Source organism: Parasteatoda tepidariorum, chromosome 1 (genome assembly GCF_982258835.1).
Source record: "Parasteatoda tepidariorum strain Cologne lab strain chromosome 1, Ptep-v5.0, whole genome shotgun sequence".
NCBI classification, from domain to species: Eukaryota; Metazoa; Arthropoda; class Arachnida; order Araneae; family Theridiidae; genus Parasteatoda; species Parasteatoda tepidariorum.
In genome coordinates, this window is record NC_141755.1 from 56881624 (window position 1) to 57005521 (window position 123898).

Below are 123898 nucleotides of genomic sequence, written 5' to 3' on the forward strand. Positions count from 1 at the left end.
CGCTCTGGGCATGGATGTTTCTCTCTCTGTGTTGTCTTCTGTTGTGTGAATGAGTGAATGTGGCCCATCCTATGAACGGGCTTGTGGCAGTATGGCGTGGGTAACGTTGCTCGCCTCGGTGACTTTGGTTCACAGGTGCCCACTGGGTAACGCTAAATGAGTAACAGTGCCGGCGTCTTCTATGGCGAAGAACGAAAAGTTCAGTGCCTGCCATTATGTAAAAAAAACTAATAATTTTAAAATGTGTTGCAATTTAAAGTTTAATCGGAAAAGGTGTTGCGCCACAATATATTTTCGCATCAAATCTAATTTTTATAATATTTTTTGCCATTTTTTCTCTGAAAATCATTGTGTTTTTATTATTTTCTGCATTTGGGTTAATAAATGTAAGATTGAATAAATAAAAGGAGGGTTATTCTTCCCGGGTATTTGTATCAAGAAAATATGAGATTTTTTTTAATTTATGTAAATTTAATATTTAACATCCTTAAACCAATTTTGAAGAATATAATTTTTTCTAGTTAATATGTGTTTATTTTATATTTTAGAACTCAGGAGGTGCAATTGACGAGAATTTGAGGCTATTTTTTCGTTAAAAATAAAAAGCCTAGATAAGTTTTTCTTAAATATTTTGAGTGATTATTGTAGCATAAATAAAAAAGAACTATTTTCTATTCAAATATTTGTTAAAAGAGAATACCTTCTTTGTTTTAGAAATTTTAAAATTTGACACCATCAAACAATTTTTAAGAACATGTTATGTTTAGTTAATTTTAGTTTACTTTAGGATGTAATAAGGTACCACATAAAAGGGTAGGGAAAAGACATTCATTTGAAACCTATTTTTTCAATGGTAACAGTCTTTATTTTTTTTTTTACATTTTGGCTGATTAATAATCATAAATAAAAAGAGCATAATCCTGCTCACTTATTTTTTGAAACATTAAGAAGTTATTAGTAACAGCTATTATCTATTTTAATTTTAAGTTTAGCGTCCCTAAATTGATTTTGAAAAATACTTTTTTCTCTAATTAATTTAAATTTGTTTTGGGCTTCAAATCACTTAATATAAGGGAAAAGATTATTTCTGAAAAGGAAAATAATGTTCTTATTTTTCTTTTTCTTACTATTGATTTAAATTTCTAAGAAATTAAATTTATTATTCATTTTTGAAAAAAAAACAATGATCGCAGTGATGCATTATGAATAGTTATTGGATTATTTTTAAATAACTTGAATTACTTGAACTCTTAGTGAATAATAATTTTGTGCTTTTTACATTCAGTACCGAGTTTGTATTAAACATTTTACTTAAAAGTTAAGTAAAAAGAAATTTAACATATACAAAATCTAGGGAAAAATTGCATGTTTAAATGTACCTTTATGAATTTTAATTTATTTTCAGGAGAAAGATCTATCTTTCTAAATTGGATCTAACTCTATCTTTAAGCCTAACTTTAAAGAAATCAATAATTTAAGAAATCAATCAAACAGAAAGAAAAATATTTTTTCTTCCCTGCTTTTTACAAATTCAAACCATATCCTTTTACCTGGCAGGTGCATCATTTAACTAGCTTCATGTTTTGCATATCTTGAAACAATATTATATAATAAGCTCGTTTTCTTTTTATGAAATTCTTAAATTCTTCTTTTTTTTTAATTTATAAAAAACAACTTAAGCATTATGTGTTTATTTTATAACATAATTTAAACGAAAATCCAAATTATTTTCAACAGTCTAGAGCTAATTTACATGAATAGCTAATCTTTCAACAAAAATCTCATGTAGATTTCAAAAATACTGACGATTATTTTCGTTCGATGATTTACATGAGATTTGAGTATCGTCTGAGGTTTCTCCTCGCAGATGCTTCTTCACTCTTATTTCGAATTTTTTTTATTAGGTTTTTATTTATTTTGCTTTTTTTCCGCGTTGATATCCTGCTGGGGCAATCTATTATTTTCAAAGATGAATGATCCCAGAAAAGTTTTTAGTAAATGCCTGCCATAGCATATCATGGATTAACACAAAAAGACAATTCGAATTAGGTAATTTTTAACGCCCTTATAACGTGAGGGAATCAATTTCTTCCGACAGTTCTGTTCTCTTTTCATGACTAGAAATTGTTTTATTTTATTCGGGAAAAAAATTAAAGAAAATAACATTTCCGCAAAAGAGCAGGATAGTGAAATAAAAGAGAGTTATTATTTTACGAAGTTATTGATCACTTGAAAATTGCGGAAGAAGCTTTTATTAGACCCATAAAAGTATGTAAAAGTATCTATAAATATGAATTACATTTTCATACAAAAATTGGATCATAGACTAAATTGAGCAAATTTCTTAAACCCTAAGTCATTGAATTTTCAGATTTCATCTTTTTAAAAAATCTCAACTTAAATCATTCATCTCCCCTCCCCTCTTCAAGAGTTAAGGTACAATTTGTTTTCTGTACCAAATTTGAAAACGAATGAAATAGGCATATTTTTAGATTTTCAGTTCAAATATTAAAAAGATTTAAAGTTTCATACCACTTAATTTTTCTTAAATTTTATGTAATTAATCGTCAATTAAAAATCAAAATTCGGTAATTAGTGATTAAAACTTCGTATGTTTATTTTATAAATTATAATTTACTTATAATATTATGATTAGGTACGTTAAAATGAAATTTATAATAAAAATATGAATTGATAAATACCTTTAGAATACTACCCAAGAATTGCTTTGAGTACTCATTCTTAACATTAAGTTTAAGTTTGGAAAATTTTCGTATCGTGATTTGCTGTAGAATAATCGGCAAGTCTTGGCAACTTCAGGGGAGCGACATGCGAGAAAATAATAACGTCACAGACGGAGACCAACTCAAAGGGTATAAACTCGAAGCTACCCCCGGACGATTGTTTTTCAAGGTTTTTTCCACTTTGGAAGAAACTTTCCCTCTTGGTTATAATAAACTTTAGTTTTCAAAGATGCTTCTAGAAATTATAATTTGAACCAGCTTTATTTTATTTGTAAATTAAATCATATTGTACGTAATTTTTTTATTAAAGAGTATAACTGCTATTTTAAATTAAGTATTAAAATCAAAGTACATATACAGTATTGTATGTTAAATTGTCTTTGAACAATTAATACCTATTTAGCTGTTTTTAAAATGTGTCTTGAAAAAATATTTCCTTATCTCATCTAGCATCAAAGGGCGTCATATTCATCAGAACAAATATTCATCTTTAAAGCATACTCTTTGTCATACATCACGTTTTGCTCTACATTTTTTTCACATATTAAATAGCACTATTTCTTATGTTTTTCAGGTATACAGCTAGTTTTTAATAAAAATCAAAGGCTCATAATATTTATATTTCTTTATAAAATTAATATAATTAATAGTATTTAATTAAATCCAAACATAAAGTAGTATTTAGTACTTAAAATAAAATTTTAATATAAATTTAAAAGTTATTCAAATTTTCTTACTGTATTAACTGACATATAATTTAATAGCTCTGAATTTTAAAATATACCAATTCAAATTATTGTAAATGTCAATAATGTTAGCAATCTTTGATTGAACAATTCGGTTTTTGAACTGAAAACTGAATATTTATTGCATAAATAATTTTTGAATTTTATTTCTAAAGCATACTGCTCATTTATTTTATATTTAAAGCACTCCAACTAGAAAACATTTTGTACAAAGTGTAAACTATGGAATTTAATTTTTTTTACTTTTAATTATTATAATTATTGCTACACATATATTCATTGCTGAAATACACTATGTAGCTTGCTAGAGCATCACAAAACATTATGATTCAAAATAGAAATAAGAAATAAAATATAATAAATTTAACAAGAAATTATAGTATTTATAACACGCTACCATATTTTCCTTTCTAAAAAACGCTTGTATAAAGATGCAGATTTTAAACAGTTATTTGTTTGCAGGGATAGATAGGCTTACAATATTTAAAAATCATTCCTATAAGGTATAGATTTCAATAACTACATACTAATGAGCCTAGTTCATTTTGAAAAATCAGTAATGATAAGGCAAAAAAGTTATATATTTATAATAATATTAAATAAATAATTGCGCATAGTGAGAATTGTAAATTGAAATATTAAAACAATTTCGGGAAGGATTCAGTATGTATTTGCGATTAAAAAAAAGATTTTGAATTAAAATTAAACTTAAACTATTTTAATTTCTTAACTGTTCAAAAATTTATGTATATTTAGTGAAGGAAACTAAGATATTTAAAAAAATGTGCAAAAAATATTAATTACTTCACAAAATCAATCAATCTAAGTTAGAAAATAAAAAATATTGTCGATTAGAGTGCATTATAACTAAAAAAATTTTTATCAAAATTAAATAACATTGACATGGAAATCGAAAACAAACACCCAAAAAGTATTAGAAAACGAAAGAACCACCTTTAAACAAAGAAATTAAATAGAAAGTGAACAACGAAAGTGAACTCAAAACATATCAATGAGCTTATATGCAAGAAAACAAAATAAATAGGACTCACCTCTTTCATAGGTTTTTTCTCTATTTATTGCATTATAGAACAAAACGGAACTTACAAAGTTGAGAAATCACTTACTGTTTTTGAAATAACCTCTACGAAAGCTCATAACTTCTTAAAATCACCGGAATACAATGGCTATTAATCAAACCATAAAAGGATAAGAACTTCTACGAGTTCAAATACAAAATTCAACAAAAGTGATCTTTTTTTCGAAATGTTCAATTTTTGGTGATATCATCATTACTACAGTTATCATATGAGTTCTTTGTTTAGATATTCAAACGAACAATGTCAAAAGGTGCTACCATTGTTAAAGATCAGGCATAGAGTATCCAGTTGTTCAGGCTTTTCCGCCAAATAATAACAGTTAAGTAACATTATCAAAAATTTAAAGTAAAAAAATAACATTTATTGTAAGTAGAACAAGCTTCATAAGGCAGAAGCTTATAAAATCGTTTTCAACAGATTCAACACAGATCAATGAATTAATATTGTAACATTGAAATTAATCTTGTAACATATATTTTGTGGACGATTATAGGTTCAATTTTAATTGAAAGCACCAACTTCCTTAATTTGAGCCACAAAAAAGAGAAGAAAAAACGATTAAAATGAGGACAGCTGTGGTTCAGGTTTGATTTAAAATCGTTTGCTTTTTTCGAACAAATATCAATTAGATGTTTATTCTTTTTAATGATTTTCACCCATTGACGATCTCTACCTTTACAATTTTATTTGTTTTAAAATTTTGCACAAATTATTATTTGCATTTTAAATTATGGTTAAAAGACAGTTAAAAGATTAATTATTCAAAATTAAAATATTACAAAAGTGCTTAGTTTAAATTTTTGTTCGCTCAAAAACTTTATTTTTCAACCTCTGAAATAATACTTTTTTAGAAAAAATAAATCTCTTCAAGATGGTTTGTGGCTATAACAGTTGTGTAAAATTTGATGAACCTTAAAGAAAATGTGATTGTGTACATCTATTTTAAAAATAAAAGGAACAGATAATACTAAAATAGATTTATATAAATATTGTTTGGCAATTTGTACAAGGAGTATATTTACATTAAAAATCTTTTTCTGGTACAGTAAGCATCAGAGAATAGAAAATGTACTGAAACAATTTTTTTTTTAACAAACACGTTTACAGAAACATTTTTTTTTCGAAATCATATTAAGAGGCCTTTGGAGCCATTTAACAAATATCATACGTGGATGTAATTGTTTTAACCATTCATGACTCTATTCTGATTCACATATTTAATTTCAAGACATAGAAAAAAAATTGCTTAAAAGATTTTTAAGTAACTGGTCTAACTTTAGTGATATATGTCGCCAAAAATACCCTTATAACTTAAATAAAGATAAAAGATAAGTCGTTAGATTAAAGTTAGATTGAAGATAAGTCGAAATGGTTCTCATGTGACTTTCAAGGGATCAAAGTTGCAACAAAGTGGTAACAAAATTTCTCAGGGACTTTAGTCCCAGTAAAGTATATTTGTGACTATCATGTGACGAAAGTTACAAGTTTAGTCATGGAGACTTTTATGTGATATCACAAGACAGAGTAACATTAAAGTCACAATATGATTTGGTATAAGTCAAACCGGTCACACCTGTGACTGTGACTGCTGTGGCCGTTTTGACTTTTTTAGGACGCAACTGTGATAATTTGTGCTATCTGGGTATGTATTGACATTCTGGAAAAGAGCACAATTTTCTGTTTAAAAACATGTTATGGTCAGTTAAAAATATAGAACATGATTTTAATACTGGCTATTTTAATAAGATGGTAAATACCTTCCAGAAATTGGTATAGTTTCTATAGCTAATGTTTCTAAATTCTCTAAAATGTCACTTATTGGAACATTCTTTAACTTAACTCTTCCTTTGTTTGCATCTTCAAATTTCCTCTAAAATGTATGTTTTAACGTTGACAGATACAGATATTCACTAATTGGTTACCTGCAAGTGGCGTCATCGTAGGTAAATCGTGGCATTTGTTGATTCAGATGCCAATCTGGTTGGACAGACACACGTGACGTCGCCTGCAGGTATCCAATTAAATCTCATTTAAATCACATGGTTAGGCATATTTCCTTAACCTCTTCTCGAGTTGCAGGTACCCAATTCCGAAAATGGTATGCATGCCATGTCTTTCATTTCTTGAATTTTTTTTATCATTATTTCTACATTTTAACAATGAAATAGTATCTTTTCATTTTACAACTAAAATGTTTCATTTTGTAATTTATACGTATATACTTTATTTCAAATATCCATAGGTAAAGTGAAAACTAATTCCTTCGCATACATGGTACAAAATTTCCATCCTTACTAAGTTTAAAGGTAGTTTGTATTCCCTAATATGTATTATACCTCGGACGATAAATATTATTACAAGTATAATAAAAGATAATAATTCCTTTTCGTATCAAATTTTAAATTAAAAATAAATAATTTCCACGGATTCTTCGTACGATTCTCCGTAAAACCTCTAGTGTATTAAATTCTGCGCAAAAGCAGAATGTCACATAAAAAAAGAAACCAAAATGGGTTTGAAATTATGGAAAATAAATATGTAGAGGAACTTATGTTTACAATGAGACGGAATAGTTTTTTTAAGAAAAAGAAATTAAGTAATGGATTAGATTAAAATTCATTTTCAGTATGATACAGGGTTGTTCATAATTCCCTACGGGGTTTCGAAGCCTTGTAGTAAGAAAACGAAGACGAATATGGCAAAAAAGAACATATAAAATTATTCCGAAAGTATTCAAGTTTTAATTTAAGCAGTTGCCGGTAGATGGCAGTAACATGTACCACTGAAGCCAGTTGTAGTAAAGAAAAATGGCGTTTTCAGGCGGAGGGAATTATGAATAACCCTGTATATTATTAAAATATTTAAGGAATGAGCTGAAAAATATTTTATTTTTTATTAAATTAAAACAGTGCGATAAAAAAGTTTAACTTTTTATGGTACTACTTCGTTCAGGGGACATAAAAAGTCGCTGCGAATCGTATTTGTGAAATTTTATTTGACAACAAATGCATTAACAAATAATAAAACTATCATATAACTGAAAAGTCTTAAGAAACCATGTCCTGTGCGCCCAGGAGTAATAAAGATGGTTTTTAACATTATTACACAAATTTATCAAAAATATTAAGTTAAAAAAATTTTGTCCACAATTTCTTCAGACATAAGACATTTTTTGTCACATTAAAAAATATGAACTTGAAATTACATATGCCAGAAAAATGTCACATTTTTTAAATGCATATATTGCTCTTTGTAAGATTAAAATACAGCTATAAAATACAAAGTATAAATGTATTACATTTGACAAGACTGTTTGGCAGACGATGCCTCTAACCTGATTGATAAGACGTGAGATGATTCATATGAATATATGCTTTAGATGCCAACCCATCACGTGAATGGGGTGCTATTATACTTCAATATCGTTATTATACTTCTCAGAAAAACCTTCATTCTCAAAAAGAACAATCGTGTTCAATGGGATTCAGGGAGCGTTCCATTATATAATTTAAAGAAGAACGCAACTAGAGAAGGCGTAGGAATCCGAAACATTCAATTAAGTGATTTTAGTTAGTGTTTTTTTGGAAGAAGGGTTAAGGATCACGTATAGCATTTATGTTAGCGGGAATGAAACGTGTGTCAATGGAACAAGTTTTGAACGAAGATGAATCGGTGCAGGTCGTGATCAATCTCCTGTTGTGATTACGAAAAACCATTTGTATTACGAATTAGAAACGGGAAAATAATAGGATTAATTTAATGAATGGTCATATGTTGAAGATTCGTAATTCGTAGAAACCTAAGTGGGTTTGAAATTATAGAAAACCAATACAGAGAAACTTAAATTGCTAATTTAAACACAAACTATTCAATGCTTAATGCCTTTTGTCCTTGATATTAGTAATGAGTTATGTAGATTTAACCAATTTTACTTCATGACAAATCATGTTGCTGTATACTCTATTCTTATCTAACACTGCGATGAAAACCGATTTAAATAATAAATTTATAAAACAAATTATTTAATTCAAAAGACATCACTATGTTTTATAATTTAAAAAAATTGATTAATGAAAACAGAGATAATGAAGACAAGATTTTATCTTTCTTGTATCATACTTAGGAAGAAAACAAACAAAAACAGTTTTTTTGAATTCTAAATTATTTACAGCCTTTTCAATTTAGAGCTTATTATTTAAATTTTAAATTAGAATCAGAACTATAGTTGAATAAATATTTTTTATTTTAAATAAAAGACGTACATTCCTCATAAATTTATTTTAAAATTCTTAAATATTTGCAAATGTACTAGTTATGCAGTATAAACTGAATAAAAAACAGAAATACATTTTCGGAAATTTAAATTCTTTTTTAATTTGAGTTTAAATAAAATCAATGCACATTATATATTAATGCTGCTATCGATACAAATATGGCATTTAAAGTCAATACCAGCAAGTAGTCTTTCTTAAAATTTAGAAAGGTTTTTATGTAATAAAACATTTTATATTTTAAATATGCCGCAAAACAAACTTTTTTAAAATTAATTCATTGATATTTATCACAAATTCAAAAGTTAATTTAAATAAAGATCTTTTTTTAATAAATTTTTTTAAAAGAATACTAAAAATACAATATATTTTAATTAGCCATTTATATACACTTCAAAAAATACTCAATTATTTTAAATGTTAAATTTACAAACGTATTTTTGCTTCCTCAGTTTTTATAGAAATAAAAATATGTACAAAATTTAATTCTTTTTCTAGAGTTTCTTCAAAATTGATTTCAAAATATGCATGGGAGGAATTATTTTAGTTTTTACGAGTGATGCATTTAGTTTAATGTATAATTTTATATTTGGATCAGGTGAAGGTTTGCAATAATTAAAGGCGTTTCAAGTGAGGAAATTCTTGTAATTATTTTTCTTTTGAGGATACAGGTGGAATTAAAATAATCATGACTCAGTTTTAGAGCGAACACAAGTTATGTAAAATAATTAACTATTATAATGCATTATTCATTCCATATTGTTTAGGAAAAATTTAATAAATAATTTTGATTCTTGTACCTTGTCTCGTAATAATAATTGTAATTTTCAGTCTTGTCGTGAATGCATGGAATACACGGAAACGTGATTTTTAAAATAGTGAAATATTATCTTTTAAAGAAAAGGATCAAACTATGATACTGTATCATTTATTTCTTATTTATGTTCAGAGCATATTTGAGAAATAATTTTGCAATAATGCACCTTACACGAAACATAAATTTATAAATTTTAATAAAGTAATGCGAATATATAAAAATAAAAAAATAAAAAAAAATAAAAAAATTAAAAAAAAAATATATGCACTAGCATTGACTGTTTTGTATAGTCAAAAAATTTAATTAAACTTCAAAATGTCATTTTCCTGTAATGTCCCAAACAATGTTTCCTATAATAACTAGCTTCAAAACTTCCCATAAATTTCTCAATATCTAATTTTCTTTAGCTCAACCGGTGTAAGCATTTCTAGAATATACGCAGAGAGAATTATTTACAAAAAACTTTGTTTAAAATAATTTTTTCTGACAATAATTTGTTTGTTCCAAGAAAATCTGTCATTTTCCTGGCTACTTTTATTTAGTGATTTATAACCAAAATAGATAGAGCCAGCAATCAATATCTTATGTTAATAGATTGATTAGATACCCTCCTATATCAGCATGTCTTGTTGCATGAATAAAGAACCAATTTTCTGGTTCAAAATCTATTTCAAAATTTTTTTCAAGATGAGTAGGTTTTTGTGTTGTCATTTTCCTGGCTTCTTGAAATCATTAATTACATAAACTACATAGATTTATCGGAGTTATTTTAAGAAATCCTTTGAAACTAAAAAACAACATCAGATAAAAATCCATAACAGTTGAAATTTTCTCAAGTGTAGCAGAACTTTTTCACAACCTGATATATATATCGTGTATTTCGTGATCACCCATATTTCAAGGGAAGAGTTATTTTTAGAATCGTTCCCTTTTTCAATTCCATATAAGGAAGCAGAAATGATTTTCCTTAATGCGTAAGGATACAAGGAATGTACGAATGTGCCTTTTTACTTCAAATCTATGTTGGTATAAAACGTAAGAGCGCATAGTTTTGCGTGTCCTTTTCATCATAATGTGATCCTGATAAGCTGTGCCGGAATTGTCCGGAGTCTTGTCCACTCCCCCTCCCGTAGGGAGCGTGGACGTCAACTGTTAGCAATACCAGCCTCCCTTTAATAAACCTGTTTAGAACGTCTGATGGCTTATGACTGCAATTATTTCAAGCTAAATACAACACTGATAACAGGGTTGGAGCCCTGTTATTACACACACATATATATATATATATATATATATATATATATATATATATATATATATATATATATATATATATATATATATATATATATATATATATATATATATATATATATATATATCCTTCAATTTGTTTGTTTTTCGCCTTTTTAATATATATATTTTTTAAATATTTTATTTTAATAATTTTTCTTCTTCTCTTTTTATTAATCTTTATTTTCCATTTTTTCTATATAGTTTTAACTTGCATACATACATACATATACATATAAACTTTTTTACATGCTAAATATATACATAGTTTTTACTCTGCAGGCGACTAGAATGCAGACACGGAGCTTATATCTGGCCTGCTGAAAGGGCCACATTTGTTTATAAATACAGAGTTTTTTTTTTAAATTCTAATTTGTTCAAATGGTTTTGCAATTTCAAGTTCTTGATTGAATTTTTTCTTCTTTTTTTTTCTTTACGCAACATTTTGTTTTTCTGCGCAAATGTTAAACCATTTAAAAATTAGAAATTGCAATGCGTTGTAGAGAGAAATGCGCAGGGAGTACGACAGAATAAAAACATTTAAAATTCGACAAGTAGTTCGAAAATTATTATCTGTTAGATTTGTAGTGAAAAAGTACCATGTTCGGTTGATCTGCAGCCCGCTAAAATGTAACTACAGAGTTAAATTTTGACTAACTGTAAGAGCTATTTTTATTTGAGGACTTGACGCAAATTCTGCTTCCAAATTCCGATTTGTTAGAAATTTATTGAAATTTAAGTGCTTTTTCTGGATTTTTTTTCTGCTTTTACGCTTTGAATGTTAACTATTTGTCCATTGATGTAGAAAATTCATTTTTCCTTCCCGAAATCTCAATTTCTTTATTTTATAAGTTCGCGCTCAAGTAAATGTCAATCAAAAGTTGCGAAAAAGAGAGAAAGATTGCATGTTACCAGTTATAAATCTTAACATTTATATTGAAATTTTTAAAAATAAAAAAACACTTAATATAGGTCGATAAAAACCGTTCCATTATTGAATTGTTTTAAGCCTCATCAACGAATAAAATTGCTTCTTATTTATTTATTCTTATTGAGTCACTCAATCTGTATTCCTTAGATTAAATTATTTTCAAGTACTGATAATTATTTTTTAAACCTAAGAAATCGTCTATTTCATTAGTATTAACATATTAACAACAATAAAGCTACAATAATTGAAAAAAATATTGACGTAAAGAGAAAAAAATTATGCATGAAAAGCAATTACGGAGGTTGGTGACAAGCCATTCTTGCACGAACTTTAAAACGAAGTTAGTAAGAATTATACATTTTTCAAATTCATACTTGCCAAATTAATGATAAACTTATTCAAACTTTCCATACCAATCATGTACTCACTAATATACTAACTTGAAAACAAAATTTATAAGAAATATATGTTTTTCAACAATTAAACAGCTTTTTATCAATTTACAGAAGATATTTCGCTTCTAAAATTGAATTATCATAGAAAGTGTCAGGGAATGCAAATTTTATTTAAATAAGAAAAAGAGATAATTACTTCAATCACATTTATTTGACGTATTCTTCATATTACAAAATGAAGAAGAGATATGTTTTCTAGCGTCACAAACTATAAAATTAATAAAGAAGAAAGAATAGGAAAATTATTATTACTTTTCTTTAAGAGGTTACACAATTTCGTTTAACCTGGTTTTAAAAAGACTAGCAAAAATTGTTACTTTAATTAAGTGGGTTGTTTAAATTGAAATCATTTTTAAAGTTAGCAATCGTCGTTTTTTTAATGAAACTCTCGAGTTTTAAGGAAAAATAAGCTTTTTATGTTTTTGTTGTGAAATTTTTTAAGTGTAGTATTTGAATCGTAAATAAGAAATTTTTGACCAATAAGGCTAAATAAAAACTTTTTGGAATTTGTTAAAATATTTTAAATTAAAAATAATACTCGTTATTAAAAATTAAAAAAACTCTTCCCCACTCCCCCCAAAAAAACCGATTATTTTTATTTAAAAATAAAACATTTTTATAAAAACATTAATACTAATTTAATAATTTCATATCGATTAATTATCTTTTTATTTATAAATGCAACTTTGTAGTTTTGAGCTATTTTTAAAATTTGTTACATAGTTATAATTCACATGTTTTAAAGATAAATATGTATGATATTGTGATAAATATAATATGAACTCGTTGAAAAATCGTTTCTAACCTACCTGTTTTGTTTATTGCTACTTAACAATATTTTTGAATAAAATAATTATCAAGTTTTTAGCTTATTGAAAAATTTGAAGGAAGTTTTATTTATAAAAATTGAATTTGATTTAATTTCTTTTTATTTAATTCGCTATTCAAAAAATATGATTTCGATTTCATATTAAAAAAACTGTACTTAATAATGACTTGACATTTTAATTTCTTTTAAAACATAATTTTTTTAAACACATAATTTTTTTAAACACATAATCAAAGAAACATATTATCTAAAAACATCTTTAAGCATTGAATTAATGTTATTAAATTCATGACTGACTTATTGAAGTAATTGGTATGATAAAAATTATTATTAAAAAAATAAAACTTTTGTCCTAGTTAATCAAATGGAATGTGACACGACACATAGCAAACACAATTATTTTTCGCAAAACGGTCTCTAGGTTTGATCCCTAGGCTGGTTACAAGTTCGATTTTTTACCCCTTGAGGACGCTCTTGCAGTTGTAAACAATATAGAGCAAAATATTTAAATTGCTTTTCTTACTACATATTATTACAACGATTCAGAATTCTTTATTTTTTAAGTTATACACATTGTACTAAAAAAATAAATAACAATCACCTAAAAGTGAAATTAGTTTGGCTTGATTATTGAAAATATTAATGTAAAAAAAGCATTGCTGTCATTATTTATAGCAAAACTTTCATTAATTTCAATTAATTGTGCAGCAGATTAATAATAATTATGAGAAGGAATCCTAAATAATTTCATAAGCTCAATGCAAACAACAAAAATCCTGCCCATCCTCTTACAAATCAGTGAAAAATAATTCAAGTTAAATTTTTGTGGAATAAAATTACGATTGATTTTCATTTCATAACACGCTTTACTTCCTGGAACGTGGATTGAAAGGTTAAAATCAAAATACATTCTTTAGTTAACATCAAACACACAAACAAAAAAACACACACATCGTCCTTGAACAGCGCAACACCCTTCCAACATGACTTTTAACAAATGAACATGAATTTAGCGAGTTTAAATTACTTAAAAATGTCAAAATATTGAATGGGACATCTTTCAACAAACGATTGAGGGAAATGAAAAGTTGTTGAAAGGTGAAGCCTTGTCGGTGACAATTTCTTGGGACAATGACAAAAGAACCAGTCTCAAAAAGATCTCTATAGCGTAACATAAAGACGAATGGCTGAAGTTCTTTTGAATGCGATGATCAGTGAAGCGAAAATAGATATACAGTGATTAGTGAGTTAAAAGCCTTCGAGTTCGTTTTGTGTGACAGTAGTGGACCTTCGTGAAAGTCCATTTTCAGGGATTAAAAAGACGCAAGGACGATTTGGTTATTGTTCTATTACGTGCGTTATAGTTAATGATAAAAGCAAATGTCATTTATCTTTGTTTTATTGAATGTTTAACTTTTAGGATCTATCCACGTAAAATAAATTTGTGAATCGTTATGCGTTGCTTTTGACACTGTAAAAATACTTTCTAACCTTTGGCTTTTCATTGAATTGCAAGCATGCTAATTAATTTAGATTTTTGAGAAAACCTAATCATAATTATTTGATGCCTTATATCACTTAACTTTCTTTGAGTTTTTAATACGTGAAAAAGAAATTTATGCTAAATAAATTTAGAAACTGTTATGCATTATTTCTTTTACATTGCAAAAATATTTTCATAACTTGGAAAAAAAATTTCTTTGGAAAATAAAAATATTTTTTTATTAAAATTCAAGGGTTCCCTCATGAGATTCTTAAATTTTCCTTGCTATACTATATTATGCTTTATACTATGTTATGTTCTATACTATATTATGTTTAGAAATTAAGATTTCCCTCGTATAAAAATTAAAATTAACAACAAAAAAAGCTCAATTTGACAAAAAAAAAAATTTTTTTTTCATTTATTATTATGTAAATTCTTCCATTCTTCCATTCTTATTATTATGTAAGAAAACATATCATAGACTGTAAGAAGTCAAAATTTGTCAATCCTTCTATAAATATTCTTCTATGAACGATGCCCATAGTTTCTTGATCAAACATCAGATGTTGAGTATGTAGTCAGCATTGCACACCGATACCTTGGTACCTTAGAGCAGTGGTCTCCAACCACCGAACCACCAGCCGCTACCATCGTGGGATTAAATGGTACCGAGTCGCTCAAAGAACATTAAATTATTTCCATTTTATTTACCGTGGTGTACTTTTCTCGGGATTGTGCGACTTTCCATGGACGAGAGGTTAATCAGGAGTTGAGAGACATCACTTTGTTTGAAAACATTTAAATTAAAATTATTAAATCAAAATAGTCTAAAATAAAAACAACCAACATTGCTCCCCTTCCCTCTCAGCGGGAATTATCAAACGTTGACCGGTAAGTGGTTATAAAAAGGTTGGTATGCACTGCCCAAGAATATGGTATAAAAACCATTTGGTTAAATTTGCTTTTCAGTTTTGCATTTTTTACTAAGTGTGTGGTAATAAGAACAATAATTTTGAAAACCAGAATTCCGGATAACCGTTACCATACGTACGGAAAAATTATAAAATTAATGGTTTAAAGAACGTATATTTTTGTTTTATGTATTATCAGAATTGTGGCTCTTTTTACACCAGAAATGTCATTACCATACAGAATATTTTTCTCCGTTATCATATTTTCTAATTGTGATATTGAGGTGCGATGATAGGCGATTTGGTTTACTAATTGATTTTGATTTCCTAATTAATTTGATTTTTTTGATTCAGAATATTTTTTTAAGTAATTACTTGAAACAAATTGAATGTTTTGTTTTACCATGTATTTTCTGTGCAGTATATATTTCTTTATTATCATAGAAGTAAGTCAAAGAAATACTCAAAGAATCTATAGATGTAAAGACGTTTAAATTTTAAACAGCTTGAATTTGCTGTTTATATGTTAAATATCGAGCAAAATATATCGCTGGTTCAAAACTAAAACGACACATCCGCAATGTATTGCGTTGCAGATGTATCGTTTTAGTTTTGAACCAGAGATATGTCAACCAACCCTACTCTTCTACAATTTGCTTCAGTAGATAAAACTAAAAACTTCTAACTAGAGAATTAGTTATTTCTAAATTTCTATTTATTTTATATATTTAAATATACACAATATCTATATTTCCTAAAATTAGCATTGAAAAAATTACTATTTTTGTTTTGAAGATATAATAATTAATAAAGCGTATAGATTAATAAAGCATAGTTTTTTAAGTGAAGCACACATTTTCAACATCGGTAAAGTTTTCGAGTTTGAAAAGGTCTGTTTCTTGAAGAAAAAAATATTTTTTTTAGCTTAATCTTAAATATATTTACTTTTATTAAATCTAATTTTTCAAGTTAATGAAGATACCTTTCGAAAATCTTTCCTACTTATTAAGTAAAACAAAATATATGACCCACATTTGAAAAAATCATATTCTGTAGTATCACAAACCCTTTCGGAATCGGTTATACTGCGCGAAATGTAAACGACATTACGTTCTCAAAGCAAGTTTTTCAAATGGAGTTCAAAACTAAGTTTGAAAAAAAGAAAGAGGCAAGATCATTACTCCACGTTGGAGTTGTATAACCCATTTTTTTTTTTTAGAAAACAAATTAATGAGCCTCTCATCTTTAAGTCATAAGACAAGTAATTTATTTGTTAAAATGCGTCGCTTACATTAAATCAAACAATCTACCTGTATCGTCTTAAAATCTTACACATGATATCGAGTAAATCTGCTATTTTTTCCATTTAAAAAAAATAAATTCTTTTTTGTCAATGTATACTGATTTACTTAATGATTTTTTTTAAATATTAAACCAATTTAATTAAATTCGTAAAGTTGTTAATAAATTTATCATTAATACAAATTAATTTAAAAACACTGTGATAATTGAAAAAATTTTTCAACTGGAAAGGTGAAATATTTTCTAAAATTCTCAAATAAATAAGTATGGCATTAAAAAAATTAAAAAAATATTTTTTCTAAAAAAAAATATATTTATACAATGTTCCTAGAAGCCTCTTTGAAAAATACTAAGGCTAATTTTTTTCCCAAGTAAATTGAACTTTTGATTTCATCTAAAAATTCACATGTTCAAAACTGATCAACTGTACCCTAATTTTTCTAATGACAAAAAAGAAATAATTTATCTTTCTAAATGAAATAATCAAGTATGAAAGAGAAAATTTTTTCAAATTATTACCTTCTAAATGTTTCTTTAACACACCTTTCATCAGGAAGTTAGGGGAAAATCGTGGATTGAGCTACGTTATCAGATTTAAGCAATTTTCACTTTTGAAATAAACCTTTTGTTAAGGGAATCATTATTTATGATTCTTTTATAGCTCCTGAAAGGTAATTTTGTATTTATTGTTTATTGTTTACTTCGTTTTCAGTAGTTTAAAAGAAACCCGGCATTGTATTAAGCTGTGAACTAGAGTCCTTCTACTTAAAAATATATCTCAAACAAAATCTGAGTAAATTAAGTCATTCAGTTTAATAATGCATGAATTACATTCACAACTGTTTTTTAATGCGTTACATAACAAAGCTTTATTTCTGTGATGTTTGACTTGGTAAAAAAAAAATCTTGTTTAAAGGCATAAAAATGTTTTGTAAACCTATGTTCAATCTTTTTACTCTCTTAAAATAATAATAACTAGCTAATATTTAAAATAATAACTAGTTAACTAGTCAATAACTAGTTAAAACAATCTTTCTAATTTTGAGCTGTTGTTGTTTCTAATGCCATTTGCCAATACCAGCAAGTCTGCTTGGTGGAACCAAGCAAATTTAAGACAGAGGGTCCGTTTCCTGTTTTTCGATGGTGCCATCTATGGCCAAAATACGACTTCAATCACACACGTCACTGCCTGTTAAAAGCGTGGACCCATTCATACATTCATCCATAATTCTGACTTCAAACGGAGAACGATCAATCTCCAATTCAACATCCCACAGAGATATGATTTGTTGTGAGAACATGGAGGACTTTGTAACCTGGCAAATTTAGCGTGCATTAGTCACCATTTACTACAAGGGAAGTCCTCGGCCGGTGGGATCGAACTCATGACCTCTCTGACATTGGCCCAACACCTTACCAAACAAGTTATCTCGGCCAATTAATTTTGAGTTAGCACACTCAAGTGAAATAGTCAACAGAAATAACTCAAGTTTTAGTACATCATTCGAATCAAACTTAGATTCATTACTATCATTTTAGATTGACTATCAGCATTATTATAGTGACACTATTTATTCATATTCGACTCCATTCAGTTTAAAAATCAGCATTATTTGAGTTGGTTTTTCATTTGAATCAGATTTGAGTTGATTTTTCTCCATTTTGTATTCAATATTCAATAGAGCACGAGTTATTCAAAATAAATCAAATTTGAATTAAATTACATCATTTTAGTTGAACAGTTAGAATGAGGGCTGAAATATTGTTAGTGAACCATCACATTTCTACTTTGTTTTTGGAAAGTTTAAAATATCCATGACTGCCGAGACTTATTCGTTTTTAAACACATATATATTTACATGTAACAAACACTTTAAAATAAAAATATATACATTATATTATTATGCAGAGTTATAAAATTTAAGCATTCTTACATTTGGCCATTGTGGACCAGGAAATTCATGGAGGTTAAGGCAACACAATTTTGAGACTAACATCGTAATGTGATTGGAATTGTGCACCGACAGCTTTTGCTTCCCAGAAAAGCTGATCTCCACAATGAAAACTTCTTTTATTTTATTTTCAAAGAAGGCAGAGATTTGTTTTTTTAATTTTGAGCATTTTGGTATTAAAAAATAGAAAAACCCTTTTAACTTAAAGCAGTTTTAGGGGCATTTTTCAATACACGTTGTACTGCAATACTTTACAAATTATAGGCAAAAATGTTTTGTATGGTTATAAATTGAATGAAAAAAAAATTTTTTTTTCGTTAGAAATTATCTAGCGACCAGTAACACCTTAATAATTCTCATCACTTTAAATCTATAGTAGCTGAAAGTAACACGTACTATTTTTATTTGTTTTAATCATTAAACATACATTAAATTAATATGCTTTCAAATAGATTATATGAAAAATGCACAGTCTCAATTATATGAAAAGAGAAATATGTACAAAAATATTATATGACAAAATTGCTAAAAACGAAATACTGATACATCTTTGGAAAATAAATATGAATTTTCGTAAGAATTTAATGTGTCAACTACACATAATCCCAATTGGTACCCACATAGTGACTCCATACTCATTTTTGGTTAATTTCTTGAAATCTCTCTTACTGTGTTCGTTGTCAAATTGGATGGTATGAAAAAAGTGCTAAAAGCAAAATATTGATATTTCTGTGGAACCTAAACACTATTTGTTGCATAATTTTAATTAATTTAACATGTTAATTAAGCTCCGACCCGCTCACTGCCCACATCTCGTATCCATACTTATCTTTGGTTACTTGTTTAAACGCACCTTTCATCGCGTTTTCAACAAGATTATAATATCGAAAAGTTAAAATCAAAATATTGTAGTTACTTTATAGTTTAAATGCTTACTTTGAATAATTTTATTTATTATGTATAATCCGCTAACTGACAGAATGTTACTCACAGTTTTTCAGAACACTGTTAATACTTAGCTAATGTATTACATGCATCTTAAAATTTCCTTATTTTGAAAATATTGGTTTTTAAAAGTCTATGCCTAACTATAGATGGCTATTGTAGTTACTTTTTTTAATCATTGGTTATTGAAACAGAATAAAATACATTTTTTTTCGATATTTATAGAGGGAAAAAAAAGTTAAAAGTCAAAGTTTTGAAAGGAAAATCGTAAGATTAAATCGAATTATATTTTTGATAGTTTTATGCACGTTGTTTGTGACCATATAATGGCTATTTTTAATGTGTCTCACATGAACTGTTAACAATAGATAGAGCCATTAATAAAAAATAAATGTTAAAATAAATAGCTTTCGAGAGGTTTTAAATTTCATAATACAGTCTCTAAAGTATATTTATAGCTTCCGTTGTTCACTCATAGCAAATAAACTGAGCATTCGCAATACATATTTCTTTTATTTTTTTTTTATTTATTACTGTACTTCGTGGCTTTTTCTCAACATATTTCAAGTTGTTTCAGATGGTTTCATTAGAGATTCTCATCCTACAAGAGATTTCTTATACTATAAATTTCTTCATTTTAGCGGTAATATTTCTTTTTCAGAATACGTTTGGAGAGAAGTGTAATAGATAGTTGCTATAAATATCTGAAAAATATCCCTGTTCCTTCAATTTATTTCCATACTTTATCAGCAAGATTGAAACAATTTATGCCTGTGTTGTCCGTTTTTTAATGGCAAACAGTGATAGAATTCTAGAATATGTGTCTGTTTTGGTAATCAGGATTTGTTACCAAAGCATGTTATTATATCCGTGGTACGGGCTATTATTTATTTTATTATTTATTTATTTTAATCAGCAATGTTGAAAGAGCTTATGTTTGCTGTTCGTCTTCTAATGGAAAATTGCAAAATAATTCTACAGTAACAGTTTTGGTAATCAGATAAATAACCACGAATAGAAAAAGTAATAATTCAGAAAAAGCATTATTTTCGTATCATTAGGGAGCAGAATTGGATTAAATTTGTAATGGTACACATAAATCAAAATTCAAATATTTTAAATTTATATCAATATAATCTCGTAAGCAATCTTTTAAATGATTCAGATAGTATATCATTCATATCGAAAATAGTTACTGTCATAATTGAAATATTTTTTTATTATTTTATTTTTATACAAAAAAAGCATACGCAAAAAAATACGAAATGCGAAACACGCATACGAAATTTTAAATTTTATAAATTCCAGAATAAAGTTTAAGAAAACGACTAGAGTATTCTTTGAAGTTTAAATTTTTCAAATTAATTTTATAATTTTACTCTGTAGCAAGGAAAATTTTGCAATGAAATAAAACGTGACAGTAATAATCTCATGTCTTGACTCTAATTCCGTAAAGTAGAACAATTAAACAAAACTCAAAACACCTACAAATTGCAAAGCTGTCAATGAAAGTGAAAGATAAAATGGAAATTCCATTTTCAAAAGAAATCTATGCTGGTTTCATAAAACTGACCACAAGCATAAGGGTCAATTCAGTGTGAGAAAGAAAAAAAGAACAAGTTGAAGTTATTTTCCCATTTTTCATAAAACAAAAAGCCTAAAAAGATTTGGAGATTACGATCTTCTGTCGATAGCCTTGAATCAGGAAGACTCATCATACTTTCTAAATTCCATAGTCTTCATGAAAAAGAAAAAAGATGTTTTATTTTCTTTTTACAAATATCCCGCTTCGTGCAGACAAGGAAGACCGTCTGACACAGATGTTAGTGGGCGCACCGAATCCGTGTTTTTATTGGTCGAGTAACCCGTTTCGTCAGGTGACCCCCGGAATAAATTCTAGTATAAAATGATGGACAATAATGAATGCCTCATCTCAGCATCTTCATCTCTCTTGCTCCTCAGCTTCTTCAGACAGGTAAGAGGATTCGCATGCTTCTCCATAACTCCTTGGATAGTTAGAAACTTGCTTAGATCTCGATTTCGGTTTAAAAACGGTATTAGAATGAGTGTTATATGAAGTTTCCGAATTTACTGTCTTTTTTGCATTCAATGGATACTTTATCAAAGAGAAGAATGTTAAGGTTCACGAATGAAGGCTCTATCATATTTTTGTAATTGTTGTGAGTTAGTAACAGTTCTTCATGGCTGTTAGGTTATGTTTCGTCTATCTATATCCAGCGTTCTCTAATCTAATCATTAAAATAGCGCAAGATATCAATATGAAAAGTTGATAGTTTTGCGAAAATCAAAAGCGCTTGTAAATGAATATTTTAATATTTAAAAAGTTACTCCATCGTTGCATTTTTTGGACTAAATATTCAAAATTTATGGAAAAATATTCAAAAATTAAGAATTATTCTTTGATGTTCATATTTTTTTTATCTAAGCGGAAAAATCTCCCCTAATTAACTGCTTTTTTTAATTAAAGATAATAAGATTTTAATTGTATTGTTGTAAACTTCAGACAATTTTTTCAAACAGCAATTAAAACTTTGTTTTCAGTTTAAAGAATTCAAATTGAAAATTTTTTTTTGCTTGGCAAAAATGCTTTGAGTATCAGCCTTAATAATGGTTATGACTTCCTGAAAGGTAGGTCGTTTTGTAATTTAGGATTCTCCGTGATCTTTGTTAGATGCGATTAAAACTACGTCTTTTGTAACTTTCACGATTTCCTTTTTAACTTTTTGATATTTGAAAAATAGCAGTAACATTAAGTATGAGGAACCATCAATGATTTTAGAAATATTGATTCAACGTTAAAATTTATCATCGGTACCTAGAATCACAATAAAGTGTAAATTTGTTTCACCCTTAGCAAGGTATAAAATTAAACCATGTTTTGATTTAAGTTAAACCATAGTATCGTATAAACAGTTTAAAGAAGTCGAATAATATGACTCCACTTTGTAGCATATTAAAGTTGTAGCGTATTCGGACTATATTACGGTTTAAAATGTTTCGAACTTAATATCAGGGATGCATAAGACGGAATATATTTTTGAGATGCACGCCACAACGCAGTAAAATTAAGATTTAAAAAAAAAAATACCTGCATTTTATTGATAAAACCCTTTACATTTTTACCGCATATTATCATTAAAACGGTGTTTAATTTAAGGCTCACAGTATTATGTGTTTTTAAATTTAATAATATTTTGAAAGACTTAAATTCTTATAAGTGTGTAGTGATTATGTTAACGAGCAGTTTGTAACTATATAGTAAAAGGTAATCCATGCTATTTTAATGTATATTATTCTGTCCCTAGTATAATCAGTAATGTTTCGAATCACTCTAGTTTCTTATTTTGAGTTAATACTCTTTGGAAAATTTATTTAGACCACTACTTGATGAAATTACTTATTTCATAAATTTATTTAATAAATATTTATATCAGGAAATGGGAAGCAATATTTTGAAAATTTAAAGTTTTGTATTATGTTGTTTAAGGAAAAAATTAATCGATTGCTAAAACTGTCAGAGAATTGTGAAAATAGTTTAAATTAATTTTGTGCAAACTATTTTCAAAAAATTATTGAAATAAAATGTTTTCACACAAAATCTTTTTCATTTTCTAACGATTTATTTTTGTTTATAAAAGTCGTTATGATTACAGTCATCATTTTACTACATTTTTTTCACGCTTTTCTCGCGAATAGGATAGTAGTAATCTTCAAATCTTAACTCCATATACCAATATTTGTTAAAATACTTAGAAGTATTATTGTCATTATCACCTTTATTCATTCGTACTTTATACCTGGGTGGCATATTTAACACATCATTTTTAATGTTTCCGGAAATATATTTTTAATATTCAAAGGGTTCTTAAGTTTGGCTTAAGACTTTAAACTAAAAATGACTACCTTTAGCCAACTTCAAATTAACGTTTATTTATTTTGCTTAAAATGAACTTTTAATTCAACTTTTTAAAAAAAATCATAATTCTGCACCATAGCCATCTTATACAGCCAGGTCAAAATTTTCGTAATCAGATGATGCGCATTCAACCTTATTGAATCCGTATGATCCAATTTTTTTCTTTGATAAATACCACACTTTCAGTAATTTTTCCTCCCTCTCCATGTGCATGAAAAAATTGCCTTTTCATTTTTATATACTCCGCAAAATGAGACACGTAACATCTTTTTGTATTACGTAAATTTTTTTAACTTTCAAAATATGTTTATTTATAAAATTATATGATTTTTTTTTATAAATGACAAGGAAGCAGTTTTTAAAGCTTCTCACTTTAGCTATATACTTATTCCCTGTACGATTCTCTCTTTTTACTTCATTCTAATTGATTAGACAGCTCTTATTCTTTCTTTTAAGATTTGTTCACTATAAAATCATTCACGGAGTAAAATATTCTAGTCAAATTATCCTACTATATAGTAATGAAATTCCAGATAAAATTACAGTAAAAAGTACCGGCACTCAGGTTGCCGGTACTTTTTACCGCAAAATCCATTTTTACCGGAACACGTTACAGAACAAAAAATCTGGTGTACCGTAATTTTTCCAGTAATAATTATCGCAAAATTACTGAATTACTCTAATTAAATATATATTATTGTAAAAATGATGGTATAATATTTTACGGTAAAAATGGATTTTATGGTAAAAATTTCTTACTGCATTGTTAGAAACGTACTAAGCTGCTATTATAGGAATCAAAATGAATCTTTTATCTTGGAAAGTACTTTTTAAACTATAAGTATAGTTACAAAGATATGATACTTACAAAGATATGATGCTTACAAAGATACGATGCGGAAAAAAAATGTTGGATAGTGATACTAGTCTAGCCAGATTTTAGATTGCCTTTATTAAAATGTCTTCTTTACTAAGTATTTGTAAATGATTAATGGTCTTTACTAAGTGTTTGTTAGGGTTATCATGTATTGTTTAATAACAAATTTAGTTGCCATTTCAGAAAAATCTTAAACATAATAACAGAAGTTTTATTATATTAACAATAAAATTTACAAGTTATTGCAAATTAATTATAAAATTACAAAGAGTAGAGAAAGAAATCTTTGTAAAATAAATAAATTGATAAGTTCGTTGCTGATTTTTAATTCTTGTAATATGTTCAAAAGAGCACCATTAAGTTCTGATATCAAGGTTTGAATGCGGATAAAAATACTAATTAATGTTAAGAATGTTCAGTATGTTATGAACGTTCAGATAGCAAAAAAGGATAAGGACAACACAGACATCTAATATTGAACAAATTACAGTAATTAGTATTTGAATAGAATTTTTTTGTTCAGTATTAATAATCAAATGTATCAAATACTATTATATATTAAATGTATGACACACTGTAAAAGATTCCTAAAATATTATGTCAAAAAGTGCCGGCACTCAGAGTGCCAGTATTTTTACCGTAAAATCCATTTTTATCAGAAACTTTATACAGTAATTATTTCAATAATATTTACTAAATTACAGGGATTCTGTAAAGATTACTGTAAATATTATTGTAATAATTACGGTTTATCAGATTTCCTTGTTCCGCAAAATTTTATTATAAAAATAGATTTTACTGTAAAAAAAAAACTTTGTTTTACTGTGCAGCAATACTTTTTCTAACATTTGAAACGTTCTTCTATTGTTCTTTAATGCTTAGAAAAACGTAAACAAAAGGTTGAAAAAGCATGTATTTGTGGGTATCATACGAATTGATAAATAGATAATAGCGAGTATACGATTTTAAGAAACTTATATTTGCACAATTCGAATGTTTAATTTTTCACGCCACCTAAAAACACGGTGTAGTTGAGAATTTAAACATACGATTACTAAAATAATATATATTTCAGCATAAATACTTACCTAGTTAAGTACATAGTTTATTTAATTGCACTAATATTTGTAAATATGAATAAATTATACAGTGATGATTCGATGATTTTATTATCTGTAGCATTAAATTTTCATTTTTATTTCAGGAAATAATTTTCTAATCACAAAATGAAGGCATCAATTGCTTTGGGTAACTATTTTATTCTTAAAAATTAAGTCAATATACATGAATTACCTTAAATGTACTAGATGTGTAATAAAAATTTAATTTTTTTATATTTTGGTGCAGTATAATGCAGTGTTAATTGTTTGCTCTGCTCATTTATATTGAATGTGCACATTTAGCAAAAATTCAAATGATAATATAACGGAATATTTTGGTCAACTTTAACTATTTCGAAGTGATTATAAATTTTTATTATTTAATATTTCATTGAAATATCATTGAACTGTAATAAATGCATTTAATATTTAATTTAGAAACAAGATGATGTGTAAAATTTACTTCTTTTTTTATTATTGTGTTATCAGCTATTTAGGTAATGAGATCAGCTATTTATGTAATATTTATTATATATATTATTTATTAATTTTATAAATAATATTTAATTGCGTAATATTTATAATTTATTAAATAAATAAAAAAATTGATAAAATAAATTTCGGTCACATTTTAATTATAAACTGCGTCTGACAGAATCCATTAAGAAGTAGTCAGAAAATTTCAAACATATAGATAATAACAAGTCAGTATTATTAACTATTTATTTAATATTAATAAGTACAGAAATTTATCGACATGTATATTAAAACTAATTGAAACAAATCATAAAACTCAGATTTTATCACATTCTTTGTGAATATATTTGTAAAATTTCATTTCTTTTTTTTTTCAACTTAATTTTTATAGAATTAAAAATTTTAGAATATAAAATTTACAAAACTTTGGAAACGTTTACATTTCGGTATTTAATTTCATTGTCAAATGTTTATATTAAAATGCTGCTTTTTTTTCCTTTCCTTTTCGCCGCAGTGTGTTAAGCATTGACATTTTTTTTTTCATTATCTACTTTTGAAACAATATATAATTCATGATTTTCTTTTTCTTTCACAAAATTTAATGTTTAATCTAAGGTTGATTTCTTAACTTTTTTACTGAGACTTTTCCTCTTATTTTTAGTTTTAGTGCTCGTCTCTGTCGTTCTTGCTGCCTCAAGAGTAAGCATAAATTTTTTTATTTATTTTATTTGTTAAATTTCCGAATAACTAGAAGCCTGTTTCAGAAAAATTTGGGTCCTTCATTATATATTTAAGAAAAGGCCGCTCACAAAATATTTTATCCAAAAAATTGAAAAATTTATAACAATTTTCGTTTTAAAAACAGATTTCTCACAAAATTCTTTTTTCAGAGAATGTTAGATTTACAACACAACCACAGTGTAGATTTTTCTCAACTGTATAAGAACAGAACCTTATTTTCATATAGTCACTAATTGGCATATATACAAAGAACAAAACAGATTCAACTAAAAAATAATAATATTAAATTTCACGGCAATAAAAGTCATTGATTAATAAAATGGCAACTCGAAACATAAAGAAATTTCTGCTTAAAAAAAACTTTTATTTTAAGTAAAGTAATCTCAAGATCTGAACAGTGTTTAAGGCACTGAACTGTCTTTGTGTAGAACTGGAAATCTCCGTTGGTGACTTAAAACTTACCCAATTTACCTCACGGAGGAAGAAAAAAAAATCTGGTAAAATTACGGTTCTGTATGGTAATGACATTTCTAGTTTAAATAAAACATAACTCTTTTTAATAAAACCAAAATGTAAGATACTTAAGCTGTTCATTTAATAATTTTTTCCGTTCATATGGTAACGGTTCACCGAAAATTCTGGTTTCAAAAATTATAGTTCTCATTAGCACACATTCGGTAGAAATTACAGAACTGAAAAATAAATTTAACAGAATAAGTGGTTCTTATGCTCAGGGGATAGAGCGTTTGCCTCCGTATGAGGTGACCCAGCATTGGCTGGTTGATACGAATTCTGCTTCCAGCTCACCGACTACAGTGCTGACATATTGTAGACGGTTGAGGTTTCACGAATCCCTCGAACCCCCTTGCATCGGGCTAATCGTGGGAGGTTTTCGCGGTTTTCCACTCCTTTTAACGCAAATGCGTATTAGTTCCATTAAATAGTCCTCCATGAAGTAGTAGTCAGAGTCCCAATGTTTGAGCCAGGAGTTCCTTTGTCTTCTGGGTTGAGTTCAAAATTGAAAGGCAACGGAGTTGAACATTGATAGTCGTAAATTCAGAATTGGGTAGATTGTTTATCGCCGGTTAGAAAATAAAACATAAAACTATATAAAGGAACTTATTTCTGTTTTAGTTCCAAAGCCTTTAGCGACTTGTTAGGAGATTCGTTCTTCAAAATACGAAGCATTTTGTTTTTAGCTTGTTACGAGATTCATTCTTCAAAATACGAAGTACTTTGTTTTTAACTTGTTGGGAGATTCATGCTTCAGAATACGAACTATTTTACGTGCAAAAAAATTTTAACTGAACACATTTTAAGTTATTTTTATGGAAAATTTTGTATTGCTTCTTGATTAACTAACGGGTGTGAAATATTGTCATGTGAATTCATTTGTAAAATAAGTTCATTCATTTCCTGTTGGTTAACGGCTATTATAATTGTTGGTTAACAGGCTATATCTGTTATCAAGTATCAGTTTATATTTATAGAAACAATAAACTCAGAATTGGGTCGACTGTTTATCTCTGATTATAAGATAATATAATGAATAAATAAATAAATTTTAATTATTTCGCATTGATGTTCTCTCTTACGTTGTAACTTAATCCCCGAAACAAGCTTATTCTAACCTTATTTATTTTTAGTCAAAACGTGCAGCATATGATCTTCCCGACGGAGCAGAGTTGCTGATTGGATCAGTAAGGACATCATTTCTCTGCAGCACTGATGGTTATTACGCAGATGTTGACAACAACTGCCAAATCTTCCACGTTTGTCATACCACCGTTGACCCAGATGGCCAAGCTCAAATGCAACAATGGTCTTTCTTGTGCGGAAACCAAACTGTTTTCGACCAATTCTCTTTCAGTTGCACATTTCCTGAAGACGCTGTACCTTGTGGCAGTTCTGGCGATTTCTTCTATTTGAACGCCAATCTTGGTGCTGGTCCTAACGTTTTCTTTCACAATGAACAAGATGTTGCAAGAGCATCTGCTGTCACTCCAGGTCGAGCTGCACAAGCAATTTACAGACCACAGATCTCTCAGCCACGACCTCAACCACCAAGGCCATTTAGAGGTTAAATAACTGGATGCGGACTCACGATTCTGATAATGGTAAGTGTGCGTTATAAGGCTGATTCCTAATCGCCTAATTATACACGATAATTTACAAAAAAGTACTATTCACAAGTTTTACAAAAAAAGTATAATTTACAAAAGTATTATTTACTATTATTACAGATTTTTTACTGGTTCATAAAAAATTAAAAAAAACTTCTCAGTACCTATAAACAATTTTTCTAAATCACCCAAAAACATTACTGATGCACCTTATATTGTTTAAATAATATATAATAGTTTAAAGTGTGAAACATAACACAGAAAATAATGCAATGCAGATCAGGCATCGTTCAGAAGTTTTCAATATTAAACAATTAATAATAAAATAAGAAAGATCTAGACACTTTTTTTAAATGAAAAGAAAGCAAAAAATATTATTATGAAATAATATTTAAGTTATACATAAATTTCAAAACTATGTGTTGCATATTTCACACGACAAGGCGACATAGAAAAACTGCAACTTCTGATTTACTACAACAGACTAAACGAATGTCTAGGAAATTTTCAGCATTACTTTTCAGTTTTTCTATTTAAATTTCTCCGCTTATATAAAGGTTGCCGAAATGGATAGTTAATGTGTGTGATATAGCTTCAAAAATACAACAACGACAGCAGCGCTGTCGTTCAGGATTACAAAGGAACTAAAATTAAAGAATCTTAAAGTTCAAGTAAAAGAAAAAGGCTGCGTATAACTGATTAAAAAGTTCTCGGGATAGCACGTAAAGCGAATGTAAAGTCATGCTAAATATGGATGTGTCCAGAACTGAGCTAGCTGTAGTACAGTTTTTAAGGTTAGAATATGATTGCACTGTTCTTATGATTGCACTGTACTCGCCCTACTTTTCTTTATAACCCTGAATGCAAAATATTGTATTTAAACCGCTACCAAATGTCTCCACTCTTCATTAGGACAACCCTTACGTTTCATATTCCAATCTTGCATTGTTTAAGGTTTGATTATTGGTTGGTATCTTAAATCTAACATCTTTTCTGCAGGCTCTTATAAATCTTTATATTGAGAACAACTCATTCCACAAAGGCATTGACTCACCATAACGGCTGTAAAGAAAAGTGATTTTCCGGCCGGCTTATGCGTGACCCAAGTGGTGGTGGATTTGCTTTTGTACTGATTGGTGATAACTGAAGCTAGTTGTCCCCGCTCTACTGGAGTGGATGGTTCATTGTTGATGTTTGTACATATTTTAGCTTGTAAAATATGCATTTTGTTTTATTATTACTTGTTATAGCAAATCATTTTAATAAATTTTGCATTTGAAAGATACATTTAAGGCTTGGTTCATTAAAATTTTGCATTGTAAAAGCTTAGATCATTAAAAATTTGCATTGGAAAGATAGATCAAACTTAGATCATTACTTAACTTAGATCATTAAAATTTCGCACCTAGAAGAATAAATTGAAGGCTTAGATCATTAAAATTTTACACTGGAAAGATTAAATTTACATCATTAAAAGAAAAAAAGAACTATATCATTAGCCTAGATCATTAAAATAAGTGTTTTCAACACGTTAGAAAAATTAAGTTTAAAAAAATTGCTAACTCCAGTTTCGAACTTATATTAAAGGGACAAAAAAATGTTGTCGGTGCAGCATTGGAAAATATTTTGTATTAAAATGAAAAGTTTGTTTTCAAAACATTTGAATTCTACACAAAATCGTTCCTTTATAACAAAAAAAAAGAAAGAAAAAGAAGGGAGGAATATCTCCACTCTTTTCGTAAGATGAAAATCGCTTTAATTTTTCAGTCTGTTTTTGAAGGGCATCGTCAGAACAGTTAAGAGGGAGCTTCAAGTACTCCGTATCGGGGAACTGAAGTCTAGTTAATTATTTTAAAATATATTAGCCATAACATTCGTTTAAAAAACGAGATCACATGCTGTGCCTGTTTCTTCAAACCAGCATTTCTAGCTGTCTATTCTCTTAATTGAGTGATTTCAGCAATAGCCAAAATAAATAGTTTACCCAAGATACGTTGTTGGGCATTGAGGTTGTTGTCGGGGTATAACGCTAATATGATTCAGTACAGCGGTTGCTAACTTGGAGAGGAGTTGGGACTCCTCATCATCTCTCATCATGAACCGGCTGTTCGAGTTTATTTGAACTGATACTGTCGTTTATCTAAATCATCTTAATTTTAAGTTAATTTAATACTTTCTAATAAATATCGTTGAAAAGTTTATGTATAGGTTTTAAATAAGAAGGTCCATTTAAATAGGTCCAGAAATAGCTATTGCATCGCTATTTAATGAGTTGATCTTACGGAAAAATTGAAGTATTTTTGAGGTATAAATGAGGTATTATTCAAAGATATAAATGAGGTTGTTATTTAAATACGTCGTTAGGTTGAAAAGGGTGCAAATGAATACCTCAAATATACCTTAAATATATCTCCAGAGGTATATATGTATTAACCTGAAGTGTTTCATCTTTGGAGAGGTAGATATTTACTACTTTAAGGTGTTTCGTTTTTAACCTTAGGTTATTACTTATAAACTTAAGTATATTTTTTTACACCTGTGGAAGTATTTATTCTACAACCTGAGGTGTTTTATTTAACACTTCAGGTTATTCTGGATCTAACTTCAGTGTATTTTTTGACAGTTGTGAAGGTAATTTTTTTACTAACGTGAGGTATTTTATGTTCTATCAAAGATTATTATATTTTAACCTCAGTATATATTTTTATGCTTGTAGATGTATTTTTTATCAACTTAGGATGCGTCATTTTACACATCAAGTTATAGATCAACCTCAAGTGTATTTTTCGACCGTTGGATAGGTTGTTTTTTATGAACGTGAGATGTTCGATGTTACTTTAGGTTATTATTTTTCAACCTCAAGTGTAGATTTATATAGTTGTTGAGGTATTTATTTATCTACCTAAGGTGCGCCATTTTACACTTCCGGTTATTATAAATCAACTTAAAGAGTATTTTTTAACACCTAAAAGATTATTTCTTATTAGCATGAGGTTCTATTCTACCTTAGGTTGTTATTTCTTAATCTCAAGTACATATTTTGTATTTTTAGAGATATTAATTTATCAACCTAAGAAGCGACATTTTATACTTCAGGCTTTTATAGCTCAACCTAAAGTTGTTGTTTTTCTCTTTCTGATACTTAATTCACAAAAGTGAGGTGTTATACTGTCCACCTAGTTTAATTATTTTTAACCTCATTATTATTTATTTATATAAAGAATAGTAGAAATCTTAATTTATCAACCTGAAGTTTTTAATATCACACCTTCCGCAGTAATTGCTTTTTTTTTGTTTAGCTATAAAAGAAAGTTTCAAATACATAATTCTCCTGTAATTTTAATAGATTCAATTAAATTATCGTGAAATGGCACTTATCATAAGTTCCACAGCTAAAAAAAATATTTGTTAGAACTCATATTTTTATAAGGTAGATGTCTAAGGTGTTTGAATTTTTAAAGCTATAAAACTGCAAATTTGAATAACTAGTCAGCTGGCATTCAAAATATTTTTTTTAAAACTAAAATTTTATTTTTTTTACAAACTAACAAAATTATTTTAAATAGTGATTCTGCCTCCCTGTTGAAACTTGGAAGTATTGGAAGCTAAAAGTAAAAAATAGGAATTGAAACAAAGTTATATTTACAATTATAGCGGCAGGTTTTAAAATATTAGAATCATATGATCTTCAACGCAATTAATTACACAAAACAGTTTTTTCCATGATTTAAATTAACTAGATGAAATTAACTATCGTTTTCAGATAAATGTTATTCCAACTTCTGCCATTTTTATTCAATATTCATAGCTAAAATGGTTTAAAAGTGTGACACGTACCACAGCCACAAAATAAAATACACTGAAAAAAGTACTGCGATAAACCTTTACAGAAATTCAAACATTTAATTCCAATCTTATTAGGAAATTTTAACACTTTTTATTTCCTATAATTGAACCTACATCTTTCATTATGGTACTTATAAGTTTGATGCCGGGACATCCTGGTCGGTAGGGCGCTGGGCCCATGTCCGAGAGTTCGTGGGTTCGAACCTCGCCGGCCGAAGACTCCCCGTGTAGTAAAGTGACTGATGCACGTTAAATCTGTCGAGTCGCAAAAGTCCTCCATGTTCCCATAACAAATCAATGCATCTGGGGGTACTGGATTGGATATCGATCGTTCTCTGATTCAGGTCAAAATTACGATCTGTGGATGAATGAATGGATGCATGAATGGGTCCGCCCTATAAACGGGTGCGACGTATGGAGTGGCAGAAGTCGAATTCTTGGCCATAGATGGCGCTACTGAAAAACAAGAAACGAGCACTCCGCCTTAAATTTGCTCGGTTTCACCAAGCAGGCTTGCCCGTGTGGCAAGTTGTATTAGAAACAACAACAACATAAGTTTGAAAATTAGATTTTCCTTCCTTTTTCTTACAAATCTTTACATGGACTCAAAAAGATTAGTCTATTGTTTTAAACTTTTTGTCATCTTTCATAAAACTAATAGTTTTTAATCAATTTTTGACGTTGATTCTGAAAAGGACTTTCGTAATTGTCAATCACATCAGAGTTTCGCAAAGAATTTATTTATTTTAATATTTTAATCAATGTAATCAAGAATCAACAATCGTTTAAACACATAAAATTTCAAAGTTAGGTAGCAATTTTTATGCATTTTTTACACCCAATCGAATAAAACTAGCCACTGGCTGGTTGTCTAAAGTTGTGAACAATTTTATGAGAGGAAAATGTCAGTTTTAAGAGAACGATTTGAAATAATGCTTTTAAAAGAGGTTCAGTGAAATATTCCCTATATAACTTATAATACCGAACAGAATAAAATTAATTGTTAGTTGCTACAATCATATGTTTAAATGAGAAAACATATCTCAGCGGGAGAAATTAAAAAAAGAAAAATGCATATAACTTTCAAACAAAAATGCTTCGAATTTCTAGAAACAAAATTAAAAATAAAATAATTAAAGATGACAATATTTATTATGTGCTTTCTTTAAAAAAAAAAAACCATTTTACTCAATTGTAATACGTAACTATATAATACATAAAAAATTTTTGTATAATATGCAAATCTATTACACACATTGCATAATTTATTTAGAATGTAATCTCTTCAAGGCTTATTAAAATATATCAATGAATATATAATAAATACCTATCAATATGTACAATCAACTATTATTTTAAAATAAATAACACGATGTATGATATTTTTGATGATGAGGCAGAGAAAAGTTTTTTACTCAAACGTTTTTTGATATATCAGTACATTAAAAAATTAGAACAAAATGTCCCATTTCATTTAGGATAAATATTTCAATTTCCATCTGCTCTGTTCTATAACTTAGAAAAATATCTAAGGTTGAAAGTAAAGTTCTAGTTATTTAATCACAATTTAATCACATAAGATCAGGCCGCGTCTTTAAAACAAAAATAACAAAATTTAAGTTTGAAAATTGAAGCATATCTGATTAAAAATGATAAAACTAAATCGATAAATGTCAAACACACTCACCGAATTTCGCATAGACTTTCGATTGTCAATATACATAACATTCGGCGGCTCGCACGGAACTTTGTGAAGTGAGATAGTTAATATGAAGTGAACTTTCAACAACCTCCAAATAAGCTTAGGTATAAATAAAATGTGATTTCACACACCTCAATAAATTCCTGACTCTCTTTAGTTGAAGTAAGGTAAATTTTTTTATACCTCATAAATTTATTATAATAAATTTATTATTATTATAAGTGTGAAAAAAACAGCCTGCATACCCTGAAAAACACCTCATCAGCCTGGTTGATATGAAGTGAATTTTAAACAACCTCAAACTGAGCTGAAGTGTATGTAAAACAACCTCGTTTACTACCTTTATGAGGTATAATTTTCATGGTTGTTTTCTTTCAAACTTCAAATATACCTCAATAACACCTCAAAAATACACTAAATTTTCGTAAGGGGGGCCACCATTATGGCGAGCTCAGCGGATTAATCGCTAAACTGCGATAAAACAGGAAAATATGGACTGATAACAATTTTTCCTAATAATTATTTTAAAAAAAAACAACATAAATTTAGGATAATTTAGATAAATAAAAGAACTGATTTAAGTGTGCTGTAACAATAAGTTCATTGGCGCGTGTAATGACATTTCCAGTCATGGGTTGTGATGCAATAACAATTACACGTTTTTTACATTTTATAGAGTTGTAAAGCTAACTATTCGAATAACTGTTTGCTTATTGTGGGAAATATTGAATAGATATTTGCATTGAATGCTATGTTAAAACTGTGATGTTGTTTTTTCATTCAAGTCAAAAAAAAAAAACTTTGTTCAGAATTGCTGCTTGCCGAAATGCGAAAACAGTGCCTTATCAAATGTATTGAAATATTATCCATTAGGATAATATTTCAATGCATTTGATTCCTTCTGATAAAAGACTTCGACAAGAATGGGTCTCAAAAATCCGCCGTGATGATACCAGATGCACATCAATATCGAAGCATATGCGTGTTTGTTCTGTTCATTTCAAGCCATATGTTTACTCACAAAGGAAACAAGAAAAGGAAATTAATCAAGAGAGCAATTCCTTCCATTTTTACTTCTGCACCTCCGCAGAAAAAAAAGGAAACTTCCATGCCCAAATATTATGAATGATGAGGTTATGCCTTGAATAATCTTTTTGGTAGGGTATGTTTCAATCTTAGTTTGCAGATAATAAAAACTTTTCACAAAATCACTTTAAAAGTGCATTAAATATTGAATAATTATTTATTACAAGAAGAATCAAATAATTTTCAAATTATTTAGGATTTATACTTTCTCTTAAATAGTAATAATTTAATTAGTCATTTCGTAATATTTTTCTTCATTTTTTATTATTGATTAAAATATTTTTAAATGTCTGAATTATTTCTTATTAATAGGGAATAGATGAGAATTAATATCATTATTAAAATATAAAATAGTTATAATATAGTTATTTATCTGTTTTGGTGCAAAGAAATGTCAAAACTATTATTGACTTCAATAATACTTAATTGATTATAATAATGTGCACTAACAAGTCTTCATAGTGCATTATTTCATCAATTAATAAATGGTTTGCAATTCTTTTTCTTTATTTTACATCATTAAATTGTGGAAACCACATTTAACTTAATCAAAAGAACTTATTAAAAACTTTTATTCATTCTGAAATGCTATTTTTCTTTTATTATAATAGTTAGCGACTTATCAACCTGGCCATCTAATTCATAAATCCAAAATTAATTTTGAAAATAGTATGTTGAGTGAAAATCAACTTTGTTGATAGTATCGACGAAGGGGATATTTCTGTATCGTGATCTGCCTTGGCAACAATAATCATCAAAGCGATTTTAAACTTTCTATTTGTCTGAGAGTGCTTAGGAGTTATGTCCTTATAATTGATCTCTTACTGTGCTCTTTTTTTTTTCTTCAGTTTCTCGAGGTCCACTACCTGGAAGCTACGAAATCTTGGTGATTATTCCGCTGAAGATGATATTTTATCTTGACAAAGTATAAATATTGTGTGACTCTTGCGTCGCGTGAAGTAACCACATTATCTGTTATCTAATTAGTTAATGAAAATAAATTAATGTTAAGTGTATCAAGTTTCTTTTCAATCATCTGTAGAAACTGTAAAATGGATGATGTTGTGAACAGATATCTTCCTAAAGCTGTATCAGAATTCAAAGAAAAGACTTTCACAACAGATAGTAGGTTCTCCGTTGCATCAGATTTTTGAATACATCTTAGATACTTTCGCATCACTGATTTCAAATCTGCATTCGGTTTTTCTCAGCAAGCTTAAATTTTTATGCTATTGAATAATATATTTCTAACCTGGATTATTTTTTTAAAATTTACTCCCGGGACTGCTAATAAGATTATATCAGACAATATGTAATTTCTTTCTTTTTTTATCTACTTTTGATTAAAATCTACTTGAGCACAAACTTATAAAATAAAAATCTCGTGAAGGAAAACTAAATTTTTTACAACAATGGATAGTCAATTTAAAAAAAGAAAACAGAAAAAAAAATCTCAAAAATGAACTTGAATTTCGAATAATTCTAGCAGAAATTGAAGTTCGCAAAAGAAAATGGCGTTTTCAAATTTTAACTTCGTAGTTGCATTCGACGGGTTACAAACTACTGCAGATAGATCAAACATGGTATTTTTTCACAAATTTATCCGTCAACTCTTTGAGAGGAAAGACATTTTTTTTAAACCACCACCAGAAAACATAAAACACCAGAATTGTCAAAATTTAGTTTGGCTCTAGTAGAACAATTTATTTAAATGAATTTTTATACATTGTTTTGTTTTCAAGTTTGATACAATTTGTTTATGCTTGTTAGAGTTAATAATTCTCGAACTTATAGTAGAATATTTTTTTTTTACCGTCGTTCTACCTGTACATTTTTTAAGGCCCATTGTAATTTCAAATTCTTAAATCTAATAGTTTTTGCGCAGTAAAACAAAATTTAACAAAGAAAAATGAGAAGAAATTCGGGAAAAAGCACTTTAAAACACAATAACTTTCAAAAAAATAAAATGTTCATAAACAAAACTGACATTTTTCAGCATGTCAAATTTCTACTTTGTAGCCGGATTCCTGTGTACAGAGAAGCCCGTACGGTATTTTATACAAGTTTAACAATTAATAATTTTCTGACTAATTATCGAATATTAATTTTTTTAATGAAATTGCTTACTCTGCACTTTTTTTCTACAATCTTTTATAATTTTAATTTTATAGTTTTTGCGCAGTGTAAAAGAAAATATAACGTTATGTTGAACACTTAAAACAGCGGCAGCGGTCTTTACGATTTTTTAATATAGCTACATTTACTCATATTGTAAATTATAAAATACATATATAATAAAAATAAATTGTAACGGGCCAGACAAATGGCACGTTAGAACGGACGAAAGATACTGGCAAGGCGACTTTTGTCAAGAGAGAAGTAGTTCAGAGACTCCTGGATTAAAAGATGAAAAAAACTTAGTGTATTTTCTTCGCATTCTTAATAACACGTCATTTGGTAAAAAAAAAAAAAAAAAAAACAACAGTTATTGAAGAAGAAAAAAAAGAGCTTCATCTAATTATATTCTGAAGAAGCGCAAAATTTTTACTTACAAAAACTTGTTATATTCAACATTAATGCAAAGCTTTTTTTTCCCTACAAAATGATTTAAAAGCATTTAAAAGAACAGCTCACAACTTTTGCGATAATCTTTAAAGCTTAATTCGAAAAAGAAAAATATTCATAAGGAACTTTTTGCCACTAAGAAATCAGGGCTATACGACCAGTTGACTGTAACCTGCAAAGATGTTAATAAATTTAAAATAAAATTTAGGAACCAAATAAATAATACAGCTATTACAAGTTACTGTTTTTACTTTGTAAAGTCAAATATAGTTATGTAAAATCATCTTACTTTTGAGAATCAAAGTTATTTATCTAAAAGTTCGCCAAATGGAAAGTGATAGCATCAGAAATACAGAAGTGATAGTAGCCTTCCATTCATCCAGTATGAAGAGTGCTTAAACTGATATATCCATTTGAATAGCGGATTGCATATTACTGATTAACCAGTACACCTGAGAGTATTTGAAGTGAATGCAAAAAACGTCAAGATGTATGAGCTCATAACCAAACAACTCAAATTAGAAAAATTTTCAGCGACAGAAGGCGAGTCTTGCGCGAATGCAGCCAAAGACAAAACGGCTGTGAATAAATGCAGGGCCCGGGCATTCGATTTCAAGTTATTAGCCAGTAAATTACACAAGTATCAAAAGCATTCACCAATTTTCGAAAGTATTCGCCAAATGCAAGTCTTTATTTTTATAATTAATTTTTTCTCCCGCAGTTAGTTTAGAAAAATTCATCTTGAGGATCAAGTTAAATCTATTTTTTTCTTTTCGGAGGAAAAAATCATTCGCCAATACTTTAGCCAAATTTACGATTTTATCACCTTTGGCGAGGAGGCGAATCTTAAGCGCGGGTCCTGAAATAGCATAAAAGTTTTTATGAACCAACTCAATATCAATTTGTAAAAACACAGGGCAAGCAAGCACCATGATCTCCCATGAATCTGCTGCTGCTTTTGATAAAATAATTAGAAGTAATGGATAAGTTACAACCCGTGGCATCTGTGCAGCACTTTAACGAGAGAGAAAAAGTATGAAATCACCTAAACTAAAATCACATTACTTCACCTTGCTCTGTTCTAATTACATCCTTCTTAGCTTGACTTTACATTCCCATCTAATTGCTCTCAGGTGAAATGGTTTATCAGTTATATGCAATGATAAGTCAATTACATAACAGTGCATACCTTCCCTTATAACTCTGAATGAAGGTAAGTTATTGCTATCGTATTTCTGACACTATTAACATGTCCAATCTTCATTTGAGCAACCCTTGTATAGTTATCAAAACTAGCAAGTGCGGTTTATTAATACACTAATTACTACTGAAAGTACATTCTTATTGATTACAATAAAATTAAAATAGAATTTAAAAAGAAAACTATTAAGTATCCATGCTTTGTTTAGATAGTACTGGTAGCTTTCTCTGCTGGATATTGATAATATGTCAATAAGCGAGAGTTTAAGTATGCAGAAGGAATAAATAAAGACAGGGTTACGAACAAAAGAAAAAAATTTATTTATACAAGTGCCAGCACATAACTGTATAGCAACAAATAAAATTATTTTGATCATATAGATATTCCCAACAAATCATATATAATAACAAATTTATAATAAAATCATACACTTATACATAAATATATAATATGAAGATAACCAGATTTTCAAATTGATATACAAAAAAGAAATGCATTTCTCAAGTATAAGAACAAGACTTGATTCACACTTTAAATAAAGTCATCAGCTATATCACAAAGTTAAAGACACTTAATAATAAATTTTAAGTCATCAAGACATGAATGCATTAAAACATTTTGTAATAAATAATAGCAAAGATCTAAATTGATGATTACTTTGCAAATTTCTCTTGGAAGTCAAATTAAAATTCATGTAAGCTAAAAACAAATATTTAACATTAACGAGCTATTAAAATTATTAAAACTAATAAATATTGTTAAATTTTCTAATAAATATAACTTTAATAGAGCTATAAGTTATCAAAATAAAATCAACCATTTCTACCAGCTAATGAACAACAAATGAAATTGCATAGAATACAACTTTGATTAGTTATTACACTTCCTAAATTACACTCAACATAAAATGCCCAAAAATGTCTAAAGATCGGAAAATACCTGCATTATATCCTTCGAATGTTATTAGAACCACAATCAAAAATCATTAGGCATTTGATCAGCCAACTTAATATTAAAAACTGAACTTTTAAATATATTTTTCAGTACAAAAAATATAAAGAAATTAAAAAATATATATTTTCACTTAATTTGAAAGAGTTAGAACTAAATGTACATTTAGATAATGGGCAAGTTATACAGCATAGAACCAATGGGGAGCACTCCAAACTCTTCAAATAGTTAAAGTTTCATTTGTTTAAATGCTAAAAAGATCTCTCTCTTTATGATGCTAATGATTTAGAGTCAAATAAACCATTTTAATAACAAACTTTTCACTCATAATGGTAAACTAATAAAATGCCAATTTTTAACTGTAAATATTAGGTTGAAATGAAATTTCTTATTACACTAACTGGTTTAGCTACATACAGAGCAATAAGTTTCTGAAAACAATGAGTTGAATGCTATTATTTGTTGAATTTTATATAGGTTCTGATTTTCTAACAGAATTATTTTAAACATTGAAAAATAATTGTTACCAAATAAAGAATTATGTCACACGGACCAAATTACCCAAAATGTCACATGTTCAAACGTTTATAATAGTGTCACATGGAATGTATGCTTATCGTGGACCCGATCGTTCAAAAAGTCAGCAGTGAATGTTCACAGTTTGAAAGTTAAAGGGAATTGGAATGTGTTCCACTAGCTCCATGTCACACAGCTTACCTTATTTCTCTAATAAAAAAATAGTACATCATATCAACATAAAGTTAAAGAACACTTACATTTTCAGAAATGTTTTAAGATGATGGAAAATTACATTTAAAAAAATACATAGAACAATGTTAATAAGAACTGAGCTCATGCTTTAAACAAAAGTTAACATAAAATAAGAAGTAAAGCTAAAGCAGAGTTATTAATTTTGGAAACAAAAATGTAAATACAAAATCGAGACATAAATATATCTTTCTTTTCAAAAATACTTCAATAGCCTTAAATTTATGTAATCCTTTAATGACTCTAATAATATTGCAGTTGTAAATCATTTTACTCTAAAAAGATATATAATTTAAGTATATACTCTCAGTATAACTAAGTATGAAGCTTCAAAAAAATATAATTAAGTAGAGTTTAATAATAGCAAATTGTGCTTTCATGAGATACATTGATTAATCTATATATAATATAAATAATTTCTTTGTGAACAAACTACACAAAAAGTACTAGAATCATAAAGAGTACTTTAATATATTGTAAACAAAGAGGTCCAATTAGACTAAAGTTTTGCTCTGAGCAGGTGCTATGAAATATCAGTGATAGTTAACTAAAGGGTTTTAATGATATTTAATTTTTAAAAAAATCATTTTATCAAATTAATTGTGACACTTTCTATTTTTCAAGATGAGATTAATTTTAGTAGTAAGATGCATATTGTCTTTATTTTAAATTTTCAATTAAACAGTTTGATATACTTAAAAAGAAGTTTTTGTTTATAAGGAGAAATTATGACATGTTTAATTTAACGAAGTGCAAGCTTAAAAATTAGGTAATTTAATTGCACCAGTTGCTTCTTTTGAATAATTATTGCTATTTAATATAATAGTTGCTATTTTTGAATAATTATGTGAGTATAGATCAGTATTTTGTATTTTATATCACGCACAGACTAATATTTTCTATGCTTTAATATATAGTCACAAAGAAATTACCACAGCATGTCTGTATTACCAGTAAAATAAATAACAGAAAATGATCCAATTTTTAGTATATACACATTTTTGCAGTATATTCGATTTCGTTCAGCACTTAAAGATAAATTATATTTTCTTATTTTACATTTCCTATACCAGGCAAAAAATAATATTTTTTATATGTCCACACACAGGAATTATTGCATGTCAATATTAAAATTTTTTATTGCACTAAAGAGATTTTCATAATGCTTTAAAAACAAAATTCGAAACATATCGGCTGATTTTGGTAGAAACTATACAACATCATGTAGATACAATGCAAATACTTAGAAATCAGATACGATAAATATTTATAAGTCAAATATCACATATTCAAACACAAATATAAGATCCAACATTACTGTGAGACAAAAACAAACACATAACGTTTATAAATAGATGGGTATGAAGAAAACAAAAAAAAAGTTAAAATAGAAATGAAAGTTTAAAAAAAAAATGTGCGATCAGAAATAAAGTGGTATATAAGCATTTTTTCTTTTGTGTTGTATTTTTTTTTTTTAAATAAGCCAGCACCTTGACAATTGCATGCATTCTCCATAGAGGGAGTTAATACTATGACACACGCATACAGCACCATATATGGGTATTCTAAAACACATTGCACACAAAAAAGGGACTAAGACAGGAACCTCTCCCCCAAGAATCTGGGACAAATAGAAACGTGAGAGGTAGCTGAAATAGGAATGTGTATACATACATTTATAAAAAAGAATTTATTTTCTATAAAAATATTTTTCTTGATAATGTCAATCAAGGACATTTTAGTTTCTCTCAAAAAAAGGATTTTTTTTTATTCCTAATAATAATATTAGTTTTATTTCTCTCTCCAGTAATTTTCAAGCTCAGTTCATTCAAGAAAAAATAAATTTTTTTTGCTAATGAATCAAAAACATGTACACATATACAGCATATATTTGATATATTTATATATATATATATAATATTTATATACAAATATGGAAAATCTATATTCAAAAATACACATCAGGGAAATGGAAAAGGTTAGAAAGTTTGGAATGTTGACAAAAAAAATTTCTTTTCACCTACTGCTAAGACGTTGTGTAGGAAAGAACTTGCTGAATGATAATGGCAACACAGATAGCAATGAAAGTAAAGGCGCACAGTATAATAACGGCCCATTGCTGGTCTGTAAGGGGCTCACGATTTTTAAAAGTGCTGACGAGAGTCGACATTCTTGGAGCATGAGCTTCTGGAGAGGCCTTAGAGATTGTGCAAAACACTGTACATGGACTAAAAGGACCAGGAAGTTCTCCATCCCCACAATGCCTCACAGCTGCTACACGAACAGAGTACTCTGTTCCTGGCACAAGGTTATGAACAGTGAATCCAGTTTGAATGCCAGTGTAAAACTATTAAAAAAATATTTCTTATTTAAGAACAAGACAGGTTTATGAAATTTTATGACAAAAATAAAAACTCATAAAAAGCAAAATTGTTTTACAATCTTGATTACTAATTTAGAATAGCTTCTAACTAACAATTATCAGTATATTCTAAAATTCAGTTCATATTTATCTGAGAAATATGTTATTTATTATGTATAACAACAGATTGATATCTATTTAGAAAGGGTCAGCATCCTAAGGTCCAGAAGCTCTCTTAATTAAGCAGCACATTTTACCTTTTTACCCCACAATTTTAAAACTTATCAGTAATATTGTTTGTTCACTACGATGAAAATTTAAAAACATCTCCCATATTAAAACAGGGTGCGTAGCCAAATCTTTGAATCAAAAATAAGCACTTTTTAAAAACTTTTCCAGCACTTTACAAAAATTTTCAAGCACTCAAAAAATTCATATTCAATCAATGATATTATTGAAAAACAAAAACTTTTTATAAACAGTTTTAGCGTTAAAAAAAGAAAAGAAAAAAGAAACGGGCGTAAATCGAAACAATCAGTACTTTCCCACATCACCGAGGGAATTCAACTTGACCCTGAACTCAGAACAAAAGTACCCTTACCCCCTAAGTCAAAAAAAGTGTTAGAAGTAAAATAAAATAAACAAAAATAAAATAAATTAAAAAGAAAAACATTTCATAAGGATCTGATACTCTCTATCCGAATTGGAGCACTCGGATTTCGGTTTCAAGTGCGCGTGCATGCGCAAGTCATAATGTGGGTACGACATGAAGTCCGCGTGAATGATTACGTAGCAAACTCCCCATTTTTCGTGAAATGCATGAGATCCACCAGATATCACTAAAGGGGAAAAAAATTATTCGAAAAAAAAAGCACTTTTAAAAAACACCAGCTGAAAAAAGCACCTTTAAAAGCTTTTAAAAACGAAATCCCCAAAAGAGCACCTTTAAGTACTTTTTACAAACGCTACGCACCCTGTAAAATAGTATAAATAGAGAGTATAATTCCGCAGATTGAAATAATTTTCTGGACCTTTCTGACATTAAAACCCCTGCTTCTTCAACCACTGGTATTGCATGAAATTTCATAGCACAAATATGACTATTGTAAACTGAAAATGTTTATTTTTAAAAATACCACAATATAAATAATAATTTCATCAGTCAAACTTTTAAATAATAAACATGTCTTATTCAAGCTTAATATGAATAAAATTTCATATATAAGCAAAAATATAAATTTAAATAACTTGTCTATATGAAATAAGTGTTGCTAACTTATGTTCATTAGTAGAAAGCAGCTCCATTGGATTAAAGGATCTAGACTTCTAGTCTTTCACATATAAGAGTTTATTTCCAAACTCACAAAAAATGTTAAAAAGAATAACATTGTAATGTGTTAACTTGCCACTTTTTCTGTTGGTTGTAAGCTAGATAACTTAGTTTCCCTTTATTACCTGCAATCTGCTATAAGCTCATATTATAGTATCTTTAACAAATATAATTTAACTTTTTATATTTATAAAAAGTGGCTTTTATTAATAACTGTTGCAGGTTACGTAAATTATTTTAGTTTTAACAAATATGACATATACTACTTAAAACCAAGTGGAAAGAAAGAAATTATTTTCCCTTTGAAAGCCATTGATAAACACAGAACCACAAGTGAAACAAAGTACATATATCATAAATTAAGGCATTGATAATATGCAACTCTTGAAATTATATCTCTAACCCTTGTTTTGAATGAGCTTCAAAAATAAAATATTTTACATAAAGTCAAACAAAAGATTCTTTCTATGAATGAAATCTATTCAAATAAATGACCAAAACCATTTTATCATTTAAAAAAAAAATGACATGTATAAAAATAATCTTACCACATGAAAATCTGATTCTTTTGTGCCAAGCTGCAGTTTATAAGATAGCATGTCATCTCCTATAGGTTTGGCTGGTGACCATTCAACGAAGCAAGAATTTTCTGTTATGCTTGTAACTTTAGGAGCTGTAAAAAATAAATAGCATATTAAAATTTACAAATTTTAAAGTAAAAACTTTCAATAAAAAGTCTCAAATTTGAGTAAAATGGTAATAAATAGTTGGTAAATGTTTATAATAGGTAATATACACAAGACAATTTTTTATTTCCAAACTGTGTAAGATTATTTTAGGAGAAACTGACAAATGGTAAGAAAATATTTAATAAAAAAAAATTCCGTAAGTAAATCACCTATAAAATGTAATATAATATAAACTTCAAGTTTTTTTTTGTTTGTAAAAACCTTAATATGTAGAATATGTCCCTCTCAAATCACAACTTAAATGTACTCTTCTAAGATCGTTACATATAAAATTGGAAAAATAGTACAAAAATGAACTATATAATAGCAATTTGCATTTTTTTTATTGAACACAAGTTTAATATTCCTCCTTTAAAGTAATCTGTTGATATCCAAAAGAAAAAAAGTATTTATGGAACAGTTGATCGAATTTTGTAGGCAGGCTAGATATGAGTACCTAGTCCAACGTAAAAAAAGACATAAGGGCTCTCATACTTTTAGCTAATTTATGGAAAGCTTGATTTTTAGCAATCTATGGACTAAAGAGTAAATGTAAAAATATAAATATCGAAAAAAAAAGCAAATAAGAGAGGTTATATCAACATTTTAAAAAGTTAGATTATAAGCAGAAAGCTCAACCATTGCTTGGACAAAGCAAACTTGCAATACCTTTGAATAAGAAAAGTAATTTCTCTCTATTTATAATTTCTCTCATATTATATCTATTGAAATCTATTATATATTCATATTAATACCTTTTTATCAATTACAATTAAAATACTTGAGTGGATTTTAAGCATGATTAGTATTAACTATGTTTATATTCTCACTACTTACTTCCATAGTTTTTGTTTCATAATCTTACACACTTGAAACATAGATTAAACATCTATATTATAATTATTATACCATAGATAAATATTATACGACGGATGTCAAGGCAATTTTAAGAATCCTGGTTGTAGCACATACAAAAAAGGAGTAAGAGGTAACTCTTTCGGATCAAGAAATTCTCATCACAAATATTTCTGCGTAAAAATTTGGTGTATTAAACCAATATTTAAATGAAGTTTAAAAATCTGAAATGTATGTTATCACACCTTGTGTTAAAAAAACACCAGCAAAATAAATTGGTAGATGCAACAGTTCTTAAATTATGTTACAAAGAAATTAACAAACATAAAAATCTACACCAATACCTTTCACGGCCGGAGGTAATGCCCTTTGCGTTGTAAAAGTGAACACATCAGAAGAAGGGCCATCTCCTTCTTCATTCGAAGCATATATTCGAAAATTATAAGATGTCATTTCTTGCAACTTAGTCACCTTAAACGTATGTCCAGTTCCTTGATAAACTGGTATAAATCTACAACAAAAAATAAATAATTTAAAGCTTTAATATTGGTAGCCAAAAATACCAACAGCTACAAGTGCAATGCATATAACTCACCTTTTTGATTGTGGACTTTCTAATTCTAAAGTGTAATTTTTTAGATCCAAATTCTTTCCATCGCCCCACTTCAGACGCAAACTATTGTGTGAACAACCAGAGCATTCAAGAAGAGGAGGCAGTGGCGGTAAACCTCGGGTAACAATTTTCATGGGTGAACTGAAAGGTCCTGGACCAACACTGTTTATTGCTTGAACACGTACTCTGGAAATATAAATATTTTTTTAACAAAAATTTTAGGAAATAAGAGAATTAAATTGCAAATAAATAGTAAAGTTGAATATCAGTACAACTAAATATTTAAACATTTAGAAGGACAAAAATGAGACAAAATTTTTTAATCACTTGTATTGAGTTTCAGGTACCAATCCTTCGATGCAAATTTCTGATTTATCTCCTTCTGTTGTGTATAATACATCCCCAACTTCTACATTGTAACTAAGAATGGGTGAGCCATGATTATTGGGCTCTTTCCATGAGAGAGATATAGAAGAAGCAGCAACAGATATTTTAATGGTTGCAGTAGATATCACTCCGGGTGATGAAGGAAGTGTTTGACAGGATATGACATCACTAAAAGGACCTACCCCAGCAGAATTAACAGCCTAAAAAACAAAATATAAATTATCTCGTTTGTCTAGATAAATAAAATAATTTAAAAATCCTTAGGAAATTCAAAGCTTTAGGATAGTGTAATATTTCACATTAATTCAGAAAAAAAAACTAACCAGCTTTTAGAAATAAAGCAAAATAAAATTTAACTGGTTCCCATAAAATTAATGTAGCATTCTGTAGTTGAACTCTATTTCAATATCCTTTCTAACTTAACATTCGAGAGAGAATGAAAGTTAAAAAATTCTAGGTTTGAAGAAACTTTTCTTTAACACTACTTTCAGAAAACAAAATTTGTAGTTTAGAGCTACAAACACAAATTGTAAAACAGGAACGGCATTTTTTGTAGGACAACCTACTCAATTCCAACTCTAAAACACTACAACATTCATTTCACGGAGATGACAAGTGATAATATACAATGATTCTCTCTCATGGCTAAATACTTTTATACAGTTCAACTCCAAAACAAATAATTTGATATTAGATTATGACCAAATATTGCTCATAAACTGAATTGGAACATTTCAATAATTAACTCCAAGAATAAATTACTAATTTACAAAAAAAAATTAATCTCACAGTTAATCAATTATTTAACAATATTTCCTTATTTGGTATTCTAAATTTCCCAACTTTTAATTTTTTCACTGATTTAAAGAAAAATTTCACTAGTTTCTGTAACAAATAGGTTCTGTAAAATATTTTCTTATTGATTTCTTAATTATAACTACAGAGTTCTTCCTAGGAATAAAAAAAGTCAGAATGTTTCCTCACAGAAAAGGGCAATTATTATAATTATACTAACTAATTGTAACCAGAATAGCGAATTCCAAAAAATAAATGGAGGAATTTATTAAGATTATCAAAATAAGAATATCTTCTAAGTTACATAACACTAGAACTAGATAACAAATTGTTTGAGCAGATATGATGCATGTGCTGTGTATCTACAACACATTTTTCTTGATTGGTTTTCTTCAGAATTTTTTTAGTAAATTCAGTTGAAGAAACTTTTAAGAAATTCAAAGACGAAATAAGTATTTTTATAAAAAAAAATACCTATTGCAAAAGTGATAAACTTTTGCTAAACTATCAAATTTTTCTGAACATACCTGATCTGTCATCACTATGTTATTATAAGTTGCAAATCTGTTACTGTATAAACAACTAATTTAACTGAACACTTTTGAAATAAACTTACTATTATCAAAATAACTCTTTTTTATTAAGTACTGAAGATGATTTGATATCAAAATTACCATCAAGTTGTAAAAGAAAACCCAGGCAAACTTTTGATATTATCAAAGGATAAGTTTTTAAAGATAGGATTTATGTGATAATGAAATTTGAATGTAATTGAATTAAGAAATAAATACAATTTGCAAAACCTTACAAAAATAAGAAAATAATTTTAAGAAAACATGAGATAAATGCACTGAAAAATTAGCCTAAAAACATTAATTTTACCTTCAAAAAATTTTCATTTGAAAAGAAATAAAAAAAAAATTTTAATTCTTGTATTAAAAAAAATTACAGTAAATAAGATAAAAACATAAAAGTGATTGGCCTTTATGAAAATTAATGCAATTTACCTGAACTTGAAAGTGATATAATGTGGCAGGAATTAATGATTTTACTTCTGTATTGCACTGAGGTCCAGAATAAACCTAGGAACAAAATAATGATTACATAAGAAAGTAGAAAATGCATAAAAAATTAATTCATAAGAAATTAGTAAATACATTATTTCATATGATAATATCACATGTAAACATAAAAGATTTTTTTCTATTCGTACACATATTCACAAAATGATTTTCCCACTTAGTCTTTCACCCCGCCTTTTTTTTAGAGTTCATTCTACCAAACTTTAGTCTGTAGTATTGCCCATTGAACTTTCTAGAGATGAGTTCAAGCTCACTTTCAAAACCTCCGGATCAAACTTATTTCATATAGATACAAGTTAGATAAGATACAAAACTAGATATTTCCATTTTATATTTTGTGAATTATTAATAATTTCTTTTCATTGATTGGAAAGAAGCTTTTAGAAGTACATTTTGTAACAAAATATTTTGATCCTTAATAATTTGTTTTTCAAGCAAACTAAAGATACAAAATAATTATGATTTTGTCACACTTAAAACAAAAATGTGGAACGCATCACTTTTGAAAGACACGAGGGAATTTTTTTAAGAAATTATTATAAAGGTTACCTCTTTACCTTTTCTGAACACGTTAAAAGTTAAATAGAAAGAAAAACAAAAAAACACCTATATTGGAAATAATAAAATTAAAATGACAAGTAGTCATATATCAAGGATAATAAATTTCACACAATTGACTTTAAAACTCGGAGAAACATTACATCTGGAGTGAAAACGAAACACAAATGCAAATATATGAAAATTATTAGCGAGAAATTCTGCCAGTGAAGCTCTTTAGTTGGAATGAATTAAAATCTTCCAATCAAATTGCGGAAGTCTAGAAAATTAAGTTCTCTTTGAAGTAACTGAATTTTCCCTTTTTCTCCAGAACGTAAGAGATGAAGAAAGAAAAAATGCATAGCTGCAAAAACTATTGGATTTTTGATAAATAATACAATCACCTCAGTCTTTGAGAAAAAATATATAGATGAAGATGTATACAAAAAAAAAAAGATCAAACCATGTATCTTGATCTCCACGCAATGAGGAATGTTCTGCAGATTTCTCAAGAGTTAGTTTTGTTTCAAATTCAGTTTCCATTTTGTTAGACATTTTCACAGTTTTGTAGCTAAATGTCACAAGAAGTAAGTTTTGATACACTTTGTTACTGCTGCTTTATCATCCTTTCAATAAAATACTGAAATTGGTACTGGATCATACAACACAGTTATATAACTCTAAATAAAGATTAGTAAATCATATGATATTGTAACAAATCAAACTGCATTAAAGAAACAGTCCTTTTTATAAAAAGCCACATTTATTATAAAATTTATTTGACAGCCACATAAACTAAACAACTTAAATTAAATACTCCTATTGGATTTCTAATAACCTTGCAAAATAAATGGAAAAACCTGTAACAGGTTAGTATAAAGCTTAAATTCAAGAACAAAAACTATTCTCATCAAAAATCTACAACTCTCTGATGTTCCATAAATTGTCTCGTGCTTTTATTTTTTAATTTATCTCGTTATATGTTTCTTTCTATTCATATTTTTGTTAACAAGATATTTTTTTAATATTTTCAGACTTCATAATATTCACTAAATAATGCAACAAAACAATATTTTTAAAAATATTAACTAAAACTCATTAACATACATTCAACTTTAATGTGTTTCACTATTAACAATTTGTCATAATTAATGAAAAAAATTAAAATAATGAAGAGCATGGACAAATAATCCAACAAATGAAATATGTATACCTGAAAATTATATAAATGAGAAGCATAGAATACTTGGAAATTCTCAATTTCATGCAAAATACCACCATTTTTTTAAAGAAAATGTTAAAAATTCTCAATGTAACACAGGATCAAAGTTAAATATATCATCTTCTCAATACAAAAAAAAAAACATAAATTGACATAGAAAAATTCAGGGTTAACGTTTTACAAAAAATGTGATTAGATATTTACCATATCAAAATCTTTTTCATTACATCTACACTCCAATCGATATTCTGTAATGATGGCACCATTGTTGGCTGGTTCAGTCCAAGATATGAAAACTACATGTGCAGAACGTGGAGTTATTTGAATATTTTGAGGAGCATCTGGTGATCCAGCACCACTAGTTACTTCAAATACATCAGACCATGGGCCAGCCTAAACAAATCATAAAGGCTTTTTTAAAAAAGAAAATTAATATTTAAGAGAACATTTACAGTAGAAAGTACCCTGAATTTGATATCCTCAGGAAGTCGGCAAGTCCGGAAAACATATTTTTGCGAACAACAAAGATTTTTGAGATTAACAAAGATTAAAACAGGTGTCTTTCAATTAAAAAAATTATATTTAAGTTTCAAACAAAAAAAAATTTATAATTGGTTAAAAAATATTTAATTAGCAAATATTTAAAATGATGAATGTCACTAATAAAATAAGTATAAAAAAATGAAAAAGTAAGTAATTGAATTTCCGCTTTCAGGAATATAGACAGGTTTCTTTTTCTTCCTTCACATGATTTGGAAAAAAAAATATATATGCACAGCTATTCAGATAAAAATAACATTAAAAAAAACTAATTTCAAATTTGAAAAGTTAATCAATCTCATTTATAAAAAAAATATTAAACAAGGAACAGATTTGAGTATATTTTTTAATGATAACATTTCCAATTTGAATAAAAATATAGTCAGTTTGCAGCTGTTCCTTTCAAACTATTAATATTTATTATATTCAAAGTTAATTCCTCTCATCAAACTTTAGTTTCTTCTTTAACAGCTCTTGTTTTTCCAACAAATTGTGGTGAGCAAACAAAGGTGAGCATTAAAATAATAAAAAATTTTAGTTATCCTCAACATAGAAAAAAATTAATAAAATTTCTGATACTGAAAACAAATTCCAAATGTGAAAAAAAAATGGAGTTTTTTTTTTTTTTTTTTTGGAAAAGTGAACACAGATTTATTTTTAATGTCATAAATTATTTAAAAATAGAAATTTTTAACAATAATGGACATCCAGATATGGGCCCTAGTACTGCAATTTTACCGAAGATAATTATTTCAAAAAAGGAAAAGTTTTTTTAAGTAGCTATTTAGACATAGATATAGATATAATTTAAAATTCCTACCCCAACTTTATTATAAGCTCGAACTTTAAATCCATACAGACGACCAGGAAATAAACCTGCAACAACACAGTCTGTACCGACACCTTTGTATGCAATTCTGGCGGAATTATCAGGATTTGTAATCTCCACTTCAAATTCGGTCATTTCAGATCCACCATCATATTCAGGAGAAACTATTGATGAAAATATATTAGAAGGAAAATTTTTAAACTCACTGAATAAAAAAAAACTATTGTTATTAGTTAATTTATCTTCATCAGAATTAAACAAATAAAATATTTACATCTATTTTGAAACAAATACATATTACAATAAGAAAAAAACACTAACCCCATTTAACATGAAGAGATGACGCTTTAGGTTTCCCACATAGCTTAGGAGCTTGACATTTACCTGGTACTACAGGACATGTCACACCAATTCCAATTTCTGAAAACTAAATTACGAAAAACAATTAGCATTCATACATGATAAAAATATAAATACAATTCTTAATTATTATAAATCTATAATATTATTAATATTATATTCAGCTAAAGATATATTTGTTATTAAAAAATAATAAAAAAAATTTTTCTAGGGAAAGCTACATAAAAACTACACAATAAGTATAAATAATGTAAAACAAATGAAACAAAAGCAATTTTCTGGTATCAAACTTATTTTTACATTTAACCCTTTCGCGACCGGAAGCGCGCTTACAGCTGAGGCCGGCAGTCTCTCTCGCGTGTGTCTCTCCAGGGCCGGAGGGTTTTTTGCTGTTAAGCCTAATTCCATGAAATTACCAAAATATCAACGCATTGTTTAATATTGTTCTGTAGAGTATTTAAATGACATATGCTTTATATATATATTTCTATGGATATTTTATTAACTTAAGTTATTTCTTGTTTAAATATATTTTACACAATTTATTTTTACTATGCACTTATCATTTAATAATATTTAACATTACATATCTGAAAACTAAAAACATGACTTAAAGTTCCTTATTTGTATGAAAAAATTTAAAACAGGGATCTACAAGATCTAACTATCCACTAAAAACTAAATCAAAAATTGAAAGTAAGGGAAATAAAACCTCCCCCTTACTGTGAACAAATACCACATGCGAATTTAAAGAGCCATCATAAAACATTCCTTCCCCCTAAAAACCACGTGAATGTACTCTCATCTTGAATAAAAGTACAAATCTACATGTATCTGAAACCATATGGACATACAATGCCATCTTATGGAAGAAATTTTATTTCTTAAAACTTTCCGAAACGCTGGCACAAATGGGTGACGAAAGGGGATGAACAAGAAAACGCTCTGGCACGCAGGTGTGTCAGCCGGGAAGTGAGCGCGTTTCTTGCTGCCACGTATATGTGACAGTCGGCGCGAAAGGGTTAACTTTATTTGTGGATAAACAGAAAACTAGCACAGTGAAAAAGTATATGAAAATAAATGTAAAAACATTAAAGAATAGTAAAAGTATTTAACAATAATTAGTTGTTGATTATAAAAATGTTTGCACAGTGATATTATGTAGTTATAGTCACAGTCACTTAAAAATTAATCCATAGCTTAACTCACTTAAATTTCAATTTAAGTAATAATAAACTAAATAATTACAGTAACAAATATAAGCAAACATTTCTTTGAAAAAATAACAATTCAATTAGATTTTGTAAGAACAACTTACATCACTTGTCCCTCCAAGGCTTTGACATGACACTCTAAAAGAGTAAGATTTTCCAGGCTGCAAATTTTCACAAGTATACTCTAGTTCTTCACCACAGTATATCTCACAAAACCCTACAAGTATTTCAACACATTTTTCATCACATTCAAGCCTTACTTACGAAACACATGTTTTTTTAAATTCTAAAATCGAAAATTATTTCAACTTACCATTTCCCGAATCCATCTCTAATTTGTATTCAGTAATAGGACATCCTCCATCTTCTTTTGGTGGGTCTGAAACAATGTAAAAACTAAATTAAATTATTTATAAAAACATTTCGCACCAAAAAAAAATTTCGGATAATTAATTGGGTGCATACAATAGTAATCTTAGAAAAGTTTAAAAATTTACAGACATTAAAATCATAATACAAAATCTGAAAGTAAAAACTGAAAGCAAATGTACTGTACCAAAAACATAACAATATGTACTGTCCTGCTACCACAAGAGAGCAACTATTTTTACATTACCCAGGGTTCACGGTAAGTATTCGGTACCTGGTCAAATGAGATAAAATTTAGCGAGAAAAATGCTTGGGCTAATGATTTTTCTATCGAGAAGAAAAATATATATATTTCCCTCAATCCTAAAAAAATAGTTCTGAACATATTCTGTAATTTTTTGTATTCAATTCTTTTTTTCTGTATTCAATTACAGTAATTTCCATTAAATAATATAATTTCATTGGTTATGCGACATATCTTAAGTCCAGATAGTGTAAACATGAGACAAACTACTGTAAAATACAGATTACCATGTTCATTGTCAGATCATGCGACAGCGGGCTACGAAATTCTTTCGTACAGTTCGCGTCAATAAAACAGAATTAAGCGGTGGCCAGATGCATATTATTCTGCAAAAACTTTGCAAAAAATATGTCTTTTCAAATACATATACAATATTTCTCATGTACATATTGTATTTTCTCATATACAATTACATAATGTTGCTTCAGTCTAACATATCACATTACTGCCTCTAGTCTAAGAAGTTATCAAAAGTTAACCCCAATCTATTCCTATTTCCTTTCCACAAAAACCATAAAACAACATTTACATTTTTCATTCTCTCTCCAATTCATTGCTCGTTTACTCATCTTCAACTGTAAAATGACTCTTGTTTTAAATTTGAATTATATAAGATAATTCAATTTTCAGCAAATTTGTATTTTCATTTAAAGTTCTCTACGGGGAAAAATTAATCAAAAAATTGCTGTGCTAAGAGTTTTAAAATTCAGCTAAGAATTTTGGAACTGGGTTAATATTTTCGATATTTGGCAAATATATTAGCTAATAATAGCGCGAGCCCCGATTGCCATTAAACCCTCTTTTATCTTTTTTTCTGTGTTCAGTCTACAAATGAATATTTTTTCTCAAATAAATGGAAGAATGAAATATTTGAAAGGAAAGTTCTTATGTAGAAGATGAGATCCCACATAAAGTTCGGTATGTTTTATTTAACACAAAATCTAAATTGAGGAATAAGAGAAGGTAAGCACATAAGTACTTCAGTTTTCTTTTTTTATATTTAAAATCATGTTTATTAAATTAACTAATGCTTAAGTTTAAAGGTAATTTTTTTAATGATTATAGTGAATGATGATTAAATACATAATGAATAATGATTACTTAATCATTAAAAAAATTTTAATTTCTGAAAAACTGATAGTTTTAACTTAAGAATTTATTTCTGTAGTTTAATGAAAATTAAAACTAACAATGAATGTCTTACTTACCCCATACTAATTTGAAAAATGTTGAATGCGATCGACCTTTTACATTAGGTTTTCCTGGTTTACCTGGCTTATCTGGTAAAGTAGAGTATGATACAACTTGGCTCCAAGGACTCAACCCTTCATCATTACTAGCACAGAGCTAAAAATCATAAATTTTCATAAATGATGAATATGAAATATTTCCAATACATAGTAGAATCTGAATAATCCAAACATCATACAGTTGAATATTTCTGTTAAACTCAAAAACAGTACAAACCCCATTTCACTATTGCATACTAATACAAACAAAAAAAAATTTTACCTTATGTCTAATGTTACAATATGTCCTAATGTTATTTTAAGTCTAAATGTTTTAATGTCTTAACTCTAATTTTCTCGTTCTGTAGAATCTTTATAATAATGTATATGGCAATACTGTTAACATAATTGAAAAGGACATCATGAAATCTTTAACAAAATATATAATTTTTATGATACAATAATGCAAAATTTACACTTGTTAAAATAAATGGGGAGATAAAGATTTTTCAGAGCATTGAACAATTTTTTGAAAGCAAACAGTGTTGTTGCAATAAATAATACTTCATAATGTGAATTATGTACACCTTTAGAAAAATTGAACAATATAGTTGTTTAGAATTCAAATTTGCTTTAATTTTTATTAAACTTCGTCAAAAAAAATGCTCCCTTTCTTTTTTCAAGAAATCTTAGAGCTTTTATCACTTCCACCAATGCTATAGCCCTTAATGCTAAGTGGCAATAAAATAGAATAGTACAATATTTTACTTCTAACAATTAACAATTTTAAGAAAATTAATTTTAAATTGCAATAAAGGATACTACACGTAACCCAACGTTAATTATTATAGATCATTGATAATTTTATATCCTAAACTATTCCCACTAAACATATTCCCATTAAACTGTAAAAAATATAAACAGGTGAACTTCATGTTGCTTTAAAAATAAGATACTTAAGACATATTAATAAATGATACAAAGGTATACTTACTCGAAATTTATAAGTGGTGTTGTGAGTCAAGCGGGTACAAGTGTAAGATGTTTCCTTGCCATTGTAAACAGGAAGAAAACCATGAAGCTAAAAAAAAATTGATGAAACTAAGAGTATAAGACATTTAAATAAAGACAGTAACTAATAATTTAACTTTCTTTGTATATTACAAAACTTTAAGGACAGCCAAATATGTTTTTGAGGTTCAATTTCACGTTACATTTTGTTTTGCTGATCAAAAACTACAAAACTTAGAAAACATGAAATTACTAATTTGTGTAGAAAAGAGTACAGGGGTCACAATGGAATAAAAAAATATAAGAGTTGATAATCTTGTTGAGAATTATTAACTGTTAAACTTGTTGGAAGAAATACCATACTGGCCACTCTATGCAAATACATAGTTGAAATTTGGCATGCAGAAATTGTCACCCTTTGTTTACGAGCTTAACACATAATTTTTTTCAAAATTCTAATTTGTTTGAAAGTCATTGCATTTTATATGCTTTTTTGCAATTTTTTCTCACTTTCTTTATTTACGTCACATTTTGTTTGCTCAAAATCTTTAAGATTCAGAAACTTTAAATTACAAAGTTGTGTAGAAAAACATTCAAGGAGTTTGATGGAATAAAAAAAAAACTACGATTTAATTATTAGTTCGAGAATTATTAACTGTCTATTGCTATTTCATTACAATTAACACATCAACAAAATGTTCTTACACAAAGCTACAATAATTGTATATTTTGAAACAAAAGTGTTCTGTGTTTTAAGGGAAAATATTGGCATTTTTAAAAAATTAGCGATGAATTAAAATCAATTATGAGATCAATTAAAATCAATTGATGAGAGATTGTTTCAGTCTCCTACTCTCATAAAACAAAGTAATATATATTTTACAGTATTAACATATGAATTTAAAAGATAGTCGCGAATACTTCAAAATCATGGAAAAAGAGAAGTTGTAATTTTATTAAATGCAAAGGGGGCCACGTCCCTCAAAGATGAGATGCTTACATAATGGCTGCTGGATTGAGAAAAAGGAATTTGATCTTGGAAAGGGTTTTTATATCCTTCAGATCAAAATTAAAATACTACTAGAGTGATAGACTAATACATAAGACTGATTTCTTTCCTATGCTAATTAAAGTTAATTGAAATTTAATCAATTGATGAACATTTTTAAGAAGAGAAGAAAAAAACAAAAAGATAAAAAAAAACGATAAAAATGCAATGTTTCTATTTTAAAAAATTAAACTTAATGATAAATAGATAGAAAATAAAAATTACAATGGCAAAACCCTCGAAATTAATAAAAAAAATATTTAAAAAAACTTATTTTCATGATTAATACCAAACCAACACAAAAAACTAGCAAACATATCAGTTAATCAATGTTATTCATTTAACTGAAGTTAAGTCAAATTATAGTTAACTAAAGATTTATCAAAAATCACCAAATTAATTAAAATAAAACAAAATTAATGATTAAAAAATACAAATTATTTCATGACTTGTTATATGGAAATAGAAAATGATAAATTAAAAGGAAAACTTATTCATCAAATTAAATAAAAACACTTAAAAATTAACAAATAGAAACAATAATTAAAGGAAGTGCTTGCATAAATATTAATCTCCTCGACAAGGCAAGATATAATGAGAATAATAAAAATAAAAAAAATTTTAAACTATCTTAAAACTCGGGAATAAGAACTATTTTATTGACTTTGAAATTTATCGCAAACCAAAAAAAGGAGAAAAGAAACTCAAAATGTTGTGAAATAAGGAATCAGATATGTATCACTTATAAAAAGAGAAAGCTACAATCAGATTCATAAAATAATAGTCTGGTTTTAGTACATAATTAGTATGTTTAAGTACAACTAGTATGTTTAAGAATACTTCTTATGTTAAGAATCTTCTGCTTTTATTTATAAAACTTGACGTTATGAATAGCAGATGTCATTTCACATCAGGCAAAACTTGCAAATGATACTACACTTCTGGGAAATCAGAAGTCATTAATTAAAAAAATATTTCCTTAATAGATATCAAATAAAGAAAGCAGACAATAAAAGAAAAACTTTTGCTCCTAATAATTAATACATGATCCGAAATTATAAAATAGTTTGTCATGATAAATAAAGGATGAAGATTACCTTGATTAAAAGAAAATTTAAAAACAATATAACACCTCCAAACTTCCATAACACCCCCAAACATTATATTCATATATACAATATATGTAAGACATACGGTTCTCATATCTTCCATTTGAAGTGTGTAATTATCATCATTTGGCCGCTGCTCCCATTCCAGACATAATTTTGTAACAAAAGCTTCTTTTAATACTGGTGGTGCAGGTTGACTAGGAGTACTACCACAAGTAGAAAAACAACTTATGCTGCTGTATCCACTAAAAAGAGTATACTTTCACTTAATATCCCAATAAAATATGTTTATAATATATAAATAAGAATGATATAGTAGAGATAAGAATTTATATTTTATTTATAACACAAATATATTTGTTTCATTTCAAAATACTTTCAAAACAGACAAATTTAAACTTGAAAATGTAAGCCAATATCATGATCTTCAAATTAAGAAAATGAAAAACATAAGATTTTCTACTAAACAGCATTCATTTCTAATATGTAAAACTTTCAATATTGTATTATACTGTGTTTACCATAAATTCCCAACTAGAATTGTTTAGCTGAGCAAGATTATAAATTGAATTAATAATTAAACACTCTAGAACAGGGATGGGCAAACTACAGCCAGCGGGCTAACTGTGGCTCGTTGGAAGATTTTATCTGGCCCACGGATAGAATTTTAACTTGCTGGTCCATGGCGAATATAAACAAGATACATTATACATCCATTATTTTGTCTCCTTTGTTTAAAGCTATTTTTGTTCTTTCTTTTTTAACAAAATACTGATGACGTTTTTACTTTCTCTATTGGTGGAACTGACGGAAATAGTTGGCTCAGATAGCTTCAATTGGCAAAATGTTGAAAGCAGAAGTTCTTAATAGAATAGCCGCAGATTAGCTGCAACGAGCGTTTGTCTTTCCCGGGATCAGACATATGGAATCGAACATAGGTGAATTGGGCTTCACATGTGGCAGGCAGCACATTTTAAGCTCCAACGAGGGGATTTTTCTGCTGGGGTGAATTCTAACATTATTTATTGAGTATGGAAAGATTGCACACTATTGTTGTTTCTAAACATGCCAAAGTTTGACAGGGTGCATAGCCAAATCTTTGAATCAAAAATAAGCACTTTTTAAAAACTTTTCAAGCACTTTACAAAAGTTTTCAAGAACTCAAAAAATTCATATTCAATCAATGATATTATTGAAAAATAGAAACTTTTTATAAACAGTTTTAGCGTTTAAAAAAACCAAAAAAGAAACGGGCGTAAATCAAAACAATCAGTACTTTCCCACATCACCGAGTGAATTCAACTTGACCCTGAACTCAGAACAAAAGTACCCTTACCCCCTACGTCAAAAAAAGTGTTAGAAGTAAAATAAAATAAACAAGAACAAAATTAAAATAAATTTAAAAGAAAAACATTTCATAAGGATCTGATACTCTCTATCCGAATTGGAGCACTCGGGTTTCTGTTTCAAGTGTGCGCGCATGCGCAAGTCATAACGTGGGTACGACAAGAAGTCCGCGTGAATGATTACGTAGCTAACACTCCATTTTTTGTAAAATGCAGGATCCACCAGATATCACTGAAGGGAAGAAAAAAAATTATTCGAAAAAAAAGCACTTTTTAAAAACGCCAGCTGAAAAAAGCACCTTTAAAAGCTTTTAAAAACGAAATCCACAAAAAAGCACCTTTAAGTACTTTTTACAAACGCTACGCACCCTGGTTTGAGTTTTGCAAATCATTACCAAAGCTAGGTTCCAAAATTTAATATCTTTTGCCCAGAAAATCAGTACTATGTTTGCTTTATCTTATATATGTGAAAAGTGTTTTCAACTATGAACCTTAGAAAAAATCATTTCAGAAGTAGACTAACAGACAAGCATTTAGCCTCGTTCCAAAAAATAAGCACATCTCACTTTGAACCTTAATATAAGGAACTTTTAAAAAGGAAATCGCAATTTCATTCATCTCATTAAATATTTAAATTAAAACTTGTATATTGTTTTTGTTTAGAAGTTTTTACTCAGCCCACCAAACTTTTTTTTCTCTCGATTTTTTGCCCTAGAGCAAAAAAGTTTGCCCATCCCTGCTCTAGAAGTAAATGCATCAATTCTGGAATTTCTAAAATTTCAATACATATATAAACTGAAACCATTATATATTTTTCATAATTAATTTCAAGCAAAGAGTTTTAACATTAATTATCAAAAAAGAACCTAAAGAGCTTATGCTAGGAATAAGTAAAAACATACCTCTTTCCATGTTCATTTACAGCCACCAGTCGAAATCTGTAACAAGTAGATTCTTTCAATTTCACTGCTTTATATTGCTTTTGAAGGCCACTAAAAAGTTCAACGAAATTATCTGTTCCACTACCCTATTTAAAGTAAAGATAAATAATATTAATAAAAAATAAACATATTACAACTAATATGTTTTAATATAAAAAATATTTTTAAATACAATGAAGTAACTCATTATTTTACACATTTCTAGAGGTGAGATATCATCTTCATGTGAGATATCTAAGTATACAATGTAATGAAGGTTTTGTTTTTATAAAATGGTGTATAGCAAATTAATATACAGTGAAACCACTCAGGAGAAATCACTCTCCGTAACAAGTAGTGTCAATGTAGTAGTGTAAGAGTATCTCTGTAACAAGTCGTGTTCACAAAAAATGGCCATTAATGAAGATTGGTCATTCTTAGGGGTTACCTTCATTGACTTCAAAATGTTATCAATGGTGCATGATTTTATGCAAGAGATTTTAAATTTACTCAGTGTCATTTTTTCTGGTGCGGAAATGTCACTTGTGTTGACGTAATGAACCAGATTGATGAATCAACTTTAACGTCAATATAAATGGCCCCTACTGATAAAATTATGCGTAAAAACAAGTTTAACAATTACGAAAAATAGAATTATTTTAAATAAATAAACAATTATGCTATTTGTTTAAATTTGCATTTAATGTTATATCATAAAAATTAGTTAGCTTTAAAAAATGAGAAGAGGTTTGTTTGATTGAGATAGTTTTTTTCTAAAATAACTTTTTCTTGAAATTTAACTTTCAACTCTAAAAATATATTTTAAAAATTTATCAAATAGAAACAATAAAACATATATATTACAAAAAAAAGCTATTTAATTTAATAGCAATCCCAATTCACTTTTCTAAAAAAAATTTTAAAACAATTACTTCGTCATATTCCAGGAGGTATGAGGAAATTTTGGCACCATTGTCAACAGCAGCCTGAAAGTAATTTGTTTCGTTAAAAAATAATGTGCAATCACATAAATAAGAAGGTTTTTAAATACAATTTCTTACAATTTTAAAATGCTTCTTAATTGAAGCTAATTTTTAAAATACGCTTTAAAAATATAGCATTGAAAAATTCAGCAAATATTTAATTCACTTTATTAATATTTAATATTAATAAATATACATTTACGAAAATAATGTAGTTTGAAAGACCAATAAAAGTATAGACAAAACATTGAGAAAAAAAAACAGATGCATTTTTAAAACAAAAGTAATCTACCAAAGATATAACATATTGTTTGGTACTTTTGAAAGCACAAGATGTCATATTTTTTTTAATCTTATAAATTTTTTTTAAACATTTGATTTATTAAGTTCAAAAGTGTCCTGCAACTTTTATCCCTATAATATTTCATTGCATTTCATTGAACATTGCTAACCTCAAGCATTTTATTTCATGCCATTTTTTTTTGCAACATGCATTAATTATTTAGTTTAATATATTTAAATGTAATATATATATATATATTCACCACAATTCACATCCACCGCCCTACAGGATATCCAAGTCATAATTCACGAATTATGACTGGGATATCCTGTAGGGCAGTGAATTGGGCACATCAAAAAGTGATTGTTTGAGCAATTCGATTGTTATAAATAATATCATATTAAAAATATTAGGATTTAAAAAAAAATTTCTGAAATTATTAGGTAGTAATTACTGCCGAAAAACCAATCAGAAATATGACGGAACTGTCGCACAAAATGTGAAAAATCAAATGCACTAGTCAAATGTGTCATAATAATAACACATGAAAAATAAAGATTAAAAAAATGCTGATGTATAAAAAATACCAGAATTAAAAAAAAAACACATTTAAAAATAAATAGCAGTAATAGCTGGAGAAAAAAATCTAATCAACACATGGATTCTGCACAAATCCAGTATGTACAGTCCGCAAAAAAAAAAAAACGAATCACCCTGAATAACTTTCGTTCTAATGATCGGATTTTCACGAACTAAGTGTCAATCTTAATGGTTCCTGGGGGTGACCTCAAATATGTTAATTAATTAGTGCTAACTATTAATTAAGTTACGAAATCAGACACAAAAACGTACTTTCTCTGAATAAACATATAATTTTTTTTACATATTTGGAATCTAGACCCTTGATTTAGTGGGGGTAGACAAAATTTTAAAAAAATTGGGTGGTAAATTGGGCCGCAATAAAGGTTTATATATTTGGCGATAGTCCAGAAAACCGCCAAAAAAAGTCGCCTGCGCAAATAAATATTTTAAGATAACCCATTGACTAATTCAAAAGAGGAGTGCTTAATTTTACTAGGTTGCTACACAACCAAACTCTAATAGTAAAAAAATTGAAATAATGTTCAGTGATTGCTCGGAGGGGCTTAATTTATTGTTAATAGAAAATATCTCGAAGTTTCCAGGCCATAAACAATTTTTTTAGGGGATTTCTGTCCAAAAAGCAAAAAAAAATATTATTTTAATCTCCTTTGAAAAGTAAATTTGAATCGATTTATAAATTATTTATGATAGTTTTTAGAATTTAAATACATGAACTTTTTATCTGATATTATTTAGATTACACTGTTTTTACTATATTTATTCGAGGATTTTATACTAAAATAAAATGAGCATAACTTATTATAGCTATATACAAAATTTTAGGGATAATCATTTTTACAGTTTTAATCGAGTCTTCTAGGCAAGAAAGTTTGAGGGAAAAAAAGTGCTTGAAAAATAAAATGTAGATTGTATAATAATTCTAATGCACATTCACAAGGCTTTCTATAATATACGATATTTCTTTTTTCTATAACTCAAGGAATTGCTGAATGTTTAGTGGCATTTTAAAAAGATTGAAATATGTTATGTTTAAGAATAAGATATTGAAATAATATGTTGCAAATTGTAGGATTCATTGCTTAAAAAATCGCTTCATTCTACTAGATATTTAGGTTACATCGTTTCCTTTGGATAAAGACGATTAGCAAATAGCATCCTCATGTTTCGATACATTCTGAAACTTATACGTTCGCAAATTCACCATAAAATGTCGCACAGCATATTCTTCAATTACGATAAGCTACATTTACCACCAAATACTGCTACTATGGTTATTTTTGCTTTCTTATATATGTCTGATGATCTCTTTTTAAACAGAGCTCGTAAGATCCTTAAGATACTGAAATGGGGGCACAAAAACTTAAGAGATAAAATATTTAATTTCATTAACTCAAAATATCTGGTGTCAAAATGTTAATTTTTAACTTTTACAATATTGATGTTCTTACATTTTTAAAGACCATATGAATCCTGATAAAATATTAAAATGCATATGTTTACTTTAACTAGTGTAAAATCCTTATCAAAATAATGATCAAGACCCAAATGTAAAACAGTATAATTGACGATAAAAACTCAACTGGCTTCAAAACATATGAAGAGGGAAGTAAAAGTCGACATGTTTCGAGTTTTCAAATATAATCGCCCATTCTCAAGACTTGTCAGGCTTGGATAACTTGTGACTTTTATAATTGGACGCTCAAAACATGTCTATTTTTATTATCATCTATTATTTTTTTTAAATCAATGAAGTTTTTATATTTTCGATTCAGTTTCTTGGGATTATCCATTTAGTTACACAACATATTAAATTATTTCACTCGTTATTAAAATAAGTTTTACATATGTTATAGGCACAGGTTCTTAGATAGAAAGAATAATAATTCACTACTTTGTAAAAAAATTAATGCAGTAAAAAAAATTTTTTTTTTTTTGCTGCGAGCCTTAACATTTTAGTTTAAGGTCATAAAAAAATTCCGTTTACAATTGAAATTTCAAAAGTCGAATGTGAAAATGGAATGTCCCCTAGTACCAGGAATCGAAATTAAATAGTAACAAGGACAACTTTTTTAAACAAGTTAGCGTTTCCGTCCTACTCGAAGTTGTTTGAAAAGGTATTTTTTATATATCGATTCCAAAGTTTATTCTACATATATTTCAGGGTATAATTTCGGAGTATTTCGATCAAGTTTATTTTTACACCCTTATTTGCTTAAAATTATTAAATAATTTACTTAAAATAAATTATTCAAGCTACATGATTTAATGCATTTATAGTATAATAATAAACGGAGCTTCCGACGCATATCCTTAACCTTAATACCGCTATCATTAAATAAATAGAATAAGCTTAGATAAATAATAAAAGTTAATTTTTCCCTCGTGTAATTTTCAAGGAATAATATGTTTCGATCAAACAGATTTCATTCTGGAAATAGCGAAATTATTGAGTAGGTCTCTTGGAGCAATATCATTCTTATCCTCTTTTGACGAAATATAGGAAAAATTAGTTTTCACAGTTTCTGTAAAAAGTATGTTAGCCTACTTGCCACGTTTTTTTTTAAATTTTTTTTTATTAAAATAAGGTCGGAAATTGTGTATTGTGTGCACAGCTTCGGAATCCTTACAAATTTCAATTTTCAGTATTTCCTGATTAACAAAATAAGGCATTTTCCTGATAACAAATTATACTACAATAATATCTTGGAAATCATGCTAAAGTAAAAAATTAAACTAAATAGTTTAGTGTATTATCAGAAAAAAAAATCTACTTGGTATCATAAAGAGTAAAAGATATAATGAAATAATTAGTGAATCACACGTGGTCAGAAAATTAAAAATTTAATTTCACAACTAAGATAGTAGGACGACATTTAAGATACTGAGATATTTTAAGACACTAAAAAAATTGGCTACGTATTCCACAGCTTTTTATGTTCGGTATCTTTATCCTCTTTGTAGTGACTTATAAAACATCAACACTATTTTAGATAATCTAAGTTGAAGTCACAAGAAACAAAAAAAAAAACAATCAATAATTTATATTCTTTTTTCAAAAAAATAGTATGCTAAGTAAATAATGAGCTGTTTTGCATTAAATAATTTTAAACAGCTGAATGTTTTTAATTTCTTAACAAGGTTTTATTCTTAGCTAGCAGACAATAATTCTTTAAAAAAAACTTGACTATAATTTGAAAAGGAAACCTAAATTAAAGAAAATCTAAATTAAAGTTCTAAAAAATTATTAGTATATTAATGAAGAAATAATAAACGTAAAATGGAAAAGAATAAGAATTTTAAAATGTTAAAATTTTATTAAATAGTTGGTAAAATAGTTCTGCGATACACTTCCGGAAATTTCTTTTAAGATTAGGATGATATAGGGTAAACCAACAAATGAAGGAGCATTTCATAGATATTTCTTAGAAATAAGATTTTAAACGTTTTAATTTAGATTGATTGGTAAGAGTAGCTTACTACCTAACAATAGGAAGTTCTTTAACAATGCATTTAGTTATCTGGTCTTTGAGTCTTCTCTGGAAAAAGTTTTGAATTTGTTAGTATCTGTTCAACGCCTTGTTTCTTTGACAAAATTATAAGGTCAGTGTTTGTTGTTATCCGTTTAAACTACAATTAATTGCATATAATAATGCTTTTCCTTTTCATTGTGAAAAAAAGAATTCAAAATATGGTCATTGAATTTACGTTTTATTTATTTTAAGCATCATAACATAAGCAAGTACTGAGATTAGGGGGTGTTTATTAACTGGATTACAGAACGATGAAAAACCAATGTATAAACAAGTGTTCCTTTACTGGGATTTTTTCAAGTTAATGAAAATAAAAGAAAAATTTTAATTTTCTTGTACCTTTTGTCATATTATAAATCAAAATTATGTTAAAAAAAAAAAAAAAAAAACTTCTAACCAGTGAAGGAACAGGCATGTTCCTTCACTGAGAATAGATTTCCTAGTGAATGAATAGTATGTGTGAAATATGATATTACTTGGATAATTAGTAGTTCAGCGACATAGAGGACTCCTAAAATTCAGTTAAATGTTGTATGAATAGTTCCTATAACTATTTCATTTAAATATGCAAATTTAATTGCTAAATTTATTTAAAGAATTATAATAATAATTAATTTATTATTTATCTTTATAAATGTAGTGATTAGTTATTACATCATACCTTAGACTCCTTAATAAACTATGTTTATTAACTAAATATAACAGCTGAATATAATAATAAAAGCTTGAATGGAATCTTTGCAGGATTTTGTGCCAATAATTAGCTAAATTATTATCCTATTGCCGTCTTTAATGTCCTAACGGGAACTGGTAGGAAAAATCCATTTAAAGACAATTATCTAGGTGAAAAATGGGTGAAGTTTTTTTAAGGTGACATCCACCAATAACTCAGTGCAATGTGAAGATAATTTCAAAAGGCAAAACTTCCCTTAGAGAATAATATTCTAAACAAAGGTTTTAAGAACTTCAGAGAATCTTTAGGAGGGAAGTAGCCCTGGCATCCTTTTATAAAGTGATTGCATTTACAATGCGAATGAAACAAGAGTTGAATACTGCCCTTAAACGGGAAAAATCTGCGGCCTTAAAAATTATAAGGATTTATATTCTAAAGTACCTAGGAAAGAAAAAGTACCTCCATTGGTAGTTTTTCCTTACAGAAGAATTCGTAGAGATATTACAGAATCAGTCCCTGCTACATATTTCATTGGAAAAAGCTATTCATGAAATGAAACGATGGCCGCAGCAACATTTTACAAATATATTGCAAATGTTTCTACCCATGGCTAATTAAAAATGCAATCAAATTCCTAATTTTGCTTCTTCTGGATAGGTATAAATCTCATATCAATTTGAAACTGAGCAAGTTTTGTTCCTCAAAACAAATTTTCTGGTTTAGTTTTCTACGTAATTCTTGGAAATCTCGTTAGATCTTGAAAACAAAAGAATTGTAAAACAATATGTCTAGAAAATTTTACATCCATTTTTAAATAAGATTTGAGGCATCAACTGATGAAGTTAAAATGCTTTTATGAAATGCGATATTTTTTCATTCGATGTAGAAAACGTTGACTGTAACAAATGCATGCAAAACAGACACCAAGAGTTAATGAGCAAGACAACTTATCAACAAAACACATGCTTCGAGAGTAACGATGCGCTATTTCTTCAGAAGCTTGAGAAGGAAATCTCACAAGTTATGTTGCAAATTTTTAAAGGAACATTGATAGAAAAGTTTAATCTCCCAAATATCCAATAGCCTGCGCTTTTCTCAATATTGAAGAATTTATTTCAAAAAGAACAATTGTATAATCAAATTTTGGCTCTGAAGCTGAGACAACTAACATTAATAATGAAAGTATCTTGAAAACCGATTTTGAGATAAATCCTCTTGAGGCATTGTTAGTTGCAAAAACGATTGGTTTCATAAGTAACTACTAGATATAAGTCAATGAGAGATGGGTTTTACTCAAACTTCAAAACTCCTTTTTCTCATTTATTATCCAGTGAGGAATTCTTGAAATGGAACTGGAAAATCAAAAGAAATTTCGAAGATACATTTACATTGGCCAAAAATTTGGAAAAAAGAGGAAGGCTAAATCAAAAGAAATAAATTACTCATGACGAAGAGAAAAAAAATACTTAAAAAGATTTTAAAAAAAGCTTGAAAAATATGAGGAAAAGATTAAACAAAAAAATGATCGAATTATAATAATAATAAAAACATCATCAGATTACACAATGATAAACATTCATAATTTAGAACGGACTATTAAACTGTGAGAAAAAAATGAAAAACATTTTTTTAAAATTATGTATTCAAACATATTTTACTTTCCATTCCATGACTGAAAAAAAAGTAAAATTTTCATCATTAACTATGGTTATATGTCGTAATTCCAAGAAAAATCTTGTTTTTAGACATTTGTGTGGCCTATGGATTCCTAACGAGCATCAAACATTATCAAAATTAAGTGTTCATTTTCTGGAAAATTTAGTGCTTATTCACTGGTAAGAACTGTTCCTTCACTTGGTCATCTTACTACTTATTATTTAAACCACCAAAAGCTTAAAACAATATTATGTAAGTTATCTAACTTTTTTTACGTAATTTGCATTTAATAACAAATATGTCGAAACCATCATTTAGCTAAAATTACAAATTTTGAAATTTTTATGAATTTTTTTTAAAGGCAAGCTAAGCTTAAATGTTCCTTCATTGTTTAGTTTACCCTATAAGATGTTGAGAAATTTGCGATGTTGTGAGAGATGTTTAAAAATGTTGACTACGTATTTTTATTAATATTTATATTAATATACATATTCAAGAAATTGATAAATATATTATTCCAAATCTATGCATACGTATGTATATTATTGAAATTGTATCAGTTATTGAAAAACAAAATAAAAAAATAAAAAATAATCACATTAAATAAGCACAATCTGGTCTATTCTATCAGAAGCACTCTTTTTTAAAACTAGACATTTTATGAATAAAGTGTTTTTTATTCAAAATTCTTTACTAAATTGCAAATAAATTATATGACTAAAAAAGAAACATCGTATTTTATAGTGTGAAAGAAATAAAAATAAAAAGATTAGCAAACGATTATTAGCGAAAAAAATATGAATGAAATTTTACGCTACGCGCGTGAAGTAAAGTTCCTACCAAGTTCATCACATTTTAATATTAATCGCCCCAATTAGTTATTTCTTTATTGTCGCCAAATTATTTTTTTAAAAATAATTAATTTTAATTTTTCTCAGCTTCTAATAAATAAAAACAGTTGAAACTTTAGATTTTTCAATTGAAAAATATGTAGATTAATATGGTATAAAAAAATTCATACCTTATAATTCAATATTTTTTCATCCTCACTTTAATTAAATAAAAAATAATAAATAATTATTAAAAATTATTTTTTGCATGAAATTATCTTTGGGTAAATGAGTTTTATGAGTGGGTGCAATTTTTTTTGAATTGCTTCATTAGTTTTGAAAATATGACTGAAAACGCAAAAAGCGAAATTAACATTAAGGGGCACGAACTTTGAATCGCTCTCCTGACCAAACTATGGGGACCACATTTCCCAGATTGCGGCTACCCCCTATATTTTGAAGATAAGAAATCCAAATATGTAAAAAAAAATGCATGTTTATTCAGAGAAAGTACGTTTTTGTGTCTGATTTCGTAACTTAATTAATAGTTAGCACTAATTAATTTGCATATTTGAGGTCACCCCCAGGAACCATTAAGATTGACACTTAGTTCGTGAAAATCCGATCATTAGAACGAAAGTTATTCAGGGTGATTCGTTTTTTTTTTTGCGGACTGTACAACTGACTATTAAAATGCAGATTTAGAACTTCTTAAGTCGAAATAACAGGGTATAAAATATATAGGCATTTAAAAAACCACATGAAAATCAATGTCATTGTTGAAATATTTATCATAAAAATGGGGCAATCATCATGGGAAAAAGTCAATGAATGTACAATTCAAATTTTACTTGTCATAATATCGTATAAAAATAGCAGGGCTTTAAAAAACTGAGAAAATTCATAGGACTCTTATGCAAAACAAAATTAAGACTCTGTATGAATCTACAATGTAGTTGAAACAAATCGAGCATGATAATAAGTGATTATTCAGATCAGCATTAATAAATTTTATGTCAGTCTTTTCCTATCAGCATTAATTAACAATCAGCACTAATAAATTTTATTTCAGTCTTTTCCACTTTTTTTTTTATGGCAAGAAAAATTTTTGAAAAGCAACACATTTTTTTCTCAAAAAAAATTTTCAATCTTTTTTTGTTGATTAGAGCAAAAATTTCCTTAGAGCCACCCATATTACACCTGAACCTTGTGTAATGCTTGATCTAACATATTTTGCACCCATGGCAAATACATATTATATAACTTTAAAAATGTCAGCAAAGTAATTTTAAAGAAATGGTTAAAAAAATTCTGATATTCAATTAAAATATGCAATGTAATTATAAAATATTTGACTTTAAATAACAAAGTTTTCCACATTACCCTTCCAGTTCCAAGATATAGAAGTATGATTCTAATTATACAGTTACTACCAAAAGAAGCACATGTAGGAAAACTCAACTTACATTCCATTTAAGTGAAATGGTCGTTTTAGTCCTAGATAATAACTTAGGTGGTTGTGGAGCCTCTGGCTCACAGCTCAAGGTTTTGAAAGTAATACCTATAATAAAAAAAAATTTAATTTTTTAAAAATTTTTTTAAAAAATTAAGAGTAAATATGTTATTTTAAATAAATCTACTTACTTTCAGATAAATTTCCGAAAGTATTATGATAACAAGCTTGAATCCTAAAGGGGAAAAAATAAATAAATAATGAAACGAACATCACAACAAGAAACCACAAAAAGAAAATTAGTTGATGTACTTACTGAACAGAATAAGAAGTAGCTGGCTTTAATTCATTTAGTAAAAATTTAGTTTCTATCCCACTGAAAATAAATTCGAAATTATAAAAAAATTTTAAAATCCTGATATGTTTTCCTATTATATATAAAAACTACTTATCTAAATAATGAAGCAAAATTCAGAGAAATTTTCTAATTCATGATTGAAAAAAAATTAACTTTGTAATATAAATTAGTACTAATATCAATAGAATTCCAAATATTATAAATGTGTCAGTTCGTATAATAAAAGAGTAACACAAATATGTATGATTATTTAATACCCAAATTTAATTTACAGCAAATAAAATTTTAACTTAATTTTAATTACTTATTTTCATAACTTATAAAACAAAACTACCTGTATGAAATTTTTGGTTTGGCATCTTTACTTTTATCTAGTAGTAATAAATTATATGAAATTTCTGATAGCTGAATATCACAATCATTTTCTTCAGAATTTAAATTCAAATTTGCCCACTCTAACAAGGCACTTGTAGGGGTGATATCCGAAGCCTATAATAATAAACAAGTAGAATGTTAGAGCAAAAATAAAAATTCACAAAAATTATAAAAAAAAATTAAAAATTTCTTTTAGCTTACTGAAGGGACTTGAACTGCAGACAGTACTTTCATTAGAAGCAAATCTACAGAAAAAAAAAATTTAATGAAACATAGGAAGAAATAAAAATCATAATTTACTAGAAATGCCCAGTTAAAATTATAGATATGAAAAACAATGATAACTGAAATTCAATTTAATACATCACTATTTATGCACAATTACCAATTTAAAGAAAAATATGCAAGTGTATAAAATGGGTGCGTTTTTTTTCTTTCAATTTTTAAAAAATTTCAATTACCATAATAGGCATCAATAAATTACCACAAATAAAAACAATTTATTCAAGATGCTGAGAAGAAGCAATTTTCTTTTCACCTATTTCTTTTTTTTAAAAAAATAAATGTGTTAATGTTTAATAAGATGTAATTCAGAAATTTCTAATAGGCGAAAGTTTCAATCATAAAAAAATTACACACAAACACATATCATCAACATGCTTAAACTTTTCTCTACTGTTTTGTTCCTTTTAGCATAGCCACATAGTTCCATAAGCTTAGTAGTGTGCAATAGCCTGTTACATATTTATAGATCCTATTAAACTTATGTACTTATACATTTTTTATACATTATTGTAAACTTATAATTTTTTTTTTTTTTTTGGCATTTCTGTTTCTTTAATTATTACTCTTAATTCAGAAATACCTAAGTTTTTACCCTCTTTTCATAAGCAGAACTATAATTTCACATTTTTTTCTAAACTTAGTGATTTAGAAAATAATAAGTTCGTAGTAGTAAGTTAGTAGTACCTAGTAGTAAGTAGTTTTTATCAATCAGTATTAAAAATAGTTACATTCAGTTACTTTTTATAATTACGTGCTTTGTTGAGACAATTGTAACAAAATTTAAAGAAAGGAAAATAAAAATTTCAAAAATAATAATTCCAAGATTTCCAGGTCTCTAACTCTGGAAATTTTGATTTATAATTTTCTTTTACAGTTAATCAACTTAAGAAATTACAAAGTTTTATAATCTATGAAAATTTAATTTTATTATCCAAAGAAATTTATATTTTTCCTAAAACAGTCCGCTACATTAGTTTTACAACAAGCAAAATTTATTACTACACCAGTTAGAATAAATATGGAGGGTTCGATAATTCTGCACCAAAGTTACAGCAAGCAGAACAGATTAAATATACCAAATTTCAGTTTTTTGCATTATTTGTTACTGAGCTATACATTTACAACAAGCGAAATTTATTACTACACCAGTTAGAATAAATATGGAGGGTTCGATAATTCTGCACCAAAGTTACAGCAAGCAGAACAGATTAAATATACCAAATTTCAGTTTTTTGCATTATTTGTTACTGAGCTATACATTTTTGAAATTGTAAAGATTAAAAATTGTAAAACTGTAAAAATTTGTAAAGTAGCTGAAACTTGAGAATTTAATTTAGAGAGCCTTTAAAAACTCAAATTTTTACTTTTTCTGAAATAAAAAGATTTTATTTCACTTTTTTTCAGCAATATTTGCACTTAATTTTAACATCCATGTCAGTCATATGAGACAATAAAGAGAAAAAAAATTTCACAGTCTAACACATTAACATTAAAAAAAATTCTAATTAAAAATAAATTCATAGAACTGCAGGATTAATGTTAATGTTAAATTATAAATTTTTTTAAAAATTTAATAATCCCATTAAAATAACATCGCAAAATTGAGAACCACAAAACTTACTTAAAAAAAAGTTAAACAATTTTTTTCAGAAAACTTCAATTTTTAGTTTTTTAAAAATGTTAAAAAATATGTTTGAAAAATAACCTAGTCATGTTATATATTTCATAAAATGACATCATAATCTGCATAAAATAATAGAAACTGATAAAATTATAAAAAATTTGACATAACGACACAAACTGATAAAATTTTCAAAAAATAAAGGATTATACCTTTTTCAGATGGAGTTTTGCTTGCAATATCATTTTGGGAAGTGTCTTCATAAGACTTAGCAGATGTTTCTGCAAAATAAAAAATGCTTTCATAATGAATTCAATGTTTTTCTTTAATAAATAACAAAATATATGGTATACTACAGTTAATTAAAAATATTTCTAACTTGCATTATGCAATGCAATGTTATACTGGTAACTACAGTTTAGCTCTTTAGTACAAGCTTGTCCCCATTGCTGCAACTTTTTCATTATAATAACCAATGTGTCAACAATGTAGTTTTATTGCTCATTAGAATGTTCAAGCAAACTGTTCATTTCAATATATGGACCAAAATCCCCCTATAAACAGGATCTAAAAATATCTGGAGGATATTATTGAAACAACTATTTCTTTTGATGTTACTGCTCAATTAACATGAAACTTTTTAACTTCTCTATAAATGAAGAAAGAGTGACAAGACTAAACATTCTTATCCTAGGTGGTTATGGTTAAACAGATAGCAAAATATTAGTAACTTTTTTAAAATAGAGAATTATATGTGCATATTGCATCATCTTGTGGAAGCTTTGCAAGACGTTCAATAAATTTTACGATCGCATTTTTCGTCTCTAAGAAAGTTCGATTAAATTGTTTTGTGGTTTATTTTTTAGTTAAAACATGTGGTATTCAAGGTCTTCTCGATTTCATTTTTGCTGAGACTTTATGGTTTTTTGGGCCATGGTTGCAGGAAATTCTGAAAGCTTTAATATAATACTTTCCTAGAACAGTTTTTTTAATTTAAAATTTCCCCATAAATAACATATTTTTTTCTCAAGCTACAATTAACGTTTTCAATAAATATTCTTAAAAAGCAATGTCTTTTAAGTTTATACATTTTTTTTTGTAGATAATTTATAATAATTTTAGTAGATAATTTGATTTTACAGGATTCTTGAAAAAACTAGCTTATGTGTTAAAAATAGAAATCAAAATGTATTGAAATAAAATTAATTTATTATAATTTAAATTCAATGTACCACTCATAAACTTAAGGAATTGAAACTAATAAAAAAATTAACCGATAAAGTAATTTGTGGCATATTTAATAAAATTCTTGTGAATTTTCTCTTCTTTTTAAATTAGACAAAATTTCATTAGAGCAACTTTAATTTCTCCCGCAGCTTGTTCATGCAATCTGATATATTCTAACCCCTACCTGCTTTAAGTAAGGACAAAATATTTTTATCAGGAATATCAGTTCAACTACGAACTCTGTATATTATTTTGGGAAAATGGCTGCTCAAAACTAGTTTAATACTATATGCTTACAGTACAAATTAAATTTCTGGAAAGAAGTGAATAGACGAATGTCTAAATAAAATAGGTTTAACTAATCTTTATCATGAAAGATTTGATTCCATCATCTGAATAATAGTATATGACCCCTAATTTTCTATAATAAAATTCTTGAAAAAAATTATTTAATTTTTTTTCTTCTTTATAATGTCAGTTAAGAGATTTAAACGCATATCTGCTAATATTGGAAAAGATAAATAACAGAGATTTTACTAGCGACATTTTTTAGGCTACAAGTAAAGTTTTGATACATCATGCAATATCATGCAAATCAAAAAAAAAAGAAATTCAAAACTGGAAACAATATAAGCACTTATAATTAGCAAAGTAAAAGATAGGTAAATAAATCTTAATCTAAAGCTATCTTAAATCATTATTTATAATTACTTAAACTATTAACATTCAACATACTGCAAAACTGGCAACACCACCCATCTGCTAAAGAATAAGATAAGTATTTTTGCCATCTTTTTAATTTAAATTTCTTCAGCTTAGGAGAAATTTGAGAATATAGAGATAAACAGGAGATAGTCGTAAAATATAGGAATCTTTGTTAAAAAACAGGAGACTTGGCAGGTATGTAAACGTTCTGAAACTACCAATTGGTTAGAATAGATACTTAAATCACTTATCTACAATTTGTAGATGATCCCTTAATTTAACATAAGATACTTTATAATAGTAAATTATGCTTTTATGATGGAAATTAGAAAGAAGAAAAAAACAGAATTCTTAGGATTCACATCTGAAATAAGTATATTTATTTAGCTATGAGTAAATATTTTAAATAATTTTGAGTATCCACGATATAGTGATCCTAAATTGTAATGACAGTTTTTGTTTGGACAGCAGGGCTCGTTATAATGAGCATAGTCTATAGTAACATACATTATATATATGAAGATGTTAAAATCTTTCCATTTAATTTGATATCTGGTTGATATAAAAAATAGGAGTATATATTTTTGAAATAAGCTGTGAAAAATTAATATACTGACCAAAATTACTACTACTAGAAGTAGTGCTTCCGTCTTTTTGGCGTGCTTCTAAACGTTTTTTTAATTTAAAAAACTGTCTCTGGGTCCTTTCATCTTTAAAGGAATTTAGATGAGATGAAGAATCAGCCATGCCTGTCAATAAACAAATTGCAGCTCAAAAACAGTGCAGGTGGATTTATAAAATAAGCTTTTTTTAATCAGGGAAAAAACAGTTTTTATTAGTGCATTTCTTTAAATTTAATGAAAATAAAAATCCACCTATGCAACTAACTTCCTATAATAATGCTTTAAATGAACAATTAATAGATAATTAATAGATAAATCAAAAAAAAGATAAAAATAGTTTTCTTCGATTAAGCACATTAGACGAGATGTGTAACAAAAATGTATAAAAATGGTGAATGCTAATATTATATACTGTATATATTATGCAAGTACAAATAATTTCACACCACCAAGCTTTAGCTTTTATGCCTAAAGTAAAAAAAATCACCATAACATAAAATAAAGATTCAATTCATTAATGTGTTAGTTTTAGCTAAAGAGTTAGTAGTTTCAACACAATCAATAAAACACAATCAATGAAAAATCAATTTCTTAATAAGAAAAGTGAAAACTATAACTAAGTTTTATTCGATTTTAATTTTTAAGTTATCCATTATTTAACTTTCTCCTGGAAAACAGTTGGTTTTTTATTCATGTATTACTTGAAGTTTCTTTTTTTTTTTTCTCTTGGAAATGATTTCAACTAAAAATACTTTAGTTCCTCTTTTTTGAAAGTAATTACTAATGATTATTGTACAATTATGAACAATCATTGGTTCTGTAAAAATATATTTACTATAACTAATAATTTGAAATAACAGAAATGACTTACAAATTTTGTAAATAATTTATGTATGCAAATTTGGATAAAATATTGAGATTTTAAAAAGATAACATAAATGAATAAAAGTATTATGCCATACCATATCTAACAAATGTTATGAGTTTATATTTTTTTTATCCCACTTATTATAAAAGGAGAAAGTAAAAAAAAATTAAAAAAATTATAATATTACTCATTTTACGCATATTTTAATATGTACTTCAATATAATTATATTATGTATTAATACAAGATAATTTACACACATTGTAAAGTTTAATGGACTAAGTAACAGATTTGTTGCTTAAAGTAACCTTTTAGAAAAAGTAACTTTCTTCGATTATACATAATTAAATTTTTTAATTCTCTAAGTATTATCACTTAGAACAATATTATACAAAAGTTTTATTACTCCTGTTTTTTCTCATTATAAAACATGGAAAAAATAGATTTTTATTGCATGAAAGCCACAATCTAAAAATTTCAGCAAATATTAATCTATTCGGTTTATTTTCATCAAACATTCTTTAAAAAAAAATCTATTTATATACATTAAACTTTACCTCTATAATGTATCCCTAGTCTTAATTCAGACTACATTATGAAAAAATGATAGTTAAAAATATTTACGTACAACATTTGAACCATTATCAAAATATATATCCTATGAAAAAAAGAAACATTTAACTTTTCAAATGCATTCCTTTTTCTAAAGAATCACTCTTTTGTTAAACATTCAGCAATCTACTATTTTTCCAAAAATAATGCAAAATTTATAAGGAAAGGAAAAAAAAAAGGGAATTATTTAAGGCCATACATTACGCAAAGCTATACATTTCCTACAATAAATCTATATATTTCAAATTTCCCATTACCAAGTTATTTATTTATACATTTATTGTAAAAAACTTTTTCAATATTTCTTTTTAGTAAGCTTATACAATCCAGTTGTTTGATAATTTAAATCTGGGATCACCAACTATATGCCTATTGCTATATTGCCTGAAAAATTAATTTCTACATAACATTTTTATTTGAAATTTTAAATTAAAACTTTTTGACTACAGGCTCTTTATAATACAATTATTATTTTATTCAAAGAGAATAACTACCTTTTTCAATAATTGAAAACTTCTAAACAGTACAAATAATAAGATATAATTTTTAACACTTTATTATTTTAAATAGATACCTGGAGAATGACCATTCGTTTGATGCAACTGCAGAGGTTCAAGTGATGCATGCATTCCCTGGGCCCTTAGCCCGGGCTGAATATGAGGAGGAAACTGAGGAGGGATAGAATATGAAGGATGATGATAGAGGTAAAATGGTGCAGTGCCACTTACAGGAGAAGTGATGGAGCCACTAGCAGAACCATTCTATCAAAAAAATAAACAATTCCCTTTAATTTTTTTAAAGACACATTTCAAGCACAGCTATACAATTCATACAGTAAAGCATTAAATGTTTAAAACATCACAGTAACAATATTTAATAACTAAACTTTTAACCACAAAATTTATATTTTTAATAACTTACTTGAGAGTTATTATAAAATAAACTAATTTTTTAGATCAGATAGGATGAAGGTATCATTTAAAATATATAAAAATTTCATCAATTAAATAATACACTCAAAACTAAACACACCTCATAAAAATTTTAATTATTAATAATAATACAAGAAACGGTAGCAAAATCTACTTAATACTACCATCTGACAGACCATTTTTAAAAAAATTTATTCCCAGTATATTGCAAAGCTATTATATTTTGGTAAACAACGAACATAAATTTCAAGCAAGTAACTTTGGAAGTTAACATAAAGGCTGTCGAAATGAAAATTTGACATGTGTGACATCAGTAATAGCAGTGCAACCCTTCATTACTATAAATTAAAATAAGAGTAGTATGCTATAAAATAATAGTATGATATAAATTAAGAGTAGTATGCTATAAATTAAGAGTAGTATGCTATAAATTAAGAGTCGTATGCTATAAATTAAGAGTCGTATGCTATAAATTAAGAGTCGTATGCTATAAATTAAGAGTAGTATGCTATAAATTAAAAGTAGTATGCTATAAATTAATAGTAGTATGCTATAAATTAAGAGTAGTATGGTTATGAATAACTGATTAATCACTTAGCATGGAAGCATTTAAAGTAAATGTAAAGTCATGCTATAATGGATACATTCAAAGCAGAACTCCTTGATGTACAGCATTAAGAGCAGAAGGTAAGCACAGAACATGAATTAATTTCTAAATGTTCATTGGTTGTGACAAATCTAATCTAGCGTATAAAATTGCTGTGATCAAAAATTTTAAAAGTTTCAGTGACGGACATGTATCAATATCAGATCTGCCAAATTGGAAACAAGCTAACTCTACAATCGCCCATGAATCCATTGCTATTGTTAATGATAAAATGGTAATAGAAAAATTACAAATTATGACAATATCTAAGCAAAGGAATAATGCAATTACTTTTAACCATCAAAAATCATACTGATTCTGTTCTGGGTTCATCCTTTCTCTTAAATTTCACATTAATTTAAAAGGCTTCAATATGAACTGGTTAATTAGTTATATGCAGTATATGGAACACCTTTCTAATATTAATTTTAAAAAAATTATAATTTTGATACTGCTCTTGCTACTATATTTTTATTCACTTGTCTACATTTTTTATTACTAAGTCCTTAAATGAACTGAAAAATTAAAAAATTGCAAAAATGAAACAATTGCAAAAATGAAACAATTCAAACATATATGGAATAATACTTTGAATTGAGTAACATAGCCACAATATTCGGATGGAAGGATAGAAAACATACAAATAGAAAAGTAAAAAATATAAACTTCTATAAAATATACCATAAAATATCAAAATAACCAGAAATCCTAAATTTGTGAATTACGATAATAAATATTTTTTTCAATAAGAGATAACTTTTTAAAGCAACTCACATTGCCATCTCTCTTATTATGGAGAAAGGTAAAGTTTTTAAGGGAGGTTATTAAATAAAATTTCTTTATAATTTTAGAAATTCTGCAAAAAAACAAATATTAATAACAAAATAAATTTATTAATAATTTTTAAAAATTGATAATTGAATTAAGAAAAACAATCAAGGCTTTAGGTGGATTTTGCAACCATTTATTAGTACTTTCATAAAAATCAGCCTAGCAAAAACAATACCTTCACTAAAAATAGAAAAATCAGTACTTTTACAAACCTCTTAATTATACAAGCAAAATCAACACATTCTCAGAAATAATAACAAAAATTTAGATTGGCAATTTTTTTTAAACAAATAGCCCATTTGCAGAGAAAAAATTCAATGCATCTGCATAAGCTAATGTTTTTTTGTTTTTTTTATATATAATCTTTACTTTCACATTTACACATTTATCATTTGTTAAAATTTCACAAAATTAAATGATGCTAAAATGTTTTACAAAAATGGGTATTAAGTTCAAAATCCTGGATTAGCCACAGGTAATATTTGTTTAAAAAAAAAACTTTTTGCAATACACTATCTTTAAGTGAATATGTTTAAAATAAGCACCAGAAAAATTATTTACATAAACTCTTTCAAAATTAAGACAAATTATTCCTTCTTCCAAAATTTTAGTATATTTATAAAAGAATCACTAAATTAAAATTATTTACATCAATGATTTAAATAAATTAATTTATTTAAATCTCGCAATTAAAAGAAATATTTTGCACTATAAATAAAACAGTAACTATAAATCTATGTAGTAACTACATGCAGCAAAACATGTAATATGGCACATTAACATATTTTGCCATTTTTAGTTAATAAGACTATATTATCAACTTACTTTCCCAATTTGATTAGAATTATTTAAAGAACGCAAAGTAATTAAAAAGCGTTCGAGATTTAATGTCAAAATTTTATATTTCTTTCCTTGAAGCATATAAAAATAATTTATAACCATGATTTCTAAAATGAAAGTTCAAAATTTAAGGGAGGAAATGCATACCAAGCAAAATAACATGTTATGTTATATAATAATACTTATTGTTAAATGACAATTCTGAAAATTAGCACAGTAAAGCTAATTTTTGGGAATATACAGAATTTTAAGCAAAAACAACTGTGTATGAAATCATGAATGACAATGAAAAAGTTAAAATGGCTCACTTTGAGATATAAAAAAAATTCTTTTAAAATTAAAAAAATTTATTGCTTAAAAATGCTACATTTAGCAAAATATTTTTTTTTCAAGTAATTCAGAAAGAGCTTGAGAAAATGTAACACATTAAATGGAAATTCATTTAAAATTAATTTATATTCTGCTAGATAACATAATAACTTTTATACTGCATAGTAGTACTAACTAACACTATTTTAAATCAGTGTAAAAAAAATATTCATACGAAATATTATAAAGATTTTTATTAGCACCAACAGCATATTCATTTGTAATAAGTCTTGTCCTGAATGATAAACAAATTACCAGCATCAATACCCTGGTAAATTTAATTTTATATAAAAATTTTGCTATAAGCAAATACTTTATAATAATGTTTCGAATTCATAAATATATATATATATATATATATATATATATATATTTCCCTTTTTACACATTAAATTAATGTTCTTAAAAATTTGTTACAACTGCTTGCACTTAAAAATTGTTTGTTATAATTCCTACACTTCAAAATAAAATAAAAAACTTTATCCCGTATAATGATAACGGAATATTAAAATAAAAAATTAACTTTTCCCAATTTAAAACATAAACCTTTTGACGTAGACAACGATTTTACAGGATTTACAATACTTTTCCAGTTTTACTACATCACTATTAAATGTAGGGATACATCGTCAAACGAACAAAAGAGAAGATAAAACGTTGTAAATAATTAAAACCAACATATGTAACTTCTCAATTTCGGGAAATGAATCTGACGAAAAAGCTTGTTTTCGAATCACAAAAATAAATAAATAAAAGAATACCAATCCTTAATTAGAGTAAACACAGGCTTCTAGATATCTTGTTTAATAGATTACGATATTATAAAATAAGGAACTTATACCAAGTTAATAAGTCACACGTCTTCTAATTTTATAAACTTTGCTGGTTAATACGATTCGCAGCAGATGCATGGAATGTAAACACACAGAAAAGGAAACGTCAACAAATTCGAATTTACGTGTTTTATTTATCAAAAAGACAGCTGTCTTTCACTCAGCTTTCGCTATCGGATCGTCTTCTAAAAAGAAAGAGGAGGTGAGTTGTTTATCCCTTCTCACAATAAATTTTTTTTTTTTCACCACTCGTAGCCGGCTGCCCAGAGATATGATTTCCAACACCGACGCAGATCGTAGAGGGCGTGCGCTACAATGAATTTAAGCTTAAAATTCCAATGTATTAATTCAAATTATTTTAAGCTAAAATATAGATAATTTAATTTCTAAAATAGATAGTTTTAATTCTTAACACAGATAATTTTAAATTCTAACACAAATTATTCGACTTTTAAATAAAATTTTAGATTTTAATGTCTTTTATTTAATTTTAACTGTTTGGTTTCATTTTAATGGTTTAACAATTTTAAGTTTTAAAAATATGCATATTTACATGAAATGAGGTTTTAAAGGTTAATATTTGAAGGGTTAAATATACCATTTATAAAAATATGATAGTAAGTACACAAAAAAATATAAAAAATTTAGATATTTTCGAAAACCGAAATTCATGGATGGTTAGAATTAACTTGGGCATCTTGAATAACTTGGAATTAACTTGGGCATCTTGAATAACTTGGAATTAACTTGGGCATCTTGAATAACTTGGAATTTTTTGGGCATCTTGAATTTCTATTGGAAGTTCGTATTTCGTGCTGCGGAGGTCCAGGCCCCTTTGCATGAATTCCTTTACAATTTCAAAAAGTATGATGAGCGAGAAAAAAAGAATAAGCAACAGATTCAATTAACATATTCGGTAGAGTAATAAGCAGAAAGCTAATGCTACTCTTTAAGCTCGTCTTTTCTATGATGCAGATCTAGCCTTAACATTCAGTTAATGCAAGTAATTTTTGATTAGGTGCATCTTTGAATAAAAGTCCCTCAAATCAGTTTCAAATCTTTAAGATTTTTCTTCAAAAAGTTAACACCGGCCTAAACCAAATGTAGTGCTTTTGACAAGTTGCTTCCAGCATATTCCGCAATTAAACGTTTTAAGAATATGGTCGATGAACGAGCACTGACTGTAAACTGACTATAAACTTTTTATTATTCGCTTTTAACCGAATGTTAGATGAAACTAGTCTCCGCAAGTTATGTAATTTAAATTTAATTTCACAATTCACTGATGTATGAGAAATGATGGTCGTCCTATGCTGTGTAGATCTGCAACCTAAGAGAGATGAGCACTAAGCACTTACTAAGTAAATATCTCAAGTGCCAGTTCTAGGTTTTGACGAAAGTGGTGCCATTGGAAAGGTTTTGTCATGGGAAGCAATAATGCCAATGGTAAAAATGGTAATGGTTCACAAAGGAAAATTTTGAAGTTGATTCACAGAAGAAAAAATAAAGAAAAAGGATTTTTTGCAGAAACATCTGCAACATGTATAACACTTTTATTAACAGGATCTTATTCTTCCCCTGGTCTTAAGAGACAAGAGGAGGACATGAGCAGGGTCTTTTCCTAAGCACTCAACCATGTTAAGTCCAGCAATAGTTACGGCTCGTGTTTCAAGCTCATGTTTCTGGTTTAGGGAAGGAGACATGGGAAGACAGGTCAAGTTCTGAGGATTCCATCGATGAGTGTTCAGGCTGTAATGTGATCAATGACAAATTCATGGTAGCTAAATTGATTGCCAGAGATTTAGTTGCACATTTTGAGGAACCCATTTAATAACCATTCTATAAGGTAACACTTTCTCATCACCCACTTCAGATAATGGTAGATAACATTGATATGTATTTCTGCCATTGGCAACCTCAGTGTTAATCCACAACCTCTAATAATTTTTGTAACTGTAAAATGACTATGTCAACTTCAATACCACATAGCAACTGCTCTTTCCTCGAGATCAGCATTTTTATGAACTCTACACATCAACAACAGTGCCACCCCATAATTTAGATATCTTGTTTGCATATGGAACAGAACTATGTTTAAAAAATAAATTTCGCTATAGTTCAAAAAATTTAGTTAAATGAATAACCTGAAAAAATTAATAATCATTTGTTCCAAATTTTATCTAAATATTCATTTAGTTTTTAAAATAAAAAACATACCCACACATTTTTCCTCTCATAATGGGACTGTCAGATAGTTTTTTTCTATTATGCAGTTTTATATAAATATTTTTATAAAATCTATCAAAATATTCCCTATGTTCACAAATCTGATATATTTTTTACTTTTACAGTTGACTTAGTTTTATCATAAAATTACTTTTTAATCAGAGGTTCAAATAAATAGTATTATAGCTCGATAAGATATCTCCTCAAATTTTTCAAACTAATGAAAAATTAATCCAATAATGTTAATACAGTGCTTAAAATTTTTATTATATTTTACACAATTTTAGCAAAATGTTAAGTATTTTCCAGAAGAAACCTATTAATTTCAAGAACTTAAAAATAAACTGAAAAAAAAGGAAAAGAATGGAAGAAACTAGATAATATTGAAGAAACCCAAAATAAAATTAATTCAAATTTTTATTAAAATCTCAGCATTCATATTGGTATTAGGATCATTTGGAAGATTCAAAGCACCACTAGCTACTTTTCATCTTCTAACAACTTTGTACTATGATTTTTTTTTATTAATTTGCAAGATAAGTTTTAACTAATTAAGTTTCATAATTAAAAAAATCATTTTAATTATGAAACTTAATTATGAAACTTAATTTAAAAATTGAACGCTTGGATCAAGTTTAATTATCAGGAGAATTTATCATATTATATTTTTAAGAGAAAAGAAAGAAGTAGCAATAACAGTTAAAAGCAAAATTTAATTCATTGGATATCCAGAGGAGTGCAAACACAACCTCTCAACCCCAATAACAGGTGCTTATGATCTTTGAATAGGTTAGCTAAAGCTAAGTTATGAATAACCTCTGACAGCAAGATACACTGTAAGATAAGTGGAAACTATCAAACTCAATCAATTTAAATTTTACAGCATTAATATTCTTAAGTAATTTCATCATTCACAGCAATTAAAATTATAGTAAAAATCTCACAAATCCATGAAAAATTAATCGGTCAGGGATTGCGATCTGATCAGGTGATCACACAGTGAAATCTCACAAAACAAACAATCCTGCAGAGCAGTGTTTCCCAAAGTGTGGTACACGTACCCCCAGGGGTACGGGAACAGTTTAGAGGGGGTACGCGTTCTTATGCAAAATATCTTGCAACAAACGAAAATTTCACAAATTTTTATTTTAAAACAAGGCTAGCCATGAAAATTTACGCTTACGTATTTTTCTATTGGCTATTTTTTGCAGAGTTAATAACCTCCGTGAAACTTTTTTATACTAAAAAATTCATTCATTTTTTTATTAGTGGTACTCAGCGTTACGACAAATTTAGAAAGGGTACATAAAAGTCATAAGTTTGGGAAACACTGCTGTAGATGAGACTCCTAACATTACAGACATTTTTTCTTTAAAACTACAGCAATCTTCTGTGAATAAACCATCATATACTCACTTTGAAAGGTGGATATTTTCTTCACAAGAAACAAATCCTTTAAAATAACTTCAAGACAGGCATTCTACATTTTTCTAAATTCATTTTTGTGTGCAACTTTTTAAACACTAATTTTACATGGGTTTGAGTATTTTTTTACTTACAAAAAATTAAAGTTTAGCAAGGGACAACTTTTCATGAAGAGGTGGGAAAAAGGGGGTAGCAAATCAAATATTTCGTTATGACTTTTGTCCAAATTTTGGTTGCATAATTATGCATATTGATCTTAGATATGAATAGAAAGCAAGTCGCTGATCTTGCATAAATCAGAGTATAATAACTGAGTAATTCATTAAACCTGATAGAAATATGCTTAGCAAAAAATTAAAGATTCTATTTTGTTTCTAGAAACTTTGCATCCTGGCATAAATATAAAGCCATATAATTTTTTTTATCAGTTAATAATGTACAGTAGGGAACCGATTATCCGGAACGATCGGGACCATTGCTATTCCGGATAACTGATTTTTCCGGTTTTCTGAATCGCTACAAAAAGCCGTTTTTTTGTTGTTAAACCCAACTAAAAAAACATTTTTTTTTGGAAATAATCTAAAAAAGAAGAAAAAATGATGAAGTAATACACTAATGATTATTTCCAAAATGATTCTAAGGTAAACATCTTTCGAAAAAGAAAGAAAAATACTAAATTCTTATGAGGAAAAAAAATTTATTTTTTAAAAAATGGTTGGAAAATTTATCGAATTTCGTTCCGGTTTTTTGGTTTTCCGGTTTTCTGATTTCCGGATAACGGGTTCTGTACTGTACCATCAATTAACCAATCATTTAATTAAAAGGTCATCAAAGACTGATTCTTTTTAACGAGATATTAGTTTAAAAAAACTTAGCTTTCAAAAAATTATGGAATTAAATGTGAAAAATGTACTAGATGTGAAACTTACTGATGTTGCATCAAGAAGAACTGACAAGTCAAAAACATTAAAAACAAACTTCTATTTAATCTTTGTTGCATTAATGTAAAATGTAGCATGAAAGGTAGGTAAGTGTGCATTGTATTTTTAAATAATTTTCTATGGATTTCTAATAATAAAGATTTTATTAAAGGTAAATAAATATTAATGCAATTTGTTATTTAAATTTATGTGTTTCTTAAACTATTATATTAATTTAGTTAAGACATTTAAATAGTTTTAAAGTTCTCAATCAGCACAACTTTGTTTAAAACGAACACTTCTCCTACTGTTACTATCATTTGGATGATTGTTCTTTTATATTCAGATGACGTTTATTACAAGAAGAGTCAACTGCAGATTAATATTTCGATAAAATAACTTTCATAGCTTGAAATAAAAAATTATTTTAATTTAATAAAAGCAATCAGAAAAAATTCTTATTTCTTCAAATTTGATTGTTGTTGTTGCAGTTCATGTACGTTGCACTAGAGCTGCACAATGGGCTACTGGCGACAGTCTGGGAAACATCCCTGAGGATGATCCGAAGACATGCCATCGCAATTTTGATCCCCTGCAGAGGGGTGTGGCACCCCTGCTTCGGTAGCCCAATGACCTGCACGCGAAATTTTAAAATTAAAAGTATAAGAATCGTAAAATAATGTTGAAGTTTAAAATTAAAAATAATAAACTGAATTTAAAGTTTGAAGCCAAATTTCATATTCCACTAGCTTCTACATTAAAAAACATTCCAGAATAATAAAAAGAGTTTATCAGTGTCTCTCTTTTAACTCCAGAAAACTTTAAAGGAAGTCGAAGTTCAAACATTATCTTAAACACTATTATAAGTTTATTCTTACAGACCTTTATTTTTTTTATGAACCATTTTTTTCTCCCTGGAACTTTTTCTATATGAACATGTCAAAAATGTGCTCATAATAGAAATAACTTTTAGTGCTAGTACTTTTAAATGCATGTTTTTATTAAATTCAAGTAGAAATTTCACTATTGACAATGATTTTAATCAATTTTCAAATTTGGATACACTTTTAAGCCCAACATTTTAAAATAGCAAAATTGTTTTTTAATAAATGGTGGAAAATTTCTAGAAATTTACCAGTCATAAATGATTTTTATTTGTATTGACAATTTTTCAAAATATTTTCTTACTTCACCATATTTGGGATTATATTAACTTTATTGTGTTGCTGCATGCTTTAAAGTTTTGTGTATGATTTTATAAATTTTTTATTCTTATTCTTATTTTTTTTTTTTTTTTTTTTTTGTTAAACATGAGTTTTGATAGCGGGTAAGAGTATTGAGTGAGCGTGGTTATTTGTGACTGACAGCTCTGACTAATCTCCTATCTGTGGAGTTCATTTTGATGCTCACCAGAAAGCTTTGCCGATTATTCAGACAAGGCACTTGTCCCGTTAAGTGCTTTTTGTTTTCAGGAATCTTTTCAGGTTCCCATTCTACAGCCAGCAAAAAGCTTGCTGAAATACTGTGAGAATGGAAAGCCAGCGTTTGATCTAGTGTGGTCTACTTTGAATTAATCTAAGCTGAGTCAGGTCTCGATAACTTGGACAATGGATAGAACTTGGTTTCAATTGTGGATTAAACATATTGAAGGTACACGAGTTGTTTTGTGTTAAGGCGAAAGGAATTTTAAAATAATTTTACTGGCAATAGATTTGTTATTATTCAGTGTTCCTCTATGGCTCTGTATTATTAGACACTCATAAATATAATTCGTTACTTTCATAGAGTTGTCTTATTAAGCCATACAACCAGGATTTTATTTGTGTTTGTTTTAAAATATTATCTATACTGGAATGAAACTGTTCTTTATTATTTGAATAAGTAAACTCAATCTACAACTCAATTTCTTGGTGTTGGTTAGTACTGATAAATTAATTATTTACTTTTCTTTAGCTCTTACGAAGTACGGGTATTTAGTTAATAAGAAATAAATAATCAATAAATCAGTATTAACATTACAAATCTGAAAAGGCATATAGTGTCACAATTGCTAAAACTAAATAATCTAAATTTTATTTAGTATTACTCTTCCGGTTCACTTAACATTGTTAGATTTAGAAAAACATGTTTTCTCAAAACACTTACTTCATCAAAATAAAGTTTAGTCACAATTGGCACTGAAAATGATGTAAAAATAGTCAATTGGAGATAGTCAAACTTACTACAATAAGCGATTTTGGTCATTAATTTTTCTTTTAAGTAAATTACTTTATTTTTTTATTTCAATTGTTGAATTCGAATAATTGAGCTTTATAAAAACGCAATAAAAAATCTTAATTATAAACAAAATAAAAATATGGTATCAGATAACATAAGAAATTCTAATTTGATGACATACCCTTCACATGCCACCAACATTGATTCTCGAGCTCACCTAACACAACAGAGCAGTAAAACCCCAAACTTCACAGCTGTTATCTTGTAAATATAGCCAAACCTCATAAGCACAAAACTGCTAAATATGAAATATGGCTTTACGTGAAACACATATTTGATCCGGTGGTAAACAACCAATTCATATCGTCACACATTATTTCAGCTCCAAATAAAATGTATAAATTGTTGGTTTTTACAATATATTTTTCATCTGTTATATTTTGTTAAAAATTTAGTAAAATTGTAAAGATTATTTTGTATGATACATAATTGTATTATTTACATACATTTATGAAGTACATAATATGTATTGTCAGTAAGTAATAAAATGTTTTTATGATGCATCGGATAAGATAGAATTCAGTTATCAGTTCAGAAATAATTGTGATAGTTCCTCCAATTTTGTATTAACGAGGTTCGAATGTATTAATAAAAACAGAATTTATAACAATAGCTAATGTTCAACAAATGTGAAAAAAACTATTTTTCAAACATCCATACTGACCAGACTAATATAAATTAACAAACACACTTTTAGAATCAGGGCTAAATTTGTCTCATGCACCCACTGTCTGAATTTCAGAACCCTAGCACAATGGGTTCTGGAGTAATGAGAAAAAGACACACAGGCACACTCTTCCTTTTATCATTACAGATTAATATTGTTTTAAAAAACTATTTTTGTATTAGAGTTAATTATTTATAATATACATCCTATTTTTGCATTTTAAAGTAGAAATTAAAACTATCTCACAAAAATAAAACACATAATGTACCTGTTTTAACCTATATTTTAAACTTTAATTCTCAAGATCTTATGAAGCCAAAATGTGTAATTTAAACAAGCTAGACAAAAAAGCACTTTTTTTTTAAAGAAACAACTTAAATAACTAAAAATAAAAACTTAACTTACATAAGGATTTCCAACTGTTACGGCAACAGGCGGCTGAGGAGAAAGAATAATGTGTCTTAATGTACCATGTTCATCAACTATTTGCTGCACCATGTGTCCAGGAGGAACCTGCACGGGCATTGGCACTGGGGGAGTATTATTACTAGAGACCATTCGCACGGTAGCAGGTCCTATTAATATAAATTATTTTATCTATATTTAATTAAATATAACAAGTTCAAAATTTTAATCTAAAATTAGAAGCTCTAAACTATATTTTAGATACAAACACTTTAATGAGTAGGAAAAAAATGTCGGCAAGTTGTTTTATAGACTGGGTGTAGGAAAAAATTTTGGTAAGAATTTACCTAAATAGAGTTGAAAATTTAAGTTTAATTAAATTACTTTAAGGAACTTAAAACATATCATTTTATTGAATCAATAAAATAGGCAATAAAAAAGGCATATTTCAGCAATAAAAAAGGCATATCACTTAAAATATTTAAACTGAAATATACTGTTATCTAACTCCTGAGGCCTTTTTGTCTATATTCCAAAACAAGAATTTTTACAATAATTAAATGATTTAATTTCACATTATAAAAATAAGTTCATTATTTTATAAAATTTATTATAAAAATAAAATTTTTCAAAATAAAATTACAGAAATTTCAATTTTTATGTAGGTTATTTATAATCCAGAAATTGTATGGAAATAAATTACTGATATGCAGCAAGTTTCATTTATCAAAAGAAAGATTTTACAATTACGATACTCAGTAATTTAAGGAGTATTAACCATGTTTTCCTCCCAAAACCAAAGAAATTTAAATGCATAGTTTAATATAAAGTAAGCAACAAAAAAAAAAGGTCACAAATGGATAACTTAGTTGCATTTATTGGATTTTTAGACTTTAAAATCAATTCTTAATAGTTTAACGGACATAAAATTCCTCCAGCCTCAAATATGCCAATTAATTAGTGATAATTATAAATTAAATTGTATAATCAGACACAAAAACCTCTGGATAGACGTAACTTTTTTTCCAACAGATTCAGTTTCACCGATCACTATCAAACCACTATCACACCGATCAGTAGTATTCACTATCAAAGTAGGTATTTAGCTGCATTTTGGATAAAAATCATCCCACTAGCATACTTTAGGTGTTTAAATTTTACACCTCATAACATTTCACTTTTTAGCATATTTTGTGTACAAATAGAATAAAATTTTTTAACTTTTGATACAAGGGGATACTTTTATATTGTGATCTGTCGCAGCAACTACAATCACCAAATAGATATTAAATATTGCAAATTTAAAAAAAAAATTTCCAGTGGTTTGACTGAGGGTGGCTGAGAGTTATACTCTTTGAGTTGGTTTCTTTCTGTGATTTATTTTATCCTTTCTTGCCAGACACTGCTCTGAAATTGTCAAAACTTAACAATTATTTTGGAGTAGAATCAAGATATGGAAATCTCCCATAATACGAACCTTTAAATTTTTCAAAAAAATTTTTATCACTTTGATTTTTTATATATATATATATATATATATATAAAATTGAAGTAGAGCCCATGGCAATGGCTTTATTTATTTCCCCCTAGCCAAAACTCGAAATAGGATTTTTACATCCACACATCAAAATATCCTATAAGTACTTTAATAGAATATTTTAAAAAAATTATGCCCTTTAACTTTGAGGCAATTAATTACATTTATTTGAAAATAATTAAAAAATAATACACATGTTATATTTTAAAATTACAACCAAACATTTAAACAAATTTAAAAAAATAATAGCTACCTTGAATAAGTTGAACATGGTCTCCCATATCAAAAGAAATAGTTTCTCCAGGATTTACATGTAGATGCACAACATATTGCGAATTTCTATTATAATTCATTGAATTAGGACTGCCATTGTGAGGTATCTGAGGACATGATGATGTACTTGGCAAATTAGGAAATATATTGTTGCATGAAATTTGGTCACTGCCAAGTTTTGATACATGAGGTTGAAATCCTCTAACATTTCCACCGCAAGCTCTCAAATTGTTATTATATTTATTACATTCAAACCAAATTTGGCTGTCACTTGTGACGGTCCATGTTTCAGGAGTAAATGGTAAGGAGTTGCCAAGAACGTTGATACGTGGCTCATTATTTAAATGTTTGACACCGTTCACGCGTTTATCATCAAAAGCCTGGAAGTTAGAGTTTTGTCTCGATGAATTTTCATTTAGAGTATCGACACTGCTGGAAGACGTTTTACTACTAGATGCTTCACCCTTTTCCACCGTTTTCTTTTCACAGGAAGATTCTGATTTATTTTCCTCTTTTGGGGCAGAAATAATCTCATCACACTTTGTTTCTTCACAACTGCCTGAAACAGAGTCTTGCTCCTTATTATCCAAGTTTAAAGTGCCAGCAGAGATGTCAGTAGAGCTTGCCATCACTAAAATAGTCTATTGCCATAGGAATAAATCCTTCTGAGGAATTTCTAAAAAAAATAATAAATATTACACGTGAATTTGTTTCAATACAAATCGGAAAAAAAAACTTTAATGAAAATAATAATCACACTTTAGTTTTAATTATAATAAAATCCCCATGACAATGCAAAATTATTTCTATTGAATTTGTAAAATTAACCAAATCTCTCATAGTAACAATTTGAGTTAGTACTCAAAATTAGACTCCAGAACCTAAATAAGAAGCTTCATACCCGCTTAATCTAAGCTAAGTCACAGTTTAAGCAAAATTTAAGCAAGTATTTTCTGTTACGTTTATAATATTAAATAAGGAGTTTCAAAACTACCCCCCTATGAAAATGAAACAGATGAAGTTGAGATTACTACAATTCTGCCTAACTACAATTCTGATTCCATGACTATGACTTCATAGCCCTACTTTAACATCAAATTTAATATTTCTGAAAAACGGGTGAGATAAGGCAGCTTAAAAAAAAAAATTTTTAAAAAAACAGAAATATTCAATCGATTGTTTCTTTAAAAAATTTACAATTGCAATTTTTTAAGTACATTCTTCTTACGTTAAAATTTACTGTTTTTTTTTTAAAAAAATACAGTCACACTTAATTTTTATATATTATTTTTAATGGGTCCACTTTAAATTTGAAAAATCCATTTAATATGAATTGGCATTATGCCCGGTTAGCTCGAATACAAAAATCACAAGTAAGCGAATATTTAAAAGTTGAAAAATACTATCTAAAAATTTAAGAAACAGTAACCTATCATATTTCTGTGAATAGAAAGTAAAAAATATTTTTTTTTTTTGATAAATAAATGCAAGCATACAAAACAAAATTGAAAAAATAAAAAAAATTAGCAAAATCTAATAATGAATAGATTACAAAGTCAAAATGACAATATTTACTACATATGATTTAAGTAAAAGCCTATTTTTGCTTACAAAAGGTTCCAATAGATCTTAGTTAGGAATTTAGAAAATTATCACCATTATGCTTAATCTCATCACAAACAAACTAAATCACTCGCTTTTGCATTATTGTAGATTGTTGAATACATTTTTAAAAATTTAGCATGATGATATTTTGATTAATAAACATAATTGAATTTTAATATTAAATCATCACATAATAAACTTAATATATTATAATTAACATTGCATTTATCAATAAAAATAAACGGTAATTTAATTCTACATTTGATAATCCATTATTTTTTTAAATGTTATGCTCATTTTTTCAATTAAATTTGTGGCTAAATTTCAAGTAGATTTAATTATTAATTTTGCACTAGAGCTACAGTAATGGGCAATAAACAATGGACTGGATTCATCCTCAAAACTGGATTGATGTTCTGCAAACAATGCTGGCACATAAGGGCATTACACTAATACAATTTATATCTGACAGTAAATGGTGCAATCATCTCTTCTTTATCCCACACTCCAAATGTACTTAAAATTCAAAATTCTCACTTAAAATTTTAAGAATGGCTTTTCATAAAATTGGTATAAGCCCGAGATTATCAGAAGAGGCACTTGCCCAGGGCTACATAATTTTAATATCTAAAAAATTAGAATTTCATACTTTATTCAATGGCAAACCCAGCCTATTCATTTATCTTTTACAGAAGCTTAATTTATATCCAAAATGAGATATTGAATTAATAATATTTAAGTGGCAAAGTGTACCTTTATTTTCTTAAAAATTAGCTACCATTAGTTATATTTCTAATCATTCTTGTCCTTATGTTAAGTATGGTTCCATATTATATGCATCCTATGCATTGAAGCAAAGCACAGATTAGATTCTTAATCATTGGAGACTTATTAGAGAAATTTAGAATCAGATGATGCAGCCTCAAAGCATGCACGCTTATAGTACAATCTGTACTGTGCATACTAGTGTAGTTGCATGAAATTTTTATTGAAATAAAAACAAAAGAAAATTTTAAGTCGGTGAAAATGTTATGGCCTCCTAATTAACATTTCGCCAAGGGTCCCAAATTCTTTTAAACGGGTCCTAGATATCATTTTCTAATAGGAAAAAATTGATTTTTTTAAAAAGATTATGAATTAGAAGCAACTATAATACCGACTTAGGCACACATTGAAAATAAAAAGAGTAAAACGTGAATATCATTTCAATTTATATAAATAAAAGATAACTTTCACAAATTAAGTTAAATATTTTTAAAAAAACTAAAAATTTAATTAACAAGTTAAAATTAATTAAAAATTGTGTCAAACAGTCAAGCACAAAATTAGTTTATCTTATACATTTAAAAAAATTAATTTTCTCAAATTACTTTCTTCTAATTTTTATAGATATGACATCTATCAATATATAAATACGCTATATCATTTTAATTCTAACATTTGAATCAATATTATAGCATAATAACTGAAGGTTCTTTTTTCAGAGAAGCTAATCTAATTTAGTTACTCTTGCACACATAAAATATTTCTATACAAATTTTTGAATCTCAAAATGTAATATATAAAAAAGCTTTTCATTATTTATACAACATAGATTAAAATGTAAATAAAATAAATTATGGTTACAGAAGGTGTAACATAAAACATTAAAATAATATACTATAAGAAACCTTTTGGACACTATAATACAGTGAGTAGTTGTTGATAGATGGTTTACTTGTTATAAAAAATTGACTTATTTCTTATTGACGAAAATACAACGAAACTAATGAATCAAGTAAACATAATATCTATTACCAAATTTGTACACGAAAATTACAATAAATTTATTTCTAAAAGAGAATGTCACACTTCAAATGAATTTAAAACTTTAACAACAAATAAAATAAAAATCGAGCTAAAAAATAAACTACCAGATTTAAAATTTGAAGTTTATTTAAGGCTATCAAACAATGGTAAACTTTATGCGGAATAATATTATACGAGAATTAACTGAATTTTAGAAGAATAACTTGGTTTCTCTTTCACGTATCATTCAACAGCTGGAACTGAAATTCCACCGTATCTGTCACATATGTCTTCCTTTATTTTTCACAAACAAAACTTTTTAAAAGAATGACACGATTCACAAAGTAGTTCTCAAGAAATAGATATTTATCCATCAGAAATGATAAAATCCCATCAGCAATAATTTTTAAAAAAAATTTAGTACGTGTCACTTAAGAAGCAAGACCTGTCAGATCACTTGCCTGTATCAAAATGTCAATTTTCATTTTATAAACTCGGCACTCATTTACAACTTTAAAGGCGGATAAGCGACTGACGCATTTAAATATAAGATGTTACAATTCATGTACCCAATTACTGGTTAATAAAGGGTAACTTTTTATTAAACAAAAATTTAATTGCTGCACTAGGACCTGTCAACTTCTGCTAATGTTGACGTACTAGCAATCACATTTCCTTCAGGACAAATAGAATCGATATTTTTTAGCAGACACATATATCGATATTTTATGATACTGAAAGTAAAATAATCTTTGTATGAAAATCCTTATCAAACAAAACTTTATAAATTCAATCTTATATTTATATGAAGTGATGTTTGAAGAGTCAAAAACGATGAAATAAGGATTATGCACTTTCAATTAAATATTCTTATATTACAGCTTTAAGTTTGGCATCGATAAAATAAAACTTGAGTGAAGTGAAATCGCATTATTTATTTTGATTTTGAAAGCATCGGGGGTAGTGTATAGAGACAGGATGTATGTGGTCGCATAGGAAACATGATCTCTTTCAGAGCATGTTTTCAAGCATGCGCACATTGCATGGCAGTACTATCTGCCATGTAATTTTCTGACTAGGAAGAGGTGTTATTAAATTTTTGATAGTAAACTGCGCACGCTTGAAATATGCTTTGAAGTGAATCTTGTTCCCTATGGGAACACATACATCTTGTCCCTATACACTTCATTGATCGAACGTGCTTTCTAACTTGAAAGGCGCTAAGTCTAATTATCTGATTCCTGTAACATTTATTGAAATTTAATTATTATGCCACCGAAAGGTAAAGGGAAAAATCAAAATAAAAGTAATGCTGGAGCAGAATCTAAAGAGGCTGGTGCTTCAAAACAGACTAAAGGGGGCACTTCTGTTAAGGTGCTGTAATATTAAATAAATAAAGCTAGTGTTTTTGACATTATAACTTACATCTTATTTATTATTATGATTATTGAAAGTAGGGTTGAAATAAATGAATACATTGATCTTAATGACATGATATATTTTCATATGGTAATGGCAATTTATGAAAGTGTTGACTAATGTTTATTTTGTTAGTCACTTTTTCCATCAAAAATTAACATATAAATATAAAGAATTAGTGAATATTCAACTAGTTTTCTATTTGTTGATGCTACATCATGCAAAAACGCATTTTCTTCATATACCTAAAGCCTACTTACATTAAAAAGTAAGTATTGCTATATTCTAAAAAAATTCACATATTGCTCTCATAACTACTAATTATTTATTTTAGGTAAGACATATTTTATGTGAAAAACAGTCCAAGGTCCTTGAGGCAATGGAGAAATTAAAATCTGGTATAAAATTTAACGAAGTAGCTACTCAATATAGTGAGGATAAAGCAAGACAAGGTGTAAGTTTGCATTTATTTTAAATCTCAGGCATTTGTTTGAATTACTAATTTTTTTTTAAAATTGAAGTGGATAGAATTGTTTATAATTATTTTATAGTATATTAAGCCTAGAAAAAAGTCAAAGAAAGCTTTTATGTAAGCTTTTAAAAGTTGAAGAGAATTAACTTTTTAGTACTAAAAACACAGTTACACATAAAATTTTGAAGGAAAAAAATTCTACTTGTTTATTTGATTTAAATTTTCTTTGTTTTAATCCTTAATTTATTTTAAAAGAAATGGGTATACTTTGAAATTTATAGTCCTGTAGTATATAGCTTTATTTATTAATATTTTTTTTATTTCTAGATTGTTTCAATTTTACAAATTTTTCCTGAATAATATTTGAAAAGTTATGTTTAGAAATAATGTTTAATTGTTTAATTTTTTTTTAAGCTAAAACTTTTTAGTTTTCTTTTCAACAGAAATTTACATGTAAAATTTGAATCATGCATTTAGGTAATCACGTTTTGGCATGCTCAATTCATGCTGATACTATCGTGAATTGATAAAGTGTTTCGATTTTATTTTTGACAGTTAATGATTTTCACATGTTTTTTAAATATCTCTATATATTTCAAACAATATGAAAAATTCAAATCGTGCATTTAAATATTTACCTTTTAAAGCAGTGATTCTATCGATTTTTTGGCTGCCATTGCTATTGATTTCTCCGTAGTTTTGAAATCGGATATTATTTATTACAACAACCTAATCTTGAAAAGAAACACTCATTTGAGTAACCCCTTTTTTAGGAGTCCGATTCTCACGTTTTCGTTGTCGATCTTTTTTCAGCAATTACTACTACGGATTTCATGATTTTAAATTATTTTTTTTATTGTGATTATCATTTATAAAGTGTGAAGAAGGAAATAATTAGCCGGTTTCTCCCACCCTCCTCCAACTAAATGTGAAAATATCACCCGTAGTATTGTAATAAAAAATGATTACATGTTTAATTAAAAATTTTGTAAACACTGCACTTTTGTTATTTTAAATTAGTAGCTTATATGTTTGTTATTATTAAAGTATCTTGCAGAAAGATATTAGTGCTAGAAGTTTTGTCGCTGATAGCTCAAAAAATTCTGCCACATAGCTTTGCTGAAAGGTTCTTGAAACATAACTGAGGTTTTTTTATTATGATTTTTGTTGGAAAACAATCTAAATAGATATATTTTTATGTTAAATTCTTATGTTGTCCTGATGATAACTCTGTGTCTCTATATTTTTAAAATAAAATTATCATATATCATTATTTTTTAGCCTTTTTTAATTAAATCATCAATATACTAACATTTGGTTATCCATTTGTCAATGTTTTAAATTAAGAACACCACAAAGGATCGTGTGTTGTCATAAGACTTTCTCTATTGCAATGATTATATATTAATTGATATAGGGAAGATACATATATTCCTTTCAAGATATTAAGCAGACACTCTAAAAATTAGTTCATAAGACTTTCTCTATTGCAATGATTATATATTAATTGATATAGGAAAGATACATATATTCCTTTCAAGATATTAAGCAGACACTCTAAAAATGCCAGATTGTCTCATTTAAATAATGTTCCAGATAAACTGTATTGTTACTTTTTGTTATTAATTGTTTATTTTTACTTGTTGTATTAACTGTATTGTTACTTTTCTTTTGACTGAGTACTGGTTCTTGATAGTTTTTTTCTCTACCGATTATTGTGCAACTTGAAAAAGCAGTTAATTTTAATGACTTCTTAAAAAACATTTTGTTTTTTTTCTAGGGCGATCTTGGGTGGATGATTAGAGGAAGCATGGTTGGTCCATTTCAAGATGCAGCTTTTGCACTTCCTATTAGCAATTTACAAAATCCTGTATATACTGATCCCCCAATCAAAACCAAATTTGGATATCATATCATAATGATCGAAGGCAAAAAATAACTGTTTTATTCTTGTATATATGATTAAAAAAAAATTTTATTTAATTTTCTTGTTTTCTATTGTACATGTTTCGTTTATGTTAAACAATCTATGTCATAATTTAAGTATTACATAATTTATATTTGTAAATAATCCATATCATTAATCTTTTACTATGAACACATATTCATAAAGTGAATATATAGTTGAACCTCGCAAATAAGAAATTCCAGAACCAATATTATTTCTCAAAAATTATAAATGAAGGAAATTTGTGTAAAAATATTTATAAAATTGATTTGATTATCCAATTGATGAATAATGCGATAAGAAAGCAAAATAATGTGAAATCTGGTGTTAAAATAAATATGCATAATTTCCAGGAGTACTGAGTTGTTCAAGTGTTTAATTCAAAGACAAAAATAGCATTCAAATGTGCGGTTCATAATTCATGTTAATATGAATTGTGATAAAGCATTATTAAAGTTATAATAAACTTGTGTGTTTTTATTTTGTTTATTATGTAAACATAGGCAATACAATGTTAGAAAGTGATCACCTGATAGCAAGATTTGCTTGAAAGAAATTTATGCATTATGGTTTAAGATACAAAAATATTAAAAGCCTTATAATTATATTAGTCGTATTAAAAAATACAGATTTGTGTTCAGGATATCCCAATTTCTACTAATTGCAGATCTTAAAATAATAGATTTTAAAAATCAGAAAATTTAGGTTTTGGATATATTTATTATCTAATATATTTTGCTTATTTTGTATACATTTATTCTTTAATATGTAGATTATATAAGCTTTAACTTCGAAGTGATTTATCATTTTAAAAATATCTATAATTATAAAAAAAAAGTTTTAAACTTATTCCGATTTATTTTTATATTGAGGATTCTATTTCCAAAGTCAAGAAAATTCAGTCATGAGAAATTTCAGGCTCACGGTATTTATGTGCCTTTACTTGTGCTAACCTTTAATTTTAAATGTTATTTTAAAAAATGTTTACAAAGCAAAGTTATTTATGTTTGCTAATACATCTTAATATAATCATAAGAGAAATGTTTGAATATGGAGGCACCAGTGTAAGCAAACAAGAATTTTTATAGTACATATATTTTAATTGAAGAATTTTATTGAAAAAGCTGCTTTATGTGCATGTGCCCTAGAAACAATAATTATTATGAAGCAATTCTTAGTGTATATGAGTAGCAGTGAACAGGGATATTAGCTCTCCCTACTTTTAAACAAAATCATTTTTTCAACAGTTGAATAATTTTGTATTAGTGAATAAGTTTCAGAATTTAGTTATGTTAAAAATATTAAACCATATATGTTTATTAATTTTTTATTTTTTTTTACATTGAATTTATTTTCATGCATTGAATATAGTTCGTTTAGTTCGCAATGCATCCGCTGCAAGATTCCCTATAGATTTGCTACTTGGGTAGGGGTGCTGCCATGATGGCGTTGTTGCATCTGCTGAGGAACTTTCAGAATTTGGAATTATAGGTACTACAGCATTCAGTTCTCTCAATCGTTTGAATCGCAGGGACATTGTTACTGCTGCAACGATTGCACAGATCTAAAAAGAAACAAAGAAGTTAAGACACTTTAGTTTGAATGGAGTTTTCTCTACGGTGTTTTGAGTAAACCTGACGCATTATATTCACATTTTAACATTGTGTATAAATTTGTTGTCTAAGTTAAAATTATCATTTAAGCATTATGTCATTATAAAATCTACCGTACCTAGCTTCGGTATGTTCGAGTTGCTTTTGTTCACATGGAGATTACTATTTACAAAAACACTTATCTCAAATGATTCATCTTGTTGCCTTATGTGACATTAGGGGGATATAGGCAATGACCCTCTCAAGAACTGCCCCACTTTTTTTTTCAGTTTTTAATGAAAATTTGGAAGATGCTAGTTTTTATTCTGACTTTTATGGTTCCTCATCTTTTCACTGAGCTGCTTATTGACTAATAGCAGCGATGACACAGGCGAGCGTAGCATTAAAAAAAAAACTATTTTTCTTATTTTTTTAAAAGACACATACGTTAAAATTGAATTTTAAATTCTTGATGATTGTAGATATGTTTCTTTGGTTCAATATAATGGATATAAAGTTATCTTAAATTCAATATAGTTTACTAAGATTAAGGTCAGCATAAATCAAGAATGTTTATTCCTGTATGTTTACAGGGGTAGGCGAGCTGGTCCACCATGCATGGTCCTCAAAAATTCCAAACTGATAAATAGGTTTATGACAAGTTTTTCTTTACATTTGCTAATTCTTGGATATATAATTCATACGAGTTATTATAATTTATATTTCCAAATGTGAATTTTTCTTTTCAGTTAATGTTCCTTTATATCAGGAGTGTAATTTTTAAAATAACATGGAATTTTTTGTTAACTTTTATGTCATATAAATTGATTGTATTAAAAATTTAAACTGTTGCCAATTTATGAAATGTGTATTCAGGGCAATTCCTAAGAACTGCTGCTGAAAATATCAAGAAAAATAAGAAGCAGGGTTGGAATGATTTAAAAATATTTAATTTAAAAAAATCATTGATTTGAATCAGATGATTTTTTTTTTAAATCACAGATTTATCCTAAAAATATTATTTATACAGTACTCCATTAACTTATATATTATACTTAAGGCTGTGATAATAAACCATTGATATGAAATCTCATTGATAATAAATGTTTTATTCATGGAATGAAGAATTAAGTTAATAAATTAAAGAAACAAAATTACTTTTTCTTTTCTTCAAGAGCTTAAATGAGATAAAAATTTAACTTTTAAATTATAATTTTTCATTTCATATCATTTTTATAGTTTAATGTGCTCATTGTAGTATGTAATATAATTTACTGTTTTATTATCAATAAATATATTTCAATATAAGTAATTTGAAACTTATCTACTTGTAAATAAAGATTTGTTCTGTTAAGGATAATTTATTTTTGAAAATGTTTTCTAATCTAAATTAGTTTACTTTTCATTCAACAAATTGATTCTTCATCTTTGCAATTTATTAATATTTTTAGTTAGATAAAAAAATAATAAACTGACTTCATTTATTCAGTAATTAGTTACAATAATTAAATAATAATATTAACCTTCTCTTTTTTTAGTATTAAGAATTTCAGTTGCAACATTGTTAAATAATATCAAATATTATTTATACATTTTGTCAGATCATTAAACGCGAAAGCAATTTTTTTTTAAAAAATCCAATGTTTAATGTATACATTCTTAAACAAAACATGATTTTTATTAAGCATGATTAAATACCTGTTGCGCCTAGGGCCACTAAAACTCTTAAGCACGCCTTTGGATATTTATACTGATTTAAATTTTGGTATAATATAATTTAAGCCTCCTTCCTATTTCTCAATTGTGATTTGTCTGATTTTTTTTTTTTTGTGTTTAAACTTTTTTTTTACTTAAATATCGTTTTACAACATGTAAAATTTACATTTTCTACTTTAATTTTGATAAGGATTCTAAAAAACATGTGAAGAACACTAATTACAGAACACTCTGTAAAACTTTTATATTTTTGACCATATCAAAGTCAGAAGAACATTTGTGATTGCAGAAAAAAAAGGAAAAAAATCAGATGTCAAAACCAAACAAATCATTGAGGAAACATTTAAAAACATATACATTTTACGACAGTAAAATTCACAAATTAATATATTTCAATAATTTAATTTGCATACAAGTTTTAATTCTACTTCGAAACATCTTCAGTGCAAAATACCAACAACAAAAAAGAAGGCGAGGAAAATTTATATTGATTAGCAAATTTTAACGTTACCTTTATAAGGACATATTTGATTACTGAAAGAAAAAACGTTTTAAACTTTTATCAGACAATCAAACTGATTTGATATATTCAATCTTGCCTTTCAGAATAAGGATTTTTGTTTTGTTTTTTCCTTGTTTAAATATTATTCCACAAACATTAATGTTAATTGTTTTTGACAAGGATTCTAAAACACGGGTCAGGGAATTTTATTTTGACTCTAAAAAGCAACAAAAGTTTTTTTTTTTTTTTTTTTTTTACAAAAAACCTTGAAAATTCTTACATTATACCTGGAAAATAAACAGTCTTAGAATTGTCAGTAACAGTAATAAATTGTTGAGATTCGATTTGAATAATTCTAACATCTATTACAATTATTTGTCATAAAAATTCCACATTTTAGTGAAACTTATCCTTGTTTCCATCTTCATTCAATAATATTTTTTGCACAAAAAATCTAATATTCAACGTTGAAAATAAAAATTGCATTATATATGTTACCGGCAAAGTATGAAACGCCGGCATCATATAAAATACCTGACGTTTTTATGGAAAGTATGAAATATGAGAAGTATTACATGCCGTATATTCCGGCGTATAACGCGCACTTTTAATACAAAAAATAACATTAGAATTTACGAGTGCGCGGTATACGCCGAATATAAAAAAATTATAGATTAAAAAAATTTAAATATAGAAAAATACTTTTCTTTTAAAGAAATAACATTCCTTTACCAATATACTTTATTGATTTTCGCTATTACATAAATAGTTCATTATCTCAGAATCACATTATTACTCTTGCAACTGTACCCTCACATACATGACAAATTCAATTCTTTTATTTTTCAAAAGATAGGGGAAAAACTTTTTATTTACGATCTTGAAAGACGAGATATTGCAAATGTACAATCCAAATTTTCGTGCGCGTTATACGAAGAGTATATCTTAAAATTTAAAAAAAGTATTATAAATTACGGGTGAGCGTTATGCGCCGAAATAAACGGTACTTTCCCTAGGCATTGTATATTATGCCTAGGGCAAAGTATGAAATAAACGTCCTGATGAGATTATTATGTAAATGATGTGCATGTTACTGGGAATGATCGAAATCGGTGGTTGTTGACTTTCACCGGTGAATGTTGACAAATGACAATCACATAGTTGCTTGGTGAATGCCCGAAATATTTATTACATCCTATTTGATATGAATTTATTTGTGTATATAATTACATTCATTCGATATTTTAATACTTTCTGACGATAGATTAGAAGAAACATCAGTGTTTGGAGTATCGGGCAAATGTACACCGGGCAGTGGCACTTGACCTTAAAAAAACATAAGTGTAGGGTATACCGGGCAATGGCACTTGACCTTAAAAAAACATCAGTGTAAGGTATACCGGGGAAAAGGCACTTAACTAGACCTTTGGTAAATGTTCGAAATATATATACTAGATCTAGTTAAGTGCCATTGTATACCCTACACTGATGTTTTTCTTAAGGTCAAGTGCCATATTGCCCGGTATACCCTACACTAATGCTTTTTTAAGGTCAAGTGCCATTGTTCGGCATATCCTACGCTGATGTTTCTTTAAGGTTCAATGCCACTGCCCATGTATACCCTACACCAGTGCCGTAACTTCACCCCTCGGGGCCCTGGGGCAAACATTTTTGGCAGAGGCCCGTTCAAAAACTTTCAGTACTCCATCTCTAATCGTCATTTTAGCTATTTATGTATTATGTTAGCGAATATGTTTATGAAAACAAGTTATTTGTTCGCATATAAATAGGATAACAAAACATTGTAAGTTTTCCACATGGCAAAATACAAAATTTCAGCGAAATCGATTAATCCTGAGAAATTAAATTTTAAAAAAGTCGTACTTATAAAATTCAATTTCTCAGGAACTAATCAACCAATTTCGCTCAAATTTTGTATTTTCCATGTGGAATTCGATACTTTAAAATGATTTAAAAAAATATGCCTTACGATTCAAAGGTTTTCAGACTATTATTGTCCCGTAGTGGACTGATCGTTAAAACACGGTTCCCAGCAGATCACCGAAGTCAAGCATCACTGGCTGCTGTCAGTGTGCGGATGTGTGACCACTTGGATCAGTCTGCGTAGGGACCGAGGGTGTGCAGTATTGGTCCTCCTTAAACTGTTCTACCATAAAGTGCTCGACTTTGCGTGCAGATCGCCGGGCTACCGAAGCGGGGGTGCCATCCCCTCTGCAGAGGATCAAACCTCAAGGGATGTTTCCCAGACCGTCGCCAATGGCCTATTGTGTAGCACTAGTGCGACGTAAATGATCAACAACATCAGACTATTATTAAATAATAAATATTTACTAAAAGTTATTTTTTGCATGGAATTATCTTTAGATAAAAGAATTTTATAATAGTGTGCAAAAATTTTTCAATTCCCTTAACATTTGGGGGTCCAAACTTTGGATAGCTCACCCGACCCAACTATTGGGACCATATTTCCCAGATTACAGCTACCTCCTATATTACGGGGGTTAGAAAATCGAATCTGTTGAACAAAAGTTATGTTTATTCAGAGAAAGTATGTTTTTGTGTCTGATTGCGTAACTTAAAATAAAATATCGTGCACTAATTAATTTGCATATTTGAAGTTACACCCTCGAATTATTAGGATGGAGCCCTAGAACGTGAAGATCCGATCATTAAATCAAAAGCTATTCAGGGTGGTACATTTTTGGTTCACTGCACGTAAATGTTACCAATTTACGGCATCTCACCTAGGAAATATGACTGGGGGGGGGAAGCTATTCATGTTGTCTCCTCTTGTCCCCCATGTCCACAGTAGCCTCCTTTTCCTCTAAATATAATGCTAATCATAAAATACCAATTTTATAAACCTGTTGAATCCGGTTACTATACCGTTAGGAAGGTCTTTTCAAGACAAAATCATTATAATAATTAAAATTATTTTTTAGTTTCAAATCTAAAAGTTTTTGATCGAGTTATGGAAACTGAAGGAAATTATAAAATTTTTTTTCTATCGGCACATATATCCACATTTTAAAAAGTCCTAATTGAAAAATTATACAGAAATTTTTTCTCTATTACATACATCGATTAACAAAAAACAAAGTTGCTTTACTCCAATATGGACAGGACCTTAGAAAATATAGCTACATTTTGAAAAGAATTCGTTCTTGAATATTTGGCCTATGTATTCATGACGCCCTGTAATCATATCGCTGGTTCAAAACTAAAACGACACTTCTGCACTCACTTCTCATTCAAATAACATGAGAAGATCGTGCAGAAGTGTCGTTTTAGTTTTGAACCAACGATATGTGGCAAAATTATGACAAAGAGTAATAGTTTTTTTTTTTTTTTTTTTTTTTTTTTTTTTTTTTTTTTTTTAATGAAAGAAAAATGAGAAAAAGCCAAAGCATATTTGCTAATTTAAAAAAAAAATCTTCTTAATGGTTTGTCATGGCAATAAATTTTAATTGCTACGGATTTCTAAGCTAATGTTCATAGCTTTTTTATTAAATTACATGCGTTTTTTTATTAAATTAAATATGATTTCTTTAATATAAAATAAAGATTGCATTTCATTTTTTAATGGAAACGAAGTTGCTAAAAACCCTAAAAATTCGAAGTTCCAATTAAAAAAATTTAAAGGTCCTAATAATTTCAAATATATAAAATAAGAACAAAATCCATGCACACAATATACGGTAAAATTATCAATTAAAGTACTATACAAATAAAATTTTATATACGAACATAAAAAAAAGCAATTTTTATCTTACCATTCTTATAAAAGAATTCTAACAGTATATAAATATAAAATTTAAATGTAGTAAATGAGTGAGACATGGTGAACTGAAGCGGCAGCAGGTGGTCAGGTTGCCAGGTTTGGAGAGGCGACACCGAGGAGGGACCAGCTCAAGCCTTGCTAGAGACAAGACGTGTTTTTCTCTGCTCCGCAATTATGCCGTATCACCGAACTGCCCGCGGCGGAAAAGTTTTCCCTTCCGGCCGCATGCCAGCATCAGACTTATATGAGACATCTTCGATCGTCAAAAGGTTTTTACCGGCCAGATCTATGAACTACGCACTTTACTCAAAGTTTCTTCTAGAACAAACTACTGATATCGTGGAACTTCGTAAGCTGCGAGATTCCATTGGAGAGATTTCTACCTCAACACCAAGTAGATATTACAACGAACTCTTTAACGCAGCGGTGTCCGCAATTCAAACTGTTGAGTCGAGTCAAAAGAAGCCAACTGCCTCAACTACAATGGAGACAACTATCACTGAGACAGCGGAAATCCCTGTGACCATCCCAGAAAGTAGTGTTACTAATGAAATAGAGACTGAGCCCGTTTCCGAGCACAGTGTTCCGAATAATATCACAACTCCTTCCAGTAAAGATTTGAATATGGATATAGACGAAGAGACATCAGCCTCTGAACCTGAGATCCAAAATAGAAACAACAAAGAGCCACCAGCTAAAAAGAGAAAGAAGAGGAAGAAAAAGTCTGCCGCAGCTACAGAAAATGTTGACCCATCCATGACCCAGAAAAGCTGCACTCCTCCGGAATCTCTTTTCATGCCGGAGCCCACCCCTATTACTGCATCAGAACCTACGGAGGAGACTACCAACAAAGCCACAGAGCCTTCCACTTCAGTAGAAAAAGCTCAGCCAGTTAAAAATGCTAAAGTCCTCATCCGTGGCCTTCCTGATGATTTTAGTACAGATGAAATATCCCTTGAATTAGGGAAGCGGAACATTGAAATCCTGAAAATAGTCCAGTTTAAGAAGAAAGTGGGTGAAGCCTTTAGGCCCCTCCCCCTGTACCTCATCGTTATGCCAATGCTAGCCAATCACGAGATGATCTACCATATTGAGAGCATCAAGCAGATCCCGATCAGCATAGAGAAATACCACGGCGGCCGGCGGCCGCTGCAGTGTTTTCGATGTCAGAGTTTCGGCCACACCCAGCGTTCCTGCTCCTCCAGCCCAAGATGCATGAAATGTGCCGAAGGGCACTATTCATTCCAGTGCAGAAAGAGCCGAGACTCCCCAGCTAAATGCTGCAACTGCATGCAAAACCACACCTCAAATTTCACTGGGTGCGAGGCCCGTCCCAGTCGAAAGAGAAAAACGACCAAAGACACGCCTACTTCTACAGCCCACAGACTTGTTAGCCTCATCAGTGAACTTAAAGACTTGCTGAAGGACCAAGACGTACTGCATCTTCTCACAACTTTAATCCAGGGGAATTCCCCATACAACTGATGTACTACTGAATCAACTCATGCCTCACCTCATCATGGACTTATTATCTGATCCTAACTTAGAACTTTGAACTGTATATGACCTCTGGACTAAATGCCAAAACAGTATAGATGAATCGGTCAGAAGCGCTTCGCGCTTAACACCGAGATTCCACTCATATTAATCAATCAATCAATGTAGTAAATGAGTTAATGCAAACATTTACTTACCTCCTAATAAATAAATTTACATTTGGTTTTCTTGTTTTCCAAGGAAAAAATTTATTAAGAATGGGAATTATTGATATCACGATTTATGTTTGAAAAAATGAAGTTGCAAATAATTTAAAAAAATTTTAATTAAAGTTAAATTTTAATTTAAAAAATTAAACAAAACAAAAGGTAACAGAAAATTTATATCTGAATTAAAAATGGTTAATTTAAATGACGCAATTAAATGAGTTAAAAACTGGAATTTAACTGCAACGTTTTACGTTTGTCTCAGAAAAAATCTCTTGACAAAATGACCTAAGTAAATGTTAACAGAGTCATCCCCTTGGATCCCTTAAAAGCTTACATCCGTTTTCCTAGAACATCTAGATAATTGCTAGTTTAAGACAACTTAAGGGACATATAGATGGTACTGTAAATATATGACATTTTATAAAAGCACAAAAGAGCCCAGGGTCATAAAAATGATTAAGGCAATTTAAAGAAGGAAAAGGTCATTTTCCCATGGTGTAAAAGGAGATGGCTATTTTTTGAGGCGTCAGATAACTGTGGGTCAATTCTGTGGGGGTATGAAGGTTTTAACACCTTCATACCACCCACAGTCAAAAGATGCTTTCAAATATATCTATTAGTCTCAGTGTAGAATGCATTTTTCAGGATGCAAAGCAGTGGTGCTTATTTTAGTTTTCTAAACACTTGTTACGTTTTTTTTATGATGTGCTCCTCTTCTCTTTTCGTGTTTTTGTTTTAAATTTTTTTAATAAATTAAAAGTTGTAATTTGTAGAAAAAAATTGAAACAAAACCGAAGCATTTTTCTTGGGGGGGATTTCTATTTCAATTTGAAAAATAGCTATTAAATTGGGAAAAAAAGTAGTTTCTTTTCTGAAATTCTCAATTCTGCTTTACTTTATTGTAGCGATTGTCAAATTTTCAGAAGGGGAGGTTAAAGATTTCGATTTGGAAAATAGCTTTAAAGTCGAAAATAAGAGTTAAATATAAATTTTACTCGACTTTATTCCTGCGAATGTCTGAAATTCAGAAGGGGTGAAGTATATTCTTCACCCCCTCACTTTAAGAAGAAAATAAAATTTTCTTTTTGAAAAATAGCTTCAAATTTTTTTTTTCTTTTTTTTTTTTTAAAAAAAACAATTTTACTGGACTTTATTATTTCAAATGTCTAAATTTCTGAAGATACAAAAAAAATTTAGCCCTCCTTTCTTTATATCAGAAGAAATTAAAGTTTTCTATCCCCTTACTATAATTTAAGAGGAAAATGAAGTTTTCTGTTTGGAAAATATCGTCGAAGTTATGAAACAAAAAAATTTTTTTCTTCTAAAATTTTCAACTTCACTTGATTTTATTCTATTAATGTCTAAATTTCAGAAGATGAGAAGCAAATTTTTCGCCCCCTCACTTTTATTTCAGAAGAAAATAAAGCTTTCTATTTGGAAAATGGATTCAAAGATGACATTTTTTTTTAGTTACCAATTTTTATTATTTTTGAGCACTTTGAAATTTCAGAAGGGGCGGAACACTATGTTCGCCCCCTCATTGCTATTTCGGAAGAAAACAGAGTAAAAATTGGAAATAAAATACTTTTTCTACTTTACTTTTCCAAAAGTCAAAAAACATATTAATCGCCCATAACAGAATAACTTGATGTATATCTCTTCAAAGCTGAAAAAGAATAGCTTTTTTTCCCCTCTAAAATTACCTATTTTACTAGACTTCGTCTTGGCGAATAACTAAATATCAGAAGAGGCAAGGCACATAAATGTTAGAAGAATATAAAGTTTTCTATTTCAAAAATAGCTTCAAAATTGAAAAAAAAAATTTCTTTTTAAATTACTGATTTTATTTGACTTTATTTTTGTGAGTGTCTAAATTTCAGGAGGGGCGAAACGCATCGTTTGCCCCATCATCTAAATTTTAGAGGGACCCTCTGCCACTGGGTCTGACGCAATCAACTACATGCAGCTGAGGCCTTTCCCCTTCTCTATAAAGCGTGTTTGTTCTTTTAAGAAAGGGAAATAATTTGTGAAAAGGTGTTTTACCGTTTTTTACCCTTCCCTTTATGTTATAGTAGGTACGCAATTACAAAAAAGAAAATTTTCATCAACTCTATCTTAACACAATTTCTTTCCTACATATATATAATTAGAGTGCTTTATTTTGAAAGAAAAAAAAACATGATGTGGTCTCTTCATATGGGGCCCCTTTGATCGTCGGGGCCCCGGGGCGGTGCCCCGGCTGCTCCGACGTAGTTACGGCCCTGCCCTACACTGATGTTTTTTTAAGGTTCACTGCCCTGTATACCCTACACTGATATTTTTTTAAGGTCAAATATCATTGCCCGGTATATATTTGCTCGATACTCCAAACACTGATGTTTCTTCTAATCGATCGTTAGTAGTAAGTATTAAAATATAGAATAAATGTAATTCTATCCACGAATAAGTTAATATCAAATCGGATGTAATAAATTATTTAGGACATTCACCAAAGCGACTATGTGATGTCTACATTCACCGATGAAAGTCAACAACCACCGATTTCGGTCATTCACAGTAACATGCACATCATTTACATAGTAACCTCATTAGGACGTTTATTTCATACTTTGCCTAATAGCACCGGCATTATATCTGGCCTAGGCAATGTGTGAAATATAAATCATTTCATACTTTGCCGGCTAGTTTTAGGCATTATATATAATGCCAGATTTCATACTTGGCCGGTAACACATACATAAAATATGGTCTTGATTTACAATGAAATTTTCTGGAAATGTCAAGCAATTTTTTTTTCTGAAATTAGACGGAGACCCTGGAAAAAAATGTGTATTAAGACGGTAATTACGAAACAACCTATTATATCAATAAAAAAATTTAAAAAAACGGACCACCCTGAATAACTTGATATAATGATCGGATCTTCACGTTCTAGGACTCAATTTTAATGGATCGAGGGATTGACCTTAAATATGGTGATTAAAGTGCAGACGATATTTTAAGTTACGAAATCCGACAAAAAACGTACTTTTTCTGAATAAACATACCTTTTTTTTTCGACGGATTTGGATTTCTGACCTCCAGAATATGGTCCGCTTCCCCTTAGTTTGGTCCTCTTAATGTTAATTTTACTTTTAGCGTATTTCGTTATATCTCGAGAATTTTTTAAGTGAATTGAAAAATTTTTGAGCACCATCATAAAATTCGTTTTTTCAAAGATAATTCTATACAAGAAATAAATTTTAGTAAGAATTTATTATTTTATTTTGTAAAAATCGAAAAAAATTAAGGTTCACAATTTTTACGTCATTTTCTAAAGTATGCAATTTTACATGGCAAAATATAAAATTTGAGATAAATTGATATTTAACTATGCGACTTTTTTTAAAATTCGAATTTTGTATGTAAAATTACATACTTTAAAATGATGTAAAAAACTTAGCAACTCAAAATTGTTTCGACTATTATTTAATAAAATAATCAAAAATAAATATTTTCTAAAATTTATTACTTGCATGGAATTATTTTTGGATAAACGAATTTTATAATTGTGTGCAAAGATTTTTTTAATTCATTGAAAAAGTTCTTGGGAGACATGGCGAAATACGCAAAAATTAGCATTTAGAGGCCCAAAATTTGGACCGCTCTCCTGATCAAACTATTGGGACTGTATTTCTCAGATTGTGAATCCCCATATTTTGGGATCCGATTCCATTAAAAAAAAATGTGTGTTTATTCAGAGAATGTACGTTTTTTGTGTCTAATTTCTTAACTAAAAATATTGTCTGCACTTAATTAGTATATTTAAGGTCCAGGTCACACTATCGAATCATCAAGATTGGGTACTTTGGAACTTGAAGATCCCATCATTAAATCACAAGGTGTTCGTGTTTTGTTTTGCGCACTGTACATTAGAAGAAGGACTTAAAGATAAATTTCTTCGAATACATACCGCCATAATAACATCCAGTAGCAACAGTCCAAGAAGTCCAGCATGCATAGACTTTGCCAGGAAATCTATTCTTGAGTTACATCCCTATTGAATATTAATATATTTGTAAAGGAAATAAAATATTGAGCCTGATTTTTTTTTACAGAAACTTTCGTACAAACTATGCTAGCTTCCTGCTCTGCTCATAAAGAAAAGAGTGGCGTAAAAAAAAAAAAAAATTGTTCGATCTTCTGCCATATGAATTATACTCAAGTAAGTCTTATTTTTATAGGTTTTTTTCCAGTAGAGTTTTTACAAGCCTTTTTATCTGTTTCGTTCTAACGATAGAAGTTCGTCGAACTTGTAAAATAGTATGTATTTTTTTTAATCAGTTAAAGTATTAAAATAACGAAATTTGGTGTTAATTCGTTACTTATTATAAGGAGTGAAAAGATGGTCTGTGTCACGTCAAGTTTGGCTGCAAAAACGGCTGTAGGTATGTAACAAACAAAAAAACTGTACTGGTAATGTAGCTACACATATTATTATACTACTGTTTGAAATATCTTTCAACACAGCTAGTTATATATAAAGTTATATTTTGCATGGCATTTATCTTTAGATAAATGAATTTTATAATTGTGTGCAAAATTTTCAATTCACTTAAAAATTTCTCGAGATAGTGTGAATTACACAAAAGGTAAAATTAACATTATAAGGGATCTAATTCGTTCTCCTGTCCGAACTATTGGAACCATATTTCCCAGATTGCGGCTACCCCTATAATTTGAGGGTCAAAATTCCTAATTCCATCAAAAGTAAAAAAAAGTGATATTGGTATGTTTATTCAGAGAAAGTATGTTTTTTTTCTTTTTGTCTAACTTCGTACCTTAAAATATCGTCTGCACTAATTAATTAGAATATTTGCGGTCACCCGTTTGAACCTTTAAAATTGAGTTCTAGAAAGTGAAGATTTGATCATCAGATAAGAAGTTATTTATGGTGGTCCATTTTTTATTTTGTGCACGGCACTACTGCATCGTAGTTCAAATTCTATTTTTCCGTATAATGTAATAGTTTCGCACAAAGTGAAAAAAAAAGAAAAGAATATTTATTACGGATTTCTGTTTTTTTTAAAATTTACTTAGAGTATAAGGTATCATTGAGAAGGAAGGTCGCTTACTTACAATCACATGAATTTCGCTATCAATAACAGGTTCTAAGTTATGGCAATATCTCAGGTTGATACAGCAGCTTTCAGGAACTCGTGGTTTACCTTTCGCCCAACCAGTGAAAAACCAAGAAGTATAACCGGTACTACCACAGCACCTGAACTGTTTCAAAATAGAATATTACTATACATATGAAAATATATTAATTCAAAAATTTAACACTGAATTAATTTATATATTTAACACAAATTTAACTGTGTAGAAGCCGTTTGCAAATGGAGGGGATATATAGGGTAAAATTAACGATCGCCACTTAACAAATGGCATTTAAAAAATTATCTGCTTGTCGCCAATCGTTCGCCAGTTTTATTCGTCAAAAATACATCCCATGTATATTATATTATTATTTTTTTTAAAAAATAAGTATGGAATCATCGTGAATATTTCACAGTTTAAAAATAATTTTATTTCACGCTTGTTTCGTAAAATTTTCCTCGGAGTTCTTAACATTCTTAAAAAAGTTGTTTCTTAAAATTAGCGTGTGCATTTTATTGTTATTTTAACTTTTTTTTTTTTTTTTTTGAAAAAAAATTTGGAATTCTTGTGAGCATTTTATAATATTCGGAAAAATACTTCATTTCACGCTTATTTCTTAAAATCTTTCTTCATTTCAGAGATGAACCATGCATCGTTTACCATGCTTTGAGAAATAATTCAAAAAATGCCTCTTGCAATTAATATCTACAGTGTATTTTAATCACTTTAAATTTTTGAAGAAGTGGCCAGTAGTAAAATTTCCTCATTTTGCCCTGTAAGGGTAGGTTGTGGCAACTAGTTTTATATATATATATATATGAAATAAGATCTGTACATCAGTGCTTTGTCTCTGAACTGGAAACATACAAAGTTTAGTCAAAATGAATGCTCCAGTTTCATAGGTGTACTACAACGCTACATTTAATAAATGTATTCATTAAAAATGCATATACATGCAGAGGTTGCATAAACAAGTTTTCAATAGTCGTCAATAGATAATGATGGAAGTTCGTCATCACAGTATTTCAGTGGAAACAAAACGGGCAAAAAACAACGCTTTCGCAAAATTTAACAACTGAAATAATTATTATTGTCTATTGTACGTTTTAAAAAAAGAAAACTATTATTATATATTTATTTATTTATTATTATTATTATTACTTTGAAGATCGCGGAATTTTGAACAGAAAATTTCTAAGTTAGGGTTTAATATTTAATTCGTCAAAAAACTATTAAAATACAATAAAAAGTATTACTTGCAATGAAGAAAAATTATTATTGCTATTATTCTAAACAAAATGGCGTAATTTTGCATAAGAAAAAATCCTTAAGTTCAGCATTTGATTAATCTAAAACAATTAATGCAATAAAATGTTTTAAGTGTAATAACGGAGACTTAAATAAAATAAGTCAAACTGTCAGATTTGAAGAGAAATTTTTGAACTATTCAGACCTAATAATCTTAAAACAGTTATTTTTTAAATAAAGAATTAAAAAAATTTATTTTTTATTAAAAAAATTTATTTTAAACAACTGTTTGCTTTAAATACAAATGAAATCAAAATGTTTTAATCTGCAGATGCGTTAAAAAAATCGTTATTTTAATTTTACAATTTATTCAAAAGAGATACACGCAATCATGCGATTTTTCATGTAATGGTTCCTCAGTTAATATAATTTGCTTTTAACCAATTAATTCAATTCTGAGAAAGAAGATTTCTACTTAAATTTCAAATATAAATTGTGTTATTGATTCCATGAAGTTATGAATTAATCTAATTTGTCGAACACGTTTCTGTGGAAGATCGGAATAAATTAATTTCTATAACCTTCGTTGGATCTCGATATTCGCATTGTCATTTTGGAGAAGGCTCGGAAATATTTATTGATAATTATTTTTATTTTACAACAGCAGATGTCTACATTCAGCATGCACTGACGGTGAATGTTGACTAAAATATTTTTGTAAAACTTCATTATTTTTATATTACACTGACAATTTTTTACATTCATCATGCAGTGATAGTGAATGTTGAATAAAATATTTTTATAAAAAATCATTATTTCTATATTTTATTGGAAAATATCGATATTAAGCCCGCATATATGTGGAATAAAATATTTTTTATAAAATATCATTATTTTTTTATCTTGCATGCAAATGTCGACATTCAGAATGCACTGTTGAATTATGTATTTTTTATAAAATGTCATTGTTTCTATCTTACACCAATAAAAGCCGATATTTAGATTATACTGGTGGCAGGTAAAAATAACGTAAAGAAACTTTTTTTTATCCAACAATGCAATCCTAAATACCAATATTTTCCTATGTCGGAGTGGAACAATGAAATTAATGATTAAATTTCGAACATTCACCGAAGTGAATATGTGACTGTCGACATTCACCAAAGAAAGCTGACATTTACCGATTTTTAGACTTTCACGGTAATATACATTAATCAATTTTCCTCTGAATCTAATGAAAATTAAAGAAGTTATTGTGTCTGCTTGTATGAAAAAAGTTTTTTAGAGTATCATATTGCTATCAGTAATATTATTTTCCTTGCCGCGTTTACAATGCGTTCTCTCAATTTAACTTGCAACGAAACAAACTAATTCAATAAACACCGCAAGCATGCTATGATACTATCCAAAAATAACAAATGGTGATATTTTACACAAATATGGTTAAATAGGGAATAACACTCACAACATGGCAAATCTTTGTGATATTAATTTTCTCACATTTTTTACGACAAACGATCTTTTACAATTATAGAAAACTTTTATGAATGGCAAAATTACGCGTAAATTTAAATACAAATCACAGTAATAAAGCTTCCTAGAATAGCCTGGTTCTCAAATCACCTAGTAAAAACAACGTAAGCGGAGGAATACAATAGAAGTTTTCTAAATTTCTTTCGGTCTTAGGAAACTTGTTATTTTACACTCAGTCAACCATTCATACAAAAATCTGTCTTTACTTAAATCGATATTTAAGCGTGCGTATCTGTTTTATTTATAAGACTTACGATTTGACAATGTTCTCACACACATAAACTGTCAATTGTGTCGAAACACATTAAAATGAAATATTAATGTTTATAACCGAATTGTGGTTAAAGTTACTCACTATAGATTGTAAAGTGTTCAACATGACATTTATTTCATTATTGGCATTATAATTCCCCATAGTGGTGCTCACGGCAAAACGCAACGTAGCTTGAAGTTTGTCCGTATAATAAAACCCCGCAATGAAGAAAAGAACTTGAAAAATTAATAGCAAAGCATAGGTCATAGCAAGCTGAAAAATAAATGTATATTATATTATTACATAGTGAATAAGTGACAAGATTAATTTGTATGTTAAATATTTCAAGTCACAGCATTTTAATGGCAGCAATCAAATTTCTTTCCCTGCCTTGCAATTTCTGTGTTCTTGCTAATTTCTTCTTGATCGGTTAACTGAATGGATAGTAATTCGAATTTTGTTGATAACTCGTATAAAGTTCAATATAATGAAAGTATTGCACAATAATGATATGAATAATTGCAGCAATTGTAAAAAATATGGGGCCAGTCCGTTGCTACAGTATCGTACGAACTAAAGTTATTAAGAAAAATTTAGGTAAAAAAGATGTATATAAACAATCATGTGTCGTTTCTTCGATATTGTGCTCAGTAAAGTAGCGATGATAGGAACTTAAGCCCTAGCCGTTACCAGAGATAGAACCTCGGTCCTTTCATATAATGACTATAAAGTGCATTTACTATTGTGCCATGCCGACCTGGTGGCCGAGTGGTTAGCGCGCCTGACTGCGGAGCCGCTGGTCGCGGGTTCGAATCCTGCTCAGGGCATGGATGCTTCTTTCTCTCTGTTCCCTTCTCCTTTGTGTGAATGCGACCCACCCTATAAACGGGTTTGTGGTTGCGTGACGTGGGTAACGCTACTCCACCGCCGTGGCTTCGCCACAGGTGCCCACTGGGTAACGTGAAGAGAGTAGCAGTCCCGGCATATGAGGCCAACGGGACAATACATCCCTAGCGCTCGCCATTAAAAAAAAGAAAAATATTGTGCCATTGTGACGTATAGACCTAAATGTATAATCGAATTAATTTTTTTTAAAAGAAAACCTAATTACAAAAAATTTGAAAACATGAACAATAAAATCAAAGCTTATTTTTTTAAAGAAAATTCTTTTCGCACCAGTAGTTTAAAAAACACAGAAAGGAGCATAAGTTATCGCACGTCAGTAACAGAATCTGTTCATCAAGTCTATGTAGGAAATTATTTTCCAACAAAGTAAAAAGACTGAAAAAGGTTTACCAAGTTTTTACAATTGGATTATTCCCACATTCTTTTAGTTATAAAATATTTATAATAAAACTGTTCACATGAAATAAACTTATTACTTACAATTCCAAAATAACTAATACTCTGGTTGAAAAGAACATGACCTGTAAAAAAACTAGCAGCCAATAAGGCGATTCCTGTACAACAGCAATAGTAACAGAAGGTTCCAACTTCATTGATACCAGTCTTATCAACGAAAAAGTCCCTCAGTACAGTATATAGCAATACACCACAACAGAATAGAAGTAATCCTTGTATCTAAAATGAAATAATAATTATACATAAACAAGTTATGCGTTCGTAACAAATTACGCAAGGGAAAAACAAGAACACAAATGAAATCTGTGAAATCATTGTAGAAGAAGGCGTATGTAATAAACATCGAAAATAGGTTTAATTGGAGGTTGGAATCCCCGTCGAAACGAATTCCGCATCCGGCTTGCACCGATCACAGTACTGACGTGAAATATCTTCAGTGGTAGATGGATCATGGGTTAGAGTTTCCATGCCGTCAGGCTAACCGGGGAAGGTTCTCGTGGTTTTCCTCTCCATGTTACGCAAATGCGTGTTAGTTCCATCAAAAAAGTCCTGCACGAAGGCAAATTTCTCTCAATACTTAATCCATGAATTTCCTTTGTCTTCTGGATTGGGTTTAAAATTACAAGGCTGAAGAGTTGAACATTGGTAGCCGTAAACTAAAAATTAGGTTGGCCGTTCAATGACGGTTGTAAAATAAAATAAAACCATTACGGAGCTAAGTCTTGAACTTCGGAATAAGGGTGCTGGGTGTATTACGGATGTAATTTTTCAGGCATTTCATCGTATTCAGAACATTAAGCGTGATAAAATAGTTTTAAAAATTCTAAATTCACGCAACGTCCATTTAATATCACTATTGTAAATGTATATTTATTACTTGTAAAACGAATTGTTGATTTTTAATATCTTTTCAAAAATGACTAATTAAAAAAAAATAATTGGTGGTTTAGGCGTCATTTTTTGAATCCATTTGTATTTTTTCTTGAAGAACAATTTTTATAAAAGAAGTTTGAAAATATATATGCTCGGTAATATATATGCACGGTTTTCTGTAATGACCACCATTAATGCATATTTTTAAAATAAAGTGAAAAAAAGTAGACTTTTTAGAAGATGCCACAAACTAATCTTGGAGTGAGGAATAACCAAAACACTATTGAAATATTACATGTAGGTAGGTACTTTATTTACGTCGAACTAGAGCTGCACAATGGGCTATAGGCGACGGTCTGGGAAACAGCCCCGAGGATGAACCGACATGCCATTGCAATTTTGATCCTCTGCAGAAGGGTTGGCACCCCCGCTTTGGTTGCCCGACGACCTGAGCGTGAAGTCGAGTACTCTACTTTAAAACAGTTTATCAAGAACAGATACCACACAACCTCTGTCCTTACGCAGGCTGATCAAAGTTTCTTTCGAACGATCTACTACAACCTTGAAAAAACATTTACCACTCACTCTTTCCATGCCAACAAATATCCCACCCGTCTACGATACTCCCACAAATACGAAAATATTAAAATCTCTGTCATATATTCATTTTATTCTCTAGCCTCCGGGATAGCCTGGATGGCAGGGCACTGGACTCAAGTTTGTGAGAACGGAGTTAGAATCCAGCCGGTCAAAGACTTCTCGTGTAGTAAAAGGTGACTGACCTCTGGGGGTACTGAATTGAAGATTGATCGTTCACTGGTTACAGGTCAAAATTACTATCTGTGGATGAGTGAATGGATGTATGAATCGCAGAGAGCATCCTTGTGTCGGAATTTTCTTTTAATTGCCACGAAAATGTTGGTAGCCAAAACCTTATTTTAATAAAGTAAAAATATTGCAGTTTCAAACCTTTCATCCTAGAAAGATTAAAAATTATTTTTTAAAGCTTTTTTAAAAAGTATTGTTGTTGTTAATTTACGTCGCACTAGAGCTGCACAATGGGCTATTGGCGACGGTCTGGGAAACATCCCGGAGGATGATCCATCATCACAATTTTGATCCACATGCCATCACAATTTTGATCCTCTGCGGAGGGGATGGCACCCCCGCTTCGGTAGCCCGACGACCTGCGCGCGAAGTCGAGCACTTTACGGTAGCACAGTTTAACGAGGACCAATACCGCACACCCTCGGAAAAAGTATTGTCACTTTGGTCTATGATGACGTTTTAGCTGACGTCACACTAGCGATGGGGTCAAGTTACATTGTCCATTAAAATTTCATGTCAAGGTGGATTTCAGCTGAGCATACAAGACTTTGCGAAAAGAAACCTTATAATTACCTAGATTTAAGATTATTTTCACCTTGAGCCTAGCTTTATTCAAGGATTTTTTTTCAAGCTTTAAAACCCTAAGTCAACCTCGATTTAAGGTTTTTATATAGAAGGTTATTTTCTAAGGTTTTGGATTAGGGTAATGTGCGTAGAATAGATCAGATTGCTGCCACAGATCTCGTTTTAAGGTTAGAAGGTTTACACGTAAACCGTATTACAAACCTTATTAGGTTTACATTGAAAGGTTTTTGTTGAGTGAAAATAAACCCTATTTTGCTATCTGGGAATAGGTCCGACTTGGGCGTGACGTATGTGTGTGGAAGAAGTCGAATTCTGGGCTATAGATAGCGGAACTGGAAAACAAAGAACAATCGCACCTCCTCTGCCTTAATGGCCGACGTCAGCAGCAACTTTCTTCAAACCATGTGTCGTTCCTCAGAGACAGCCAGTTTATAATAGTTAATCCAGGTCAAAAAAACATACGCATTTTTATCTTTCCAGACATTCATTGTAGAGATGAGAGACAAAGATATAGCAACGACAACAATCAAACAACTACTAATAGCAAAAGAATAACGAAGGTTAAAATTTGAAATTAAATTAATACATATAAAAATAAACCAAGAACCAATCGCATAACGACAAGCAAAAATTGCGTTAACCTGAAAGTGACGTCATTGTAAACAAAAAATATCCAGAAATAGTGTCTCAGCAAAATTGTATGATTAAAATTCGTCGCCAAACCAAGGGGCTCCCCTGTACTAGAACTTACTATACTTTATTGTATTCGATATTGAACAAATAACACATTTAAGGTAATGGTGTTTGCGGAGAGGCAGTTGATAAACAATGATTTAGAGTATAAAAAATGGAGATAGCATGAACGCTGTAATTAAATTGAATGGATCAAAAAGTACTAAACATTCATACTAAACGCTTGAGAAAAAATAAAAAACAAGGAAAAGCAATACTCACCCACAAAACTAAACTATTTATTATTAAAAATCCGTTTATGACAAAAGTCGGGATACTAACATCTAAAAGCCTATCCATAGAAATTCAAAATAACGTAACTGTGAGATATAAACAAATATATACAGATTTGGGTCTTTTTTTCCCGTTGCCATTAAAATTTTGTGTCACTAATTTTGTAAGCAGTTTTGATGTTTTCTGTCAGACAAACTATAAAGCTTTGATTATGTCATACTTTATCGAACCTGAAATTGTTTAAAATAAATAAAATTAAGTCATTACATTTTAAATTCTGCCATAGCAGGTTACATAATCATATTTGTTGTCAAATTTAAGACTTGTACGCTTATTCTTTGATCCGATCGTCACTTTGATCAAAGTTCAACAAAGACGAGTCTGTTTTATTTAACTCTTTATAGGGCAATTTTTTTTGTTTTGTATTAAGTCAATTGATAAAAATAAATTCATTTACCTAAAATTAGTTAGATTTTTAAGACCATTTTCTTTAGTGGAAGATGGTGGGGTTTTCAAAAATTTTATCTTCTGTTAAGAATTGGTCATTAACTTGAAACTCTGTGCTTATAAATAAACGAATTTATAAAATCTGCGTGTATAACTACAAATAAACTCGATGAGAAATGATCAAATGAGCGAACACATAAAATAGATTTCCAGTGCTGGCCTTTTTTTTTTTGTACCCACACGTTGAAATTTACTTTTACTCACACATGTAAACTAAGTTTTTGATTGGTATTCTTTTTAGTATTTTCAGAAGTTATCAGCAAATGACAGCACGAATCATGAATGGGAAAATAGTTTCCCATTGACATTCTAAAATTAATGAATTTGGTGGGAAACTTACTTCCCACGACCTAATAAAAGGTTAAAGTAGAGAAAAGACACTTTTAATCCACTCTATCGAAACAAAGCTTAAGTTATCTTTTAACATCAAATGAATTACGGAATCACTAGACTTAGTAATGGTTTTCAGAAAATAATTTTTGCTATTTTATCACTATACCTTTAATGATCAGCTTGTCCAGTGTCCACGTAACGCTTAAATATCAGTACGAGTTGACCACCTTACAGTATTTACTGTGAAAGAAAATGAATCTAAATATCTAACAATCACTGGGAATATTATTTTATGTCTGTACTGTGGTCAGTGTACAAAAGTATTCCTCGTGTTTAAAAATTCACACTTGATAATTTTGTGTAGTACTTAAAAACAGAAAACATTAATGTTTTTAAATAATTTAAAGCATTAAATGGCCTATAACAGGTGTTTTTCAACCCGATTTACTCAGAGGACCGGTAAAATATTTTAATGTTTTATCTTGAACTGGTAAGATTAGTAATTTGGACTATTGGAGTAATATTTACATATACAAGATTGTGGCACTAAAACAATTTCTTGACCTGTTTGCTTCTGATCATTCACATACTTTCCACAAAGAAACATATTTTTAGCCTAAACATATTTAAGATAAATAAAATTTATATTGATTCAAACACAAATATTAATTTTACTATTTAAATAATAAACAAAATTATGTAATCATGTGTAGGCAGAAAAAGAATACAAACGAATATGAAATAAATAAAAAGTAAATAATAAACATTCAAAAAATAAATAACTGAATTTAATGTGATTGCGGTCGTTATATCTTGCTGACTAACATTAAAACTGTAGGTGTCAAACCAACCAGTTACCACAACAAGTAAACAGGACAGGAGTAAGATTAAATCGATTTTGATGTTCGGTTTCAAAAAAATCATAATCGAAAATAGTTTCACTTAAATAAGTTTAAGAAAAAGGCAATAAATATTAATATAAAAAATATATATATACATATAAAAAAATACTACTTATATTTTCATTTAAATTTGTTTCTCAAAGTTAGACAGAATTCAATCTACTTTCTACTATTAGTACATAAAATATCTGTTTGATCAAGAAGGGAAAAAGGTCAAACTGACCATTCAAGATTTAAACCATTTAATATAGTACAACTTAGCAAAACAGTCACATGGAACGCCACCGTGTTATCAATGAATGTGGAATGAGAAGCTGCTTTTTTCTATTTTAAAACTAATTTTATTGTTTTTAAATTTTAACCACGTTTTACTTAACTTGCTTTTGAGTCTGTTCGTGTGGGGGTAAACCTTGTCCTAGTAATCTTAATTTCGACCACTTTTTGACTAACAAGAGAGCTCAAATTTCACAAGAATGTGACAGAATCATACGCAAATTTCAATCATTTCCTGGTTGCTGTAAGCAAAATTTATTGCAAACAGGAATTTTGAAAGATACTCGACCGAAGAAAACTAACAGATACAAAACTAAAATTACAGGAAATATAAT

At 28.2% G+C, this 123898-nt stretch overlaps 4 protein-coding genes across 10 annotated transcripts; 2 read left to right on the plus strand and 2 right to left on the minus strand.

Annotated features, from left to right (window-relative positions):
- The first annotated feature begins 21627 nt into the window (after positions 1-21627).
- On the plus strand, positions 21628-30322 carry LOC107454500 (uncharacterized). Its single transcript, XM_016071714.4, has 5 exons — positions 21628-21757; positions 25801-25844; positions 26835-26872; positions 28561-29031; positions 30037-30322. The coding sequence occupies exons 2-4, from the start codon at positions 25823-25825 to the stop codon at positions 28996-28998; spliced, it is 498 nt and encodes a 165-aa protein (XP_015927200.1). The 5' UTR covers positions 21628-21757; positions 25801-25822; the 3' UTR covers positions 28999-29031; positions 30037-30322.
- Positions 30323-39733: 9411 nt separating this feature from the next.
- Positions 39734-96546, minus strand: LOC107454492 (fibronectin type-III domain-containing protein 3A). 5 transcript variants are annotated; one of them, XM_016071696.4, is made up of 27 exons: positions 96066-96546; positions 92192-92887; positions 90402-90571; positions 78605-78791; positions 76546-76677; positions 74209-74277; positions 72292-72335; positions 72050-72204; positions 71674-71733; positions 71549-71592; positions 71371-71465; positions 62279-62332; positions 61329-61453; positions 59166-59325; positions 56907-56993; positions 55892-56030; positions 54324-54389; positions 54115-54227; positions 52758-52863; positions 52428-52600; positions 51272-51460; positions 49234-49308; positions 47372-47631; positions 47027-47230; positions 46776-46942; positions 45397-45521; positions 39734-43503 (listed from the first exon to the last, which is right to left on the minus strand). In XM_016071696.4, exons 2-27 carry the CDS (start codon positions 92838-92840, stop codon positions 43183-43185), a joined length of 3969 nt encoding a protein of 1322 aa, XP_015927182.1. In that variant the 5' UTR covers positions 92841-92887; positions 96066-96546; the 3' UTR covers positions 39734-43182. The 5 variants fall into 5 exon arrangements, with proteins under 5 accessions (XP_015927182.1, XP_015927183.1, XP_087020997.1 ...); XM_016071697.5 differs by having other exon boundaries at positions 95730-96296; XM_087164871.1 differs by lacking the exons at positions 90402-90571; positions 92192-92887; positions 96066-96546 and adding an exon at positions 82490-82662.
- An 81-nt stretch (positions 96547-96627) lies between these two features.
- On the plus strand, positions 96628-99478 carry LOC107454498 (peptidyl-prolyl cis-trans isomerase NIMA-interacting 4). The gene is made up of 3 exons (XM_016071711.4): positions 96628-96978; positions 97358-97477; positions 99276-99478. Exons 1-3 carry the CDS (start codon positions 96874-96876, stop codon positions 99432-99434), a joined length of 384 nt encoding a protein of 127 aa, XP_015927197.1. The 5' UTR covers positions 96628-96873; the 3' UTR covers positions 99435-99478.
- A 1307-nt stretch (positions 99479-100785) lies between these two features.
- Positions 100786-121695, minus strand: LOC107454497 (uncharacterized). Of its 3 annotated transcripts, XM_016071707.4 has the most exons (6): positions 121537-121695; positions 118321-118515; positions 117037-117207; positions 113880-114026; positions 112714-112797; positions 100786-101007 (listed from the first exon to the last, which is right to left on the minus strand). In XM_016071707.4, the coding sequence occupies exons 1-6, from the start codon at positions 121612-121614 to the stop codon at positions 100798-100800; spliced, it is 885 nt and encodes a 294-aa protein (XP_015927193.1). In that variant the 5' UTR covers positions 121615-121695; the 3' UTR covers positions 100786-100797. The 3 variants fall into 3 exon arrangements, with proteins under 3 accessions (XP_015927193.1, XP_042898944.1, XP_015927194.1); XM_043043010.3 differs by lacking the exon at positions 117037-117207; XM_016071708.4 differs by lacking the exon at positions 112714-112797.
- Positions 121696-123898: the final 2203 nt, after the last annotated feature.

What these genes read in the sequence shown, in the direction of transcription:
- LOC107454500 (XM_016071714.4), top strand. Translation starts at nt 25,823, where the DNA reads ATGAAGGCATCAATTGCTTTGG. An exon ending in GAAGGCATCAATTGCTTTGG is followed by an intron (nt 25,845 to 26,834) that starts GTAACTATTTTA and finishes TCTTATTTTTAG; the next exon opens with TTTTAGTGCTCGTCTCTGTC. An exon ending in TCGTTCTTGCTGCCTCAAGA is followed by an intron (nt 26,873 to 28,560) that starts GTAAGCATAAAT and finishes ATTTATTTTTAG; the next exon opens with TCAAAACGTGCAGCATATGA.
- LOC107454498 (XM_016071711.4), top strand. Translation starts at nt 96,874, where the DNA reads ATGCCACCGAAAGGTAAAGGGAAAAATCAAAATAAAAGTAATGCTGGA. An exon ending in AAGGGGGCACTTCTGTTAAG is followed by an intron (nt 96,979 to 97,357) that starts GTGCTGTAATAT and finishes TATTTATTTTAG; the next exon opens with GTAAGACATATTTTATGTGA. An exon ending in AGGATAAAGCAAGACAAGGT is followed by an intron (nt 97,478 to 99,275) that starts GTAAGTTTGCAT and finishes TTTTTTTTCTAG; the next exon opens with GGCGATCTTGGGTGGATGAT.
- LOC107454497 (XM_016071707.4), bottom strand. Translation starts at nt 121,614, where the DNA reads ATGGATAGGCTTTTAGATGTTAGTATCCCGACTTTTGTCATAAACGGA. An exon ending in TGAACACTTTACAATCTATA is followed by an intron (nt 114,027 to 117,036) that starts GTGAGTAACTTT and finishes ATTTTGAAACAG; the next exon opens with TTCAGGTGCTGTGGTAGTAC. An exon ending in TACTGGATGTTATTATGGCG is followed by an intron (nt 101,008 to 112,713) that starts GTATGTATTCGA and finishes GTTTCTTTTTAG; the next exon opens with ATCTGTGCAATCGTTGCAGC.
- LOC107454492 (XM_016071696.4), bottom strand. Translation starts at nt 92,840, where the DNA reads ATGGCAAGCTCTACTGACATCTCTGCTGGCACTTTAAACTTGGATAAT. An exon ending in GTAAATGAACATGGAAAGAG is followed by an intron (nt 59,326 to 61,328) that starts GTATGTTTTTAC and finishes TACTCTTTTTAG; the next exon opens with TGGATACAGCAGCATAAGTT. An exon ending in GAGCTTATAATAAAGTTGGG is followed by an intron (nt 51,461 to 52,427) that starts GTAGGAATTTTA and finishes TGATTTGTTTAG; the next exon opens with GCTGGCCCATGGTCTGATGT.